The 110007-nt window shown below is 33.4% G+C and overlaps 3 protein-coding genes across 10 annotated transcripts; 1 reads left to right on the forward strand and 2 right to left on the reverse strand.

The window, feature by feature from the left end:
• Nucleotides 1-6243: 6243 nt before the first annotated feature.
• LOC143205177 (uncharacterized) lies at nt 6244-18955 on the forward strand. The gene is made up of 5 exons (XM_076418282.1): nt 6244-6449; nt 12132-12251; nt 13653-14013; nt 16576-16716; nt 18387-18955. The coding sequence occupies exons 1-5, from the start codon at nt 6316-6318 to the stop codon at nt 18825-18827; spliced, it is 1197 nt and encodes a 398-aa protein (XP_076274397.1). The 5' UTR covers nt 6244-6315; the 3' UTR covers nt 18828-18955.
• A 2226-nt stretch (nt 18956-21181) lies between these two features.
• Nucleotides 21182-22187, reverse strand: LOC143205323 (retinal homeobox protein Rx3). 2 transcript variants are annotated; one of them, XM_076418564.1, is made up of 3 exons: nt 22076-22187; nt 21665-21875; nt 21182-21612 (listed from the first exon to the last, which is right to left on the reverse strand). In XM_076418564.1, the coding sequence occupies exons 2-3, from the start codon at nt 21869-21871 to the stop codon at nt 21220-21222; spliced, it is 600 nt and encodes a 199-aa protein (XP_076274679.1). In that variant the 5' UTR covers nt 21872-21875; nt 22076-22187; the 3' UTR covers nt 21182-21219. The 2 variants fall into 2 exon arrangements, with proteins under 2 accessions (XP_076274679.1, XP_076274678.1); XM_076418563.1 differs by having other exon boundaries at nt 22020-22161.
• A 27321-nt stretch (nt 22188-49508) lies between these two features.
• Nucleotides 49509-109586, reverse strand: Ctl2 (Choline transporter-like 2). Of its 7 annotated transcripts, none has more exons than XM_076418317.1 (14): nt 109473-109586; nt 93708-93761; nt 68981-69100; nt 68758-68921; nt 66089-66215; nt 63010-63176; nt 57860-57963; nt 56731-56792; nt 56313-56671; nt 56136-56244; nt 53378-53681; nt 53182-53323; nt 50127-50349; nt 49509-50067 (listed from the first exon to the last, which is right to left on the reverse strand). In XM_076418317.1, exons 2-14 carry the CDS (start codon nt 93736-93738, stop codon nt 49964-49966), a joined length of 2016 nt encoding a protein of 671 aa, XP_076274432.1. In that variant the 5' UTR covers nt 93739-93761; nt 109473-109586; the 3' UTR covers nt 49509-49963. The 7 variants fall into 7 exon arrangements, with proteins under 7 accessions (XP_076274432.1, XP_076274431.1, XP_076274434.1 ...); XM_076418316.1 differs by lacking the exon at nt 109473-109586 and adding an exon at nt 97144-97270; XM_076418319.1 differs by lacking the exons at nt 63010-63176; nt 109473-109586 and adding exons at nt 61700-61845; nt 94080-94225.
• Nucleotides 109587-110007: the final 421 nt, after the last annotated feature.

The following is a 110007-nucleotide window of genomic DNA, read 5'->3' on the forward strand; positions in this document are numbered from 1 at the left end:
TGAACAAATATTTTTGTTTGATATCCGAAACTTTCCCGGCATTAACAATATCGTCTGTTAACAAATTTATGAAGTGTTTACGTGAATTTTTGCTGTTATCTATACGTCGCTCTGATTGATGTTTGCAAATATCCAACTAAATCCAATTTTCTAAATATATTAACCCTATTTCAATAAATTGTTAGCGATAAAAGTATCGAATATGATATGAAACTGAGCTTCTGAAAATGATCTTCTAGTTTATAGATGTTTATAAAGCAATATGTACGGTTGTAGAAAAAGTAATTCTGCGAAAACAAATATCCCAGAATTCACATAAATTAACAGTGAAAAATCTGACGGGCGAAGTTTCCATTGATTCCAAAGGTCATGCTGGTATCTTGGAGAAGCTTCAAAATCGGTTGCGAAACTCGTATTGATGCCAAGAAATGTGATGCTAAGTGTTTGGTGATAGAAAATAGTTCATTATGAGCTGCTGAAACCTGACCCAGCCATTAATTTAACCTTCCACTGTCAACCACAAATGTCATTGAGAAATCCACACACATTTTTAGTGGATTTGAGAGAAACTGGAGAAACTAACTAGGAAATTTTGATGTATCGCCATTAACTTAACTTTCCACTGTCAACCATTAATGTCATTGAAAAATCCACACACACTTTTAGTGGATTTGAGAGAAACTGGAGAAACTAACTGGGAAATTTTGATGTATCGCCATTAATTTAACTTTCCACTGTCAACCATTAATGTCATTGAAAAATCCACACACACTTTTAGTGGATTTGAGAGAAACTAACTAGGAAGTTTTGAAGTACCGCCATTAATTTAACTTTCCACTGTCAACCATTAATGTCATTGAGAAATCCACACACATTTTTAGTGGATTTGAGAGAAACTAACTAACTGGGAAATTTTGATGTATCGCCATTAATTTAACTTTCCACTGTCAACCATTAATGTCATTGAAAAATCCACACACACTTTTAGTGGATTTGAGAGAAACTAACTAGGAAGTTTTGATATATCGCCATTAATTTAACATTCCACTGTCAACCACTAATGTCATTGAAAGATCCACGCATACTTTTAGTGGATTTGAGAGAAACTAACTAGAAAGTTTTGATGTATCGCCATTAATTTAACTTTCCACTGTCAACCACTAATGTGATTGAAAGATCCACACATACTTTTAGTGGATTTGAGAGAAACTAACTAGGAAGTTTTAATGTATCGCCATTAATTTAACTTTCCACTGTCAACCACTAATGTCATTGAAAGATCTACGCATACTTTTAGTGGATTTGAGAGAAACTAACTAGAAAGTTTTTATGTATCGCCATTAATTTAACTTTCCACTGTCAACCACTAATGTCATTGAAAGATCCACGCATACTTTTAGTGGATTTGAGAGAAACTAACTAGAAAGTTTTTATGTATCGCCAATAATTTAACTTTCCACTGTCAACCATTAATGTCATTGAGAAATCCACACACATTTTTAGTGGATTTGAGAGAAACTAACTAGGAAATTTTGATGTATCGCCATTAATTTAACTTTCCACTGTCAACCATTAATGTCATTGAAAAATCCACACACACTTTTAGTGGATTTGAGAGAAACAACTAACTGGGAAATTTTGATGTATCGCCATTAATTTAACTTTCCACTGTCAACCATTAATGTCATTGAAAAATCCACACACACTTTTAGTGGATTTGAGAGAAACTAACTAGGAAATTTTGATGTATCGCCATTAATTTAACTTTCCACTGTCAACCACTAATGTCATTGAGAAATCCACACACATTTTTAGTGGATTTGAGAGAAACTGGAGAAACTAACTAGGAAATTTTGATGTATCGCCATTAATTTAACTTTCCACTGTCAACCATTAATGTCATTGAAAAATCCACACACACTTTTAGTGGATTTGAGAGAAACTAACTAGGAAATTTTGATGTATCGCCATTAATTTAACTTTCCACTGTCAACCATTAATGTCATTGAGAAATCCACACACATTTTTAGTGGATTTGAGAGAAACAACTAACTGGGAAATTTTAATGTATCGCCATTAATTTAACTTTCCACTGTCAACCATTAATGTCATTGAAAAATCCACACACACTTTTGGTGGATTTGAGAGAAACTAACTAGGAAGTTTTGATATATCGCCATTAATTTAACTTTCCACTGTCAACCACTAATGTCATTGAAAGATCCACGCATACTTTTAGTGGATTTGAGAGAAACTAACTAGGAAGTTTTGATGTATCGCCATTAATTTAACTTTCCACTGTCAACCACTAATGTGATTGAAAGATCCACACATACTTTTAGTGGATTTGGGAGAAACTAACTAGGAAGTTTTAATGTATCGCCATTAATTTAACTTTCCACTGTCAACCATTAATGTCATTGAGAAATCCACACACATTTTTAGTGGATTTGAGAGAAACTGGAGAAACTAACTGGGAAATTTTGATGTATCGCCATTAATTTAACTTTCCACTGTCAACCATTAATGTGATTGAAAAATCCACACACACTTTTAGTGGATTTGAGAGAAACTAACTAACTGGGAAATTTTGATGTATCGCCATTAATTTAACTTTCCACTGTCAACCATTAATGTCATTGAGAAATCCACACACACTTTTAGTGGATTTGAGAGAAACTGGAGAAACTAACTGGGAAATTTTGATGTATCGCCATTAATTTAACTTTCCACTGTCAACCACTAATGTCATTGAAAAATCCACACACACTTTTAGTGGATTTGAGAGAAACTAACTAGGAAGTTTTGATATATCGCCATTAATTTAACTTTCCACTGTCAACCACTAATGTCATTGAAAGATCCACGCATACTTTTAGTGGATTTGAGAGAAACTAACTAGAAAGTTTTGATGTATCGCCATTAATTTAACTTTCAACTGTCAACCACTAATGTCATTGAAAAGTCCACACATACTTCTAGTGGATTTGAGAGAAACTAACTAGGAAGTTTTAATGTATCGCCATTAATTTAACTTTCCACTGTCAACCACTAATGTTATTGAAAGATCCACACATACTTCTAGTGGATTTGAGAGAAACTAACTAGGAAGTTTTGATGTATCGCCATTAATTTAACTTTCCACTGTCAACCACTAATGTCATTGAAAAGTCCACACATACTTCTAGTGGATTTGAGAGAAACTAACTAGGAAGTTTTAATGTATCAACCGTATAGTCAGGGCGTTACTTCGCTTGAGATTACAGGAAAATTAACAAGACGTAGTATGTGTTTGTTTCGTTGTGTGCCTACGCAATACAATTGATTATAATTGCTTATATACGGTTGTGAAAATTTAAAGAAATTCAGAAAAAAACATGTTTTTCATTGGTAGCCAAAGAAATGAAGAAATTATGGCGAAGCTGGCGCCCAATTGAGTTTATAAATCTGTATTAATTTATCATCAGTACATAATTCATTGAAAAACCTAACTAAAATTAATATATGAACTAAAATTGGGGTATAATCTAGATGTGACAATATCAACAGAATTAACAAGATATAGTAATTTTTAAAGCACACACAATGACAGATAATGTAAAATGTTACTAACGTTATCTAACATTGTTTGGTAAGGTATGTTAAATATGTACATATTAGTATTAATGGCATTGTTCCTAGTAGTTATTTGATAAGGGTATATAAGTAGTGGGTACTGACACTGTTGGTACAATATTGTACATGTTCGAATTTTGCAAAGTACATAGATGATGCTGATACATGACAAATATAAAGTTACAAGAGAAAAATTCAGACATACAAGTTAATAAACTAAATGCAAAGGAAATGCGCCATTAATATGTGGATATATCGATGTTGATACCTCCATATTGGAATACCATATTTGTTGCCTGTTTTTTGTTTTCAACACCTGTGTTAAAATATTTTATTTATATTATTTGAAGTTATTTAACATGTCAATTGAAAAGTCCCTGGCCTACCATAATAAAACACATACACTGATTATAGCGACCCTCCAACTTTTCGATACCATTTTTGTAGTACGATTTGTCCTTTGCTTCAAACTAGGCCTCCGTTTCGACGAAAATTTCTTTCCAGCGAGCATTCTTTTGAGATCTGAGAACAGGAAATAGTCGCTGTGGGAGAGATCTGAAGAATACGTTGGATGAGGAAGCAATACGAAGCACATTTCATAGATTTTCACTGACTTGCGACACGGTGCATTGTCTTGGTGAAGCAGCACTTTCTTTTTGTTCAAGTGCTGCCGTTATTCAGCGATTTCGTCCTTTAAATGGTCCGATAACGCTGTGTAATAGTCGCTGTTGATGGTCCTTCTTGATAATCTTCAAACACAGCTGCGAATCATCAACTCGTCGTTCTTTTTGGTCAAAAGTGAGTTCGCGCGGCACCCACTTTGCACAGAGTTTTGTCATACCCAAATATTCGTGAATGATTTGATGTACACCTTCAGTTGATATCTTTAGAGTGTCTGCTATTTCATTCAATTTCAATTTACGGTCATTCAAAATCATTTTGTGGATTTTTTAAATGGTTTTGTTGATAACAACCTCTTTTGGGCTTCCACTGCGTTCTTCGTCTTCGGTGCTCATATCACCACGTCTAAACTTAGCATACCAATTCGTGACAGTTAATTTTCCTGGGGTAGTGTCCGGAAACTCGGCATCAAGCCAAGCTTTTGGTTCAACTGTATTTTTTCTCTTCAAAAAGCAATATTTTATCAACACGCAAAATTCCTTTTTATCAATTTTTTTCACAATAACAAAAGTTGCTTCACTCAAAATGTTATAATTCATAAACTAATGATCCGACAACTGTCAAATTTCTACACTAAGAAAAGCATATTAGTAAAGTTTGAGCGACATAATAAGCATATATTGTACAAACTTGTTTTTATTCTGATATACATTTTTCAACATTCAACTTCATTAATTGTCCTAAAATGTTGATAATTCTAACCGGATTGTGATGAATTGTTTATCAAGGAGAAAATATCCTTAGCTAAATTTACTTCTCACCGAAATACGGGTATATAAACAATAAAACCATCAAACATAACCAAACTAAATTGAAAGGTTATTCGTCTTATTTAAGTATGCTTGCCCTCAACTGGCCAATCATATACTACATCTGGTTCGTTGCCTTCCTTGATTGATTTTTTCTAGCCTCTATAAAACCCAATAGTAGTTATTTCTGGAGAATCCTAACAGGTATTAGATAAACTTCGGTAGTTTCTGTCTGGTTTTGCGACGTTGCCATTTACAAGCAATCGAGAGGTAGAATACAACGAACTACAGCAACAGCAATTTTGGCCCTTTGACCGTTATACTGTTAGGAACTCCGTTTTGTAAGGTTAAGAATTTAATTGTTTCCAGTTTATTTGTTCTAGTACTGTTTATATTTTGATTTGTTTTGTTTTGTTTATGTTAGACAGTAACAGATAAATCATCGATTTGTGAATATTGGCAAAAAAAATATTATTTTTAACACTTTTAATTCATTGCATCCAGGTGTGTACCCATTCAATTTTTGTTTTAATTTTAGACCGATTGTCTTCTGGGACGATTTCTAGATTTGTCACTCGCCAGTCGGTAGGATTAATGCCGAAGACCGTGGTTTGGAGCCTACGTTAAACTGTAGGTCTAGTCCAGGTAACCCTGTAGTTTGTAAAAGGAGACTTTAAAATATTCATAAAAAAAGAAATATTGTGTTAAAAGGAGTTGAGAATTCAAGAGAATTTATTGGATATATTCTTTAAATATACGTTTAATTTTCAATAAGTGGCAACGTTACAAATTCAAAACTTTGTGCCCATGGCGCAATATAGGATTCTCCAGAACTGTCTAAAACTCTGTTAACGATGTAAAGTTGACCATATAACTTTTTCTCCAACAATATAAAGGGCAGAATCATATTTGTACACCTAATATTTATCGTAGGAATAAATATGATTCGTCCATATTTCACCGGAGGAAAAAATGGGCAAAATTACTGTTAAATAATCGCAGCGCTTTCTCTAAATCCCACAGAAAAGATGCATTCAAAAAAAGAATTGCGTACGCAATGACTTTCCTAATGATATTTATATAATTATTTAATAATGCGTCGTATATTTACAGATATAATCTTGATGTAACCGTCATCGTACTCAATTATATATTGTCTCTGAAGTGACATGCGATTATAATGGTGGGAATTCGTTTGAAAGAAATAACAGATTCGCTACGAAACTATTTTGTATCGAGTTTTCTGTACGGCTAGTCGGTGGTTATCAATATGAAGTCGGAACGCCAGATAAACGATATCGAACAGTTACTAAAATCGCAACTCGAGGAAGATGAGAAAATAGCCGATGTGGAGGTATCCAGACTAACAGCTCCTGGTGAAAACTACGGTTCCATAATGTTAAGGTATTGCGTTATTTTTTTTTGTCATTGGATTTCAACTAGACATTCGAAATTTCGCTTAATTCTTAACCTTGATATTAAGTAAATATGTTTATTCTTTTTCGGTTATGATTAAATGGTTTAAACATAATTACATTTGCAATGATTTCTGTAAAACTGTTATCATTTAGGATATTATAATAGGAAGAAACATGATACTAAATATATCTTACTATCTTACATACTATAAAGTTACAATATATTATATTTGATTTTCATTTTTGTTCAATTATAATTTTTGTTCAATTATATTATTTAAATTAGAATTTTGTTGTATGTCAAAGCCAAACTGAACTAAAACTCAGAGTTGATGCGGCAACATTGCGACGTTTTGATGTCAAAAATCTTGATGACGCATATACAAATTAACTTTGAATAGACTATATCATATTAGGGCATAGACGTATTTCGATCGGCAGTAATAATGTAAACAACTGTTAAACCACCTAACCTAAATATTAAATTCTATGGATTTGACATTTCCCTACATAAAATAAGAGAAGAAGAAGAAGACGAAGACGAAGTTTTCCTTTTAGTGTTATTGAGTTATTTAGTATATACAGATGCTAATCTTGATACATTAATTAATTTTGTTGTTTGATTTAAATGATTATTTTTAACATTCTTACAAACTTTGTGATGGTGATACTGTACCGTGATAGTGTGTCATTAGTAAATAACGATTTGGGATACAAAGAAAGTTCGCAAAGAGTGAATTGCAAGACTTATTGGATGAAAACTCAGTTCACACGTTCAAAAAACTTTTAAGCCGATTAGCGGTTGATGAATCAACAGCAACATAGAAAACCCTACAAATTGACTGAATATACCATTTCAATCGTTTCAAAATTATGGTTTATGCAACTATATTACGTAGTATGCGAAAAAGACAGATGATAGCCTGTAACAGAAGTCAGATCATCCCTTTGCGGATAACACTCAGCCATACATTGCAAAAGGTGTGAGAAATACATTCTTGCAGCTCCCATGGGAAATTCTGCCATATCCAGTGTACCAGGTGTACCGGAAAGTCATTGCCAGATCAGTATATTCAAGAAGTCATAATTTGAAGTATTGAACATTTGATTCTATACATTTTCCCCGTCTCTCTTCCCCATTTCTAAGTTCTTCGAAATTGGGGAAGTGCTGCTCCGCAAGCGCGTGTCCCATTGATGCCAAAAATTGATAGTAGGAGGGGGCAAGGTCTGGAGAGTACGGCGGGTGCGATAATGTATCTTATCCAAGTGCAACACACACCTTCCTACAATACTCCTACTCTAACTTCTTTCTTTTTATTAAACAATAAAAGTAATGAGTGTCGCAAATGTACGTTTTCAGGTATGAAACTTAACATTTTCAAAGATATATAAATTGTATTGTTACTTTCGAAAAATATAACATATATAGCTTTGAAGCTTGATGTCAGCAGATTAAAATGACATATGTGTCAAACCATAACTTACGTAACGCATAGTAAACGACACCTATTAGAAAAACCGGTAATAACTCTCCATTAGACCTGGTGCACACCAACCATAGGGTCATGTGATTGTCACTTATTCAGATCAATGCAGCATGAGCAAAAATGTTTTACTATAATTATTTATACGAGCCATAGTAATTGAGTGAGTGCAAAACATATTGTTTGAAGGCTACTTTAGGTAGGTTTAGTAGTTAACATTCTAAATGTTTGTCATTATCAAGGCAAATGTCAGAACACCATGTAGTAATGCATATAATATTAATGGTATAATGTCGGCCATCTTCAGCTAATATAAGCTATTTGATTTACTAGATTCCTAGAATTTATATTAACAGTTTCTTAGATTCTCATATTTTTATTTTTTTGCATAGTCACAATGTTCTTACGCAAGATACTTATGGAAGTTTTACAAGCCTCGATTTCACTTTGAAAGATAAGTGTTGTGTATTTAATGGGATTGGAATGACGTTGTATATGAAACAGTAATTATTATATATACTTTTATTAAAATTAACAAATGATCAATTTAAACTACGTATTGATCAAAAGTCAAATAAGTTATAAGACAAGTGATTTTATAGTGATTATATTTCTATATTTGGCTGGTATAAGGGCCCAATACGACATAATTACCGGACTAAACTCCATCTGATTACCACTTTCTAAAAAATCTTTGATATTTATAAAGATGTTTGCTGACCTGATTACAATAAAAGTGTTAACAATAACAATAATCAATGCCAAAACGTATTTGGAACCAATTTACCTAAATCTCATGTATTTTTGGGTAATAAAACCGTATTACATATTAGCTTTATATATATATTGAACGCCGTGTGGATATTGAAAGTTATATCCTCGCAGCATCCAATATTGAACTAATTAAGTATCCTTCTTGAAGTATACATATTTCCGTGATGTAATAAATAAACATTTATAAGCTCGCTTTTGATAATGAAATATTGAAATTAGAAAATTGGTGGTTGATATTTCTCATCTTTGTTCTGTATTATAAACTGTCAAATCTCATAAATTTTTGGAAAGATGACGTGAAATACTTAATTCAAAGTTCCTATTCACCAAACGTCGTCTCTATCGATCATACTTTAATTCCGACCTATTTTGTATTTGCTATTTTTTTATTATTTAATTAATACATTGTTACTAGTCGTTTTCGTCTAACCTACAATTTGTCTTTATGATAACTTAAATCTAGGTATATAACTAGGAGGACCCATCGGCCCTATCTCAGTATCTGGTGAAATAATATTTATACATGTCACTGCTGAATTTTTTAATATATGCACCTCACTACACGACAGTACACAAGATCAGATGGTTTGATTCTTTTGAGTCTGTGTCCTGTTCTGGTGGTATCCACAAGTTGCAATATTTCAATATTAGTATGAGAATGGAGTCTTTCCTCATGCCCCCTTGCAATTCTCTTGATTTCTTGACTGACTGTGGGTATTTGAAGGTAGGTAATCAGTCCTATATTATTTGGGTGCACCCACAATACCTCTTAGGACTTGTACTGACTTTTTTTCCAATTAGCCAGTACATTTTCCTATATTTCAATTCCAGTTCTTTTCTTTTCTTCTTTATATGTTGCTTCCAGCGAAGTTTTGTATCGAGATTCATTCCGAGATATTTAACGTTGTTGCTATATGGAATGATAGTGTTATTTAATATTATTGGTGCTTGTACGGTCTGTTTATAAGTGAACTGCACATGTACGTATTTACTTTCATTAATTCTTATTTTCCAAGCTTGTGCCCAATTATTTATATTGTCACTTGCCTGTTGTAATTTTCGTGAGATTACTTCACTATTGTTTCCGACAGCTATAATCACAGTATCATCAACAAATGTAGCATAAAAATATAAAGCATTGGTCCCAGTACACTTCCTTGTGGTACACTTGCTTTAGCTTCTTTTATTGTAGAGTAAGCTTCTTCTTGTTTGACGCTAAACATTCTGGTTGTAATGTATCATTTTAATAGTTCGGTGTGTTGTTTTGGTAGAATTTCCTGTAGTTTATGAATAAGGCCTTCATGCCAAACTTTATCGAAGGCTTGTGCTATATCTAAAAATATAACTGAGCATATTTTTTACTCTCGTAGGTTTTTTCAATAACATCTGTTATTCTGTGGACCTGGTAAATTATTCAGTGCTTGTTAATCAAGCCAAACTGGTGTGTTGGTATTAAGTTTTTTCTCTCTATGATGGGTTTTATTCTTTTCAACAGAAGTTTTTCAAAAACCTTAGATATTACTGGCAGCAGAGATATAGATCTGTAGGCTTTTATTTCGTTTGCTGACTTCCCAGATTTTGGTATCATTATAATTTCCGCTATCTTCTAAATGTCTGGGACATGTTTTAATCTAAATGCTCTATTGATGCAAGTTGGTGAGTTTTATAATTCCCTTTCTTGGTAGTTTGAGCAGTAATTCTCCTAAATCGTAGCCTTGTGATTTCCTGGGATTAATGTCAGTTTTAATAACTTTGATTAACTCTTTCGGCGTGACTAATTCAATCATCACATTTTCAGCTTCTATGTCTGGAAAATTATGTTCAATATTAGTTTCGTTTGGTTTGAAAGTTTTTTCTAGATATTCAGCAAATGCTTCTGCTTTTTGATGCCTATTTTACATTATGTTTTCTATATGAAGATGCTGGAGAATATTCAAATGATCAACATATAAAAATATAAGTATAAAAAATAAAATATCACCACAAAGTAAAGATTACCGAACGACAGTGTTTCAAAAAAAACCATAAGACCCCTCAAAATTAATTCACTATAGTTCTTATAGAGTCGGTTTTTCTTAACCTAGGGTCACGCAAGTTCTATTTCAATGACGTTACATAAATGCATCTAAAAAATGTCCGTACACTAATAAAATCATTCATATCATCATTCAAATAATTTTCTTTAACATATATATTGTTTCATTATTTGTTGTAAAATTTGTTATTTCTAATTTAAAGTGATATGTTTAACTTGAATGACATTCACATTGTATATGGCATAACAATTAAGAATATTTAATTCAAATTTATAACCTTAATGAAGAACCTAACCAAATGTAAATATGTTATCTAGGTAATTATGTCAGCTTAAATAACAAAGTTATCGATATACATTATCATATTTCTACTACGAGTACCCAGCAATGTAATTCAGATATCGGGCATTGATAATTCTGCTATTTTTCTCACACAAAATGAGACAGCATTAAATTTGAATATGTTTTGTTGATTTTGTGAAAATAAGGTCTGCTTGTTTTATTTCATAAATTATACCAATATTGAAACTGTACAAAATCATATTTTTTATTTACTCATTCATTCTAGAGGCCGGGAAGATTTAAATGATTTATGACATTCAAAGTTCTGTTTTTATTTTTAACAATAAGCTGATAATGAATATGATGAAACTGGCATAAAATATTATATAATATTTATTTTTTCTGTTCTGTTTGTTTGCCAACAATTATATTTAGCTTTTATTGATTTGGAAAAAGTATTTGACAGACTAAGAAGAGAAAGACTATGGGTTATATGAGACGAAAGAGGTGTAAGTAGTTAAATTGTAGGGATACGCGGCATAAGTATCTAAAAATATATCATATCTATAATATCTATTTATATCATAAATGCAATCATTGCAAACAACAGGAAATCAAAAACCTTCTAAATCTTCTTCTCATAAATCATCCCAGAAGACATCCGGTCTTATCCAGCCTGGGTACTGGCATGACTGGGATCATTTTTCTTGTCGGATTTTACACTCTTGCCTAGGGCAATCACAAATATTAAACAATCACAAACATAAATTTACGACCATGCCCCAGCAGGATTCGAACCCGCGACCATCGCAACAGTAGATGGACCGTCCTGTCGCCTTTACCACTACGCCAACCAAGCCGGCAAGCCTAGCACTGTTTATAATATTAATGGGCGAAAAAATGAGGAAATGTTGAATAAATCAGATAGGACTTACATATAGAGTACAAAAATATGGAATATATAGAAATGTCGATAGGAGCTTTGAGAGATCATGCTGTCTCTTCATCCGTAGGACGTTTTTTGTCATTAGTACTGATTAATATTAATTAATAGTTTCTGTCAGGAAATAAAATAAATCGTTTTATTTATAGGATATTGGTTACATTGGAAAATACGAAAACATCAAAGAAAAGAACCTTGGATGCAGTTGGAAAAATTATTCCAGAGAGCGAGAGAGTTCGTGAAGCTTTTTCCACGCAAACTACATTCACGTAAGATATGACCAATAAATAAGTGTGCCCCCAATACCAGTGGCGGATTTATCAACAGGCTGTAGACTATGTAATAATAATTATAGTTTATCCAAATTTATCAAATCTATACATACGTTATCAAGATGTTCAATGGGTTGGCTGCCGCAAATTGTAAATTCATTTTAGAATTAGCTAATGAGCCTGTCAAAGTCGTCCGGTTGTCAGACGTATACAAAATTCTTGAAAGCAACAGTGATAAGAGGTTATACTATAATGTTAAAATAAACTGTATTTGATAACATTTTTGTTCAGTTATTTAATTTAGATTAGAATTTTGTTGTATGTCAAAGCCAAACTGAACTAAAACTCAGAGTTGATGCGGCAACATTGAGACACAAATGTTAATGACGTATGTACAAAATAACTTTGAACAGACTATTATAGAGTATTTAGAGTATTTATTTAAATTTTATTTTAATATTTCGTAAGTGCAATGAAGAAACATATATAATGGTTGTTTAATTAGCTTTAATGTAAACCTTACTGTACCTTATAAGTAGTACATGATCGAGCTTCTTAGCGCAGAAATATACCCAAAAACTATTTTTGGTGTATTCTTTCCTAAAATGTCGTAATTGACACAACGATTTCTTAGTTGAGAATCAATAACGCAAAAAAGTTTATGTAATGAGGGCGCTATTGATAATATAAATTCATTGACCGAAAAACTTAATTAATATGATTGTCAATTAGGGATCTAATTGCAGAGGTCTTACTGGCGGGAAAATTTGAACAGCCTACTGGCGACAAATGTGTAAATCCGCCACTGCTCGAAACAACAAGTGTCTAATTCTAAAGAATCATGGGTAGAAGGATTTTAATTTGCAGCGTTGTCAGTTCTTGAAAATTATATGTATATTTGAAGAATATGATATGAATAGAATAAACTATATTAAATTCATAAATTCAACTAGTATTCCTATTGAGACTCATGTTATAATATGTTGGTATATTTTTCACCTCCTATAATATAAAAAATGTAATATTCTCCATATTATAAACATATTTAATTTTAAAATAATTTTGAAAGGGAAAAGAGAAAATAAAACAATTCGTAATTATTTATCAATATATATATTTATTTATTTCTCTTCGTGATTCCATATTGGCAATAAGTATTTCTTATGTCTATATTATATATACATGGCATGTAGAAAATCACTTCATTAAGCAATTTTCTGTATAAAATATTGTCTTAATTAATGAAGCTTATTCTACCTTAGACTACCGAAGGTTACTGAATGGCGGCAATGATTCTCTAGAATTAGCCACTACTCTCAAATCACAAGATTATTTATTAATTGTTATTAATGTGAATATGAAGCTTTTTTAAATGATGTATGTTTTGCATATTTTTAGGCTCGAATATAATTTCTATGCTGTTGTATCATCGGTATTGGATCAGTTTTTGAAGAGAAACAATGTAAAAAGTGGTGCTGATTTTTTGGCACCTTTCGTTGGTGGTAGACTGAATCTCAACGAAGGACCTATAGTGGACAACGATGCTATTATTGTATTGCGAAATTTACGAGTGTCCGGTTACTCAACAGGAGAGAAAACTACGGGATTGGATCCAGACCATAGTAAAGTTGTTTTGGACACTTTGGCAAAGTTTCATGCCACTGTATTAGGGCTGAAGATAAAAGAACCGGAGAAATTTGATAAATATATCAGGCCGTGTTTTTTTAGGTATTATGTAGACAAGGACCTACATACAGTGGTAAGTATATTATGATAAGGTAATAATTTAACCAACATAGTGGCTGTTAAGTAATAGAATAATTGTGAAAAAAAACCTTACGAACTCGCACTATAATTAAATCTTCACTACTCTTGTTCCAACTATCATAGAAAGTGTGTATCCCATCACTTTATTGGTCTCCTTGTGGGTCTACAAAATACTCTAGATGTACACAAATGCTTTTAGAAGAAACGATTTAGAAGGAAACAAATCTGTCGAATAATAAATATGCTTAAAATTATTTTAGTTTACGAATTAATTTGTTAACCATCGATCTGTTGTACTTGCACCAATTATAGCAGTATGTATTTCCTAAGTTTGTGTGGTTTGGTTCACTTTAATCTTCTGATTTCCTGCGTGTTGTCCAGTAGCTGTATCGCTTCCTCGTTGCTGTGATTTAGTACTCTTCTTTCATGTTTTACGTGCAGTTTTTCGTTGATTACGTAGTGATAAGTTTTGGTAATTAATTAAAAAACTTTATTTTGGTAGCGCTGGATTAGTTAGCTAGTATAGTTTGAGTCTAATGGACTTAGCTTTTTGTCCAAATTTAACTTAACATAGAGGTGGTTGCCGAGATATTTCCTCTGCTTGAGGATTTAGTGGATCGAATAAACTATCACAAAAAATAAAAGTGTGCCAATTGTGCAAATTTTATGCCAGCTGAACTTGTTGTCAAACCTATCTATTCATAAGTGTCATACTAACAATTGTTTTTGAAAAATGATAGGGAATTTTTATAACAATATTTTATTTATTTTTAATCTGTGTTATGTTGTTCTATAAATATTTTCGTTCGATAAGAGATATTTAATGCTATGGTTTCAAAAGCATTTTGTAATATATAACAAACATATTTTATTACTTAATACAATACGTTCGCATTTCAATACGATTGCTCCTTGATCTTTTGTGTTGCTCTTTGTTAAATGATCATTAATAGATCTTCAAGCATGAGGTCTTTGAGAGACCTGATGGAATTAGATTTGAGCCTTTTTATGAGAGATGTCGATGAACTTTGCTTTTTGTAAAGTTTGTTCAATCAATTTGTTGCTTTATTAGCTTGGATACAATTCATTACCAAAATTTAATTCATTCGCCTTGGAGTCGAAATGCAAAATCTAGCTTCACACTACCGCCATTTCTCTTTATTTGTTTCATTCAGAATGATAATGATGAATCTACGTCTCTATAGTAACAAAATAAGGTATACAATATGTTTTAAGTGACTATTATACATACTACTATCAATATCTAATATTTTATCCAAAATATTGACTAAACTCATTAAAGAAAAAAGAACCCACAAAAAAAGCTCTAAAATCAAATAAATCTATTAATATTTCTTCAATGAAATCAAACTATAGTGTTTTTAAAATATAATGGTTCATAGAATTCTGGATGTAAAAGTCGCTTACTCACTCAAAAAGAAAGGAAAAAATACATCACAGGTGCATAGAAAATTATGAGGTGGCTATCATGAATACTATGTTGACTATTGAAAACATTAAGGAGGGAAAATCAAAGAATAAAAAACATAAAAACCATATTCCTCCACGAAAACAGAGAGAACAACAAAATTATTCAGAAAAAAACATAAAAATGAGTGAAAATAAGTTTCTTGGAAATAATATTCCGTCGAAATACTACCAGCAATCTATCATTTGAGAAGCCCATGTAAGTAAGTTGGCACAACAGTTACGTCATCAATCATTTAGTGTGTTTACGTCAGTTCGACTTAAGTGTATTTTCCGATTTTTGTAATATATAAAATATTTCATTGTAAGTGGACTGTCATGTGCTGAATTGACTTTACCAAATATGACCGTATATCACTGGGACAAATCGTTAGAGAGCTTGGTCCTCTCTCTAGTCTGTCAAGTCAGATCAGATCAGAAATTCCCAGAAATATTTTTATAAAATTGTTCTTGAAGAAGAGCTGAAGAGAAGATCAATAATCCTTTCTGAAAGCAAAACCATCATGTTCTCATACAGCACATTTTCTCTCAGAATAAATATTGACGATACTACACAGATATCGTTACTCTTTATGACATCGAATATTACCCAAAACCGAATGAATCTTATGAACAAGATGCATAAACTGAAGATGTCTACCCACCGTTTGAAGGTTATTAATTACATTGACGATCTTTTGTATGCATGCACGGTCTTCTTCAGTATAGAGTCTCTAAAGCAGTCTAGAGATATCGGATGAAGGAGACCATATTTCTAAAACAAAAAATTAATCAAAATAAAAAAAATTAAAAAAAAATAATTATTTTTTTGATATGTCCCATTTAGATTTATTAGACCAATTTTGATTGCACTAGAAAAAAATTAATAATCATAAGATTTGACCTTAATAATTAATTAAGTTTTCATAACAAATAATAATTAGTTTTATTTGAACTACGCGACTAAGTAATTGTTATTAACGCAAAGCTAATTGCAATAGATAACAGTTCTGTTAAGTGATCGCCTTGTATTAACTTAAAAATTTGTATAATGCCAGCGTTATTTAGCCATTGTCTATTGTTTTAGGTAAAAACAAATCTCTCGCACTATTTGAAACTAAATGGATTTACGGATGAAGAAGTTAAGAAAGCCGACAACACTTTCGTGGATTTCCATCAAAACGAAGTCAATGATGTTTGGGGTACTCTTATACACTACGATAGCTGGGTATGTTGACATTTACTACTAGTTTTACTACTAGTTTATTTAGACTAGTTGTGAATTAATTTTGAGGGATTAGTAATATTAGGTGTACAAATAAGTTACTTTAATTGAATCATATGAAAATAGTAATCAACCGTCACAGGCATATTTTGTCTATCTAATGAAATCTATAGCATTTATAAACATGTTGTTTTCATATTTATTTCGTCATTGATGATTTATTTCTCCAGTTAGAACAACTTTCAGTATCAGTGAAAATAAAACAAGCTCCTTGGTATGGAAAACATATTCGTTAAACACCGGACTTGTCGAGTTCAATAATTTTTCAACGCTTTCAAGAGATTTTGAACACTAAAATATTGTCTCAGATAAAACTGAATATTACGAAAGAACGATGAAAGGTCAAAGGTACTAAAAATATACTTTGTAAATGCTTAAATAGAACTCCCTATCCATCTAGGTGTATTGTTTCTTCCAAATACCCCCAATTTAAGTTGTAATTAGGTCTATTCTGTCTTGAATCTACACAAAAACTAGGAATTTCTTCTTATTTCTGTATGGTCTTCTTGTCTTCAATTCTCGCCTACAAAATTTCTTGTCTATTCAAGGCCCTGTTTTTGGTTTCAAAATCACCAATTTAAAAAGTCAAAACCAATATTCGCATGGTGAAATCGACTATGAAGCATTTGTATTTTTATGAAGACACTCAAAAGCAGCGTTGGGAATTATCCACTGAAAATAGTCGAAACAGTCGATATCGATCAGTTAATATTAAATTACATTAAATGGGCAATTGGCAGTGTTAATTAATATTACAATTTAGTGTTACTCTGAATTTATGAAAAAGGAATGGAATAGTTATACCAATCACCTCTTTACCGTTAATATTTTTTACAAAATTTAACAACTGCTACTGTAAAAACTTCTTAAAACCATTTAGAATCGATTCAATTTATGAAATTTTTCGAACCTATATTTAGTTTTCAAGATCTTAGGAAAAAAGTTTTGGTTATCAAAAAACTTCAAAAAGTCAGTCAAGAAAAATATTACCTATTATTGCCATTAAAACAATTAAATATATTTTACTACTTTCATTCACAATTTTAATCTATTTGCCCTATTACATTAATTAGTTTGAAAAATAGCGTTCGATAATGTTATATTAATATATAATGTATTGTTATTTACCAGCAAACTACCAAAAAAAAAACATAAAACCACAGATATTACATATAAATCTATGTAAGCATAATTCGTCAGAGCCAGAATGTTAAAAAATCAGTCGAAAGAAACTAGTAGAACCGAAAATAGTAACTAAAAGTACACTAATGAAACAGTCGATAGCAAATAGTAATATAATCAGTTGAACTGAAAATAGCGACTGAAATAGTCGACAGTAAAAAGTAGTCAATTACTAAACAGTCGATTGTCGTTTTCAGTCGATATTTCCCAACGCTACTCAAAGATAATACATAATGTTTTTTCTCTTAAACTTAAAATCCGCTACACTTTCAAAAAAAATCGAAAAAAAAAACTAGGGACTAAAAATATAGACAAATTTTTAACAATAATACTCACCTCTAACCAAAAAAACCAACCCTCAAAATTAATTTCACACCTTTAAATCATCATTTTATATTGATATTCTTTTTATATTGTTAATATATTTTTAGACAAACAATCTGCTGATTAAGAAAGAAAACGATAAACCAACTCACTGCGTCCTGGTTGATTTTCAAGTACCAGATTATGGAACTCCCTTGGACGATATTTCCTTCTTTCTCTTCACTAGCGTTCAGAATCTGTTCGACGGTAGTACATTTGATGACCTCCTTGATTATTATTATGACAAGCTATTGAAGAATCTTCGAAATATCGGTGTTGAAACCACTGTATTCACCAAGGACAGTTTTGACGAAGAAGTGGGAAAAGCCATAAAGAATTATCAGTATTACCATACCATGTGGATGCTTCATCCATTAATGTACGAGCACATGAAATCTATTGATGATCTCGATAAAAACGACGCGGAAGATATAGTAGAATGGTCTAAGAAGCATATTAAAAGAATTGTTGATGTTACCAAGCTGTGTTTAGAGAGAAACTATATCTAAATATACGTCGACTAGGTTTTGTTTGTTTTAATATGTTAATTCTGTAGAATTATTTTGTTATAAATAGTACCTAGTTTTATAACAAAGTCTCGTATATTTTTATACATAATAGATTAATTTATACCGTGTGTTGAATGTTTTTTTCACCTTTTGTAGCTTTGAGAACTAAATTTAATAAAATAAGATGGGACAAAAGACCCGCTACCATTTTAATTGCGCGCCATCTTCTTTATGTGACTTTCTAATCATCCAATACCTCACAAAACCACAATTTATCGTTTATATCCGAATTTTTGACAGTATGTTACGACAGGGCTCGTTCTGGAAGACAACGGACGTCTTGTAACGCTGAAAATGAGGCTCTGGTGCGCGATAGTATTACAGAGTCTCCAGAAATATTAATTCAGAGACGGGGTTCCTAGTTACACATTAATGCACGTAGGTCAAGGCCAATTTTGAAAACTGATTTGAAAATATCCCCTACCAAATTCAATTAGTCCAAAAGTCGCTACCGAGATCCTGATTAACGAGTTGTAACGAGTACAGTAACGTAATCCTAAGGCTGTCTGGTGAAATTGCCGATTTTTCGTCTAAAATGATATTAAGCGATGAAGCCCATTTTCTTCTCAGTGGCCACGTGAATAAATAAAACAGTCGGCTTTGGGGAAACATAATTCTCAATTAATTCATGTAACATCATTGCATTCACTTGAAACAACTGTATGGTGTGATATTCATGCTGGAAACATCATTGGTCTTTTTTTTTAATGACCAAGATGTTGCAGTTACTGTTTCTGCTGAACGGTACCAAGACATGATTCGAAATTTAGCCAATATAAATTTTCAATCATAACGGAAAAAAAACGTAAAGACCAAATAAACTATTTATGAAAACCAAACTTACGTATCTTTTCTTTGAGCAAAGTTATAGGCAGCCAAAATGGTAGTGGGACTTTTGCCCCACGTTGTATAAATGCACTAAATAAAATATTGCTGCCCTCTACTGTCATCTATTAATAGTAATTGACAGTGAAAAGAGTGATTTTTGTGTTGTTAATGTATTGAAAAAATAATGCCTAATTGTATATGCAAAAAAAACGAAAGCAAGGAAAAACTTGTTGAAAAAAAATATTGTGGGGACTCTGCACCATCAATTTCAAGAAGTTAAGAAATAGTTACTCTACTATTCACTACATTGCGACTATTTCTTGTTTTCATGCCTGAAGAAATGACTGGGTGGTAAAATATTTGGATCGAATGAACAGTTCATTGGAAAAACGCCTATCTTGAGAAGACTTACTAATTATAAGTTTCAAAAATTTAGAATGCTGGCTTGAATATGTCTAGTTAAAAGTTATTAAATAAACAAAGAAAGTCAAAAGAGAAATAAAAATTTTTATTCAAATTCAAATTCCTTGTCACTGCGTCAATATAATGCAGACTTTTATAAAGTTCTCTTTTACTGTTACAAAGTTCCAAGTTACTTAAACGTTTATTACGACGAAACCTGCATATTAGTTACACCACGGGAGCGCTACGATACCGAAAACTATACTTTGAGTCCTCAAAACTCAGAAAGAAGTCGACCAATTCAGTTGATATTGTTACATAATACAACGGAAATAGTTTTTCATATGCTTTTTATTTCGATGGTCCAGCTACCTACGAAAATAGAACACTATTAAACATTTAAACTGGATTTAAGATGATTATAGTATTCTTATCAGTGTTGTCACTACTTCTAAAATGAATTATATTTATGATATGGAGTGAATCCTAGCAAAATCCTACAGTTTTAATCACATATATACAACTTGCGTATATTTTTTTCGGCACATACAGTTGATCGATTTACTGGAATTTTTGAATAGGATTTGTTTTTTTGAGGTTTATATAAAGATAATTTGATACACAAAATTATTAAGAAGAATTTCATATATAAATTATTTACTGTTTAGATCTAAGTTTTGAAAAATCAATAATTAATTTAATCATTGTAGGTGTCTTTGTTGGTATTTTAATATACATGCTCAATATAGTCAAATAAGTCAAATATCCAAAGTTAATTTCTAAATTAATTTGAATATATGAATTTCTCAATGAATAGCTTCATTTATTATTTCATATTTATGCTGATAACATGAAAGTGAAGAAGGATCATGTATACTTATATTTGATGCTTTGATGTTGTTACAGTTGTGAAAATAAGCTTTGTTATGATAATTTGTAATTATGTTCAGCGGTGTGGTAATTTAAACTTGTCAGTATTTTGTTGATTATTGAAACTTGATGCACTTACTTTTTTTACTTTAATTAATTTTAAATAATTTTATGGAGACTATTAAAAGACGTAATATTTACTAATACATTTATTATTTAATAAGTAATATCACTAAATCTGTACATTATGAGAGATCATCGTATTATTATTCTCTACTGCGTTCAACGAATCCAACTTCTTTGGCACGGACAGGTCATCGGGAACGCCCGGCGACAAGTCACGAGGACTTGGGGAACTCCTTAGGGAACCCTCGCTGTCGGGTGACAGGGGACAGTGAGTCTGCTGCCCGGGAAACTGCGGTTGATGGAGGTGATTCACCACGGGGTACTCCAACTGTTTTTCCGACCCCTCGCTCGTTGGTGGTCGTAAGGGTGGTACCGACGGCCGACCGGGGATGATCAGCTGCGGCGAGTTCAGCCCCAAGCACCGCATCCTCCACGCGTCTTGAAGCAGTTGAAGCCGAGCTTGTTTCCGCCACTTTGCCCGGCGATTTTGGAACCAAACCTGCAATAAACGCCGAGATGATTCGGGACGTCTCACACAGAGGCCGAATTACCTGAACCCGGGCTTCGGAGAGGCTTATTCTCAGCGCGACCTCCTCTCGAAGGAACACGTCGGGGTAGTGTGTTTTTTGAAAGAGAGCTTCGAGCTCTTGTAACTGTTGAGGACTGAAAGTAGTGCGATTTCGTCTTTGCCGCCTTCTTCCGAACATGTACTCTGTTAGTAGGTCACCAGGTAGTGGTGATATATAGGGACCAGCCATGGTTCTAGAATAATAACAAGCTTTAATTTTTATGGTACAAGAGAAATGTCTGAAGCACTATTAAGTTGTTGTCTTAGAGCCGTTTTACGTAATGTACCGAAAGAAGTTGTCACGGAAACAATAACGTCGATATATTATGAATAATTACCAAAATAAAAGCGATATAATCAATGATAATCGAGTATCTATGGTGTAAACAATTACATTGCGATAAATCCATACAAGCACTGCACTCAGTATCGTTCACCGATTTCCGTCGTTCACCCCTGATCACGTCACATCACCGATGGATGCTGAGGCGAGCGCTGACGCTGACCAACTATCATCAGCCATCAAACTTAGCCCCGATCTCGGCCGTCGTAAACGTCGCTCCACCTCCGACGCTCCATTGGGGAGAGGCGACGCCAGGGCGCCGGCGCCCCCCTACGTCTTTAATGCGATAATGCTTTTATTGGTTAGGCTTTGTTTTGTAGATGCTTATTGGTTTGCTATTCGCTTTTTTTCCACTACCCCCTTTGTGTATGTATGGGGGGACGATGATTTCTTTTTATTTTAAGAGAGGAAAGGTGTTGATTGGAGAATATACTTGTGGGTACATTTTTTTAATTAAAATTAATTACATAACTGTATAAAGAAATATGATTTCACTGTTCATTACGTCAGAAATTAAGGGAAAAATCACTACATAGTATAAAACAAAGTCGCCTTTTCTGTCCCTATATCCCTATGTGCGCTTAAATCTTTAAAACTACGCAACGGTTTTTGATGCGTTTTTTTCAATAGATAGAGTGATTCAAGAGGAAGGTTTATATGTATAATACATGCATAATATACTAAGGCAACATTGCTAATTTTAGAGGTTTCTAACGTGATGTCGTAAATTAACCTATTTTTTTAGGCTTATTTAGCAATTAGCAAAAACGCTGCCTAACCCTACGAGTTAGAACAAATTAATGTACTACAGTATTGTACACCATAAAAAGGTCTACAAAAAAGTCCGCGATGGTATATGTTTATCTTTTAGGGATAACCCACATTAACCATTTTTATTGTTTACTTTTTACGTGAGAAAATGGCTTATTTACGAAGCTATTTTAAGCAATACGGCATTAATCCTTATCGAATTAAGTACCTTAAATACAGTGTGCAATTAATATAGATCAATATGGTTCCTTACAGCATGTAAATTAAACAAATATTTTCGGAGATATTACAAATTTAAAATTTGCGTTTAAAAATGTGTAATGTAATAAAAATTGTATGATTAGATATTCCAAAGATAGCAGGAAATCTTCATAGTAAGTATAGGGGAAGAGGAATTGTTTTACTCCAAATTTAATGCGTGCAGGCCAAGGGCAGTAATGAATGAACCAAAAATACTGGATCGATTTTAATCATGTTTTCATTGAGTGACATAGGCATATATATTTTATGCCCGTGCGAAGTCGGAGCGGGCCGCTATGTTTTTATATACAACGTTCATATTTTTTCTGTAGTGTATTTAATTTAGTATCAGCATTGCACCCGTGCGAAGCCGGGGCGGGTCGCTAGTTATGTATAAAAGAATATTAAATTATTCCGGAATTTTTAAAAATACGGGAAATAATTGAAGATGCCATTACGGCCACACAACGCATATAAATGTTATTGAAACGTATTATGTAATGTTTTTATTTACTTATTTATTAGAAAACGTCTCCTCTTATCGTCCTATAAGCCTGTTACCTGTGATCTTGAAACTTTTTGAAAAACTATACATTAAGAGACTAAAAATAATCGCAGAGGAGAAAAATATTATTCCGGGCAATCAATTTGGCTTCCGTAATAAACACGGAACAACAGAGAAAATACATAGATTAGTCAGCCAAATTAACAAAAACTTAAACGATAAAAAATATTGCCCCGCTACATTTCTCGATATATCACAGACATTCGACAAGCTGTGGCACAGTGGACTGGATACAAAATTGAAAAAGCTTTTGCCCCATACGCACCTTCAACTGCAGAAATCGTACCTCACAGACAGACATTTTATTGTCAAACAGGGCGACGAATACGCTGACCTCCATCCAGTGTATTCAGGTGTTCCGCAGGGCAGTATTCTTGGCTCATTTTTACATCTATTGTATACAATTGACCTACCAACCTCAAGAAACACTACTGTTGCAACATAGTTATGCTGACAATGCAACGGTTTCATCATCACACGAGGATCTAATATCAGCCACAAGAAACCTCCAGCTTCATCTTAACAAAGTCGAATTGTGGTTAAAGACGTAGCGTATCAAAGTAACTGAGACATAATCTACCCACGTGACATTCACCCTTTGTAGAAGAACTTGTTCTTCAGTAAAATGGAATAATCATGAACTTGAATAATCATGCAAGCAGACAACGTTAAATATATGGGAATGCATTTGGATCGACGTTTAACATGGAAAAAACCTATAGTGACCAAACGCAAACAGCTTGGGCTTAAACTAAACCAAATGTATTGGCTGATCTAAAGTCGTAAATATATATTATCATTATATAACAAGATTTTGCAGTATAAGTCAATAGTTAAGCCCATTGGGATCTATAGTATTGAACTGTAGGGTACAACTAGCAAATCTAACATAGCTATCCTTCAGAGGTTCCAGAATAAAGTGTTGTGAGTCATCGTCGATGCCCTATGTTACGTCTCCAACAAACTGATTCAGCGCGATATGCCCTTAGAACCCATAACGAGTGTAATTCGAAGTGTTAGTGCGAAGTACTCTGAAAGACTATTAGTGCATCCCAATGCACTCACCAAAAAATTAAAAGTGCGCGATGACAGTGAAGTGCGTAGGCTCAAACGCAAACTGCCATACGAACTGATTAATAGACACAGAGTGAGATTTAATAATCTAGGAAAGCCAAAGAAAGAATCAAGTGCTTTTTAATTTAATCTATTGACGGGATGACATGGGAATGGTATGGTACCTTTCTTAATTACCAATCTGCGATAGCATCGGACGACAGAATGATGTGAATCGAGATATTTTCACTTTATAAACCTTTCATTGACTGAGTTTGCGATTTGGTTGTTTCTAATATACCATGGGACATTGAGACTCATCCTCGACGTCTTATTTTAGAACACTTGATCTACACAGGAGAGTGGTGTACCGTAAACTTTCGAACTGGCTTGTTGTATTTGATCTGATCAACATAAAATTTTTCGATAAATAAATTGGTTTCAGTTTACGGTGGAATATTACAGCTTCGATTTTTTTGTGGGTTAACTTGCAGTTTTTTGGATATTTGAGCACTTGATTGTTATATTCAGGAACCTTGTAGAACGTACTCAATAAAAAATCATCGATTTTGACTAGGAGTGACTGGTATTCCAAAGATGACAGTATCAAGTTTACAAGATCACTAAGAATGCCAAGCTTTTATGCCTTGAATATTAAACCATGATACCACACTTTACGAAGTCCACTTTGCCAAATCTAGGAACAATGAGGTTCGTCATGAGATTCTTCTCTAGTCTTGCAGCTCGAATTATATTTTTTGCAGCTTCACTGAGAACGTAAAGAATTACTTTCTCGACGATTTTTGATAGTGAGCTCAGAAGAATGATTGGACGTAGTTGGTTGATATTTCTTCTTTTTTGGAAATAACAGCATTATATATTTTTTAAAGAAATGGGCATTCTTAAGATTCTGATGACTGTCATTTCTGCGTAGCTAATTCTGATAAAAGACGTAAATGCAATAATGAAAAACTCATCGAATATCCTAACTTTGTTTCATCTTCTGGTTCAAACTCGTATAGATTGCAACTTAAAACTCCTAAAGCCGTTCAAATTAGACTTCTCAAGATGAAGATTTTGTTGTCACAGGAATCATCAAAATCCCATTTTTTAACTCAATGGACTTTAATGATTTAAAAAGACAGATAGTAAGAATAAGAATTTTCCGAAGGCAGAGGTAGAGCTTTTGACCGATATCGAATCGTATAGATCTACTAATTCGTCGTGAAGCATTTGCCACATTCTCTACCAAGGAAGATGGACTTTGATATTGTAACCGAATATGAAGATGAGGATGCTCTAATGCCGGCTTTACACATCGTGTTAAGACTAGATGAAAGATCAAATGTCTCTACACATTTTATAAAATTTTTGAGTAAAAAACTTTTAAAATTGTCAATTCCTAATTTCCTAATTCCTAATAACTCATATTTGATAAAACTATAATAGTAAAAAATTATTAACAACATTGTTACTGTAATATAAAATAACAGAAAATAAATCTCAGATGATTTATTTAAATTTATTATAAAACACTCCGTATCTCGAAGAACTTCTCCATGATGACGTTTTCATATTGTCAAGTCCTATTAATTACGAACGTTTTGCGTACTACATCCAATAAAAGGACCCAGATGTTTAACTAAAATAATGATTAAATGCACACATTTCGCCCCTTCGTCCCATTGACGGTTATACTGAATGATTACGGTTCCGCATTGTAGTTGGATAGACCAATTTAATCTGCTCCAGAAACAATGGGAATTTTTGCGTAGCTCACCCGATCAAAGCTTTATCAGGATATTGATTTAAAATGAAAAAAAAATAATTGTTATTATTAATTATATTAATTTTATAATCTATCACTACATCTATGATGTAGTTTTGGATTGTTAGTATAATTTCGTTCATTGTTAATACATTTGTTTCAAGAGTTCGTTAATGTATGGATGTCAAAAGTGTAGGGGAGCTAAATCTGGCGAATAAGATGTTTGTTGAGAAAATTGGTATTATTATGGGTTCTTGAACTGCATGAGTAGGTGCCTATAAACAGGGAGGTTTTAACGATTTACCTAAATAACCCTAAGGAGATATTCTAGTCTAGAAATGTCACAAAATTGATTTTCGAAATCAGTAATTTGTGTATGTAACATTTTATCATCATTTTAGTTATTTAGTTTACAGATTTAAGTTTTCTAAAACTTGTGTCCTAGAATAAACTGTAAAAATAAAGAGTCTCATTGTGTTTTGTTATTGGTTTAATATACATGTTAAATGCAAGAATAATTTCAAAGTTTGTACAATGCCCTGATTCATAGCATTGTAGTAAATATATTAATTAATGTAGGAGCAAAAAATTAGATTTGTTTTGTTCATAATTTAATTTTGTGTATATGCAACAAAATTGTATTATTATTTTTGTATTGTTTGGGCTCGGCAACGACTTGAATGTAATCAATTGGTAGTAGTTAAAATAATATTGTAAATAGATAAATAGGCTTAGGTAGGTATTAAGCTAAATTGTGTGTATATAGTAGATTATAAAATACCTGTAGTAGATAGGTTAAATAATTTTTGTGTTTATTTTTGCTTAATTATTACAGCCATTATTTTGTACACATTTTTTTTAAAACGTTTTTTTGTGTAAAAAACCTATTATTTTTTAATTTTTAGTGAGTTCCTTATTTATTGAATTATATTGAATATTGAAGCCGATTCAACTTTTTTGTTAAAAATATTTTACTTTTCTCTTTCTAGTGTTAAATATTTACTCAAAAAGTACACAGTTATTTTATTAAGTAGTACAATAGGTACGCCAAGTAAACGTGCAGCCCCCAATGGGGAAAAATATGAATAAAGAAACAATGATTGAACGAACGAACTCTTCAGGCCTCGGAGTCCGCTACCTAGCCTAAGTGATTTGATAAATGTTGTAACTAAACTAGAACAATAACAAAAAGTTATTGATCCCGCCGGTAATCCAACCCGCAACCTTCGTGTGGGATTTGAAGGCTCTAACCACACACCATAGTAGCAGGAACTTACGATATTTCTGCGACCTCTCGTACGATACGGTTAGTGCTTAAAAAACAAACTGAATGGTATTTTTACTGAAGGACTTCCGATTTTCTGTGACATCAACTCAGCAATAATATTATAGACAAATATCTGATTATTATAGATAAGGAAATATGTGAAAACATTGTACGTGTCTTTGAAATTTGAGCATTTCCGTCGATTTCCCTCTGTTCCCCTTAACAGATCATGATTTGGTTTCAATGGGACCACCTTGGAAGTGCACTCTTTAGAATAAAAAAAGAATTTTGGAAAACATAACATTAAAAATTGGATTGAACCTTAAAAATATACAGTAGAACATAGAACCTCCTCCTTTTTTGAAATCGAAAAACAGGTCTTAGTAACATAAGAATTGTCAGATTTTTATTTTTACTCTTTTATGAAACAAACACGATTGAATTGATAAATTAGGAATTATGATGTGTCCGATTGATTGTGATATATATAGTTAGAGCTGTGTCCCTTACGAACAGTGTGGCATAGTTTTCGTTAAGAGCGCGTACGTGAGTGAACGTCAAGTGCCAATCGCCGTATTGTCATTCGGTTTTTTAGTGTGGGAAGGCATTAAAAAGACGGAAATTTGCGAAATCAGTTCGGTAGTGAGTGCCTGAGCAGGGCGGCCGTGTTTAAATGGTCCAAAGCATTCAAGGATGGCCGCCAAACCGTTGAGAATGAGCCGCATGAAAGTCGATCGCAAACCAGCATCACGCCAGACAACATTCGCCGCGTAGAACAACTCATTTTGGAGGACCGTAGGATGAATGTTCGAGACATTTCGATTAAACTTCGAGCAAAAATTTACGCCGTTCAATGTTTGTCGCCGTTTGCTGACGCGATACGAGGGTGGCGATTTTTTAACGCGAATCTTCACTACATACGAGACATGGGTACATTATTACACTCCCGAAAGTAAAATGTCGTCTATACAATGGAGGAAGAAGGAGGAAGGGGCGCCAGTGAAAACGAAGACAATCAGGTCCGCGGGTTCTGTGTAAGGTGTTCTGGGACTGACGGGGCGTGTTGCATTGATGAGCATTAATGCTGTATACTACTCTAACCTTCTGAAAACACACGTGAAACCCGCTTAACGCGCGCCCTCATACCGCGAGTCTCACGCTCGATACAATATCGGAATTAGGGTGGGGCGTACTGGAACACCCCCTACAATCCGGACTTATCAGCCTGTGACTACCGCATGTCCCTCGACCACTGAAAGTAGCCCTCGGAGGTCAAAGATTCAACACCGACGACTAGTTGTCCTAGTTGCCCAAGAAATTCTTCGATACCGGCATCAAAAAACTTCCGGAAAGATGGACAATGTACTAAGTTAATATATTGACCATATATTTGGTTACCAACGTATTCTCTAGGTACTACACAAAATAAAAATAAAAACCCACAAAAGTTTATCAATTAAAATGTGAGTTTGGCTTGGGGCGCTAGGGCACGGGAAAACAATGGCTGACAATGTGTAAATCGTCACCTACTGCTCGGACCTACTATGTCATTATATCGACAGGAATACATAACATTATATAGTATAATATTTTATAAACTGGATTTTAAGCCATGCCCATAATAATTGTAAAGTCCTCATTGGCTATCTCCAGAAATCGAACGTAAAGCCGTAAAGTTATATCTCCGGTCCCACCGGATCCGATCCGACGCATTTCCAGAGAGCATGCAGGCCGAGAGGAACGCCAGCGATCGTAGGCTAATCGCCTCGTAACATTCTCAGTATGAAATATACACGTCGCGAAAAAACGATGAATGCATTTTCATTATCCGTTTTTGTCCGGAGGCGAGATTAGTCACGCCCTCCTTAAACCGGATAATGGAGTCCCGGATGCCGGAACGGAATGGGACACTTTTTAATCTACTACTGACTTTTTGAATGCCGTCGTCTTTCAACGAGACGGTACAGCTGGATTCTCGGCCTGACAGCTTTTTTTTTCTTCTGTCCCGGCCTTCCAACCCCCGTCCCTCACGCCGATTGTTGTGTCGCGTTTCGCGCGCGGGGGTTTATGGGGGATGCAGAGGACGCGCCCCGGATGATACGACAATTACGATATGTAAAGTTAACTGCTTGCCGGGGGTAGGGGGTGGGGGAGAAATTATGATCTCGACACAGAGTCATTCGTTAAGAGTAATCATAATCTCGTGTGATTATGATGATTCATTGAATCTTCCTCTATCATACGGTGGAGGAAAGAATAATTATCACATAGTCTATCCAAAAAAGTTTTAAAGATATGTAAATTCGTTTTAAATTCAGACAATGTTCTCCATCTTATTTTGTTATAACTCCCTCAGTAAAATTGAATAACCATGAACTTCCGCAAGCAGACAACGTGACAACGTTAAATACCTCTAAATGCATTTCGATCGACGTTTGACATGGAAAAATATATAGTTACAAAACGCAAACTGCTTGGGCTTAAACTTAAAAATTTACTGGCTGATAGGGCGTAAATCTAAATTATCATTAGATAATAAGGTTTTTCTGTATAAGTCAATACTTAGGCTCATTTGGATCCATGGTATTGAACTGTGGAGTACTATTAGCAAATCTAACATAGATATCCTCCACAGGTTCCAGAATAAAGTATTGCGAGTCATCGTCGATGCCCCATATTACGTGTCCAACAAACTGATTCAGCGCGATATCCCCTTAGAACCCATAACGAGTGTGATTCGGAGTGTTAGTGCGAAGTACTCTGAAAGACTATTAGTGCATCCCAATGCACTCGCCAAACAGTTAAATGCTCGTGATGACAATGAAGTGCGTAGTCTCAAATACAAACTACCATGCGAACTGATTAATAGACACATAGAGTGAGATTCTAATCATCTCTAGAATAAGCTAGAATAGTTTTTAGAATAAGTTAGGATAGACTTTAAAATAAGTTAATAAGAATAGTATCTAGAATAAGATTTAGGATATAAGTTGTATGTACAGTAGATCACTCACTGAAGTGATCTACTACATGTCACCATAGATATATTTTATAACTGAAATCATATAATAACACTTATTGCCCACGGGCAGATTGTAGACGTTTTAAGAGATTAATAAAAAAAATTGTTATAGTTAGTTAAAAAGAAACACTATGCTGTCTGAAAAGTTCAAACATGTAACCGAATTAGCATGCGAAAGGCGCCCTGTTGTCAAACGTATGAAAAATTCTTCAAAATAATAGTGATTAGTTTGGCTGCAATAATATTTCTATGAATTTTTATAGAATTAACTTTACCCAAGTCTCTTTCATATCCTACATTCCCTTCCGGCCTTTATATACCGATTATACACGAATTTAAAAGTAGTAATATTTTTTTTATCAGAATAAGACCTTGCAATTTTAATAATGGATAATATAGTTGTTCTTTCAACATCTTCGTTCCACGCCTCAGAATTTTCAAGTGAGCCAAACTTATTTATTATTCAATTTTATTGTTGTAGAATCACTTATGACTATATGATCAACGAGTTGTAATTTTGATGAGATATATTCACATAAAGGACGTCGAGTCATATTTATCTGAATATTTACTTTCGAATAGTACTAAAATATAATGAATTTGGCATAAAATTGAATACAACTTACAAAATAAAATAAAAATTGAATAAACATTCACATAACAATTGTATTAAAAAGGCATTTGAATGGCTTATTTCTATAACGTCATTAATTGTTTCTATGGTTTGTTTCAGTTTGTTTATGTCGCCATTTGAGTGCCTGGCATAGAGTACGATCAGCATAATGTATCTTCAGTCTCAAAAGTGTTGTGTATCCAATGTATGTGGCAAAATAAAAACATGATAGTTCATTTTCCTTGGAGGACACTGCCGAAGTTAGCTAGATTAAGATGTCTGTGACTTAGCGTTATAGTTACCGATATAGATGATTTGTATCCTTATATATACATATATATATATATATATATATATATATATATATATATATATATATATATATATATATATATATATATATATATAAGGACTAAGTTTGAATATAAATGTGATAAATGTTAGTGTTCAATATATATAGAGCCAAATTTAGTTACCCCTTTAAAAATGCTATAATATAATATAAAAATAAATGAGGTTGTCTATAAAATGCTACCAATTAAAGACTTAATTATTTTAAGGAATTCATTTACTTAAACAAAAGTGTATTGGTCAAGATTACTTAACCGAAATAGGTAAGATCTTTTTGGGTCTACATATGGAGTCAGAAAAATTAATTCCTCAACAAGCATGTTTAGAAAATATATCATTACAAAATAAAACAATCAACAAGTTTATTTTAAAGACAATATAGTATCTTATGATTGTTTTATTTTAGTATTACTAGATCCTTAAACTGTTTCTTTAAGTGCTCAATTTAACTACAATAAGAGAACAGTAATATTGATATGCTTTTTTTTTTTGGTTTGAATATGTTTCTCCAATTTGTCGAATATCATACAATTTAACCGTTTTAACTATCCCTTCCGCAATTTTCACAATAACATTGTTAGAATAATTATAACTGGCCTCAAAAATGTTTGCGTTGAACAAGTAAACAGCCACAGACTTAGTCTGGTTTTATGTTTTATGCGTATGAAGAATAATTATTTTAATTAAATAAAAAACATAATATAATATACAATCATATTCAATACAATATTTTCATTACAGGTGTCTGTAATAGTAATTTCAATGGATAACCAAGAATTTCGCATGTTGATAAAATATTGCTTTTTCAAGAGAAGAAATACAGTTCAAGGAAGAACCTGGCTTGATACCGAGTTCCCGGACACTGCCCCGGGAATATCAACCATCAAGGATTGGTATGCTAAGTTTAGACGTGGTGAAATGAGCACCGAAGACGGTAAACGCAGTGGACGAAAATATTTAAATAATCCACAAAACGATTTTGTGTAATAAACCAGAGTTTGTGCGTCGATATGTGACGATGGATGAAACATGGCTCTGTCATTTCATTCGGAAGTCCGATCGATAGTCATCTGACTGGACTACACACGGCTGGTAAGGTTATGGTGTATGTATTTTGGGATGCGCATGGAATAATTTTCATTTACTAAAAAGGAAGAACCATCAATAGCCGCTATTACTTATTGGTTTGTTTGAAGGACGAAATTGCCGAAAAAACGGCCGCATTTGAAGAAAAGGAAAGTGCTGCTTCACCAAAACAATGTACCGTGTTACAAGTCAGTGAAAACGATGCAAATATTCATGAATTGGGCTTCGAAGTGCTTTCTCATTCACAGTATTCTGCAGACCTAGCCCCCAGTGACTATTTCCTGTTCTCAGATCCCAAAAGAATGCTCGCTGGGAAGCAATGTTCGTCGAAGAGGTGATCGACAAAACTGAGGTCTATTTTGAAGCAAAGGACATATCGTACTACAAAAATGGTATCGAAAAGTTGGAGGATCGCCATAATCAGTGTATCATACTTGAAGGGAGTTATCTCGAAAAAAAAAAACTAATTCTGTCATGAACATGTGTTTTACTAAGGTAGGCCGGGACTTTTCAATTGAAGTGTTATTAAGTTAACACTATATGACTAGGACCAAATTTAAGGAACGGATTGCCGATACTGTTTCAACCTTATAACCAGTTTTTGGTTGATCAGGTCCAAAACCAAGATTTGTATTATAGGAAGGCCAGCCAGTTCATAATCCGTTTTTTAAACATAATTTCTTTAAAATCCCGACGATTTGACAGTTTTTCTCGGCTAAAATTTACGGAAATAATTATCGATAAGTCGAGAGCGTCAACGGCGAACGGAACTAGAAACCGAATCATCCGTCGCCGGAAACGGAAACGCTGAAAAATAAACCCGACGCGCGGGGCTGATAAAAAACGACATCGATATTCGAAAAATCGCAGACGGCCGAGAACAATGCGGACGAAGACACGGGCGGTTATCACGTTTGCGAATTGATTAAAAAAAGGGGCGGCGAGGCGGAGAGGGCGGGCAACGGCTCGGTCCAGATATACCGGGGGTGGCGGTGGCGGTGGCCGGGGAGGCGGTGGCGTCGGAGGGAGGACGCGCGGCCGGCTAACGGGAGGCTGCGGACGAATCATAAAGTAAAAACATTATGAGCGGACACAATGGCCTAGATGTAATGATTGATCCTGAATGCAATGAATGGTTTTTAATTCCAGTTTGAGCTTTTGTTGTGCGCGAATGACGGGAAGCTAACGACCAGGTCCGTATTCGTGACGAGTGGTGTTAATCCCTATCGTTAAGATAAAAAACTATGTTATGACGATTATAACAGGTCAATTAGAATTCAATATAAATCAACATAAATCCCTTCAAAGGTGATACACTGATTATAGCGACCCTCCAACTTTTCGATGCCATTTTTGTAGTGCGTTTTGTCCTTTGCTTCAGAATAGGCCTCAGTTTCGGCTATCACCTCTTCATTCGACGAAAATTTCTTCCCACCGAGCATTATTTTGAGATTTGAGAACAAGAAATAGTCGATAGGGCCCAAATATGGAGAATACGGCGGATAAGGAAGCAATTGGAAGCCCACTTCATGGATTTTAGCCATCGTTTTCGCTGACTTGTGACACGGTGCAAATGCGGCCGTCTTTCGGCGATTTTGTCCTTCAAACGGTCTAATAACGCTATGTAGTAATAGTCACTGTTGATGGTCGTTTCTTTTTCAAGGTAGTCAATGAAAATTATTCCATGCGCATCCCAAAATACAGACGCCATATTCTTGCCCACACGGATGACTGTCGATTGGACTTCGGAGTGAAATGATGGAGCCATGTTTCATGCATTGTCACATATCGACGCAAAAACTCGGGTTTATTACGCACATCTAAACTTAGCATACCAATAATTGATGGTTGATTGTCCTGGGGCAGTACCCGGAAACACGACATCAAGCCAAGTTTTTGGTGCAACTGTATTTGTTCCGTTCAAAAAGCAATATTAACACGCGAAATTCCTTTTCATTCGCAATTCTGTTTTTTTTACAATAACAAAAGTTGCTTCAGTCAAAATACTATAATTCACAAACTAATGATTTGACAGCTGTTAAATTTATACATGCGTCTATTGAGCGTTAGGGTTAACTAAAAAACATATGGATTTAATTCTAGTAGCGCCGTCCATGTGTCAGGCCGGGGACTTTTCAATTGATCTGTTACATATCTACTTTACCCGAAATAAAAGTTATTTCTGCAAAAAAAAAATAAATTTGAAAGAAAAACTGCCGTTGGAAATAATGAAATGTTAAATGCTCGCCAAAACGCCCGACATCTGCGCGTGACGTAGTTGTTTTGGTCGCAGTGGATGATTTGTATGGGTACAGGTTTTATTTTAATAATATTGTCTTGTAATTACATATTCTAATATGAATTGATGGTGTAAAATTTCCTAAAGTAATTATACGAGGGTGGTTCAAATATGATGGACATAAACGTATGTACGTTTTGAAGGTCGTGGCTTGAATATGTGATATCTGGGTCGCTTGCGAATATATAGCATAGTTTTCGTTGGGAGTGCAGGCTTCACGAGCGCGTAATTTATTACTACATTTCATTTGTACTTAGATTAGTTCACAGGCAAGACAAGTGCGAGAAAATACATCAATATGTATTCCTCAATACCGTAAATATTTCAGTGCAAGATTCTACGGTTGGCAACGCTCAAGGATTGGTACCTTGCTATTCATACCCCAGAATCCCAGAAGAGAGACGACCTAAATTAAGAAAAAGTAATCTAAGCAATAAACATATATTAGAACCAATATAACTTCTTTTAACGTAGTGTTTATATGTAATACATTTTTTAAAAAGCGAAAACAACTATACTCAAAAGACAGTAGGTTGTTGGGGTGTATATGTCCTTATTATATTCAACTTTTTCCTAATTTTCTAATTTTTGCAGGTACTACTTATAAGATGAGGACAGAATAATAATATGGGGTCATTGCTTCCGAAAAAAAAACACTGGAATCAACACACATATGGCAATACAGTCCTTAACCAATCTTTTAAAAATGCTTGGAAAATTAGTTGGAAATTGGAAAATAATTAAATTCATTAGAAGATCTTGGATATTGAACGACCAAATCCTAATCAAGACAGAAAAATTATCAGAGGCCATAAGAAAAACTCACGTAAAACTCAACATGCAGTTCTACAGCATTTAGGCAAATTTTAAGTAAAATATCTAGATAAAAATCGATAAAAAATGTGTTAGAGTATATTATGCCAAAATAATATTATATATATTCTCTCTTTTGTTTCAATATTTTAATTATATTGTGTTTATGTCTTATTTATATTACATTTTTGTTTATTTTATTCTATTTATTGTAACAAAACTTTTTATATGATTTATTATTTCAATTTGTCTGCTCCGGGGAGTTATATAAGCCGAAAGAAGAGAAATAAGGGAGAGAAAAACACTTCTCGCTATGATTTACACGCTTGAATGAAGCAAGTGCGTTGGGAATTTTTAAGATGCTTAAATATTCAACGGCATCATGACGTCTTGAAGTTTTATGATATTGTCATGTGTTTTCAATTTCGTCTGGCGCCTTTCCAATTATAACCTGGCTTCAGCGGACTTACCATATAATGCGATGCGTGTTATTGTCTCAAATCATAATACTTCTTCCATGTAACAATTTGTACTAAAAAAATACCTAATAAAATATAAGAACTTATTTCAAATACAGAGACTATTAATTTACTTGAAAATATTATTTCATTTGAGAGGAAGAAGAGACCACTAGTTGAATGACTACACTAGTTGTCTAGACATATTACTAATTGAAGAGAATAATGGTTAATTCCTTTGTTAATTACATCTTGCATTTGATATGCTTAGTACAATATTAAAAATTAAGTTATTACTACTATTCTGTTGTACTTACATTAATATACAAGATAGGCGTGTACGGGATTAATACATCAGTATGTATTTCCCAGATTAGAATAAAACTAATCTACTTAAAAATACACTTACACACTAAACTAGTTCGTGAGGTTTGGTTCGCTTCAATCTTCTCATTTCCTGAGTGTTGCCCAGTAGCTGTATTGATTCCGCGTTGCTGTGATTTAGCAACCTAATATCGTGTTATAGGGCGAAATCTTGGATCACTTCGTTTATCCATTTGATTCCGAGGTCATGGTGCAGCTCTTCGTTGGTTATGTAGCAATAAAAGATTTAAATGAGACATGTATATTTCAGAATGGTAGATTAGGTCAGTCATGGCAAGATTATACTAAATATAATGTAGAGACGACTAAGTCCAAGGGTGACTACCATAGAGAAATAAACCATAACTTGTTTTTGCAGTAGTTTGAAAATCAGCCTTCAAACTAGGAGAAATCATCATTTATTGTTATATATAATGCACCATATCTACCATATATATAGTACACTAGTGAGGAAAATTCCAACAAGTGCATCGACAAAGGTTGCAATTAAGGAACTGCTTAAAGCACATAAAATAAGTTATGAAGAAACCGTGTTAAAGAATGAACTATTTCAAATTGTTACTAGATAAATATAAATGAAGTATTTAATTGCATTTTATGTAATTTACTTTTTTAGAAATAAGAAAAGATACATCGTAACACAGAGTGTTACGTCTTCCTCCATATCACTGCATATTTAATCCATTTGAGTTGATATGAGGTATTGCAAATAATTATTACAATAGACATTCATGTCGAGGAGGATATTTAAACCAGAACTGTCTGGATTTATGGGAAGAGCCATTATCGAAAATAACACCTTCAGTTTGTGTGCGCTCGATTAGACACATTGAAGAAGAAATTGACAAATCGTGCGCAACTTTTGATAGGTTGGAAATAAACAGCTTAGCTATTCACTTAAGTAGTGATTCTAAAAGTGGTAGTCATTGAATAAAACTTTATGAATGTTGATTTATGATTCAATGCTGACAATTACCAAGATAGGGTGATGAAAGAGGAAACAACCAAACGTCAGTATACAATTAATATACTTTAATTGTAGGAAATTGTATTTGAGAGTGTGTGAGCTTTATGACCATGTGTGTTATTGTTCAGAATATACATTAATATATGGTTAAAATGTATGAGGAGAGAAATAATACTGTTTTGCAGATAGCATGCATTAAAGAGAATGCAGTGATTAAATCTAGTTTTATCAAGAAATATGTATAGAGGTAGTAACAGGACAAACTAAATATAGAGAAATATAGTAATATCATAAAGGGTTTACAAGGATACATTGCATCGCAAGAAACAAGAACTAAGCGTAAAACATCAATATGCTCTCTAATGAAAGTAAAATACATTACCTAGATATAGAATTGTCAAATAGGTTTATTGGGCCTTCAGGGGACATCACTACATAAAAAATGCGCCTAGAACTCTACCTATAATAGTACAGAAAAAAGTTCTATGTAAATATAATAAAACAAGTCTAACCTATAAATTATTGTGGCTATATAATTAATTGAAGTTTTAAGTTCTTCGATAATATATGCATTAGATATACTATAATGATAAAATAAATTAAAATACATAACATTTTTGTTTCATTATTTTATTTAGATTAGAAGTTTACTTATGTCAGAGCCAAAATGTACTAAAATTCAGAGTTGCTGCGGAAACATTGCGACGTTTTGACAGGTTACGTGTGTCACTGCTGTTTTTAATAGACTATAACTGATTCTGCTCGTATAATCTCTCATCCATCAAGTGATATAATTAATTTTTTGTCAATTCGACACAACGAAAATTAACGTGGACAGATTTGGAATAATAGTCAATGCACGGTTATTAACTAAAGTTTTGTCTATATTTCCAAAACTGTCGATTGTATGTGTTCAATTTAGAAGATATTTAATTATAACAGAAATTATTAGCCGATTAATTGTTTTACCCCCAATCACCTTATAGCATTCCTGTAAGAAATGACAACAAACTGCCGGAAAATCCGGTCCTGCGTCATCAAATATATGATTTTATTCATTGCAAGTTCTCGCGCGTTGTTCCAATCGCCCTCTTGTCCCCATCCGAGGCGCCCCCTGCCGTCGCCCGTACCTCCCCGCGATCGCTTGGCGTAAATTAAAAAAAAATAAATGCCTTCAACGGTAATGAATTAATACTTTTGTGTGGAACGAATAAGAGAGGAAAATATAAATAATCGGGCGTTACGGAACGAAAACTCCCGTTTTTTTGGTAATGTTTCCGCGCTTCGCTCGAATTGTACCACACAGCCCCTACCTCCTCTTCGAGCTTCGTATGATCATATTTCAATGAAGAGCTTTTTTTTAATCTGTGTACCATTACCGAATTCAAATTTTATTACGAATGGATCTAAAAATCGAATGAACCAATATATTATATTATACTTTATACAACTAAACTTACAGTAAAACACATTTTTTGGCAAAATTAGTTTTTATTCTACATAATTCCCTTCAAGGGTATTACACTGATAATAGCAACCCCCCAACTTTTCCATACCATTTTTGTAGTACGATTTGTCCTTTGCTTCAAAACAGGCCTCAGTTACGGCGATCACCTCCTCATTCGACAAAAATTTCTTCCCAGCGAATCTCAAAAGAATGAGATTGAGAACAGGAAATAGTCGCTGGAATGAAGAAGTAATTCGAAGCCCAATTCATGGATTTTTGCCATCTTTTTCCCTGACTTGTAGCACCGTGCAATATCTTGGTAAAGCAACACTTAATTTTTCTTCAAAGGAGGCAATTTCATCCTTCAAACAGTCCAATAACGCCATTTAATAGTTAGTAATGATGGGCCTTTCTTTTTCAAGGTAGTCAATGAAAATTATTCCATGCACATTCCAAAATACAGATGCCATAGCGTTGCCAGCCAACTGTTACGCCTTCCAACGCTTTGGAGCGGGTTCATCGTGTGCAGTCCACTCGGATGACTGTGGATTGGACTTCAGAGTGAAATGATAGAGCCATGTTTCATCCATTGTCACACATCGACGCAAAAACTCGGGCTTATTGCGCTTCATTATCTTCAAACACTGCTCCGAATCATTAACTCGTCGTTGTTTTTGGTCAAAAGTGAGCTCATGCGGCACCCACTTTGCACAGAGCTTTCTCATACCCAAATATTCGTGAATGATATGATGCATAAGTTTAATTAATATTTTTAGAGTATCTGCTATTTCATTCAGTTTCAATTTACGGTCATTCAAAATCATTTTATTGATATTTTAAATGTTTTCGTTGGTCACAACCTCTTTTGGGCATCCACTGCGCTCACCGTCTTCGGTGCTCATTTCACCACGTCTAAACTTAGCATACCAATCCTTGATGGTTAATTTTCCTAGGACAGTGTCCGGAAACTCGGCTTTTGCTCTGAATTAGATGAATGACATATACTAATATAGTAGTATAGTACTTTTTGCAAATATATCGTTTTTTTTTAATTAGTATTTTCAGATTGTTGCAATAATATTTTCTAAGGGAATATTACTTAACACTTCTAATTTTTATTTACTTTGAAAACACAATTACAACGCTTGCAATTATTATATTATATATATATATATATATATATATATATATATATATATATATATATATGAATAAATATAATATTTCATTGTGTATGCACATTTATTGTGTTTCATATATATATATATATATATATATATATATATATATATATATATATATATATATATATATATATATATATATTTGTCTTTTCAACGACAGTATTGAATTTAAAATATTTCATTGAAAATGTATGAAAACTTTTCATATTACTGCCTTTGCTAGTTTAAACTCAGATCTCTCACCAACTGTGTTGACTTTAAATGAGTACATCATATCCAAGCCAAGTAGTTATTGCCTGGTTAATAGCAAAACCATCAGGATAGGGAGTGGTATTAGAAGAGAAAATCTACCTAGAATACTACGTACAGAATACTAGGTACTAGAAATCAGACGGAAACTAGTTAATTCAGATTTCAATATGTAATTCTGACAGTAATAAGTAATTATATTTTCTAAACCAGGAGAATCACCTCATGAAGCAACATCGTACTAGCAAATATTTTTATCGTCCAAATTATATGACGAACTTTCATTGAAAATGATCAAATAAACCATTAAAGAAAAACATTTTATTACGAATCAACCATTTGGTTTCAGGAAACAATATTCCAAGATTGATAAGGTTCACAGAATCACCAATGTAGACAGAAAAATCAGTAGAAGAAAATAAAGTTTGTTCTGAAATATTTTTAGATGTTGCTCCAGCTTTCGATAAAGTATTGCATGAAAGTTGAAGGCATAAGGTTAAAATGCTTCTTCTTGATTAATATTCAAAGATTTTGATGTCATATATAACTGACCGATAGTTCAGAGTCAAACTGTTCTTTATCTGCTGTACACTCGGTATTTGCCTACATTCAATAAAAATGTTGTTGCTTGTTGTTGTTGAATACAACATGATTTCACTAAAAGAATCAAGTAGAAACCATTATGTATGTCAATAACTAGTCCCCTTCGAAAATATACCCAATTATCTTGGTATGAACCTTGATCTTAATTTCAATTAAAAGGCACATGTTAAAAAAAATGTGAATGACAAAATGAAGTACAAAAATGTACGGTCTTATAGGTAAATATTCAGCTCTGTCAGTAGATAATAAGCTTTCATCTTTTCATTTATCAACAATTTTTGAAACCACTGCGTACTTATGGTGTTTAACACTGGGGTTGTACCTGCCCAAGTAAAATAAATATCATACAAAGCTTTCAAAACAAACTACTGGGAGGTATAGTTGATGTTCCATAGTGGATGCGTAACAACAACCTTCATAAAGACGTTAAACTAGAAACTGTCGATAACGTTTTCAAGGTCTATGCTCTAAGACATGAGAGGACACAGAGGCTCCATCAGGACATCGATATTCAGGTTTTCCAGCTCCTAGATAATGATGGTTTAGTCAGAAGATTAAGGAGGGTAAAACCACTTGATCTAGTTTATGCTGGTGAAGTTGTTAGTAAAATTCAGTGCACATTAAAAATAGTGATTAATATTTATTAAACTCGAAGTATTTATCGTAGGATAAGTAGCAAATTAGAATAAACTTAAGCAGTAAATAATGAATAAATTAACGTTTTCTTCTTTAATTTCGTAGTTTATTTCATAAGTATAAACAACGAAATACCATGTCGGAAACAACAAAAATGACAAAACACAAAAAAGCCTACTCAGTTTGCCGCCTCCCCACCCCCTCGCTCCTCCCACGCCCCCTCGCTCTATCTCCGTCGCTCCCTCCGACTCCCTTTTTTTCTTATTTTTGACCGTGGATTTTTCTAATTAGTTATTCCACAGCTCGCAGAAGTTCCGACCTATGATGGCGGCCACAAAGCGCCCCGTCGAGGGTGGGGGGGACGCGGTGCGGGGGGTTGACCGAAAACGCTCTAATTACTGCTTTCCCGACCGGATTAGAACGTGGTTTTCCCGAAACAGTGCCGTGCTTAAATGAAAATCTCGTTTGGATTCAGGGTGATAGGGCGCGGCGGGACAAACTTGCCCGCCGGGACGATGCACCAAAAGGGTTGCAAGGCACTCGAAGGCACAAAAAACGTAGTGAAAGACGTCGGAGAAAGCTAAAATTTAAATATCAAATAAAAATATGCTTTAAGGCCATCTTATCCCAAACTACACCACTTGAACGGGGATTATTATTTATATTTCGGGAAATGGCAACACTGTTGTCATGTGAGTCCATCGTAAAGCTTGACATTTTTGAGGATATACGTACTCAGAACATTGGGTCGCACTGACGCTTTTTGTTTATTTTATATTTAGTTGAAATTTTCGTCCCAGTGAAAAATGGAACTGAATCGTGAACATTTTCGTGTGATGATTTTTACGATTTTTGACGTGGATTATCGTATCAACTTAATATGACTTTTGGCGATGAAGCTCCATCAAAAACCGCCGTGTATCACTGGTTTAGTGAATTCAGTCGTGGTCGTTGTCCGACGAGTTTCGTGAAAGTCGTCCAAAATCGGCTGTTGTGCCAGAAAACATCGATGCTGCCTGTGAAATGATTAAGCAAGATCATGTCACCTATTGTGAGATTGAGGCATCCCTAAGCATTAGTTCCACCAGCATATATGCGATTTTACATGAACACATAGTTTTGCGAAAGTTATGTTCGCGTTGGATCTCACACAATTTGACAATCGTTCAAAAAAAGGCTCGTGTCAATTGGTGTAAAGAAATGCTTAAGAAACTTAATCGCGGTACTTCGAAACACGTTTATAAAATCGTGACAAGTGAAGAATCATGGATATATTAGTATGAACCCGAAAGTAAGCAACAGTCGACAGTATGGTTGTTCCAAGATGAACCAAATCCAATAAAAGTTGTGTGCACACGAAGCACTTCAAAGAAAATAGTGGCCTGTTTATTGCGGAAAACTGGTCATATTGCAACAGTGTCTCTAGAGGATCGTAGAACAGGAAATTCTGATTAGTACACAACCATTTGTTTGCCAGAAGTCTTCGGTGAAAGAAGGAAAACAAACAAGAGACTCCGGATTGTTCTTCATCATGACAATGCGAGCTCTCACACATCGGCTCAAACAATAGACTATAAAACACCGAATTGATGGGTCATTCACCGTATAGCCCTGATTTGGCACTCAATGACTTTTTTTTGTTCCCATCCGTAAAGAATAAACAGATCCTTATGTCAATTTTATAAGTGGAAACATTGTCCTTACCTTACTTGGTAAAAGTTCTGTGAATTTCTCTACTCTTACCTCAGCTGCAAGCACATATATACCGACGGTTCTAAATCTCCCAGTGGGCTTGGCATTGCATTTGTGGTGGACAACCGTTCAATCCGTTTCAAGCTCACCGAACAGGGTTTAATATTGAGCGCTGAGCTCTACGATATTCAAAACTTTATCTTACATCACGACAGAATCCTTCGAAGAATGACTAATGACTACCGATTCCCCAAATACCCTCGAATATTTCCTGGAACGGAAACTATTCTGTGGTGATCAATTCACTGTCACTCATCCGTACTGAATAGCTACAAGACAAGTTTACTGTGGATCTCTTCTCACGCTGACATACCGGGAAAGCAGCGCGCAGATAATGCGACTAGCAAAGCCAGCTGTATCATCTGCATGAAATATTGAGTTTACTGAAAAATAAACTAAATACATACTTTGTCGATCAACTTATGGGGATATTTTCCATCGGTATGCTATGGTACGGTACATCGTCCATGACAATATTTTACGTAGCATATAAAAGCTTGTTTTTGTTACGGGCGTGTTGGTGCGAACGAGCATCGTCAACAAGCGAACCTGTACAGGCTCGGTAATTAATCAACTCTCACAGTTGCCGAAGCCTCAGCAGCTGATCATTGGCCTATTTGTCCGCCAACCGCAGATTTTCCCTCATAGCGTATTTCCCTCTGGTATCTTGATATTTTACTTTATCAAAAATGTGCATTATGCATTATTCGAGCTGAATTGCTGTTAATATCCCACAGCCTAGAAATGTTTATGCCCGTTAATATTTCAATAAGTTTATTTAATGTCTTATAGAAAAATGTTGTTGGCGTTAATGCACTTAAATAATGTTAAAACCAATAGAGAATATGATATTCTCGGAGATATATGATGTAATATTAATATATTCATTTAATGAATTTGTTTTGAGATATGCAATCTTCTTTGTGATGTGTTTAACTTAATTAGCCTTGTTCATATTATAAACTATATATCCAAAGAAGTTTTCAAGATACGTCATCAGGCTGTTTAATGTACTGCCTGCGGCAATTTCTGGCAAGGTTATGGCGTCTGTATTTTGGGATGCGCATGGAATTATTTTCATTGACTACCTTGAAAAAGGAAGGACCATCAACAGCGACTATTACATAGCGTTATTGGACAGTTCGAAGGACGAAATCGTCGAACAACGGCAGTATTTGAAGAAAAATAAAGTGCTGCTTCACCAAGACAATGCACCGTGTCAAAAATCCATGAATTGGGCTTCGAATTGCTTCCTCAGCCACTGTATTCTCCAGAACTGACCCACAGCGACTATTTCCTGTTTTCAGATCTCAAAATAATGCTCGCTGGGAAGAAATGTTTGTCGAATGAAGAGGTGATCTCCGAAACTGAGGCCTTTTTTAGAGCAAAGGACAAATCGTACTGCAGAAATGGTAGAGAAAAGTTAAAGGGTCACTATAATCAGTGTATCACCCTTGAAGGGAATTATATTGAATAAAAAAAAAACTAATTTTGCCCAAAAATATGTTTTATTATGGTTGACCGGGGACTTTTCAATTGACCTGATAACTGTATAAAGTTTTAGCAAAATGTTAAATTGTAGTCTAAGCTGGATAAAAGTTATGGGAACCAGCTCACAAGGGCTCTTACATTCATGGCATGTTATAAATAACATTCAGGGCAAAAGGAAAATAAGGAATCTGGAACTTAGGGTTCAAATAAAAGAAGACATGAGAAAAATTATTAAAGAAACAGGCGAAACCAAATTTATGCATCTGATGTATGTCTATATTACAAAATTACAAAATTACAAAATTACAAAGCTGACGAAGTTGAATTTTTAAATAAGTTTTACAGGCATATGCTACTAGTACTGTATGAACAATTGTTTTATGATTATATTAGTTTTGCAGTTATTACCTATAAGATAAGGACAGAATAAAAACGTGAGCCAGCCGGCTTGGTGGAGCAGTGATAAAGGCGATTGGACGGTCCTCCAACTGTTGCGATAGCCGCAGGTTTAAATCGTGCTGAGGCAGGCTTGTAAATATATGTTTGTGATTTTTCCTAGGCAAGAGTGTAAAATCCGACAAGGAAAATGATGCCAGTCATGCCAGTGACCAGGCTGGGTAAGACCGGATGTCTTCTGGAATGATTTTTAAAGTTGGTCACTCGGCAGTTGGAAGGCTTAATGGTGAGAACCGTGATTCGGAACCCACGTTAAACTGTAGGTCCAGCCCAGCCCAATTTAGATATTGAACGACTAAATGCTAATAACTATCAAAATAGAATAATTATTAGAGCGCATGAGAGAAAAGTTAAGTACATAATCGTTACAGTTTTACAGCATTCAGACAATGTCAAAATAAATATTATATTTATATTGTTTGTGTGTAAATTACTTACTAATATTATATTTCCGTTTGTTTTATTTCAATTATCAAAATAATACCATATTTTATTTCAATTTTTAAAATGAAATGAATAATAAATCTCAAACTTTAAATCTTATGTTATCAATTTATATCGTACCCCAAAACCTGGGAAGTCAGCAAATGAAATAAAATCCTATAGACCTATGTCACTGCTACCAGTAATATCTAAGGTTTTTGAAAAACTTCTGTTGAAAATAATAAAATCGATCATAGAGAGAAAAAATCTAATACCAACACACCAGTTTGGGTTTATTAACAAGCACTCAACAATTGACCAGGTCCACAGCATAACAGATGTTATTAAAAAAGCCTACGAAAGTAAAAAAGTATGCTCAGATATATTTTTAGATGTAGCGCAAGCTTTCGATGAGGTTTGGCATGAAGGCCTTGTTCAAACTACAGAAAATGCTACCAAAACAACACACCGAACTATTAATATCATACGTAACAACCAGAATGTTTAGAGTCAAACAAGAAGAAGCTTACTCTACAATAAAAGAATATAAAGCAGGTGTACCACAAGGAAGTGTATTGGGACCAATGCTTTATCTGCTCTACACTTTATTACGATGTCTACATTTGCTGATGATACTGCGATTATAGCTGTCGGAGACAATAGTGAAGAAGCCTCACGAAAATTACAACAGGCAAGTGACAGTATAAATAATTGGACACAAGCTTGGAAAATAAGAATTAATGAAAGTAAATCTGTACATGTGCAGTTCACCTATAAACAGACCGAACAAGCACCAATAACATTAAATAACACTATCATTCCATATAGCAACAACGCTAAATATCTCGGAATGAATGTCGATGCAAAACTTCGCTGGAAGGAACATATAAAGAAGAAAAGAACTGGAATTGAAATATAGGAAAATGTACTAATTGGAAGAAAATCACAATTAACAGAACACAATAAATTGCTATTATATAAGCAAATACTAAAACCTATATGGACATACGGAGTTCAATTATGGGGATATTCTGCAAAGAGTAACATAAACAAATACAAATTTTTCAGAACAAAGTCCTGAGAGGTATTGTGGGTGCACCCAAATACTATAGGACTGATTACCTACATTGAGCCCTTCAGATACCCAGTCAGTCAAGAAATCAAGAGAATTGCAAGGGGGCATGAGGAAAGGCCCCATTCTCATACGAATATTGATATATTACAACTATTGGATACCACCAGAACAGGACACAGACTCAAAAGGATCAAACCATCTGATCTTATGTAGTGTTGTGTAATGGAGTGCATATATTAAAAAATTCAGCAGTGACATGTATAAACATTATTTCACCAGAGACTGAGATAAGGCCGATGGGTCCTCCTAGTTATAGACCTAGATTTAAGTTATCATAAAGACAAATTGTAGGTTAGTCGAAAACCACTAGTAACAATATATTAATGAAATAAAAAAAAATATATCGTAGTTTGTATTAATTACATCTTATATTTACACTATCCTAAAAAATACAATGGAAAGACATTTCATTTAAACATCTACTTTTTGTTAATCTTTTTTAAATATACTAGAACATGTCTTCATAGAAATAAACATTACCTAGATATATGCATTATTAAACTTAGCATTCAAATTTACTTTTTCGCCAACCGGATACGTATTTGATATTCATACACAATCACAATCCATTTATTAATTCATATACAAATTACGGCTATTGATGGTCGAGGGGCTCAAAAAGCTACACATGTTTATCCGAACACTCGAGATGCAGTATCTGGTAAAAAATAGGACGTAACGCGTTCAAAACAGCCCTAATTCGTTGATCAATCGTATCAAAAGGCATCCGTACTCACCCCTCTTGCCTGCCTCAATGCTATTAACTAAACGGATTTAAATTGACTCCGTTCAATCATCATGGAGCTAAAAAACGCGGACGGGACGGGTCATACCTGTAAGATAAACATTTGCGGAATTTTATGGTGGATTTTGACAATCTAAGCTTAAAAATTATTATAAAACTACCTTACCAATGATTTACTGAAACATATACATTAACTGTAGATTTTAGATGCACTATAACATAATATTCAAATAAATTATATTTGATAACATGTTGCTCAATTATTTTATTTAGATTAGAATTTTGTTGTATGTCTAAGCTAAACTGAACTAAAACTCGGAAATTGTTAAGGAAAATATTTCTTCTTTAGTTAAAAGAAGGAATCTGTGTTAAGTATAATAACGAAATGTTACTAGTTTCTAGGGACTTTAGAGTTATGTAATTGTCAGATATATAAGTGTTAGTCAAAAGAGAAACCACGTTGTTGTTTGTTATTATAAATAGATTAATTCATTAGTTCGTTCATGTAAAGTCTTCAACTGTTTAGATAGGTATATTAAATAAAGCTATTTGTTAAAACTAATCTCAGTATCCCAATTAATAACCGTAAAATCTGAACAGAGTTGATGCGGCAACATTGTCACTTTTTGATGTCACTAATTTAAATTCATGTGTACAAAATAACTTTGAACAGACGGTATAGTATTTAGCACTAATACTAATTAACGGTTTATAAAATTCTAATAAAGCTTCAATATTACGCTTTAGTAATCTTTACTTTTTTTGGTAATATATGTCTATATTTTTTTACAAATTAGGACAAATTGTTGGTGTGAGGGTTTTTCTTGTTTAAAGTTGGCAAACACCTTAAATCAAGAAAAGCTAAACGCGTTAGCTCTTTTGTACATAAAGTCAGAACTAATAAACAGGTGTATTAAATAAAGCTATTTGTTATTTATATAGTTTTCGACTGTTTAAATAGGTATATTAAATAAAGCTATTTGTTAAAACTAATCTCAGTATATCAATTAATAACCGTAAAATCTCAACAGAGTTGATGCGGCAACATTGTCACTTTTTGATGTCATGATGTCACAAATTTAAATTCGTATGTACAAAATAACTTTGAACAGACTGTATAATATTTAGTACTAATACTAATTAACGGTTTATAAAATTGCAATAAAGTTTCAATATTACACTTTAGTAATCTTTACTTTTTTTTGGTAATATATGACTATATTTTTTTACAAATTAGGACAAATTGTTGGTGTTAGGGTTTTTCTTGTTTAAAGTTGCCTAACACCCTAAATCAAGAAAAACTAAACGCGTTAGCTTTTTTCTACATAAAGTCAGAACTAATAAACAAGTATATTAAATAAAGCTATTTGTTATTTATATAGTCTTCGACTATTTAGATAGGAATATTAAATAAAGCTATTTGTTAACACTAATCTCAATATATCAATTAATAACCGTAAAATCTCAACAGAATTGATGCGGCAATAATATGATGTTTTGATGTCACAAATTTAAATGACGTATGTACAAAATAACTTTGAACAAACTATATATATTAATAGCTTTAATGCTTTCTTATGAATTAAACCTCATTCATCATTCTACTAATATATTAATAGTAATACATTTAATAATCATATATTACGTATTAACATGTTTCATGTAACATCACACTTTATATTAAAAAGTTCTGAAAAAAACAATTGTTACAAAATATATATATTTATTATTATAAGTATTTTCGACTAAAATAACATTATCTAACTAATAGCGAAGGTAACTAAAAGTAATTAACACATAAGTTTATGATATACGTTTTAAATAATTGTCTAAAACGATCTATACTATTATATTAACTATAAATTAGTCTAAAACTTAAGGGTTAACCAAACCTATGACTAGGAAATCTTAACATAATAATAATATATCAATATTGATGGTACCTTAAACAAAAATTACCAAAAAATCATTAAACTGTAAGTCTAAAATATATTTGTAAAATTATTTGACTAAAATATATTTCAAATGCTGTACAAGTCTAAAATACGTATAAAATACAAAATATTTCTTTGTTTTCACACAGCCTCTAGAAATACATACACGTTGTACAATTAAGAACACTATGGATTGTACTTTGAACAAGATTTAATACTAGTAGTAATTAATCGACCTTGGCCGTTTTGTTCTTCTTGCCGAATATTTTCATCAAACTTCTCGGCATGAAATACGGTTTGTCTTTGCCATTATTGTTCTCTATGTCCTCCACTGTAACAAGACAAACATGAGAACCATTACCGTCGAAGATATAATATGTTGGTACTTACGGAAACATAAAAATAGCGTATCAACTGCCATGCTATAGACGTTGAAGAACAAGGTTGCTATCAGATATGTCGCGATCATTATTATAATAACGGGTACCACTCCGTACTGTATTTTGGTTTTATCAACGAAGTTCACGATGTCACTTGCGAAAACAACATAGGCAACAGCACCTACTCCCAGGGTCACTAAGACTTTTGATATAAAGAATAAGAAGTCAGTGATCTAAAAAATAAATATAATCTGATATAATTCTATATTCTATATTAAAGGTGCGAAAAAATAATCCATGTTTTTGATATTTGGATATGAATCATTATAAATCAATATGGCTTTTATCTCATGTTTGATGTTAGATTGACTTGTGTCAACTTTTTTTGTTTGTTTAAACACACCATGAAAGGGTACCGAAGCTTCTGAAGAACCTCTTCAGATCCCTTCAATATGGAAACTTATTATTTATATTTTCCTCCATCAGGTCTCTGTTCTCTTGTTTTATTTATTTTTAACCGACTTCAAAGAAGGAGGTTCTATGTTCGACTGTATATGTTTTTCGTGTATGTTCACCGATTTCAAGAATTGTGTACCGATTTTCAAAATTCTTTCTTTATTCGAAATGGTGCAATTCCGAGGTGGTCCATTGGAACCAATCTGGTGGAAAACGAGGGAAACCCTCAAATTTTAAAGGTACGTACAATGTTTTCACAAACTTTTTTTTATCTAAAATAATCAGACATTTGTGTACAATGTTAATTCTGAGCTAATGTGACGGAAGACAACTCCTCAACGGTTAGGAGTTAGAGGTTATTTCTTTAAATATTATGGGGACGTATAGACAACTAATTGTATACTTTGAAGTTACTTGTAATTAGGTAAGCTGATGATGATATATCCTTCAGAATAAAAAATAAAAATAAATACAGAATAAATTTTCAAAAATGTTTTATTCTTATTTTAAGTTGTTTTCCTCCATATTGATCTCTCATTCGCCATTCGTTGTTTTAAGATTGTCATTATCATTCATCAGTTCTTTGTTGTCTTGTCTCAATTATTTTTGAGTTCGTTCTTGTAATTTTAATTCCTAATAATACTGCCTGTAACATTTGACATTGTTTTTCCATATATCGATTTCACTCTTTCTCCTCCTCATTTGTATTTTTTTTTGTATGCTCTCACATTATCAAGATTTTTCGTTTTGCTTCTCTCCCTAGTTTCTCTATGATTCATTTTGCCTCCAAGTTACCTGTTTCATATCTTCTCAGTTGAATATTGATAATTGTTTTATCATATCTCTAAATATAGGAAACTATTATTCTGCAATGCAACTCAAATTCCCTTTTCATTCTTATTACATTTTTACCTTCTTCTGTATACCGGGTGTGCTTTTTGCTTTTGAACCGCTTTTCTCTTATTCTATCATTTAATTTTCTTTTACATTCCTCTACATTCTATTTCTTTTACATTTCTCTTTAAAACAAGTTTCCAGTGTTTAATCGACTTTAGTCTGCGAACAGAGTGTTGTCCATGTAATGCTGAAACGCCTCTGGGTTTTCATGGAGGTGCAGTGTGGATTCGTGTTTCCCAAACGAACCTTTTGATTTCTTTCTTGGCTGTTGCAATTTCCAGGTCTCGATACCAAGATGTGTCCACTGCGTAACGCAAAACCTTATTTTGGAATACTTGAATCTTATTCACATTGCTATACTGCTATTCCAGGTTACAGCTCTATAGCGCAGAAAAACACGTATATACGACATCATTAGCATATTTACCAGGTTTTGGTATTATAACTACCTCTGCCACTTTCCAATACAGAGACACATATTTCAGGTTAAAAGCTACGTTAAAAATATTAGTAAGCTTTGCTATGCAGTTGTTTTAGGATTTCTCCAGTGATTAGTTTTATTCTTATATCATTGATTAGTTCTCTTGGAGTTACTGCTGTGATAACTTGTGATTTTAAGTTATCACTACTAGTCTTTCAAGAACTACTAGTCTAGAGTAGTTCTTGAACATAAGTGTTTATTGAATCTTCTTTTAATTTTTGGATTTCCCGCCTAAGCTTTTGAGTTTCATTAATTTATAATTTATTTTTAAAATTATTAAGTATTGCCTTATCTTTAGGATCCCTAGTTTGTTGCCACCTTCTTCTGGCTTCTCTCTTTTCTCTAACTAGATCTCGAATTTCTAAGTTTATACTTTAAGTTATGTGTGTAATCAATTTGGTATTTTCGTATGCTGCTCTTTGAGTACCCTTCGTAAAATTTACAACTTCTTCCTTTAGTTACTATTGTTTGAAGATTAATTTTCAAGTTAATGTTGCACTGAAGGTTCATCATAAAACTTTATAATCAGTGGATTTCTTAGTAAGGCACTTGGCGTCCTTTTTATTATATATTCGTTTAGGGTTTACACAATGGCTGAATGATCAGAATTGAGGTCAAAGTTCTCCTTTGTTTGTATACAATTGGGATATACTTCACTTGTTATGAAAAAATCTAGTACAAGAATTTTATCAATATCAGTAAGTCACCTGTTGAGTGATAATTACAGTTCCTTTCTTGAATTGTTTGTGTCTCTTTGCCTTTGGTTGTGATTAATAAATATAAACCCCAGTCCATATGTATTGAATTAAGGTCTCCTTCAACAATAAATCTTTCTCCCAGATGGTTAAATATTCTTAAATATTGTTCTTCTTTTTTGATATTGTACTTAGATGGACATTAAGTTGCTCCAATTCTAATTCTTTATTTAGTCGACTTTATTCCAACTACTTTTAACTGTATTCTCTTTTCCTTATGGGGTATTACTTTGTAGTGCTTTATTGTCACTTTTATTACAATTGTACTGCCGTCTTTACCCTTTTTATTCATCTTTTTATATATATATATATATATATATATATATATATATATAAAAGCCACAGAATTTCATTGAAACCCATAAAGTAGTTGAAAAAAGACCCTAAAAAAATGTTTAACAATCAACTAATGATTAAATTTCATGATCAAGAACCTGGATTACTTTTTTTCCAACGCCTAATTAATATTTAATTACCTTATCTAAAACGAATACTCTCACTAGATTTCTCACCAACAGCGAGAAAGCATCTTTGGCACTAGAACAGAAGTTTTTGCCATGAATGGCACACATAATGTAGGCGTTTTTATTGATAAATTTCAGGAATTTCTCCAAACACCTAAAACACGACGAATTTAACCAAAAAAATCCTTTCCCCTCCATCGAACCTTACCAAAAGAAGCATTTGAGACAACACAGTATCGCTTTGGTGAATTCATTATCGTATTTTTTAAGTTTCCTATCTATGTACTCTAAACACAACCTTATTATCCGACAGATAGCTATAATGAGTGATCCGAAGGCGATGGTTCCCAGATGGTAACGTACGGCAATGAAACAGGCGGAGGTGACCGCAAAAAAGGGTAATTTAGATTTATTCTTCGTCCAGAACCATCTGGCAAATACCTCGGCCATTACCAGCTGGCCGAAGGCGGACATGAAAAAGGCTAACCAGAAAAATCCAAAGATATTGTAGGCTAAAAGACAACATTTAAAACAATTAAAAGGTAATGTTCTACAAAATGCGTCTTAAATACTAATTGCTCGGATGTATTTTGATCAGCGATGTCTATTGATGAAAATGCAAAAATAATGATATTCAAAATAACAGTGAATTCACATTATCAAAAAGTTTAATGCCGCAATTTGTAAACTCGATTTAGAATTCCATAGTATTTTCCTTCTTATTTTATTCTAGTTAAAAAGGGATATAATGCTGTCTGATGAACTGAAGCAGCTTACAAAATTCGTCAGGTTGTCAAATGTCTGCAAAATTCTTCAAAATATTAGTTATAATAACTACAGGTTATAACGTTGTCTTAACGCTTTGCTTGTTTTGATAAATTTCAAATCGCAGATTATTATTACCCTGAAAATGCCGGAGGCATTAGATAGTGAGGTGATTGGATAAGATATGAATATTTCAGAGTAGGACATTGGATCAGTCAATCATATATGTAGATCTAGATCATAATAGAGATCAGATAATTGTTCAGAATATACATGAGCATTTGGTTAAAATGTATGAGGAGAAGGATTGTTAACTGTTTTGAAAATATGGCAAATGTATTAGGGTGATTAAATCTTATAAAGAAAGTTGTATACAGGTATTTACAGAACAAACTAAGGAGAAATACAATGATATCAAAATAAAATATTTAGATGCACTATAATGTTAAAATAAATTATGTTTGATAATATTTTTGTTACATTATTCTATTTAGATTAGAACTATATTATGTCGGAGTTAAATTGAACTAAAACTCAGAGTTAATGCGGCAACATTGCGACGTTTTGACGTCATCAAATTAGATGACGTGAACCCACTATTTTATTGAACGGACTATATATTTCGCAACTCTTGTGGTGGTTGGTGTTTCTACAGGTGGCTGAACGTTGTCAGAAAAGAGGATGAACTGTCTGTTAATGAATATTGTTGATATTTTTACAACAATACGTCAATTTATTCAACTGACATATCTGACATCGCTTTTAGCAACTTATGCCTTTCCTTCCATTTTCACAGCAAAACATTATATCCTCCATTTGGATACTTCCTTTCACACAATATCTATGTAGGTAATTCCTTTCCCGTTTTTTTCGCTAAAGAATACAATTGTTTACAAAAGACAATTTAAATTTAAATCATTCGCCATATGATTTTATATATTTTTCTATATATTCCTCTATATATTTCCCATTCCAAAATAGGATTCAGATAGGTTTGGAGAGTGGATAGAGTGGAGTGCGATAAAACTGATGATTTAAAAACTCCTTTGACTAATTTGCCTCTATACGGCGATGATTTTTCATGTCGCAGAAGCACATAATCATGTCTTTGAACATATTGTGGACGTTTCTCGATAAATACCCAGTTAAAATTGATCATTTGTTGGCGGTATGTGATCAGTGATGTTCGTAATAACAGATCAATTGAAAAGTTCCCGACCTGCCTATAGATGGCGCCACTAGAATTAAATCCATATGTTTTTTAGTTCAAAGCAAAGAGTTTTGCCATCGTTTTCACTGACTTGCGACACGGTGCATTGTCTTGGTGAAACAGCACTTTCTTTCTTCCTTTTTCAAGGTAGTTAATGAAAATTATTCCATGCGCATCCCAAAATACAGACGCCTATTGCATTTTCCCACGCTTTGGAGCGGGTTCATCGTGTGCAGTCCACTCGGATGACTGTCGATTGGACTTCAGAGTGAAATGATGGAGCCATGTTTCATCCATTGCCACATATCGACCCAAAAATGCATCTTCAAACACTGCTCCGAATCATCAACTCGTCGTTGTTTTTGGTCAAAAGTGAGTTCGCGCGGCAACCACTTTGCACCGAGCTTTCTCATACCCAAATATTCATGAATGATGGTATGATGATAATAATGAATAATGAATGATATGATGTACACGTTCAGTTGATATCTTTAGAGTGTCTGAAATTTCACTCAATTTAAATTTACGGTAAATCAAAATCATTTTGTGGATTTTTTTAATGTTTTCGTCGGTAACAACCTATTTTGGGCGTCCATTGGGTTCAGCGTCTTCGATACTCATTTCAGCACGTCTAAACTTAGCATACCAATCCTTGATGGTTGATTTTCTTGGGGCAGTGGCCGGAAACTCGGAATCAAGCCAAGTTTTTGCTTCAAAAGTGCTACAATTCACAAACTAATGATCCGACAGCTGTCAAATTTATACACGTGTCTTTTGAGGGTTAGTGCTAACTAAAAAACATACGGATCTAATTTTGGTGGCGCCATCTATGTGTCAGTCCGGGGACTTTTTAATTGACCGGTTATATAAACAGGCTCGTCTTTGTGCACTAAGTCACATTGTTTCTTCTCCTTAACAACTCAATAGATACAGTTGATCAAAATGCATGCAAGCACCGAATAAAACTTGAAAATAAAAAATATATATATACCCTGAAAATACGGATAATAATTTTGATTCGCCAAACCGATATACTTGCAAGTAGCATTGGGACAATCTGGATCATAATCGACTGTCTTTCCTGGTTCACACTCCTTGTTCTAAAACGTGTAAATAATCATTTAAATAGTATATTCACACGCTGGAAATTAGGAAAAGAGAAACTCACCGAAATGGTACAGGTGCCATTAGTTCTGATTCTATAAATAGGTTCACCAGTTGTCATCAGATAAGCCCCCGTACAAATTGTATAGGCAATAATTCCGAATTGGAAAATCCACGGTACTATCGGGAAGAATAGAACGCTGGTCACCGATCCCACCGCCTTGCTGCCTTCCTTCACCAATGCGATAGCCATAACAATCCTCTTTCTCAGGAAAATCAAAACCAGGAGAATTATCGCTAGAACTATGGCCACCGCGATGATCAGTACAAGAAAAATGTCTCGTTTGGTCTTGCTAGAAGATACTAATGTGTTTCGGAAATCGTCTCGCCACTTCATATATAACGTCGATACAAAATATAATGCTGCAAATAAAATAATAACATTAATTGTGAAGTGATGTTGTTGACTATAAAATACTAACCAACACTGAGACCTGCCACAACTGCTGCTATAGAAAACCACACCATTATACCGGCAATCCATCTGTAAATAGTGAACAAAGTGTCATAAGTAAAAACAACATATTTGGGAATCATCACATTTTAATGAAAAAGTATTATAGAAAAAAATTAAATCTATGAAATAACATACGTCGTATAGTCCTTCCAATAAAACAGCCAATGCACGTCGTCAAAATGTAAAATGCAACGTTGCCGCGCCAAGTTTAAGATTTTATTATTTTGACTCTCAAAAATAACGTTATATAATAAATAATAATTGAACAAAAAAGTTATCAAATATAATTTATTTTACTATTATAGTACATCTAATAATTACAGTTAATAATACAGCCACAAAAGTATATAGATAGATCGATTTGGTTATATGTTCGGACTTTATTCTGTCGTTTTTTAACTGGAGTAATGCTAGTTAGTAAAATGGGAAGGAAAAATGCTGCCTTTTTAAAAAGTTTTTTTACGTTTTTATAAACTAAATTCGTTCGAGGACGTTGATGAAGCACATTGGCTGTTTTATTAGGAGTATAGCTAAATGTAAATAAAAAGCAATATAATATTTCGCATTCGCTGTAATGCATCGGAATGAGAGTTATGAAGGGGGAACTAGAGAATTAAATATGACCATGTACAACAACCAGATACTGCGTCATTAGATGTTTCTAGAACAGTTCCCCATAGGGTATGATTTAAAGGTTTAACTTAAATAGGCGAAACCGACGAATTTTTTTGCGTAGTTCCACCAATGCAGGTATTGAGGCCGCATTTTGATTGGTTCGTTTGAAGTGCCATATAAAGGCATTTGATTGGCTTATGCGATTGTTTGTTTCAATTTTTATGACGCCATTGTTGTGTGCCTGATGTAAAGCATGTTCGGCATCTTTGTTGCTTAATTATAATCACTATTATTTGATTATAATGTATATTCAGTCTCAAAAATGTCGCGTATCCAATGTATGTATGGAAGTACAAAAATGAGACGTTTTCATTGGAAGAGACAGCCCAAGTTATCTAGATTAAGGATATGTACGATTAGAGCATATATATTAAGTATAAATATTAACAGAGTATAAGTTTTACTAATAAACCACCTACCTCAACATGAAAATATATATAAGACAACAAACTATAGCCATTCCAATTCCTATCAGCATCTCCTTCCAGCTATTTACAATGTCAGTAATAATCTGTTGACCAATCTGAAACATTACATTCAAACAGGTGTTAAAACGTTCAACCAAAAACACACAAAATATAATTTAGTTTCCAATTAAATACATTCTTAATTAAGCAAACTAAACTATTATGTGGCATTTTGGTAAGTAAAATACCATAATATACAAACTAATACTATGATTAAAAAATAGTAAGACGTAAAGACCATGATGTTGATCCAAACTGATAACAAGGAATATTATTCAAGTAGTGGCTACTATGCGGAACGCCCGATCGACATTCGGTAAACTTCGGCAGTCTCCGCCTCACTTTGCCACGTTGCCATTTACAAACGAAGACGATTTGGCGCTGAAATTTATTGGACCTCTAGTATCACTGGCTTGTTTATATCGGATATTAAGCTATTATTGGTAATATTTAGCTTTCGTGTTATGCGTTGTTCTTAGTTTATTGTTATTTTACAGATAATGAGGTATGATCCGAGTTTATGTATTAATTTTTCATCTGAAAATTAGGGATATAACGTTTGTATCGTTTTTATTTACTTGTTTTATATTTAGAGTTAAGTATTATATTGTTATTTGTTCTTGCACCATTCAGATTACTGTATATATATATATATATATATATATATATATATATATATATATATATATATATATTGTACTCGATCGAAGATCAAAATTAGGTATTATAAAATAATATGAAAGGGTGGGGGGTGTTTAAAATTAAATGAATTAATATATCTAATTATATACACATAACACAGATAAATAGACAATTTTCTCGTGTAACAAAAATTATTTTAAAATTAAATATTTTTATAGATAGTTCTTGGTGTTACTTTTGATATATATAGACGACATTTTTACCGATCAACTTATCAATGTTTAAACATCATTAATGCGGTACTTTAGGTTTCTATATTTAACATATATTCTTGAAATCTATATATAATTTAGAAGAACTGGCAACGTAACAAAGTTGACGTTTATTGCGCATGATTGGCGTCCGTATGAGTAGCTTCTCGTTATTATTCGCTCCAAGAGGCTGATATTTTGTCGTAACTCTGGTTTTTCGTTGCAAGACGATTTAGTTCTATTAAATTTTTAAGTATTCCTTGTTGTCTTTATTACAAGATTTTACTATTTTTTAATTGTAGCATATATAATTTAGTATTACCCCCAAACTATATACAAAGATGTTAGAGATTGTTCGATAAGTTCGTGTCCTATAAAAACGTGATTTTATGGTTTGAAATAAATTTTAACATATATCAATACCAGATCAATTTATAGGTAAAATTTAGGAAACAAGTATTCGTTCAAAATAATTTCCGCATAATTTTTTAAAATGTTTGAATGTTTTTAAGCTGTATTCTTTTATCGAACACGAAACTTATTAAACAGACTATTACTTAGTATGTTAGACTGTCAAATGTATGATAGTTGTTAGTCATGATACGGAAACAAAGGTTAGGCCGGGGAAAAAGTAACTTCGGCTTTTTCTAATAGAGGACTTTAAAGTCGCACATATTATATTCATATATTATATATTCTTATTCAATGAAGCCATACTAAAAGCCTTTGAAAACCGACAGTTCATTGAACATTCTAGATACAAAGGTACCAGAATAAATATGAATATTCCAGGAAAAATATTTATTAGTTTGCTTGTTTTCATCCGTGTATAGCAACCGTGAGGCACGTCGAATTTTACATCTTAGAATAGCGACCTATAAAATATACTAGATGTTGAACACGCGCGGGACGCCAGTAACGCCGACTAGTAAAGAATTACGAAGATCCGGTCAACCCCGAGACGTTGGTTTCGGATGTTATTGAAGGGTATTTCCAATAATTCAGTTACCGACCATCGTTTGGTTTAGACGTGCCACCATCGACTGCCTAAGCCTCGCCTTCAGTTAAGACCGCTACCGTTCCTTTTATCTGTTTGTAATTTCAGGTCTTTCATATGACTTCAATAAAAAACGGTCACATCATGAAAACAACCACTGTTTAATTTCGTCCTACATCCGTTCACCCAACCATATAAATAATCTAAACGTGAAAGGGTCCTACTCGACAACTAAAGGTTAAAGAATTCATAAAATTCTTAAGAATATCGAGATCGGCCGACTTATTTCAGTCGCATCATTACTGTACTAAATATTGACCACAACAATGAAACATTTATTGGACCGTGTTGAATTGTTGTGAATCGAGAATCCTAAAACGGAAACTGCTGAAATGCGGTTTACTTGCGACAATAATGTGTTAAAAGATCTGTAGACCACGAGAACATTTTAAAAAGTTCCATAAAAGACAAGGAAGATTATTTTGAGTATTAGGTGACAACTGAATTGAAAACTCCCCGGCTTGACTATGTATTTTAGTTAACCCTAACCCTCCAAAGATGCCTGTATATATTTGACAGCTGTCGGATCATTAGTTTGTGAATTATGGCATTTTGAGTGAAGCAACTTTTGTTATTGTAAAAAAATTGATAAAAAGAATTACGCGTGTTGATAAAATAATGCTTTTTGAAAGAAAAAAATACAGTTCAAGCAAAAAATTGGGTTTTCGGACACTGCCCCAGGAAAATCAGCCATCAAGGATTGGTACGCTAAGTTTAGACGTGGTGAAATGAACACCAAAGGCGGTGAATGCAGCGGATTCCCAAAAAAGGTTGTTACCGACAACATTTGAATGTCCGTAAATTGAAATTGAATGAAATAGCAGACATTCTAAAGATATCAACTGAACGTGTACATCATATCATTCATGAATATTTGGGTATGAGAAAGTTCTGTGCAAAGTTGGTGCCGCGCGAGCTCACTTTTGACCAAAAACAACGACAAGTTGATGATTTAGAGCAGTGTTTGAAGATGATCAAACATTATATCTGCATTTTTGCATCGATGTCTGACAATGGATGAAACATGGCTCCATCATTTCACTCCGAAGTCCAATCAACAATCATCCGAGTTGACTGCACATGATGAACCGGCTCCAAAGCGTAGAAAAACGCAAGTCAACTGGCAAAGTTATGGCGTCTGTATTTTGGGATGCGCATGGAATAATTTTCATTGACTACCTTGAAAAAAGAACGATCATCAACAGCGACTATTACATAGCGTTATTGTACCGTTTGAAGAACAAAATCGTCGAAAACGGCCGCAATTGAAGAAAAAGAAAGCGCTGCTTCACCAAGACAATGCACCGTGTCACAAGTCAGTGGAAACCATAGCAAAAATCCATGAACTGGGCTTCGAATTGCTTCCTCATCCACCGTATTCTCCAGATCTGGCCCCTAGCAAGTATTTCATGTTCTCAGATCTCAAAAAAATACTGGCTGGGAAGAAATTTTCGACGAATGAAGAGGTGATCTCCGAAACTGAGACCTATTTTGAAGCAAAGGACAAATCGTACTACAAAAATGTGTCTAATGAGGTAAGCATGCGCTGATAATAATTAATTATTCTTGCTCTCAGTTCTAATATCGAATACTAAGCAAAATATTCAAGTTGAACGAATTCTATGTCAAGTTTTGTAATCATTTTTTAAAAATTTGACTTGCAATTTATGGATTTTTTTCAGTGAGTATATTGTACATATGTACTGTAAAATATTCGATGATTGTGAAAAATAAACATTGAATCTGAAAAAAGGCGTTTTCTGCGGGTTTTTCTTCTTTCCCAAGCCCAATATATCTCAAACAATCACAACAATTAAGTATATTAACAAAATGGATAATAACCTGCTCGATAGAACTAATCCATTGGATATTAGAGATTGCTGAAGTAATGCTATCAAGAAAAGTACTACTGTGTTCATTTAGCACATTTTTTATATCATCTATAGCTGATTCTATTGCGGTAATGTTGGGAATGCAACGAGCACTTACTGAAAATAAATATAATATTTTTATGATGTTTGAAACAAACACGAAATCATTTAATAGCTCATACAACAAATATCAGATACTTGCATGTATTCTTATTATTTAATTATTATTATTATTATTTCAATTTAATCAAAGTAGTTTTCGTTATTTTCTACATCTTTTTGAACAAAAGAACGATGTTGCTTTGGCGGTCATCCATTTTCGTACTTCTTCAGCATTTAGAAACCTTGCACCAGCCAAGCCACGCTCTATCTATCTGAACAAGTGGTAATAAACAGGCGCGTTTTCTGATACGACGGTCATTATTTATATTTCGGGAATAGGAAAAAAACTTTTTTCAAAGTACTCGCCACGATAATCGATACACTTTTGCATATGCTTAAACCAATTTTATAAGCATTTATTCGTTCTGAATGAGGTATCTTCAAAACATGATTTTTGAACGCTTCAAAACTTCTTCGGGCTATAAAAATCGTTGACCACGTAGTTTATTATTTGCCGATGGTAACAAAAAAAGTCATTGAGCGCCAAATCCGGGCTGTATGGCAGATGACCCATCAATTCGATGTTTTGAGTGCTCAAATATTCTCTTGTTTGAGCCGATGTGTGAGAACTTACATTGTCATGATGAAGAACAATCTGGCGTCTCTTGTTTGTTTTTACTTATTTCACCGAATACTTTTGGCAAATAAATGGTTGTGTACCACTCGTAATTTACTGTTCTACGATCCTCTAGAGGCACTGTTGCAAGATGACCAGTTTTCCCGAAGAAACGGCCACCATTTTCTTCGAAGTGCTTCGTGCGCGAACATCTTTTGTTGGATTTGGTTCATCTTGGAATACCCATATAGTCGACTGCTGCTTACTTTCGGGCTTATAAGAATATATCCATGGTTTGAGACCAAATCTCAGTACCTACATTAGCTAGAAGTGCAAGTTTACCTTCTACTAACCAATCCCTAAATTATGATATTGTTACATGCCAATATTCATCATTTCTTATTTAACTAATAAATTAAGGTGCAACATTCTAGAGAAATATGGAAATCAATATATACAAACCATCAAATAAATAAATACGCTTTCTATTATAACTAGTATTAATATCAAGCTGATACCAAATATACTAGAGACCAAAACCTGTTAAAGATTCAGACAGTAACCTGATGAGCCTTTTCGTCGTTAGTGATTTTACTGAGTCCCTGGTGAAACAGTAGCGTCATCCAAAGATGGGCCGGGTTCATAAAAGTTTCCACTTCTAGTAGATTTTCATCGACGTTCGTCTTCACTTGTTTTATGTAGGCCACATTATAGAGACACCTCCTTATAACTATATTAAATCGGTTTAATATTATGAACTTAACACTACCTTGGCTTAATTGTAAAAAATTTACTTCAAAACTGTTGTCTATTTGTGAGTGTGTGAAAAATGTTTTTATGGTTTGCTGTTTATAAAGTTTAGCTGTAATAAAATTTTACTAGTAATTATGCACTTTTAAGATATGCACAAAATTAAGGTAGGTAGATCAACAACGATGAAGGAGACATGTCTTCATGGTGAATTCACAGTTTTCTATGACAAATTCTTAGTTCATCCGAAGTTCTTTTGTACACACGTCATCAAGATGTTTAATATATCGCCTGTCCCAATTTGTAAATTCGTTTCAGAATCAGACAATATTATCCTACTCATTTTATTTTAGTTAAAGACAAACATTTGACGTTTTGACGTCACAAATTTAGATGATATATGTACAAAATAACTTTGAATATACTGTAGGTTGTTTGCTTTGTGGTCTTTATAAATTTTTCAAAAATTTCAACCAAAAAAATATGTTTAACTTATATTTATTAAAATGTTTATTTATTTATATATATTAAAACATACATTTGATGGCCAAATTATTAAGGACAGTGCTCGTATTTATGTAATTTACATGTAAAATAGATGTAAAAGTATGTAAAATAGATAGTGGTATCATTATTGTTGGTTTTGTGAAGTGGCAACGCAGGATACGCGATTTGCAGTATTGTTGTTATATTGTCTAAATATTTTACTTTCAATACTTTTGTGTCTAAAACAATCACATCAATATATGCGCCGTACAATAACACTTTTGGTTAGAGATGCCGAAAGAATATCCATATATTGATATTTTTTTCAAAAAATATCGATATTTTTGGCCGATATATATTTCTTAAACATTATAAAATTGGTACTTAATTTTAAAAGTTTAGAGTTAGTTTACTTTTGGTATGTTTTGCCTACGAACAGATACAGAGATACAAACGTCGTTACTGCCCTCCACACAGTCCCAGAAAGAGATAGCAGCTGTTGCTGGAGTTTCAAAGTCTGTCGTCTATCGAAATGAAAAGTCCACGGTCAATCATAGTGAAACACATTTTTCTGTCGAAATGAGTTTATTTTATTCAACATAATTCCCTTCAAGGGTGATATACTGATTATAGCGACCCTCCAACTTTTCGATACCATTTTTGTAGTACAATTTGTTCTTTGCTTCAAAATTGGTCCCAGTGTCGTCGATTCCTTCGACGAAAATATCTTCCCAGCGAGCATACTTTTGGGATCCGAGAACAATAAATAGTCTTTGAGGGCCAGATCTGGAGAATACGGTGAATGAGGAAGCAATTTGAAGTCCAATTCATAGATTTTCGACACGGTGCATTGTCTTGGTGAAGCAGCACTTTCTTTTTCTTTTCGAAGGCGGCCGTTTTTCGGCGATTCCGTCCTTTTCAAGGTAGTCATTGAAAATTATTCCATGCGCATTCCAAAATACAGACGCCATTACCTTTACAGACGACTGTTACGTTTTCCGACGCTTTAGAGCGGGTTCATTGTGTGCAGTCCACTCGGATGACTGTCTATTGGACTTTGGAGTGAAATGATAGAGCCATGTTTCATCCATTGTGACATATCGACGCAAAACATAAGGTTTATTACGCTTGATCATCTTACAAACACTGCTCTGAATCATCAACTCGTCGTTATTTTTGGTCAAATGTGAGCTCGTGCGGCACACACTTTGCACCGAGCTTTCTCATACCCAAATATTCGTGAATAATATGATGTACACGTTCAGTTGATATATTTAGAGTGTCTGCTATTTCATTCAATTTATGGTCATTTAAAACAATTTTGTGGATTTTTTAAATGTGTTCGTCGGTAAGAACCGCTTTTGGGCGTCCACTACGTTCACCGTCTTCGGTGCTCATTTCACCACGTCTGAACTTAGCATACTCCCTTCAAATAGCAATATCTTATCAACACGCCAAATTCCTTTTTGTCCATTTTTTTCACAACAACAAACGTTGCTTCACTCAAAATGCTATAATTCTTAAACTAAGATTCCGACAGCTGTCAAATTTTTACAAGCATCTTTTGAAGGTGAGGGCTAATTGAAAAACATCTGGATTTAATTCTAGTAGCGCCACCCATATCTCACGCCGGGGACTTTTCAATTGACCTGTTACATACTTATGCATGATTCATAAACCTAAAAGTGTGACCATCAATCGTTAATTGAGACTCTCGTCAGAAAATGGTATCATCACTCTGAACTCCAAGAAGACGCAAATAATTTGGCCACCCACTGTACATACTAAATATTCAAATTAACAATTTAATTTTCAAAATATCGCTAATGTGCCACGGTACCCTACTGAAATTCATATTTATTTAATGACACGAATACCCAAAAACATATATATTAAATCCTCAAAATGTTATTTAGACCTATTAAGTTTAATTACAAGGTAACCAAGGTAGCACCATCCCTTAAACAGATGAAATGATGATTGCAATTGTTTTCTTTTAGCTTAAGCAGATGTTAAATTTGTTATAAGGATTGATGTCCACAAGGTTTAAATAATATTAGGTTTATGCTGAAGAGCTGAAATTTCAATCATCATTTTTATAATCAATTGAAAATACTTAATAAAATAATAATGTAAATTCGTCAAAAAAAGTTTAAATACCATAGTAACAAAATAGACAAATGGGTATAAATAAACGTATGGTACTGTACACTAAAATATTTAATAATAAACTAAATTGTCTGCGAGATATTGCACTACAATTGAGTTGATAAAATTGCTCTAATATTCTGTGAATGTTAATTATTTAAAATATAAATTTCAACTATTTCTAAAAAGAAAAATGTAATTCATAATTATATTGTTATTAATGTACAAGTATACGAAATGTAATTTTATTACGCTTACCAGGCTCGCTATTAACAAACCATTTGGGGCATTCAGTTTTATCTTTGGGGTTGCAAAATGGTTCCGCCTCTGATATGTCATTTTTTCCTTCAATATAAGTAGTCTTTGGGCAACTTGATACGCATATCTAGAAAATATATTTACATTAATAACATTACTCAAAAAGTAACCGATGCTATTCAAATGCAATGAAATCCCACGAGTTTTAAGATATTCAAGACATTATTTGAGATTTTATTGCACGACTAAAATCACCAGTACGTTCATGTACGTACGCCATGTTAACCTAATACCTACAGATTATTAAAATGAAATAAAAATTTCGCAACAATCTGACAAAATCAAAAATCCAAGAGAAAATAAGACGAAAGAAGTAAAAACAATATAGTAATGCAAATAGTAAATTGTGAGAAGATAGGAGAATATTATATAGATAACACATGGGCTAAAAGTTCCAGGCCTAACATATAGCTGGCGCTAGTTCTATTGCATACATCCCTCTTTCAGTTAGTACTAATTTTCAATAGAGAGCTGTTAAAATTTCATGATATTCTACTCACAAGTTTGTGAGTTAATGTGCTAAGAGTGACACTAGTTTTATTTTCAATATAATGGATAAAAAACGATTTGGTGTTTTAATTTTACACTGCTTCTTTATGGGAAAAAATACCGTTCAAGTGAAGCAATGGCTTGAAAAGTGTTATAAAGACTCCGCTTCATCAGAAACAACAAGAAAGTGTTGGCTTTAAACGTGGTCATTGGGACACCCTTGATGCAGAATGCAGTAGATGTACAAATGAGGTGGTAACACTCCACAAAATACTCTTGAATGATCGAAAAATTAAGTTTCGTGTGTCAGCTAACATCGTAATGATATTAAAAGAACGTGTTGGTTTTATAATGCATGAGCATTTGACTATGAGAAAGCTCCGTTCAAAGTGGGTGCCGCGTTTACACACTGTTGACCAAAAACAAGAACGTATTGATCGATATATGACAATGAATGAAACATGGATCCATCACAGCACTTTGGAATCAAAATAATGGTCACCTGAATGAACAGCAACTGGTAAACCATGTCCAAAGCGCCCGAAAGCACAACAATTGACTAGAAAAGGTTATTGCCTCGGTATTTTGGGATGCGACTAGTGTAATATTCATCAACCATCTTGGAAAGGGATATACCATCAGCAGTAAATATTATATAGTGTTATTGGAGCGTTTGAAGTCCGAAATTGTAAAGAAACAGTTTTTACAAAAAGAAATAAAATAAGAACAAAACTAACAATAAATATGGGTGGGGAAAAGAAGGTCTGACAAATAAACAAAATACTAACAGTATTTCTAATGATAAAATGAGAAAATATTTATTTACAAACAACAAACAGTAATTTATTTAACAAGTCAATTGAAAAGTCCCCGGCCTGACACATAGATGGTTATAATTAGAATTAAATCCATATGTTTTTTAGTTAGCCCTAACCCTCAAAAGATGCTTTTAAAAATATGACAGCTGTCAGATCATTAGTTTGTGAATTATAGCATATTGAGTGAAGCAACTTTTGTTATTTTGAATAAAATGGATAAAAAAGAATTTCGCATGTTGATAAAATATTGCTTTTTGAAGGGGAAAAATGCAGTTGAAGCAAAAGCTTGGCTTGATGCCGAATTTTTGAACACTGACCCAGGAAAATCAACCATCAAGGATTGGTATGCTAAGTTTAGACGTGGTGAAATGAGCACCGAAGACGGTGAATGCATTGGAAGCCCAAAAGAGGTTGTTACCGACGAAAACATTTTAAAAAACTACAAAATGATGTTGTATAGCCCTGAATTGAAATTGAATGAAATACTAGACACTCTGAAGATATCAACTGAACGTGTACATCATATCATTTACGAATATTTTGGTATGAGAAAGCTATGTGCAAAGTGGTGCGACCTCACTTTTGACCAAAAAACAACGACGAGTTGATGATTCAGATCAGTGTTTGAAGATGATCAAGCGTAATAAACCCGAGTTTTTGCATCGATATGTGACCATGGATGAAACATGCTCCATTATTTCACTCCGAAGTCCAATCGACAGTCATACGAGTGAACTGCACACGATGAACCCACTCCAAAGCGTGGGGAAACGCAACAGTCGCAAGGCTCGCAAGGTTATGGTGTATGTATTTTGGGATGCGCAAGAAATAATTTTCATTGACTACCATGAAAAATGAAGGACCACCAACAGCGTCTATTACATAGCGTTATTGGGCCGGTTGAAGGACGAAATTGCCGGAAAACGGCTATATTAGAAGAAAAAGAAAGTGCTGCTTCACCAAGACAATTAATCGTATCAAAAATTCATGAATTGGGCTTCGAATTGCTTCCTCGTCCAGCGTATTCTCCAGATCTAGCCCCCGGCGACTATTTCCTGTTTCCAAATCTCAAAAGAATGCTCGCTGGGAAGAAATTTTCGTCGAATGAAGATCGTCAGAGTGTGATCGGCGAAACTGAGGCTTAGTTTGTAACAAAGGACAAATCGTACTACAAAAATGGTATAAAAGTTGGAGGGTCGCTATAATCAGTGTATCACCCTTGCAGGGAATTATGTTGAATAAAAAAAACTAATTTTCCCTAAAATAAGAAAGAAACTAAAAAAGTTAATTCAACATACTAACCTGAGGAGTATCACATCCGGAAAACGGAGTTGCTATAGAGAAACATTTTGAGATATCGAAAAAGAAAAGATAGGATTTATTTTTGACTTCTTCATCGATACCACATCGCAAACCATTTGAATCGGTGGGTACCGCTAGTAATTTCAAGTCACCTCTCTGTATAGCTGAAAGAAATTTTTTAATAAATGCGTATATCTTAAATTAATACGGCCATCTCTCTTACCCCACACTCCCAGACCCACCCATGCTACAAGAAACGCCAAGAACAACAGCAGGCAAATAATATCGGTGCATGACCTATTTTTTATTGGTCCTTGGTATTCCGGTTCGTCATGCAGTTCACCTAAAACAACAATCGAAATTAAATAAATTGAAAAACCATACATAATGAAGCAGATAATAATGAATATGATCTTGACCTTGAGGCAAACTCGCTAAGAATTTTTAACAGTCTTTGTATTACTACACGGTGGCATTGCATTGTTCTCAATTTCTTGAAAATATATGTCATAATATATCTTTATTAACCGACCTTATAAAGGAGGAGCTTCTATGTTGGGCTGTATATTCTACGAGCCTAAACAATACAAAAATAATAATATCATTTTGTGATATATACACAAAATTAAATTTCGAACAAAAAAAATCTAATTTGTTGCTTGCAGTAAGTTCAAACTAATGAGTTGGTAGTAGTTAAAATTGTGCTAAATTGTGTGTATGTAGTAGAATATAAAATAAGTGTAGTAGATATGTTAAATAAGGTTTTTGTTTACTTTTATTTAGTTGTTACAACGATTATCATGAACACATTTTATTTTAAAACGTTTTTTTGTATGTTAGAAATCTAAGTTTGCTTAATTTCTATTTTTTAGCGAGTTCCTTATTTATTTTTTGAAGTCGGTTCAATTTTTTTGTTAAAAATATTTTATTTTAAACTTATAGTGCAACCCACCAAGTCAAATGATCTACATATTAATAAGATTAGCGAAAATTTCACCTCCCTTTTCATCTCAGAAGACATTCGGTCTACCCAGCCTGGTTACTGGCAAACCCGCGACTATCGCAGTAATAGGAGGAACGTCCTGTCGCCTTTACTACTGCGTTAATCAAACCGGCTCTAATACGGTTCTGTTTCTGTAGTAAGTAAATCTACGGACCAGTAATTATTAAAATCAAAATCTGGCAACGTTGTACAGCAGAATGGCGACCGGCACTTTTGAATAGAACGACATATTACTTAATAACACATTCGAAACTAAAAATTGAATGTGTTAAAACTTTGTTAAACAAGGCTATTTAATATGAAGCAGTATTATTTAAGATTTTATTTTTACTTTCGGTTATTTCCGTAAAGTTGGAACTATTAAAGAGATACGGCAAATTTGGATTAAAAAACGATTAAGAATAGTATGATCCCGTAAAATTAAATTTTAAATTTTTTGTAAAAAGAACAAATTAATGTGTCCCCTTTATCTTAAGATATATACAGCTGTGCAGGAAAACCTCGATATATGCAAAAATTTCATCCCAAAATAGATCAACAACATTCGAGAATAACAAGTATTGTCTGTCCTCTTTTTTACAAGATATTTAGAATTTTGAAAGCAGATTTTGATTTAATTTGATGTCTGATGAACAGATAACAGTGAAGCAAAATTGTTCTTGCTTAAGGACTGATAGTAATTGATATAGTTCTGGACACATATGTTAGTTTATCATTGTACTAAAGTTTATTAAGATTTCTCTGTAAATTTCAGTGCTATTAATTTCTGATTCATTTCAGCTTTCACTTTTTTTGTTACAGCTGATAAACACTTCCTTGTGGCATATCTACTTGTATTTTCCTCAATTTTTTGATAATATGAGCAAGAACTTCTAGTTAGAGAAATAATGGAATTATCATCGATATGTTTACGATATGTCAACAACTTATCAAACAAAATGGTACATATTTAAATTAAATCATATCATTCTAAACGTGTCAAATAAAATCAAATCCATGCAAAATAATGGATTTCTGTTTACTATACGTAGTATCTTATCAGCTCTTATCGATTCAGGAAAATGCCGGTATAAAAATCAATGTATTATTTTTGGAATTTAACAAGATGTTTGGTTGAGAATTACCTGTAAATTGATTAATTATCACTTTCTCATACAGCTCAAAATTTTGCCAGATCCTTAATGTTAGGACATGTAAGTTACAGTAAGAAATAAAACATAATTAGAAGACAAAGTCTCAATCCAACTATTTCCAGATGTTTACATGCGATAGAAAATATCCAAAACAAGATAAAATGGTTAACATACGAAGTAGTGCATTGTAGCTGACGATGAAAAGTGAATTTGCTACGTTAAGACATGGGAACGGATTATTCCTAACTCCGCGCCTAAGCGACTGCGCAATCAACGTAGTTCTTTCGATACGTTATAGTCATATTACCACAAAAATAGGAGAAAGGTGTAGAAAGCGATGATACATATATTGATTAATATATAATGTACTACTTTTTGTCAACTAATTATCTCTCTAACTATCCCTAATTATTATATTACATTCAAGCCTTTAATAATTGTATTCAAATAACAGGTTGCGTCCATATTTTATTATGGATAAATATACTAGCAGAAATAGTGACAATGTTTATTGAAAATAATTATTGCCATTCAGCGGAAATTCAAAGCGTCATTCAGCGGAAGCGTCAAAAATATCCTAATCGTCCAGTGCCTCACAAAATTATTGATACATTGATACATACATTAATACACAATTTATTGTTTGTATTATACATATGTATGCATACATGCGAATTTTCGACAGTACGGTCGACAGCAGACAGGCCTCATTCTGAAAGACAACGGACGTCTCGTAACGCTGAAAATGTGGCTCTGGTGCGCGACAGTGTTGTAGAGTCTCTAGAAGCATCAATTTGGAGATGTGGTTACCAGTTATCATCATCACGCGGTTTAAGGCGAATTTTGAAAACTGATTTGAAAATGTTCCCGAAAAAATTCAATTACTCAAAAAATTGCTATCGAGAGATCCTGATCAACGAGTTGAGTACAGTAATGCAATATTAAGGCTGCCTGGTGAAATTGATTGAAATATTTCTCGTCTAAATTGATAATGAGCGATGAAGCTCATTTTCTTCTCAGTGGTCATGTCAATTAATTCACGAAACATCATTGCATCCACTAAAAACAACTGTATAATATGGTATTCATGCTGGAAACATTATTATAGGTCCCTATTTTATTGAAAATGATCAAGGTGTTGCAGCTACTGTTAGTGCTGAACGATACTAGGGCATGATTCGAAATGTTCTTGCGCCCGAAATGGAAGAGTAAAGACTAGAGGCCATGTGGTTTCTCCAAGATGGGGCCACAGCACACACAGCCCGTTTTTTTTATTACTCTTCGTGAGTCTACAATCTGCCCTATTGGCAATAAGTATTTCTTCTGTTTATATTATATATACATGGCATGTAGAAAATCACTTCATTAAGCAATCTTCTGTATAAAATATTATCTTAATTAATTAGTCTTATTCTAATGCTTATTCTAAACTCTACATATATCCAGTAATCAGATCAGGTGGTGTTAAACGTTTTAGTCTACGCACTTCACTATCACGTCGCATATTTAGCTGATTAGCGAGTACATTGGGATGCACTGACACTCTTTCGAAGTACTTCACACAAACACGTTGGATTACACTCGTTATAGGTTCTAGAGGAATATCGCGTTGTATCACTTTATTTGAAATATAGTACGGAGCATCAACAATGGCACGCAACACCTTATTTTGGAACCGTTGAATGATGGATATATTAGATTTGCTAGCGGTACCCCATAGTTGAATTCCATATGTCCAAATGGGCTTGAGTATAGACTCATACAGCAATACCTTGTTATCTAATGATAACTTGGATTTGCGCCCAATGAGCCAATACATTTGATATAATTTTAGTCCTAGTCGTAGTCCTAGTTGAGAGTATGTGCTTCTTCCAGGTTAGGCGTCGATCTAAATGCATACCAAGATATTTAACATGCTCTGCTTGGGGAAGTTGACGATGATTGATATTTACTGGTGGACATGTTCTTCTACGCAGGGTAAACGTTATATGCGTGGATTTTGATTCATTGGCTTTAATGCGCCATATCTTCAACCATAATTGTATTTGCTCCAGGTGGGTTTGTAGGTTTATTGATGCTGTGACTGGATCTTCATGGGATGCTAAGATTGCTGTATCGTCTGCATATGTTGCCACAGTAGTTATTTTTGTGGTGGGCAGATCAGCCGTATACAGAAGATACAGTACTGGACCCAGTACACTACCTTGCGGAACTCCTGAATATATGGGATTTAATTCGGTATGTTCATCGCCTTGATTTACAATAAAATGTCTGTCAGTGAGATACGATTTTAGTAGCTGATAGTCCGGATGAGGGAGAAGTTTCTTTAGTTTAACCTGCAAGCCCGTATGCCATACTTTGTCAAAAGCCTGAGATATGTCTAGGAAAGCAGCCGAACAATATCTTTTGGCATTTAGGTCAGCGTTTATTTGGTTTACAAGTCTATGCACTTGTTCTATAGTCCCATGCTTATTGCGAAAGCCAAACTGATGTTCTAAAATAATTTTTCTTTTTTCTATTATATAGTTTAGTTTTTTTATGTATAATTTCTCGAAAACTTTCGAGATTATTGGTAATAAACTTATAGGTCGGTAGGAGGTCACATCTTCTGGTATTTTTCCTGGTTTAAGTATCATTAATATTCTAGCTACTTTCCAGATACTAGGGAAGTAATTAATTCGTAGCATAGCATTAAATATATATGTTAATAGTTTTATAACCTTATCTGATAGTTCTTTTAAAATTTTGCCAGTAATTAAGTCATAACCAGGAGCTTTTTAAATATTAATCTCTCTCATTATTGTATGTTTAACTTTTTTGACCGTTAATTTCTCGTGCGGTAAATCCATTTGAAATGGCGAATCTAGAAAGCTAGTAATTTTATTTTCGTCATCTTTATGTAGCTGAGACTGGAAAGGTTTAAAAACATTTTTTTAAGTGTTTTGAGAAAATATCGGCCTTCTCTTTATTGCTTCTCGCCCAATTATTTTCGCTTGTTTTAATAAGTGAGTTATGCTGCTGGGATCTCCTAAGCTTTTTTGTTGCTTTCCACAACGAATAGTCTGTAGCCTTAGTTGATGTCAAGTTTTCTAGGTATTCTTGAATGCCTTGGTTTTGTTCAATTTGGATTAGATCTCTCAGCTCTTTTATGGCCCTATTAAATTTTCTTTTATTCTCTTCAGTCCTTTGCTGTTGCCAATTTCGTCGTAACTTTCTTTTTTCTGCTATCTTTTTCTGTATTGTACATGATATATGTGTATTTTTTCTTGGAAATGTTTCAGTATTGGGAGTCGCGGAATATGCTGCCTCCTGTATATTTTTTGTAAGATTTATTGCTGCTATTTCTATATCCATTTCAGTTTGTAACGGTAAGTTTAGAGAGATATTTTGGTCTAAGTTTTCTCTAAATGAGGGCCAGTTAGTTCTATTATTGCATAGAGAAGGGGGTTTATCTTTGATGGTAATTTTTGAAGAAATTGTTACTATTATTGGTGAATGATCAGAAGACAGGTCGAAACATGATTCTGCCTGACACTTTTTTGGATCAATATTTTTTGTAATACAGAAATCTGTTGTATCTGGTTTTTTATTTCACACAGCCCGCTACAATTCAATTATTGAGTCACGTTGTTCCACGAAGACTAAATTCGAGAAGTGGCGATTTAGGTAGATCTCCGGATTTAACAGCACCAAACTTTTTCTTATGGGTTTTTTTAAATCAAGAGTTTATGTGAATGAGAACCAAATATCTCAACATCTTCAAGACAGTATTCGTCACGAAAATGATGAAATTCAGCATCAGATATTGCAAAATGTCATGAAAAATGCCTTAAAAAAACCGAAAGTGGCATAGCGAACCGCTGTCACCATTTAGCCGGTATAATTTTTCAATCATAACGGAAAAAATATAAAGATCGAATAAACTTTTTAGGAAAATCAAACTTACTAATCTTTTCTTTGAACAAAGTTATATGAAATCAAAATGGTAGCTGGACTTTTGCCCCACGTTGTACATTTTACAAAAAACATAATATATCTAATTGTGCGCAACACACTTACAAACTTAAATTAAAAAACGAACAATATAATATTTATTCTGGGTATTAAAAAGTAATATCTATAAATATGTGTCAAATCCGATTCACGAACTAAACACTCTGATATGAAAAATCCCGATTCTTATCTAAACTGATCGCTTGGGGTAACATAAATACATCGATTAAAAATTGTTAAAAACACTTACTAACAAAGAAATATTCATCCTCTTCTTGTTCACTATCTAACTCAGTCATCTTCCGCGTCGAGCAAAAATGTTCCTCTTACAAAAGGAACGTGCGATACGAAAACAAGATAAAATTGGGTAATCTCTAATCGCCATTTGTGATAAGAATTTCGTTAAAATTAAATATTTAAAAAGTACATGGCTCTACTCACTGTAATAGACGTTATATCATAATTTTGAAGATAACAATTCAAAATATTATCAATAAAGACGCGTTCTATAAAGAAACTGAAAAAAAAAAGTTGTTCTTCAATTAAAAAACCTATATATGTCATACCGCACCGCTGATATCGTGTGATTAGTGAGACGACATATAATCTATTCACAGTTTATTTGTATATGACGTCATCAACATGTTTAATGTGTTGCCTGTCGCAATTTGTAAATTCGTTTTAGAATCAGACAATATTTTCCTTCTCGTTTTTTTGTAGTTAAAAAGAGACATAATGCTGTCTGATAAGTCGAACTGTGAAACCTGCTAAGACGTCCGATTGTCAAACGTACGCAACATTATTCGAAACATTGAATAATCAGCAAACGTTGTTTTAAAGGTTTAAAGTTTTAATAAATTTCAAACCGCCGCGGTTTTTATTGAAAATATTTTTTGCGCGTTGCAGCTCCACTGAATACGGGGGTCACTATTTATATTTCGGGAATTGCCAACACTGTTGTCATGTGAGTCCATCTGGCGATTCCATCGTAAAGTTTGACATTTTTGACTATATACGTACTCAGAAAATGTTGTCGCACGGACGCTATTTATTCATTTTATATATAGTTCAAAGTTTCGTCTCGGCAAAAAATGGAACTGAATCGTGAACATTTCCGTACGATAATATTTTACGATTTTCGGCGTGGATTACTACTTCAAGAGTGCCTCAATCAACCTGATTTGACTTTTGGCGATGAAGCTCCATCAAAAAGAAAATGGTGGCCTGTTTCTTCGGGAAAACTGGCAACAGTGCCTCTAGAGGATCGTAGAATAGTAAATTCTGATTGGTACACAACCATTTTTTTGCCAGAAGTCTGAGGTGAAATAAGGAAAACAAGCGACGCCGGATTTTTCCTCATCACGACAACGCGAGCTTTCACACATCGGCTCAAATAAGCACTCAAAACATCGAATTGATGGGCCATCCGCCGTAGAGCACTAGTTTGGCACCTAATGACTTCTTTTTGTTCCTATCCATGAAGAATAAACTACATGGTCAACATGACTTTCATCGCACGAAGAAGCTATTGAAGCGTTCAAAAATTAATTAATAATTAAATTATTAATTAATTTTTGGAAGGAATTAAAATATTTCATTTCCTGTCTCCAGCATGAAGTAGTTCTTCATGATATGTAGATTATTAATAATTCATTACAGACATAACTATATATCATGAAGAACTAACTACTTCATGCTGGAGACAGGAAATGAAATATTTTAATTCCTTCCAAAAATTAATTAATAATTCAATTATTAATTACTTTTTGAACGCTTCGGACTCAGATGACTGTCAACTGGACTTCGGAGTGACAATGATGGAGACATTTTTCATCCATTGTCACATATCGACGCAAAAACTCGAGTTTATTATGCTTGATCATCTTCAAACACTACTTCGAATCATCAACTCGTCGTTGTTTTTGGTCAAAAGTGAGCTCGCGCGGCACCCCCTTTTCACAGAACTTTCTCATACCTAAATATTCGTGAATGATATGATGTACACGTTCAGTTGATATCTTTAAAGTGTCTGCTATTTCATTTAATTTACAGTCATTCAAAATCATTTTGTGGATTTTTTAAATGTTTTCGTCGGTAACAACCTCTTTTGGGCATCCACTGCGTTCACCGTCTTCAGTGCTCATTTCACCACGTCTAAACTTAGCATACCAATCCTTTATGATTAATTTTCCTGAGGCGGTGTCCGGAAACTCGACATCAAGCCAAGTTTGCGCTTCAACTGTTTCCCCTTCAAAAGCAATATTTTATCAACAAGCGAAATTCCTTTTTATCCATTTTTTCACAATAATAAAAGTTGCTTCACTCAAAATGCCATAATTCACAAATTAATATGATCCGACAGCTTCAAATCATACATGCATCTTTTGAGAGTTAGATGACTTTTGAGTGACGCAAACAAACGCCCAGGGACTGCTGATGAGATGGAAATCCTAAACTGAGCGAGGAGTTTTACGGGATCAGCTGCCATCGAAGTTGTAGCAGGAGGTCGTTCGTCTTGGGGCGTTTCCCTTTGTTTGAAGGTGCCTATAAGAGGGTGTCCCGTTTCGTGATGCAAGGGTGTTCATATCTTGATGTTATGCATGATGGGCTTCTGTGGTTTTCGTCCATCAGGCTAGTCTCGTGGGATGTCGTCGACCATGTGATGTTGATGGGTTCAATTCCTCGGGCTATCCTTCCATGCACGTGTCAAACACCTGTCGAGTGGCTTGTGTTGAGCTGATTTACATGTTAGGCACTTTGATCACGTCGGGGTCACCAATTGTAGGTATGTACGTCGGGTCGGTCAGTCGGTCGAAATGTATGGATGCCGCTGCTATTGTTTATCCGAACACTCATTACTATTTCTGGAAGGAATTTGCACAAGAACTAAAAACACTGCTTGGACAAATACATGCTTAATTCGTTATTAAATTATACATGTGGTCGACGGGAGAATTGACAGGACATTAGGTTAGGTAGAGGAAGTACGGTAGCGCTGTGGAAGTGGTACAGTTACAAGAGGATGGAGAAAAGAAAAGAGAACGAGACGTCGTCGTGATGGTCTTTTATAGCCTGGAACTGCATGGTACCAATCCACCGGCGTTGCCAACCCTTGTACTTGTTGATGAATTCGTGGTGGCCTAAAGGGTAGTGGTGGCCTAAAGTCGTGGCGGTCGCCATAGATTCAATTCTAGTAGCGCCATCTATGTGTCAGGCGGTGGACTTTTCAATTGCCCTGTTAATCGTCGTCAAAATAATCTTACTTATGATATTTTGTCATAATGTTCAGTGGCGTAGTAATTTACACTTATTATGACTTCGTTGATTGTTGAAACTTAATGGAATTTAGATTTAATTAAAAGTAATTTAAAATAATGTGTTGGTTCTTGAGATACTTTGCATATATTTTAATATGTTTTACTTATTGTTAATTTTATTTTAATTAATGCTATGTATCAAATACATTTCTGATCACATATTGAAATTACAGTGAAAACAAGTTTTAGTAACATATCATATTTCAATTAGTCTATTTCTATCGATATTGCTCTATGTCGAGAGCAATATCGACAATAAAACGACGAAACACGTTTAACAACGATGTCTCGTAGCCACGAAAAGAATAACTTCATTGAAAGGAAACAGAATTATATTATAGAAAGATATAGACTTTGTTCCTATCTCTTAGTCGGTTACATTTGTGAAAAACCTTTATGGATAAAACTCGATACAAACCGAGCATCAATTTGAATCTTATTCAAAAATATAAAAGTACAAACAATCTCACAAGGCCCTATATTTAACATTTTACTATCATTTAAGGCAATTTAAGAAATCCACCAGTCAAACACAATGCACGCCAATATAAAAAATTTAGATTATATCATTACATATTTTACGATAATATATTAGGAATCAAAATGATCAAAATCCAATATTATTTTAAATATGTAAACACTCATAATATATCTTAAAAAATAATTAGATTAAAATATACTTAAACATTTGATGATTGTTTAAATTGCAGATATTTTAAAAAGCAATTAGATTGTTTTTTATTCGTTTCTTACGGATTTTGATAAAGTATGCTGTGAAATAATATATGAATAACTGTATATAAAAATGAAATTGTTATAAAAAAAATTGAAAATAATTTAAATTTTTTGCAGAAATTCTATTTATTGTCGCATCTTTTAAATGAATTTTCATCTATGAATTAATTAATAGGTCAATGTAACTTTTATTTTATTTATTCGTTAGTTTAGCTGCCTTAAAGACAAATCTATATTTTTAACCTACTTCAAAAAATGGAGGAGGTTTAATGTTCGGCTGTATATGTATAATTTTTAATGTATGTTCGCCGATTTCTCCGACAATTGTGGGCCGATTTTCGAAGTTCTTTTCTTATTTGAAAGAGTGCAATTCCAAAGTGGCCCCATTGAAACAAAATCAGGACCTATTGAGTGAAAGGGAGGAAAATCCAGGGAAACGCTCAAGTTTCAAAGGTACGCACAAAGTGTTCACATATTTTTTTAACTAAACTAATCAGATATTTATATATAATGTTATCCCTGAGCTGATATGACGGAAAATCGGAGGTCGTTCAATGCAAAAGCCATTCTGTTTGCTTTTTACTAACCATAGCTAACTATAGAAATTCTGCAAGGAATATTTACAAGCCACCAGTGTAACCATTGAAGAAGTGCACGGGCCATTAACAATGAATGCCCTCTATAGTTCACCTAAACACAACAATAAGGCAGAACAATACCACGGTTTCTTTAATACGATGGGTAATAGATTCATTACAGGATGAGACTATAATGCAAAATATGTAATGTGGGGTTCCAGATTAATACAGCAAAAAGAGAATTGGTCAAAGCAATGAAGGCAAATAACTTACAGTATATCTCTGCTGGTAAGCCAATATATTGGCCGTTAGATAGAAATAAAATTCCCGATACCATAGACATTTGTGTTACAAAAAATATTGACACCAAAACGTGCAAAGCTGAATCATGCTTTCGATCACTCGAACTCAAATATATTCAACAAAACAAAACCACTTTCTTTGCATACAACAAAAACTAGCTGGCCATTATTTAGAGAGAAATTACGACAGTTTAATACTTCTAAATATACCTCTCAAAACAGAAAGGATACAGAAAAATTAGCAAAAAATATAACAAAATCTATACAAGAGGTCGCATGGTACGCAACACGCAATAGCGCGACATATCAAAGCGCGACGTATTATATCAAAGGTTTAATTATATTTCATTTATAATTCAACAAAACATTGCCGAAAAGAGAAAATTCAACAAGGCCACAGAATAGCGAAAAGAGCAAACAAATAATGAACAAAATCAAGAAATTCAACAACAAAATCCACGCATTAGAATCTACCACAATACCTGCGCTAGGAATGATAAAGATAAAGCGGAAGTTTTCTATAAACATTTAAAAACATTATTTAATCCGTACCCGTCCGAAATATCCCCAACAGAAGAAAATAACATAGACTTTCTTAACACTCCGTTTTAACTGGATCTGCCACATGAGAAGTTTAATGTTAAGCAAGTAAAACAAACAATAATTAAAGAAATTAATCCTAAAAAGGCTCCTGGTTTTGACCTAATAACTAAGAAGAATCTTAAAAGAGTTGTCAGGAAAGTGCATCAAATTAATTACATTCATATTTAATGCCATACTTTGTTTTGACTTATTATTTAATGACATAATCACAGAGGAGAGAAATATTATTCCAGACCATCAATTTTGCTTCCGCAATAAACACGGAAAAATATAACAAATACATAGATTAGTTAACCAAATTAACAAAAACTTAAACGATAAAAAATCAGCTGCATTTCTCGGTATTTCTCAGGCCTTCGACAAGGTTGTAGCACACAGACAGACTCTTTATTGTCAAAAAGGGTGACGAACACACTGACTTACATTTGATATATTCGGGTGTTCCGCAGGGAAATGTTCTTGGCCCATTGTTATATCTATTGTATACAGATGACCTACCGACCTCAAGAAACACTACTTCTTCAATATATGCTCACGATACAGCGGTTTTATCATCACACGAGGATCAAATATCAGCCACAAGAAACCTCCAACTTCATCTTAACAAAGTTGAATTGTGGTTCAAAATGTGGCTTATCAAAGCAAATGAGACAAAATCTACCCATGTTACATTCACCCTTTGTAGAAGAACATGTACCTCAGTAAAATTGAATAATCATGAACTTCCGCAATCAGACAACGTTAAATATCCTGGAATGCATTTTGATCGATACGGTTTGACATGCAAAAACATCTACTGACAAAACGCAAACAGCTTGGGCATAAACTAAACCAAATGTACTGGCTGATAAGACGTAAATCTAACTTATCATTAGATAACAAAGTTTAGCTGTATAAGTCACTACTTATGCCCATTTGGACCTATGATAATGAATTTTGAGGTACTACTAGTAAATCTAACATAGATATCCTCCAGAGATTCCAGAATAAAGTGTTGCGAGTCATCGTCGATGTCCCATATTAAATAAATATATTAAAGAAATAATATTATAATACTTATTGCCCACGGGCCGATTGTTAAAGTTCTAAGAGATTGATAAAAAACAAATAGAAACAAACTTGTATTATATAACGGACTGATTGTAATTTTGTTCCCAAACTAATTGTCATAAAACTTTTAGTGGGTTATTCAGTATAAAACCACAAAGATTCCAAATATTCCAAAATATTGTATTCGCTTCAACAAAGATTATTTATACACCCTTCGACAGCTCACAAAATGTCGATCGTTTAGTTTAGTATACTTTGTACCGATCAAAATCAGTTTGACGTGTTTTATATTGTGCCAATCCTTCAAACTTGGAAAGCTATAATAAATTTTCTAAATAAAAGGTGAGCACTATGCGTCATTACAGGAATTAAGTAGGTAAATAATCATTTTAGAACGTATAGCAACACAATTATATATACTACAGTAACTATTATTCTTCTATTTCAAATGAATTATACGTGTATCCCATTCATGTTATCTAATTTCAAATGCGCATTGTAAACTACGATTCTCCTATTTATTTATAATTTTTGGTAGGCACGTTATTTTATATCAAATTGAATGCTCCCCCTCATTTTTGTGTGTTGCCAGTTTGCCTTTGTTGGCCTTTTAAATGTCATTATCTCTACCCAAATTCCCATAACCTATCTCTCATATGATATGTCTCTCTATGAAATGGTTTCCCAAGCTTGATGACCACTTTACTCTTCAAGCTTCTCTCCTAATTTCAGGAAAAAAAAGATGACTTGTTGGATAACGATACGACACAATATTGAGGGTTCTTATCTATTAGAAAACAGACCAAAAATATATTTTGTTTTTTGCTGGCTTCGATTCATCAAATGCAGTGCCTAACATGGTAATTATCATAAGAAATACTTATTGCACTAATTAATTACATCTTACACTAGATATGCTTAGTACAATCTTAATATACAAATTAATTTATTACTACTGTTCTGGAAGTACAAACATTAATACACAAGCAAGGCGAGTACGGGATTAATATCCCAAATTAAAATAAAACTAATCTACTTAAGTTAAGAATACACTTAAACACTATACAAGTTCGTGTGGTTTGGTTCGCTTCAATCTTCTGATTTCTTGCGTTGTTGTCCAGTAACTGCCTTGCTTACACGTTGTTGTGATTCAGCAACAATTATTTCATGTCTTAAACCGAAATCTTGGATACCTTCGTATATCCATTTGATTTCGAGGTCATCGTGCAACTCTATGTTCGTTACGTAGCGATAAGCATTGGTAATTAATCGTAGAAATTTGTTTTGGTTACGTTGGATTAGTAGTTGGTTTGATGTGTTAGAGTAAACCCATATTTGCACACCATAGATCCAAAAAGTTCTTGCATTCGCAGACAAGGGTTCATATTTAATATCTAAATTTTGCCTTTCTAAATGTTACCTTTCAAACGTGCTAATGACGTGTTCATCGAATACGTATCTATTTTAATACATTTATACAACCACTTGTATACTTTTGCCTAACCAAAAAGTCAATGCACGCCATAGATGACATCGAATATATTGTCAACTGCAGCTTGTAAAAATATAAAATCGTTTCAAACTAGGAGCGAATTTACCACTCTCCTTCTGTCTAGTTAAATAGAGATATAATGCAACATTCGATTTGGGTTGATGTCATGTTGCCAAATGTCTGCAAAATTCTTTAAGACATTGTGATGACAGTTAAAGGTTATAATCGGATAAACGTAAGACAAAAGTCAAATTTGATGTGACATGCTGACGTCATACATTTTTATGACCTTTATTGGGTGGTTTATTTGACGAGTTTTAATAATATAATGCCAGGACAATATAAATAATATATCTGAGTCATGATAAGGAAAATATTTCTTTATTTTAAAAATAGACCCTTTTTACGATATACCGATATTTTTTTGTAATTTTTATCGTGGAGCCTAATCTAATTAACAACTGATTTATCACCGTTAATTGTTCTTTAAATGTTATTATCTTGTAGAAATATAAAATTGCGAACTGTTTAAATAATTAGTTAATTAAGTCGAAATCTAAGATAACGCATGAATCACTTAATTGCCCCGTTTTATCAGTTTGCATAGTATTTAGAAATGTGGGTGGTGTGCTTAAATTTGGTTAGTTTTCGTTTCTATTAGATAGATTAGATTTCATTATTCGTTTTTCTAGTATGGTCTGTTGTATGGACCGTTTTCATTAGAAGAAATATATATTGTGCCGTTTTATGTCCACATTTTATCGGAATCGTAAAATTTCCAGGATATCCTGCACGAATTTCGAAAACCAACTGGCAATAAAATTGCTGCTGTTACATTAACAGATAAATGTAAATCGATGTAAAGTAAACTTGGAGTATATTCTTGGTTTAGGAATTAAATAAGAACGGAATGAGTCAAAATAAGAAATATATTCGAATATATCTAAAGAATTAAAAGTATCTACCATTTACATGGTTTTCATTTTTGTGATCTTCATAATACCAGGTGTACCGAAAAGTTATTACAGGCTTTTCTTCATGTTGCTACGCTTAAGTAAGTATGCGATGTTATGAGTTGACATATATGACATTTTATTCTACTGGCATAAAGATTCACAGCAATACTCATAGATTTATACCTCTTTGATAAAGTCAAGTTTCGTGCCTAAAAACGTGTATTTCCAGCACGCATTACTTTTCATATTTAACCAAAATAAAAGCCGCTGAAAGTCATCGTTTGATGGTAGAAATTTGCGGTGGTGAGCATGCTATTATCTTAAAAACAGGTGAAAGATGTTTTCGAAAATTCAAAAGTGGTTATTTCAATGTGCAAAACAACAAAACGTTCTGGTAGACTAGTAAGGTTTCTTATATATATATATATATATATATATATATATATATATATATATATATATATATATATGCAAGTCTCTTATATCCATCATAAAACGGTTCCAAAATAAAGTGTTGCGTACTATTGTCGATGTTCCATGTTCCGTACTATGCTTCAAATGAAGTGATACAACGCGATATTCCTCTAGAACCAATAACGAGTGTACTTTAACGTATTCGAGTGAAGGATTTTGAAAGTGCGTCAGTGCGTCCCAATGTATTCGCTAATCAGCGAAGCCACAGTGCGTAGACTAAAACCTCTAACAGCATCCGATGCGATTATTGGAGATATATATGCTTTAGAATAAGACTAATTAATTAAAATAGCATTTTATATCGACTAATATTCGATATAAGACCCAAAGATGGCATATATACAAATATACACGTATATATCATATGCAGATACCATATAATCATACAGTTTAAACTGACAAGAAAAATCGTTGTTTTTATTATATTTTTGTTTAAACAATGATAAAGATATAGAATTACAGGGAGACTATCTGAAGGAGTATTTATTTTTCCGATAGAATTCCAGGAAAGGTGTTGTTAAAAGCATTTAAGTGCTGCAGGAACCTTAACGCGATAATATTTCATGGATAAGAACAAATCAGTGTACAAGAATTGTTTACTGAAAAAGGAAATTTCGAAAGATATGACAATGAATGAAAATAGGGTGACAAACAAAAAAAATAAAATAGGTCATTGATTAAAGGCTTGTATTTAATTTATTTACTTTAAAAGAATGACATATGTGGAAATCACATCGTGAAATAAGTTCAAAATTCGAAAATAAAAAGTATCTTCTGCCATCATTCTCCAAAATAGGTATAACTAAAGAAAGTAGAAAATATTGTCGAATTGGACATTTTTTGAAGAATCTTACTGAATTTAAAATTTGGTGGACGCAGGAACAAATATTCTTCCTTAATGAATAATAGTAACTGAAATAGATCTAGAGACATAGAGTACTATTTTGTTAAATACATAAATCCTTAACTTACTATATGTTAACACAGATACTAGAAATGTAATATAGAGGATCAAGGACATTGTTTAAGAATATAAATAAATAAAATTGTTCTTCATTATGAATTTTAAAGAAAATATATGATATGACTAAAAGATCAAAATTTCATAGAAGGCTATATAGATAAAGTAACAAACACATAAACATTAACATGTGGTCCATAGTTGTTGGAATGAAAGATAACTCTGTCATATCTTTTTTTGTTAATTGTTGTTGCAGCATTATCCAATGATGTTTTGTTTTATTTATACTAGCTGTTAGTTCGACCTGATCTTCCGATGACTTCCAAAGTTTAACCTCTGCCTGATAATTATGAACGTGTAACCCAAGTAGCCCGCCAAAGTCATCCGGTTGTCAAACGTATTTAACATTCTTCAAACAATGGGGATAAGAAGTTATAAACCGTCAAACGTTATTTTAATACTTTGCTTATTTTAATAAATTTCAAAATTCCGAAGTCAGGCAGAACAGATTGAGTTTCTAAATCAGTTACTTTGAACGGGAACGAGATAATTGAGGCACCCTTTTGTGAACCACCTTTAATGAAAGTAAAACATATTACCTGGACATATAATTGTTAATTAGGTGGATTAAGCCTCCAGGGGACACAACTACAAACGCGTCTAGAACTCTAACTGATAGGTGGTATGGTTGAATATAAATATAATCAAACAAAACCCTAACCTACAAACTATTATAATTTGCATTAGATTTACTATGATGTTAAAATAAATTATATGTGATAATAGTGTTCAAATTATTTAATTATTTAATTATTTTATTCATATAAGAATTTTTTCAAAGCCAAACACAAATCTTCTTTGGATAGACTACAAATACTTTACTATTATTAAAATTTTATTATTATATATTTCAGATACTGTGATCAATTCTTCTAGCGAATCTGAGGTATAATCGAGCACCAAAGACTTTATATTTTTACTGATATCTTTTCTATTTTACAACACAAATGTTAGAACAAAGAAATATGGCGATGTAACAAAATAGTATCGATTCAAATCTAATTAAAACTCGTTTATTTATCTGGAAAATTAGTGTCGCATATAGGATTATAATGTCTCTAATTAGTATTCGATGAAGGAAATGCTGCAGGTAAAAACAATTGACTATTACAAAAAGTAGGTCGATATCAGATAGTGAAGGTCGATGTATATGTTAAGTCATCAAACCACAAAACGTGAATATTGTAATATCGACAATCGCCACAGATTTTTTACAATTGCCAATGCAAAACCAAAAAGAAAAACAATATAATTTTGGATTTACCAGAAAAAAAACATGCATACTAGGGAGTAGTTTTTTTAAATAAAAACATAATTTAATACAATTATTTCCGAGACAACTGTTAATATGGGAAGTATCCATAGAAAACGTAAGAAAATCCAGCCCTTCGAAGGATATGTCATCACTTTAAATACTGTTAGGAAACATAGGCATTAAATAGTATAAAAACCCCAGATCCAATGCAAATCTCAGACATTGCTTTTAAAGGAATACAGTATTTAAAACATATAATAAAATTAAGGTAAACTTGTTATTTCAATTTATGTACACTCACCGGTATTTCAAAATAGAGCAATAGGCCACCCTTGGCAAGACATTTTTTGTAAATCATAATATTTTTTAATTTATTGCAGATATATTGTTCTTTAAGCTAGGCACATTAATCGAACAAAAATATCACAAGTGGTCATGCAGTATCGAAGATACCATATTAAAGATCGAGATATTCCAGTATTCAGTTCAGACAATATTTAGTTGTGTTTATGTAATTTACTTTTTCAGTAATAGGCCTGGAAAACGATAAACAATGGTTCAGATGTCTAAACCATATAGCCACAAAGGTCTTCCTCTCTATCACTGCATATTCAATCAGATAGAGTTGTTATGGGATGTGAAAAGAATAATTACAATAGGCATGCAGGCCAAGAGAGATATATAAGCAAAGACTGTTTGGATATATGTAAAATATTGTCTACAATAACACCCTTCGGCTTTGATCAACTCCATCAGACAACAGAATCAATACAGAATAAAAAATCAACAAATGGTGAAATTGTGAACTAATGCTATACTGAAAATTAACAGCTTAGTTATTGACTTGAATAGTGGATTAGAATGTGACAGTGGGTGAATGAAACTTTCTGGATGTGGTATAATGATTTCATGCTGAAAATAAAAAGACAGGGCGATGAGAGTGGAAACAATTAAAAGTGAGTATATAATTAATATAGAAAAACTGTAGAAAATTATATTGTAGAGTATGAAATATTTCCGTGCATACACATATGTGAAATTGTTCAGAATATATATGACCATTTGGTTAAAATGTACGAGGAGACAATAAATACTAACAGTTTTGCAGATATAGAAAATGCATTAGGAAGAATATAATAAAAAAAACTAAAGAGAAATATAGTGATACCAGAATAATTTGACAAGAAAACACAACAACAAAGGCAGACAGAAGTAACTATAAAAGGGTGAATACGTTCTTTAATAAAAGTAAAATACATTACACAGATATACAATTGTTAATTAGGATTAGGCCTTCCAGGGATACCATAGATGATTTAGAAAAAAGTCCAATGTAAATATATTAAAAAAGCTCTAATCTACAAACTAATGTGACTGTTTAATTAACTGTAGCTTAAGTCCTCCGATAATATTTGCATTAGATGTACCACAATATTAAAATAAACTATATTTTATAACATGTTAGTTGGATTATTTGATTTATATTAGAATGCTGTTATGTATCAAAGCTAAAATAAACGAAAACTTTTAAAATGTTAAAGTTAAATGCTACAACATTGCGACGTTTTGACGTCATAAGTTGAGGTAACCTGAATCCATTGCTACTTTGGATAGAGTATATTTGAATTAGTTTCGCAGGTAGCCAGGCAGTTTCCAAGACTGGGAGATGTAGTTGAAGGTCGTCTATGAACGCAAATGAATATAATAAAAGGTTGGTAAGATTGGCGTTCTAGAGATGTTGGATATATTGTCAGATGTCAACTTTTGACCTGCATTTAAAGTGATTGGAATTGTTGTCACCACAGATCGTTGTCTAGTATCAAATATGGAACGGTATTTCCAGAAACTGAGGTCAAACCACAGATTCGTCAGACCATGAATGCGACGAGTATTGTTCAAAGAACACAAGTGTGCTCACATGTTCGTGAATCATTTAGTATAATCGCAATACCACCAGTTCTTGTTTTTAAACCGAAATTGCTTGATTCACTTTCTGAATATTTATCTCATAATTAGCGTAGTCGGTAGCATTAAGAGACCATAGTGTTCTTCTCGTGTGTATACATTAAGTTAGCAGAAATTGACTTACATACCAAGAAAAGAAGACAGGTTGACGTCGACAGTCGTTCCGCCGCCGCAGTTGCAAATTGTAAGCTCGCAAAATGTGAATTGAGTGTATTCATAGTTCCCTGGCCATAAACTGGTACAGCCGAAAAAGTTCAGTCTTAGTCTAAGGAGTGTCAGTTTATTATCAAACATCTTCGCTGGCCAGCACAATCGCCAGATCTCAAACATAACTAAACCATTATGGGGAGCTTTAGGGGTACAATAATTGATCAAGAACATTCCGTTGGAAACTATTCAGACACTCTTCCGCTCGAAGTTCGAGAATCAAGAACTTCGATTAATGATACGTGAAGAGGCTTAAAGTAAAGCTAAAAATATAGAGCAAGTTCATAGATTGGTCAATCAAATAAATAAAAATTTAAATAAAAAAGATATTGGTCGGCTGCATTCCTCGATATATATCAAGCTTTTGATAACGTATGGCATACTGGACTAGACTTCTGTCCCACTCACTACCGTCTTTCAACTACTACTACTGAAGGACTTGGCCACCAGTATATCCCCATAACAGGTCAATTGAAATTGAAAACTCCCCGGCCTGACACACAGATGGCGCTACTAAAATTTAATAACCGTAAATTGAAATTGAATGAAATAGCAGACACTCTAAAGATATCAACTGAACATGTATATCATATCATTCACGAATGTGCAAAGTGGGTGCCGCGCGAGCTCAGTTTTGACCAAAAGCAACGACGAGTTGATGATTCGGAGCAGTGTTTGAAGATGATCAAGCGTAATAAACCCGAGTTTTTGCGTCGATATCTGACAATGGATCAAACATGACTCCATCATTTCACTCCGAAGTCCAATCGACAGTCATCAGAGTGGACTGCACTCGATGAACCCGCTCCAAAGCATGGGAAAACGCAACAAGGCGTCGGCTGGCAAGGTTATGGCGTCGGTATTTTGGGATTCGCATGGAATAATTTTCATTGACTACCTTGAAAAAATGAGGACCATCAACAACGACTATTACATAGCGTTATTGGACCATTTGAAGGACGAAATCGCCGAAAAACGACCGCATTTGAAGGAAAAGAAAGTGCTGCTTCACCGTGTCACAAGTCAGTGAAAACACATGATAACGCACCGTGTCACAAGTTAGGGAAAACGATGGCAAAAATCCATGAATTGGGCTTCGAATTGCTTCCTTAACCACAGTATTCTCCAGATCTACAAAAGTAATATCGAAAAGTTGAAGGGTCGCCTATAATCAGTGTATCACCATTGAAGGGATTTATGTTGAACAAAAAAAACTAATTTTGCCAAAAAATGTGTTTTACTATAGTAAGACGGGGACTTTTCAATCGACCTATTAATTATGAACTTCAGCAAACAAATAATGTTAAATATCTCGGAATGCCTCTATATTGATGCTTAAATTGAAAGAAACACGTACTAACAAAGCGTAAACAATTTGGGGCAAAATGACCCAGTTGTATTGAATCATAGGGCATAAATCCAAATTATCTTCAGATAATAAGTCATTTCCTAGACCCATATGAATGTATGGTATCGATCTGTGGGGTACTACTAGCAAATCCAACATAGCCATCCTTCAGATATTCCCAAATAAAGAGCTATATGCCCTAAGAAATGTTGACGCCCCATATTATGCTAGCAAGAACCTAATTCAGTCCGATATCCCTTTTAAAATAATCTGAAAGAGTGTCAGTGCATCCGAATGCACTCGCCAAACAATTAAATATGCGCAATGTCAGTGAAGTGCAAACATATTAATAGACACATACAATAGATGTTAGAATAACAGAATAGTAATTAAATCAAGTATAATACTAGTTTATACGTTTGTACAGGTGGTCGTACACTGATTGTGTATAACATAAATCTCATCAAATACTTATTGCCCATTGGACAGATTGTGGAACGCTCAGATAATAATAAAAAAAATTCTTAATAAATAAGTATTATGTATATAAAAATATATTTTTCATTTAAAATACACATTGAATAATTATTTTATTTTGCTTATATAGGATTGCAGATTAAATTAAAAAATCTTCTCCCTCATCCGGATTATGAGCTACTAAATTCTTACTCATAGATCGTCATTTTACTAAAAAACAAGGCGATGAATATGCCCAATTACACGCAATATATTTAGGAGTTCTGCAAGGTAGTTTACTGGGTCTATACATTCTGTACACAGCCGATAAACCAACTACCACCAACTGAATACTTTGAAGTCGGTGCCGAGCCCAAACAATACAAAAATAATAATATAATTTTGTGACATACACAACAAAGTAAATTACCAACAAAACAAATCTAAATTGTTGCTCCGCGCCGAGTTGAAAGTGATCAGTTGGTAGTAGTTAAAGTAATATTGTAAATAGATTAATAGGTTTAGGTAGGTATTAAGCTAAATTGTGTGTATATAGTTGAATATAAAATACGGGTAGTAGATAGGTTAAATAAGGTGTTTGTTTATTTTTATTTAGTTATTACAACGATTATTATATGCTAATCTATATCATATTTATTTTAAAATGTTTTTTTTTGTGTCAAAAATCTAAGTTTGGTTATTTTTTAATTTTTAGTAAGTTCCTTATTTATTTTCTTGAAATATTATTTATTACTTATTTATTTTTGTTCAAAATATTTTATTTACTTTTACTTTTCACTACAAATATTTACGCTATCCGGTAAGCTCGCTCAGTGTATCTTTATTTGTGGCAACAATAATTACGTCAAAACTATATCAGTGTAATTTTTAGTAGTCATTCTATTAAAATGTAAGCTTTTGCTAAAATGTAAACAAAAGGTACTCATTTTTGTAGATGAAAGATACCGAATATCATCTAAACATCAGACAAGGTATCGAATAAACAACGATCTTTTCAGCATAAACAGTATATTATTGCATAAACAGATTTTAAACTAATCAGAAATGTTTTGCATTTCCTGTTAAATTCGTGAATGAGTGTGGCTCGAAATAGTAATGGTTGGGAATTTCACGGTGAATCATCCAAATGTGTATATGTTTCGATATCTTACAAGAAACGTCATAAAACTCCATGATTACTGGGAGATACAAACTACCGAAAGAAACGCGTGGTTAAGAAATTGTTACCACTAAGCCCTAACCCTTAAAAGATACATGTAAAGTTTGACAGCTGTCGGATCATTAGCTTGTGAATTATAACATTTTGAGTGAAGCAACTTTTGTTATTGTGAAAAAATGGATAAAAAGGAATTTCGCGTGTTGATAAAATATTGCTTTTTGAAGGGAAAAAAATCAGTTGAAGCAAAAATTTGGCTTGATGCAGAGTTTCCGAACACTGCCCCAGGAAAATCAACCATCAAGGATTGATATGCTAGACGTGGTGAAATGAGCACCGAAGACGGTGAACACAACGGACGCCCAAATGAGGTTGTTACCGACGAAGACATTCAAAAAATCCACAAAATGATTTTGAATGACTGTAAATTGAAACTGAGTGAAATTGCGGATACTCTAAAGATATCAACTGAACGTGTACATTATATCATTCACGAATATTTGGGTATGAGAAAGCTCTGTGCAAAGTGGGTGCCGCGCGAGCTCACTTTTGACCAAAAATAAAGATAAGTTGATGATTCGGAGCAGAGTTTTTGCGTCGAAATATGATAATTGATGAAATATGGCACCAACATTTTACTCCGAAGACCAATCGACAGTCATTCAAGTGGACTGCACACGATGAACCCGCTGTCTGTCTGTATTTTGGGATGCGCATAAAATAATTTTCATTGACTAGCTTGAAAAAGGAAGGACCATCAATAGTGACTATTACATAGCGCTACTGGACCGTTTGAAGGAAATCGTCAAAAAATGGCCGCCTTTCAAGAAAAAGAAAGTGCTGCTTCACCAAGACACTGCACCGTGTCACAAGTCAGTTGAAAACGATGGCAAAAATCCATCCATCCACTGTATTCTCCAGATCTGGCCTACAGCGACTATTTGCTGTTCTCAGATCTCAAAAGAATACTCGATGGGGAAAATGAAGAGGAAATCGCTGAAACTGAGGCCTATTTTGAAGCAAAAGACAAACAATACTACAAGAATGGTATCGAAAAGTTGGAGGGTCACAATAATCAGTGTATTACCCTTGAAGGGAATTATGTTGAATAAAAAAAACTAATTTTACCAAAAAATCTGTTTTTCTGTGGTACATACTTTACTCGTTTTACTTGAATTTTTAACGCAAGCACAATAGAACTGTCATAATAAATTAATTCGTATATTAAGATTGTACTAAGCATATCTAATGTAAGATGTAATTAATTAAAACAAAATTAAATATCAAGAACTAACGAACGATATAGATATACCGTTCTTCCCGATAAATTTTTGCCACATTTCTAGTAAAACCGTAAACCCGTCATTGTACTTCTCAAATTTCTGTGCGAAAAAACACAATCAACTTCGGAAAGATCTAACGAATCGTCTCTCTACAACCCCCCTCGCTACGAATTTAAACCCAATTTCCGGGAAGCGAATCATAAATTCACAAAATACACAAAAAAAGTTACGGTTGCACCAACTATAAGTACTATACCTCGGTATCAGCCGGACCTTTCACTCGCTAATCGCCAGTTGATTTTATTTACGTCCGTCATTGTGCTTTGTACACAAGAGAAATACAATTAAAATGCGATATAGCAGACTGGTAGTAAGATTAATATTAACAAAGTACTATACGGCGAAACACAATTTAATGTTAATTATATAATGGATGTTTGCGATAATTGTCAAAAGTCAAGATTACAGATATGAACGAAAATAATACGAAACAAATAAAAGGAAATAAAAATATTTTTTCTAAACCGGATGATCAACATCTGTCCCGTGACGTATCACACCCGCATCAACCCTTCGCGCAAATAACAAAAGAATAGACTTACCTCTAGGTTCCGGGGCGGTTTTTCTACCCATCTTGACGGGACGTCAGGCTGAAACTAAACAATACGCTAAGTCGTCGCTATCAAATGTTATAAACGTTATCTTATCGACGAATTAATGAAAATCACATAAGTATTTAATAAACAACACTGGTGCACATTATAATCTTTTGTATTTCCTAAAACTACGGCGCTATGACCGCTATCTGTTTCTTGAATGTTTTAGCGAGTTCGGTGACATATCACGCGAAATTAGTTGTCTACGGATCGCAGATTTATTGACGATAATCTCTTCGACGTTATGCAAAACGATCAATATTTATTTATATGACGATTAAATGCACGTAAAACTAATCCAAATATCAAACGGCTTACCATATCTCATGATAATCGATGGAAAAATTAAAAATAAAAACACCACCAATCACCGACTGAACATATAAACAAACTGACAGGAACGTTTCTACGTTTTCGACTGGTAAAAAGTGCGTCCTTGGTACCAGTTCTGCACCGCCACTGTCACGGCATGATTTTATGTTTCGAACTTTCTCCTACTATTCGGATCGAATCCCAGGTACGCGGGCGCGTTTTACCCAGGTAGACGGACCGGATGGTTCGAATGCGTCCATTTACCGATAGGAATCGCCAACAGATGTTCTATTCCGAAAGAGCAGAATCCTGTCGCGCTCCCAGATCATCCCGACAGTGTGGATGTTTCTAAAAATACCGGACAAAAGCCTATTATTCGCCTTCGAGCATAATTCGGTTTTTCCGGTCTTTCTCGGGTGTACATAATTCGTCCGAAAAACCGCGTTAACAAGCCTCGTTTTGGTTCTCATAGTCTAAGAGCTAGCGACGTTTTTGAGAGAGAATTTCATGTAAGCTGATCTTTTACTTGTTCGAATCTAGCCTGACAGTTTTCACAACTACGCGTCCTTTTCTATAAACGCCTTCCTGTTTAACACAGCTGTGGTTAAAAGTCATTTTTAGGTTAATTTTGTATTTGTAATTTGTTGAAGTAATATAATTATTTCATAGACAAAATTAGCAGCACATAATGCGAAAATATATGATAAGGTATCAATTAATAGTAAAATATTATCATTTTATAACAATAATTTTGTAGATTGTTGTGGAACAAAAGTTATATTTTTATGTCAAATAATATATACATGCACACATACATACTGCCCTGCAATATTCCTGGATGTCTCACAAGCTTTTGATCGGGTTTGGCACTTGGGATTAATCTGTAAGATGTGCAAATTGTTACCGTGTAACTATTGTCAACTGCTGGAGTCATATCTTTTCGGAAGAAAATTTAGAGTATCGCACGAAATTGCGTTCTCGACATTTAAAACTATTTCGGCTGGAGTTTCACAAGGTAGCGTCTTAGGACCTCTCCTATACCTGTTCTACACTGCTGACATTCCAACAACAAAAGAAACGCTACTTGGAACCTTTGCTGGCGACACAATTATTATGGCAAACGACATATGTCTGCCTAGGGCAGTAGAAAAAGTACAAGTGGAAGTCAACAGCATCTACAAATGGACGAAAGATTGGAAAATTCAACTTAATAACTCCAAATCTGTCCACGTAAATTTTGCATTGCGGCGAAATCACTCAGGCAGAATCAGCTAAATACCTCGGAATCCATCTTGACGGTAGATTAAATTGGAAACAACATGTTGGACAAAAAGCAAAACACATTAGAACCAAAATAAAACAACTATACTGGTTAGTCGGAAGATACTCTCAACTTGATCTAAAATCAAAGAGGTTGATCTATAATACAATTATAAAGCCAATTTGGACCTATGGGGTGCAAATATGGGGTTGCACTAAAAACTCAAATCGGTTAGTCGTACAGCGCTGTCAAAACAAGGTTCTTCGATTGATTACCAATGCCTATCGCTATGTAATTAATGAAGAACTGCACGATGACCTGGAAATCAAATGGATTTGCGAAGTTATCCAAGATTTTGCCTTGAAAGACGAAAGAAGATTACTAAATCGTACTAACGTGGAAGCAATACAACTGCTGGACAGCGCGCAGGATGTCAGAAGAATGAAGCGAATCAAACCATACGAACTTATATAAACTGTATACAAATGAAAAGTAGTAATAAATTAATTTATAATTAAGATTGTATTAAGCGTATCTAATAAAGATGTTATAAATATATATATTATAAATTATATATTATGTAAATATATATATATATATATATATATATATATATATATATAAGCAGATGGGATAAATGTCGAAATGGGAGGGAGCAGATAAATAATGTCGAAATGTTACGTCATTTAACAAAGTTATTGTAATAAATGGAATAAAATAAATAAAGAAAATGTAGTCTAAGCAATACACGTTTAGAGACATACACACAAACTATATAAATAATAAGCACTATATTATTATCATTGTATAATATATAAGCACCTCGCATGCACATTCGCACTTGTTCTAATCTAGCCTGAGAGTTATAAACGCCTGGTTGTTCAACACAGTTGTGTTTAGAAGACATTTTTAGGTTAATTTTGTATTTACATTTTGTTAAGGTAATATAATTATTTCATAGGTAACAAATGTATTATCCAAGTTATCATTAGATAATAAGGTATTGCTCTATACTCAAGCCTATTTGGTCATATGGAATCCAACTATGGGGTACCGTTAGCAAATCTAATATATCCATCATTCAACAGTTCCAAAATAAAGTGTTGCGTGCCATTGTTGATGCTTCGAACTTTGTTTCAAATGAAGTGATACAACGCGATATTCCTCTAGAACCTATAACGATTTTGTTCTTTTTATTTTTTAAAGTCTACTTTTACCAACTAAGGGTTTATCTGGACTGGACCTACAGTTTAACCTGGGCTCGTAACCACGGTCCCCGGCATTAAGCCTACCGACTGGCGAGTGATTAACTTAGAAATCATCCTAGAAGACATCCGGTCTTACCCAGCCTGGTTACTGGCGTGGCTGGGATAATTTTCATTGTCGGATTTTGCACTCTTGCCTAGGACAATGACAAATATAAATTTACGACCATGCTCCATCAGGATTCGAACCCGCGACTATCGCAACCTAATCCTGTTATAATAAGGTTTGGTATAATTTTAGTACTAGTAATTGTAAGGGTTTATTAAAAATATCACCTAAAAAATATCACATAAAATATGTTGCAGTAAAGTATCAATAATCTTTGTCTCCGATATATCAACATTTTTTTAGAAATAAAAAGTAACATCTGGCGCATTACAAACAATAAAAAAAATGTCTAGCAATGAATGAAGTATTTTTGTTAAGCCTATTTTTACCTGTACAGGTACAATGTGCACTGGTAAACGCAACCCCTGGAGCCAGCCAGATGGGTAGGGTGCTGACCGAGAGAGTGAGAGATGATATGTCAAAAAATGAGCTTACCTGAAATTCTTGTTTTCTCTACGTTGCTAGCTCCCATCCTATCGTGTCGCACATCACAAAACTAAACCGTTCCCATTAAAAACTATAAATTATGCAATATTGTTAGTTGTAATATATCAAAACAAAGACGTTTAGATAAGATACTTAATGTAACTACAGTACATGCGACGTCCTGGAACTTTTATTGGATAATGCCCGTTTAGAAGCGGGGGAATAGGTGTAGAGGCTTCAAAAAATTCAACTCTTTTGTTGTTTCATCGATAGTACAACTATTCAAGAATATGCTCTGAAAATTTCAATAATAGTCATAAGCCTTTCAGTGAGCGTCTTCCCGTCTAATGGGTGATGCGTGACGTAGTAAGGAATAGTATTGGAAGGATTATTTGTTACAAAAAACAAAAAAATCAAAGTAGAAGAAAATTAAAATTTATCGATAGATTATTTGCCCAAGAGATGTTTAGGCGGTCATATCCAAAATTAGGAACAATATTCCACAAATTAAAAGTACAATTAAAGGAATTAATTATCCAAAAGAAGTGAAGGAAATGGTGGCTGAAAAACAAAAATTACGAAAGAAATGACAACAAAATAGAACACCTGAGAATAAAAATACTTTAAACAGTATAATCCAATGACTGAAAAGGGAAATACTAGAAATTAAAAACAACTCCATGAATAACTATCTGAGAAATTCAACAGATGATACAGAAACTTATTATTCACTCTGGAAAGCCACGAAATATCTAAAGTGCTCATGTCTACACAATCCACCTATAAGAGACCTATGTGGGATTTGGGCACGTGACAATCACCAAGAAGCAGAAGCATTTGCTGAATATCTAGAAAAAACTTTAAAAGCAAACGAAACTAATATTGAATATAATATGCCGCACATAGAAGCTGAAAATTCAATGATTGAATTAGTCACGCCGAAAAAGCCAACCAAAGTTATTAAAACTGACATTAACCTCAGGGAATCACCAGGCTACGATTTAATAACAGGAGAATTACTGCAAAAACTACCAAGAAAAGGAATTATAAAACTCACCAACTTGAGCAATACAGCATTTAGATTAAAACATGTCCCAGGTATTTGGAAGATGGCGGAAATTATAATGATCCCAAAACCTGAGAAGTCACCAAACGAAATAAAAGCCATAGACCTATATCACTGCTGCCAGTAATATCTAAGTTTAGTTTTGAAAAACTCCTGTTCAAAAGAATAAAACCGATCATAGAGAGAAAAAACCTAATACCAACACACCAGTTTGGGTTTATTAGCAAGCATTCAACAATTGACCAGGTCCAGATGTTATTGAAAATGCCTACGAAAGTCAAAAGTATACTCGGCTATATTCTTATACGTAGCACAAGCCTTCGATAAGATTTGGCATGAAAGCCTTGTTCATAAACTACAGATAATCTTACCAAAACAACACACCGAACTATTAAAATCGTATATTACGACCAGAATGTTTAGAGTTAAACGAGAAGAAGCTTACTCTACAATAAAAGAAGCTAAAACAAATGTACCACAAGGAAATGTACTGGGGCCAATGCTTTATCTACTCTACACTTGTGATATACCGCAAATGGAGAATATTACGATGGCTACATCTGCTGATGATACTGCGATTATAGCTGTCGGAGACAATAGTGAAGAGGCCTCATGAAAATTACAACAGGCAAGTGGCAATATAAATAATTGGACACAAGCTTGGAAAATAAAAATTAACGAAAGTAAATCTGTGCATGTGCAGTTCACCTACAATCAGACCGTACAAGCACCAGTAACATTAAATAACACTATCATTCCATATAGTAACAACTCTAAATATCTCGGAATGACTCTTGATGCAAAACTTCGCTGGAAGTAACATACAAAGAAGGAACGAAAAGAACTGAAATTAATATATTGGAAAGTGTACTAGCAAATTGGAAGAAAATCATAATTATCAGTACATAATAAATTGCTATTATATAAACAAATACTGAAACCTATATGGACATACGGAGTTCGATTATGGGGATACTCTGCAAAGAATAACATAAACAAAATACAAATTTTTCAGAACAAAGTCTTGAGAGGTATTGTGGGCGCATCCAAATACTAGGGACTGATTACCTACATCGAGACCTTCAGATACCCACAGTCAGTCAAGAAATCAAGAGAATTGCAAGGGGGCAAGAGGAAAGACTCCGTTCTCATGAGAATATTGAAGTATTACAGCTTTTGGATACCACCAGAACAGGACACAGACTCAAAAGAATCAAACCATCTGATCTTGTGTAGTGTTGTGTATTGAGGTGCATATAATAAAAAATATGTATAAATATTATTTCATCAGAGGCTGAGTTAGGGCCGATGGGTCCCCCTAGTTATATACCTAGATTTAAGTTATCATAAAGACAAATTGTAGGTTAGTCGGAAACCACTAGTAATTATGTAATAATTAAATAATTATAAAAAAATATTTTTAAAAATTGCAAATGAAAATTTCAATTCAACAGTTTGGAGATTGGCTCCAAAACATTTGCATTATGGTTTAAAAATCATTGAGGTCTCGGCATTTGGCTGCGTCCTCATTTAATGAAGGAACTTCCAGCATTTTAACAATTCTGAACGAGCTTAATATTACCATTGGTAGCGGAAGCTTCAAGTATGACCAAGAAGTTGACAATCCGACAAAATCGACGCAGCTCCCTGGATAGTAAAGAAGCTCGAAAAGCTCGAAAAAACAGCTGCTAAAAATTACACATATGAAGATGATGAAGGACCGCAATATAATATCGAGATAACTTTTTAATTAGTAATTTGTTTAAATTAATTAATTACTGCCGAAAACTTACCTCTACTGCTACTCTAACTTTCAAACGTTTTTCTCAAAAATATGTTTTTAGAATTTGTGTACATTCTAGCTCTTACATTTATATATATATATATATATATATATATATATATATATATATATATATATATATATATATGCACATGTACAATATTTTCTAAGAATATAAATAAAAAATAAACGATAATAATAATAAAAATGTAGCGAATTGAGGCATGTCGAATTTTACATCGTGGAATAACGGTCTACAAAATACTCAGAAATATAATCCCAGATGTTGAACACGGGCGGGGTGCCAATTGGAACCCGACACCGAATAGCTGGCGGCAACCCCGAGACGTTTATCTGGGATATTACTGAAGGGTATTTCGGTCATTCAGTGCTCAACCCTCGTTTGGTTAAGACGTGCCACCATCGACTGCCCAAGCCTCGTCAACAGGTAACTCCGCTGCCATCCTTTTTATCTTTGTATTTTTCTCATTTTTTATATTGTCAATAAATAACGGTCACATCATGTAAACACCACTGTTTCATTTCGATTTACCTCCATTCACCGAGCCACATCATTTTTACCCTAAAGTGGTGACCCCGACGTGATCTTTCGCAAAATTGGGTTTGGACTCGTGAATGGAGGGTACGTAGAAAATGGTGTATTTTACGTGACCGTTATATTTTTTTTGTTTCAAAATTTTAAATATTTTTAATTCGATTCCTTTTCAATTTTACCTTCAAGATTCATTTTCATTTTATTCCGATTAATTTCATTATTTCCAATTAATTCTTTAAATTTTTTTTTGTCAAAATTTTTATTTCACAATCTTTTGGAATGTTTTTGCATCACTGCTTAATCATCAGCGTCTCGGCTAAACATTTCTTTCGGCGCTATGTTTAAATCATAATGTCTTCCTTCGCTCGCCGTCTCCGTCATAATGGCAGATATTTTGATTTGAAAGGCTTTGGGCAGCTTCGGTCGGATACCGTCGTTATTTGTTTTTTTCTGAATTAACCTAACGTATGTGACTACGGATTAGTCACAGAGCAGCTCTAGAAGCTAGGTACCGATTGCAGTCACCGTAGACTCGTTATGTCTTCGCCGAAGTACCAGAATTGCTAACGTCTCGTCGTCGAAGAAAATAAGGTACCACGTCGTCGAACAGTCGATCCTCCCACAGCGTCGATTACGGGAGCCCTGTCTGAAGAATAGCTTGTTTTCAACGTCGTCGATGGATTACATTCAAGTGCCAAAGCGACGATGATGCAACGGTATCTGTAGGACCGGAAGATATCAACAGCCGTACCAGATCGCAACCGTACCAACCACAACCGTTTCGAACTATCATATTTTTTCAAAGCCCATTTTACACAGCACATTTTGTTTGGTATATGTTTTTTTTTTGTATTTGATATTTTTTGCAAACATTTTTGTATTTTTGTTGAAGTAATTTTATGTAAAATTCTGGCAGGGGAGTATTGTAGCGAATTGAGGCATGTCGAATTTTACATCGTGGAATAACGGTCTACAAAATACTCAGAAATATAATCCCAGATGTTGAACACGGGCGGGGTGCCAATTGGAACCCGACACCGAATAGCTGGCGGCAACCCCGAGACGTTTATCTGGGATATTACTGAAGGGTATTTCGGTCATTCAGTGCTCAACCCTCGTTTGGTTAAGACGTGCCACCATCGACTGCCCAAGCCTCGTCAACAGGTAACTCCGCTGCCATCCTTTTTATCTTTGTATTTTTCTCATTTTTTATATTGTCAATAAATAACGGTCACATCATGTAAACACCACTGTTTCATTTCGATTTACCTCCATTCACCGAGCCACATCATTTTTACCCTAAAAAAAAATCATAAAAATTACCTGAAATACACCGTCCTACACCTATTTCCCCCCTTACGTGCAGTTGTTAGGCGATCAATAATAGTTGGAATAAAGCATTGCACTGCGTCGATTTTGTCATTAGAAACTAGACAAAATTTCAATCGAATAAAAGGCTAATAGACATACCAGGCGTACCGAAAAGTCATTACCAGTTTTTTTTTCGGAAAAAAAACTACATAATTTTCAAGAAAATAGAAAAATATTCGAGGCATTTTCTTATTTCTTGGAAAATGGCGAAGTACTGCTCCGAAAGCGCGTGCCCCATTGGTGCGAAAAGTTGATAGTTGGTGCGATAATATGTCCCATCCAAGTACTGATTTTTCTTTGAGACAGCGCGTCATTCTGTTGTAAAATCGCATTGCCCTGTCTTCGGGCTCATTCTGGACGTTTTTCGTTTAAACCAAGATTCAAACTGATCATTTGCTGTCGGTGGAGATCACTGTTAATTGTTTCACCAAGTTTCAAGAGTTCGTAATATACCACGGCCTACTGGTCTCATCAAACACAGAGCGTTGTCTTGCGACCAAAACGATTTGGCCTTGAAGTCGATCGGCCCGCTTCACCATGACATTTTGCGCTTAAGATTTTCAAAATAAATCCACTTTTCATCACAAGTCATTATTCGATGCAGAAATGACTTCCGATCACAGACGGTATTTCGATTTTCCATTTGCCTGTTATCCAATTGATGTGGTACCCATCTTCCCATCTTTTAGATTTTCACCATGGTACTAATCGATCGCTAATAGATTCTTGGGTCACATTTAACGCCAATTGTTTTTGAGTTTGGTGTGGGTCTTCATCCAATAACTCTAGCAGTTTCGCATTTTCAAACTTTTTCTGTCTACCAGACGTCCACTGTCGTGCACATCAACACTTCTGAATTTTTGAAATCACTCCTCACGTGTTTTTAAAGTTAGAGTTAAACGATGACTTTTAGCGGCTTTTTTCCTTTTATAAAATACTAGCGACCCGCCCCGGCTTCGCACGGGTGCAATGCTGATACTAAATTAAATACACTACAGAAAAAATATGAACGTTGTATATAAAAACATAGCGGCCCGCTCCGACTTTGCACGGGCATAAAATATATATGCCTATGTCACTCAATGAAAACATGATTAAAATCGATCCAGTATTTTTGGTTCATTCATTACTGCCCTTGGCCTGCACGCATTAAATTTGGAGTAAAACAATTCCTCTTCCCCTATACTTACTATGAAGATTTCCTGCTATCTTTGGAATATCTAAATTCATACAATTTTTATTACATTACACATTTTTAAACGCAAATTTTAAATTTGTAATATCTCCGAAAATATTTGTTTAATTTACATGCTGTAAGGAACCATATTGATCTATATTAATTGCACACTGTATTTAAGGTACTTAATTCGATAAGGATTAATGCCGTATTGCTTAAAATAGCTTCGTAAATAAGCCATTTTCTCACGTAAAAAGTAAACAATAAAAATGGTTAATGTGGGTTATCCCTAAAAGATAAACATATACCATCGCGGACTTTTTTGTAGACCTTTTTATGGTGTACAATACTGTAGTACATTAATTTGATCTAACTCGTAGGGTTAGGCAGCGTTTTTGCTAATTGCTAAATAAGCCTAAAAAAATAGGTTAATTTACGACATCACGTTAGAAACCTCTAAAATTAGCAATGTTGCCTTAGTATATTATGCATATATTATACATATAAACCTTCCTCTTGAATCATTCTATCTATTGAAAAAAACCGCATCAAAATCCGTTGCGTAGTTTTAAAGATTTAAGCGCACATAGGGATATAGGGACAGAAAAGGCGACTTTGTTTTATACTATGTAGTGAAGAAAAACAATACGTGTCGCATATACACATTTTTAAGACACGAAACTTAACATTTTTAAAGAGAAATCAATCTATGACGATAATACTTTCGCACAATATAACATGTATACCCATAGAGTAATAGAGGGCCACCTCAATGGGGGTTACTGGAGAAAAGTTTCGCTACGTCTAATATCTAAATGGCGTTATAATCGCCCATTTAGGTAATTTTATTCGTCAGTTTCCTGTAACGAAAACATTTTGCTGTAGACATTTGAATAGCTTTTGAAAAAAATATGCCTTGCGTGTGCGGCACGTGACAGCACTGACGTAAAAACAATTTAATTTCTGAAAAAAATTATTAAATAAAATATAATTATATATAAAGACAATATATATTAATATACACAGACAAGTCTTACGTATATATGTAAATATAAATCAATAAAATATAAATTCATTATATATGTTTTTGTACATACGTCAACAAGATGTTTAATGTATTGCCTGCCGCACTTTGTAAATTCGTTTTAGAATCAGACAATATTGTCCTTCTCATTTTTTTCTAGTTAAAAAAAGACATAATGCTCTATGATTAGTTCAAACACGTAAACGAATGAGCCTGTCAAAGTCGTCCGGTTGTCAGACGTATGCAAAATTCTTGAAAGCAATAGTGATAAGAGGTTATAACTCTAACCTATAAACTATTGTGGCTGTATAATTAACTGTAGTTTTTAGATGTACTATAATATTTAAATAAATCATATTTGATAACAATTTTGTTCAATTATTTTATTTAGATTAGAATATTGTTGTATGTCAAAGCCAAACTGAACTAAAACTCAATGTTGATGCGGCAACATTGATTTTCGATAACGCATATACAAATAAACTTTCGATAGACAAGATGTGTGAAATCATAACATTGTATACTTAAGCCCAGCGAGATCGGTCAAAAAAAAAGCCGGTAATGACTTTCCGGTACACCTAGTAAATGCTGTATATTTTGATTGTTACACAGGCAAGTGTAAATGTGATATTTCACTTTAAATATATAAATTAATACTGTATTTAAAAAATATAAGAAATAAATATTAAATAAATTCATGACATATGGGTTTTCTGATATTATTCATTGTTCAGGGCGGCGTTATTTCTACGCCTTTATTAAAACCGCATAAACATGACACTGCGGTCTAGTCCAATACATGCGCCTATAACAAAAGTAATTAGTTTTTGTTCTTATTCAATTTAGATGATAGTTTACATTAAAAAAATAATAAAAAAGGTTAATACGCCGGAAATATATTAACAAAATTTAATAATTCAAACACATTTTTTAATAAATAATTAGGCGCAGAGATAAAACCTTTAAATATCGGATTGGTTGGGGAAAAAGTAATTTCGGTTTGTCATATACAGTGGGTGGCCTAGTTATTAAGGAACGGTATTGAGATTTCTAGTAGGACTTTTCTAGTTTAATTGGATTTCTGCAACAAATGATTAGCTCAATTTTTTTCAAGGCTTTTCAATGGGAACGCGGTTTTTCTATGTATTTGATTGATTCTGACATACCATGGGGCAACCAGAATCATTGAAGTTAAAGAACCGGGATCATATTTGCGAACCATCTAGAAAGACGTAAAATACCATATCCTGATATACAAGGACTTTAACTGGAAGTAATATTTAATTTGGTAGTTTACTTGATCTACACAGGAGAGGGGTCAGGCTCTCGGTGCGTCCCAATCCTTCAAAATAGCTTGTTATATTTGATCTAATTATCTTAGACGGAAATTAAAAGAAAGTCCGAGGTGTGTAACCTTTTGTAGCCACGGAATGTTAAATTTTTCAATAAGTAAATTGGTTTCAGTGTTATTAGGGATCTTTTTTTGTGGAAACTTTTGTGGAAACTGACTATTATATTTAGTCGTTCTTGGAGTTTGAGGTTGCGTGTTTGGACAGTCGAGAAAAATTACCTTCTGAGAGCACCATTTTCAAATTGTATCAACTTTCGATTCAGAAAACGAATGGCATAACCTTTATACCTATAATGTAACAAGAATTGTTATCTTTCAAGCGGTACAAATATTATGGCTTCATTGAATGCGGAACTCTCATGCCATCTATTGGAAAATAAATACCAAAATACTTTTAGCCCGGCCTTATATATCACCAACATTTAATAATTCAAGGAAATATTGATACAGAGATAAAGCGATTAAAAACAAGTGTATAGATCCGTTTTTATAAACTACTGGCACAATAATTGAATTCAATTGGTCAATAATTGAATTCTTTTTTAATTGACGTCCGTGAATGAATTCGTTTAGATTAGTTATTTGTGTCACAATTTCCTAATAGCCGCATCTTGTAGCGCCTACACTACACGTTCATTAAAGTCTGGTTTAAATCAGCTTTATTTTTATCTGCTATCGCATTTAAAATGGTTAATGATGGCATTTTAACAAAATTACGCCACGTTAGAAAAGAAAATAATCGTTAAGGAAAATGTTATGTTAAAATAATGATATCAAGCAAATTTATCTTACTCCTACTCTTATCGTTTTATACCACAGATTAGATAACGTTATTATTCAATAAAGTAATTTGTCCTTACAACAATTAATCATGAAATGATTAAATTTCCATTAATTAGTAAACTATTCGAGCTATTTTAATAATACTCGAATAAAGAATGAAGTATATATCTGTATTTCACAAATAATTTCGATTAAATTCGACTATTTTCGGCATAGCATAGTCATTTAGTTTTCTTTGCGACCTGAAGGTAATGGATTTTTATTTTGTGTTGCAAATCAAGGTCAATACCGCCTTTGACAATGACAGATGTTTTATTATCCGCTGTCAGTGTCAAACCTTTATTATAAGCCATAGAGAAATTATAACCCTTAAACCTTCGCTTATATATAGATATTTAAGCTTATACAGATTTTACAACGAAAAAAAAAACATGCTTACCTCTTAAAATCGGTAGCAACGTTATCAATGCTTCCCAAGACGTTAAAAATGCAATTTGGTGCCAGTTATAGAATAGTAATTAACCTATGTTTGATAAAGATATGATACACAAACAATAGATTCACTTTGTGAAAATATCTATGGTACGCCAGAGTCATATTGTCAAAATTCGTGTTTTAACTTAACATTGACGTCTGAGTAAATGTTTTTCATCAAGATTTATTGCACTGTATTTAAAGTAAAACCTCGTTTTTATTTAATTTTTTGAAAATTTCGAATGTGGCTGTAAATTGTGGTTTTTAATAAAACAATACTGTTATTCAAGCATAACCACTTATAAGCTTTCTGCCGACCTAAATTGTATCTATATAATCATGGTGGTCTTTTTTTTTGATAAGTTCTATGTACATTAACATTGTCAAAAACGATATCATTTTCACAAAATTCTCAGTATCAGTATAAACGAATATATTTAAAACCAGAAGAAGAAACAAATAATAAAACATTATATATATATATATATATATATATATATATATATATACATATATATATATATATATATATATATATATATATATTAGTGTTTGGAACTATCGACTGTTTAGTAATTAACTACTCTTTACTATCGACTGTCTCAGTCGTTATTTTTGGTTCGACTGATTTTATTACTTTTTACCAGTGACTGTTTTAGTCGACTATTTTCAGTCGCTATTTTCGGTCCGACTGATTTTGTTACTATTCACTATCGGTTGTTTCACTTTTTTTTTTGTTACTTTTAATTACTATTTTTGGTTTTACTAGTTTTATTCTACTTATTTTTAACGTTCTGACTCTGTTGTCCTGGTCTCGGCCTTCACAAAAATGTGTTCAATTTATGCTTACCTATATTTATATGTAATATATATACATAGTTTTATAATTTTTTCGGTACTTTAATTATTATTTAGTATTTATGGTTATTTTAAATCTTTAGTTTTTAGGTTTTATTTATGTTCTATTGTATTGTCTATATTTATTATAATATATTATTTGAAAATAGCAATTAATATATTAAAATACGATAAAACATTTGTGGGGTATTATTCCATTCCATAGAAAAATTCCATTCCTTTTTACAGATCCACAGAACATTCAAATATAGAAGTAATTCTACTTTGTTTAAAATGAAATTATGAATTGCATGTTAATAGTATTCAGTATTTTTTTTCATAGTATTCTTTTTTAAAGTTAGTACGTGAAGTAATATGTACATCTCTCTCTCGCTTATACTACCGTTGGAGAATATAAGCACATATAAAATTAAGTGCTCCAACCAATTATCTCCGTCCTTTCCTTTCTCACAATTTATACAGGAAAGGGTTCGTACATCTTCATCAGACGAATCACGAATTATAAAAAACAGTCGAGCCTATTATTTTCAGTTGCTAGTTTTTTAACTATCGACTATTTCGACTGTTTTCAATCGATAGTTCCCAACGCTAAATATATATATCTTTGTATATATATATATATATATATATATATATATAAACATAATATAAATCTAAATAAATCTTATTATGTAGCATTAAAAGTACATACAGCACTAAATATTCACCCTTCTAATACCAACCCCTACTTTTAAAAAGTGATATTAGTAATTCGAATGATTGGTCGGTAAATGACTCAATTAACACTTAATCAGTTTTTTCCCATCAGGGATCTACAGGTGTCACTTCTCACCTTCACATCACTTCTCACCTTCACACCTCTCAAAAATTAAAAAATTAACCAACCAGGATGTGTTGCACATCAGGAAAAGTGTAACTACCTGTTATCGATACACCACCTAAACCATTGAAGGGTTTATTGAAATCAGATTCTAACGTGTTTCTGAAAACAATTCGGACAATTCATGTTTCCAAATGGCATCATTCGGAGCAACAGATATAATTAAAAATAATACTGTACATAGTCAACAATTCATTTCAACATTTAAAATCAAAGGTCTAATTTATCATTAAGTGAGCTCATTGCTGCCAATGCCAAATGATTGTATGTATATATAAAATAATAAAGTTAAAATAAATTTGAAACAATTAATATTTTGTGTGTAGTTATTTTCACATTGCGTCATCAACGTTCACAGCGCTCAAACCTGATGAAAAAAAAAGTAGCGAGACAAAGAAAAAAGTATTCAAAAGTATTGAAAAAGCGAGAAAACGAATACTTTTCAATACTTTTTTCATTGTCTCAATACATTTTTTTTAATTAGGGAATGCCTTTTCCACTCATAAACTACATACGCACACACTTTCAATAGATAAGATATAATTTTATACTCTAGAAATAATTTATATGACAAAACAACGTTTGCCGGGACGGATTTCGTTGTTATTGTAATTATGACTAATGCTTTAAAGAATTTTACAGACATTTGGCAACATAGCTGAAATTCACATATTTAAAAATTGTATTTAGAGTCCTTCTAGTAAAACAGCCTATGCACGTTATCAACACCGTCGAATGTGTTACCAAATTATAAAAAATAAAATTCCTTTTAAACTCCATTCCAGAGCATTTTTTTTTTCATTTTACTAATTAACTAATTAATTTTCTACTAACTATTCTGCTAGTTAAAAAGAGACAGAATGAAGTCTGATGCGTCCGAACATGTAACAAAGTCGGTCTATAAAATTCGATTTCTGTTGGTGCTGCAGTGCAGAGCTCTCAAAAAAAAATAAAGAAGTCCAAAAAGAGAATTATGTAATTTCACTAAAAAACTAAAATATTCTTTAATACTTACCAAAAAGCAAATCCCACTAAGCATTCGCGAACTCTTATTGTAATAAAGAACTACAATGGAAATGCGAGCTACGGAAATAACGTGGACCAGTGGAATAACCTATAGTCGGTAGATTTACGTTATCGATATTATTTATCTGGGCCACACGATCGTGCTCTGCGAGCTCCTTCAAACACCAGCGCGACACTCCGCTATCCACATGTTTGTCGCTAAGACAAGGCCGCTATTTAAGTGGAGATTTTGCTGCATTTGTGATGTGTGACAATATCGGTTATGTGTGTCGGAATTTTACACGACTTTCGGCCAGTAATAACAATATTTATAACTAGGACTATGGAATTGGTCTTTGATTTAATTAATGTGAAGAAATTTTTTAAATATTCTTAGGAAGAAAAGTTGGAATTTAAAGGAAAAAAGCTGTTGCTGCTGTTGAGAAAGCTGTCGCAAGTAGAGGGAAAAGTTTCACCCGTAATTCTAATAAATAGATCTATTTAAAGAATTAATGGATTTGTGGATGTAACAAAAAGAATACGTC

This window comes from Rhynchophorus ferrugineus, unplaced genomic scaffold (assembly GCF_030347505.1).
Source record: "Rhynchophorus ferrugineus isolate W39M unplaced genomic scaffold, kcgeb_rfMv2 rfM11, whole genome shotgun sequence".
Classification (NCBI taxonomy): domain Eukaryota; kingdom Metazoa; phylum Arthropoda; class Insecta; order Coleoptera; family Curculionidae; genus Rhynchophorus; species Rhynchophorus ferrugineus.

Bases quoted from the DNA above. Each gene is read 5' to 3' on its own strand.
- LOC143205323 (XM_076418564.1), bottom strand. From the start codon at position 21,871: ATGGCTGGTCCCTATATATCACCACTACCTGGTGACCTACTAACAGAG. The intron at 21,613-21,664 runs GTAATTCGGCCT...CGTTTATTGCAG, and splicing joins TCTCCGAAGCCCGGGTTCAG to GTTTGGTTCCAAAATCGCCG.
- LOC143205177 (XM_076418282.1), top strand. From the start codon at position 6,316: ATGAAGTCGGAACGCCAGATAAACGATATCGAACAGTTACTAAAATCG. The intron at 6,450-12,131 runs GTATTGCGTTAT...TTTTATTTATAG, and splicing joins TACGGTTCCATAATGTTAAG to GATATTGGTTACATTGGAAA. The intron at 14,014-16,575 runs GTAAGTATATTA...CTATTGTTTTAG, and splicing joins ACAAGGACCTACATACAGTG to GTAAAAACAAATCTCTCGCA.
- Ctl2 (XM_076418313.1), bottom strand. From the start codon at position 75,185: ATGACTGAGTTAGATAGTGAACAAGAAGAGGATGAATATTTCTTTGTT. The intron at 53,682-56,135 runs GTATATATATAT...GTTGTCTTTTAG, and splicing joins TTATTATCCGTATTTTCAGG to CCTACAATATCTTTGGATTT. The intron at 50,068-50,126 runs GTAAGTACCAAC...GTCTTGTTACAG, and splicing joins TACGCTATTTTTATGTTTCC to TGGAGGACATAGAGAACAAT.